The 144,179-nt window shown below is 40.4% G+C and overlaps 2 protein-coding genes across 3 annotated transcripts; both read right to left on the bottom strand.

Annotated features, from left to right (window-relative positions):
• Positions 1-746: 746 nt before the first annotated feature.
• slc6a16.L (solute carrier family 6 member 16 L homeolog) lies at positions 747-42,987 on the bottom strand. Of its 2 annotated transcripts, none has more exons than XM_018226358.2 (12): positions 42,835-42,987; positions 17,646-17,907; positions 13,828-13,985; positions 12,188-12,314; positions 9,985-10,157; positions 7,584-7,694; positions 5,851-6,092; positions 4,952-5,126; positions 4,611-4,812; positions 3,851-4,010; positions 3,177-3,339; positions 747-1,933 (listed from the first exon to the last, which is right to left on the bottom strand). In XM_018226358.2, exons 2-12 carry the CDS (start codon positions 17,833-17,835, stop codon positions 1,592-1,594), a joined length of 2,043 nt encoding a protein of 680 aa, XP_018081847.1. In that variant the 5' UTR covers positions 17,836-17,907; positions 42,835-42,987; the 3' UTR covers positions 747-1,591. The 2 variants fall into 2 exon arrangements, with proteins under 2 accessions (XP_018081847.1, XP_018081846.1); XM_018226357.2 differs by lacking the exon at positions 42,835-42,987 and adding an exon at positions 30,373-30,519.
• Positions 42,988-101,243: 58,256 nt separating this feature from the next.
• Positions 101,244-127,091, bottom strand: socs3l.L (suppressor of cytokine signaling 3-Like L homeolog). Its single transcript, XM_018226359.2, has 2 exons — positions 126,812-127,091; positions 101,244-102,589 (listed from the first exon to the last, which is right to left on the bottom strand). The coding sequence occupies exon 2, from the start codon at positions 102,543-102,545 to the stop codon at positions 101,847-101,849; it is 699 nt and encodes a 232-aa protein (XP_018081848.1). The 5' UTR covers positions 102,546-102,589; positions 126,812-127,091; the 3' UTR covers positions 101,244-101,846.
• Between the last annotated feature and the right edge of the window lie 17,088 nt (positions 127,092-144,179).

The following is a 144,179-nucleotide window of genomic DNA, read 5'->3' on the forward strand; positions in this document are numbered from 1 at the left end:
TGGAAGCAAAACCATTCTATTGGGTTTATTTAATGTTTACATGATTTTCTAGTAGATTTAAATAAAGTATGAAGATCCAAATTACGGAAAGATCCGTTATCCGGAAAACCCCAGGTTCAGCGCATTCTGGATAGTAGGTCCCATACCTGTACCTTGTACGTGATCCCAACTAAGATGTAATTAATCCTTATTGGAAGCAAAACAATCCTATTGGCTTTATTTAATCTTTACATGATTTTCTAGCAGCCTTAAGGTATGAAGATCCAATTACTGAAAACCCCCAGGTCCCGAGCATTCTGGATAACTGTTCCCATACCTTTACTACCTTCAGTATGAAAACCCAATGACACTTAGACCCTACAATTGCTGGGACTGCAGCTCTAAGACAGACCAGGACAGTGCAACTCCAACAGTTGATAATCTGTAGCCAATTGCCAAGTCGTCTATGGCCGAACAAAGAGAATATAAATGTACCTGATTGTCCCTTTCAAAAGACCAACCGCTTTGGCATCATATAAAATTTATGCATAGCATAAAAAAATTCATAAAATACCTGTCGAGGGTTTTTCTCGAAAAATGTACATCTAATGAGAAAATCTTATTCTTGAATGCCAAGCCATAAATATCACATCATATTTACAGTATTAGAATTCCAGGTACACGTGAAGAGACAGAGAGCCCGGCTCCTGGGATATAAGTCATATTTCTCCCTTGAACTCAGCTCAGATCTTAGTCCAGTAACAGTAAATGGAGATGGAAGACAATTGGTTCTTCCAGTGTTCATTAAAAAAATAATTCCACGAAAGACCAACATACACGCCTTTTAGTATAATATAGTAAAATATATCTATGGCACAAAAAAGAGATTTACCCAGTTGGGTACAAGACCTTTTTTTCAAATTACCAGCAGTAGAGACAAGATTAACGAGATCCAATCGTTAACATTTAGTATAACCCCAACTATGGTCCAAAAACATTGTCAGCACAGACTGAACTGGATTCTTTCAACATTCTGTGACTGACCAATCAAAGTGCTAGAGGTGCAACACTACTAGATTTCCTCTTCTGAGTATTCCAAGTGCTGACTGTTCTGGAATCATTTTCTAGTTTCAAAGTTCATGTCTGCTTCATAAACCCTGGCTGTTCTGGAAAATATTTGTACCATTCCCTCTATGAAAAAAGCACCACTGGCTTTTTCTTTGAATCTAAGGAGATGAAGAGGTAGGGGGTCAAAATACTGATGTCTCCATATGGGCAAAATAATTCTCATTACTAGAGCACGCAGCATGAAGCCTTCTTTGAAGGAATCACTGATTTATTCTAGAGAAGCATTGTGGGCAGTCATGCACAGTCTGTGGATGGTTTGTAGGCGCTTCTTTGATCACGTGACAACCCACATCATTTCCAAAGTCCAAAATGTTCCCCCAGATCAGAGTTGTTCTACCTTATTTTAAGGAATCACTGATTTATTCTAGAGAAGCCTTGTGGGCAGTCATGCACAGTCTATGGATGGTTTGTAGGAGCTTCTTTGTTCACGTAACAAGGCATTTCCAAGGCCCCGAATGTCCCCCATTGCTCAGTTGTGCTAGACTTAGCCATTTGCATTTGCACTGTCTTCTTCTGCGTCATCCAAGTTTTCTTCAGTTGTAAGAAGTTTGCCCCTTTCTGCAAAGTCTTCCATTTCCACTGGCAGGTAACCATTTCCCACATGGCCCAGGTCTACAGGACTCTCTTCCATTGGCCCAATCATGTCATCCACCATATTTCCCTGGGTGTAGTCACAATCACCATAGGTCTTGGATTTCCCTTTCAGTATCCAGTCTTGTATGGTATGCTTCAGAAACATTATGGGGATGGGTAGGGAGGCCACAATGATCAGGCTGGTGAGCATACCAAGAGCCCAGGATGGATATTGCAGCATCTCTTCCTTGGCCTGGGAACAAAATATAGTGAAAGTTTGGATATTTTTGGATACATTTTCAACTGGTGAAGTTAAATGGTCACCTGGGAAGTTATAATGGACCAGATGCAATTTGAGTTGAAGAATGTATCCTAACTTTGATGCATTGCCCACACTGTAAATGTGCATTTCTGTGCCATATTATATTTATAATGGTAACAATATGCACAGGCCAATATGCACAAAGGGAACATAAGTCCTAGCAGAGTTAGTCACACAAATGGCCCATTCTGTATTTTAGAACAGTGTTGTCCAATTAGCTATTCTGAACACACACGACTACTAGTCTGAAGGAATGAATCAGCCAATCTGTGGGCACGCAAGCAGTTATGTATATGTTTGGCCAGCTTTTGTCTGTAATGATATAATATAGTACAGTAAACTGTATCTTTAGTACTGGCATAGTTGATTTATGGGTGCTCTACATTACAGCAGTGCATTACCAATAGCAACTATTGTGAGTAGTCTGCTATATGGAAAAAAAGCATACTTGCTTAGTAATGGATACAGCAATAAATAAAATCTTACTGTTAAAAACTTGCTGATATTATAAAAACATGTAACCGAATCCATGGAGAATAATCTGGTAATGGAGGACACATATTTTCTCTTAGCCTAAATGTAAGATATTGTGTGCTTTAAAAGAGAACTAAACCAAAAATAAAAATATCTTAAAATGAACTTATTGCACCAGCCTAAAGTTTTAGCTTGTCAATAGCAGCAATGATCCAGGACTTCAAACTTGTCACAGGGGGTCACCATCTTGGAAAGTGTCTGTGACACTCACATGCTCAGTGGGCTCTGAGCAGCTGTTGAGAAGCTAAGCCACTAATTATCAAACAGAAAATGAGGTTTGTTTGTAATATAAGCTGGTGCTACAGGGTTGATTATTAAATTCTAATGCTAATTGCACTGGTTTCTGTGCTGCCATGTAGTAATTATCTGTATTAATTACTAATCAGCCTTATATTGTGACATTTCTATTCTATGTGTACTGTATATTGTGAGTGGATTCCTAAGCTCAGTAAGTGACAACAGCACAGAGCATGTGCAGCGAAAAGAAGATGGGGAGCTACTGGGGCATCTTTAGAGACACAGATCTTTACTGCTAAAGGGCTGTGGTACAGAAGCCCCAAACATAATGTACAACATTTCTATCCTCCTACTTCTTTAGTAAAGCTTAAGTTCTCCTTTAAAAACATAAAAGCACAGGTACCTGCTGTTGATTCCAAGACTGGTACTTGGGGTAATCGATGCACATTCTGATCAAACTGGCAAGCAGTAGTGCGATCATACCCAGGATGCTGATGTACTGCCACATATATTTGTATATTCTATAAGGACGATGGCCCAGCATCCCTCTTATGTCCTCCATGAACCTGAACAAAAACAGTGTTAGGATCAATTACAGGTCTACAAGTCTTCAGTATAAATCTTTGTTTTTTTTTTTTGAAGAATCAGTATTCTGGAATAGCATAAGCCATGTGTGTGCGTGTCACTGTCTCTCTTTTGAGACTCTTGTCTGTTCTTGCCAATCCCCCCAACCTTGTGCATTAATCTGTGGCCTTGTGCTTTTACATGGTCATTAAACTCCTTTTTGACTTCTATTAGCCTTATAAATTAGAATTAACCTTTATATAAATAGTGATTTGTGATGTCGTCCACTATAATTGGCTCTCACTTGTATATTATGGCACGCTCAAACGTGTGCCTTTGCATGACCATGGAACTCTGCTGTCACTTATCCTTATATTTTACAATGGTGCCACATTATTCCCAGACCACAGTTTAAATTACAAGCCTGAAAAAATAGGTCAATAATTTTAAATAAAAAGATGTAACAAGTGTACAGCAAAGGGTGTAAAGGCACATTCTACTGACATAGCCTACCTTTCTGCACCATACACCCAAGCCACGGCTATGTTCTCAAATATCACAACTATGATAAGAGGCAAGGTGGCTGAGTAGTCATCAAACATGGATACAAAGTAGCTTCCAGATCGTTGCACAAATATCAGTCCAGTCAACAGGCCAATAATGCAGCAGAGGACTGTAGAGAAACAAATCAGAAGTACCATAAGGACAGGCCATCCAAATAACGCTGCCACAATTCAAGCCAATATTTATACTGGTTCCCCTTAGTTTGGCACTGACAATGGGCGGGGTGTACATAATGGGTGAGAGCTGTTTTCTTTAGAGCACAGTTCATCTTTATACAACGCAAACACATATCATTATTGAGGTTATTTATTAAAATCAGATTTTTTCATGTTTAAGTAAAAAAAAGTCTCAGCAAACTCGATTCCCCGATTTTACCTTATTTATCATTGAAAAATGATATTAGGCTTTTATACCGGAAATGCTCAAATTTGTTGTGAAAATCGCTCAAAACCAATGAATTTTTCGGGTTTATGGCCGAAACTTAGCACAGACCTTGATATCTTCAAGTTAGAAATGTCACCTTTGCAATTGACTTCTACAGGACCCCAACAGCTTGGAGATGGAGTATTTTTGGATTCGGATCACAACTAGTTTTTTATTTCCACAAAAAATTCAGATTTTATTGTAAAAAAAAACTTGAGTTTTTGGCATTTGGACTTTAATAAATAACCCCCTAAAAGTCAAGCAGGCCACTTAAATAGAAATATACCTGTGAATATTGTCTTTTTCTTGCGCAAATAGGGAAAGTTGTCAAGCAAAGGGGTGATGATTCCCTGCATGTTCCCGAACATAGTGCTAAGTCCCAGGTTGAGAAGCATGAGAAAAAATAATATTGACCAAAACGGGGAGGCAGGAAAGTGAGTCATGGCTTCAGTGAAAGCAATAAAAGCCAAACCAGTGCCTTCTACACCCTGTAAGAGAACACACAGAGCTATTATGTTAGAAAAGAGAAGCATATCAAACCCTTTAGCCGCCCCAAAAGCTAAGAACCTCAAATCTGACCCACCAGATCAAAACAATAACACATTATTATGGGAAATTCCTTCGCACCTCATTCATTACATCTTCCACTTTGCAGTCTGAGATGCCATACTGCTGTAAATCCAACATGTCACTTGTTCTTTTATACCACTGGCTGTATTCAGGATTTGTCAGGTTTTTCATTGGCACTACATCTTCATGGAGGCTTCCATTTCTTAACAGGTCAATAATCTTCTCCATGTTTCTAAAGGATAAAAAAACACAAGTTATTGTGAAGCAAACAATGAAAGTAAGGGACAAATGTAACTATTGGAACACAGTGAGACACTATGGGATATAGAACCAAAGCCCTAAAACAGATGATGGTTCTTTTTACAGTACTTTTCTTATCACAAGTTGGCATCAAAGATTCTGACCGTTTGTGGTGTGAAAACATCAGAGATTGATTGGTAAAATTGCTTAGGAGGGGATAACACATTCATAGAAGATCATACAGTTTGGTCTAAGTTGGTAGGACATTAATGTCCACCAAAAGCTAGAAAAGCAGCTGTACCAACAGTTTAATTTGCTAGTTATATAAGTCTCTCCCTAGGCCAGGGGTGCCCATACTTTACTAATGCAAGGTCTACTTTTAGTGATGTTGTCCCATTAAGATCTACATCATAACTGGTAGCATTCTGTTCCATGGAAAATATTACTTGAGCATTATATTGATTTATAAGAGAATTTATTTTGCCATATTTAATAGACAACTATTTCTTATGTAACCTTTACATAATAAACACCTGAATGAAAAGCATGAAATAGGAGGGCAATATAGACAAGCTGCTTGTTGACAGCTAAAGATCTACTGGTAGAACCCAATCTAGCTTGTGGGCACCCCTGCCCTAGGCCAATATCACACCATTAAAGGCATTACAGACTGTTCTTGGGTTTAAAAACCCTAAAACTGAAAAAACATAACTTACGTTTCAACACATTTCTCTGTAAGGACATTGGCACGAAATCCGAGGACGGCAAATACCACCAGAGTGGCCAGAACTGAGGTCATGAAGTTAATGAATGACACTAAAATGGCATCAAAGTGGCAGTTGTTGTGGCGGTCATTGTAGCTGGAGTAGGCAATCACACTTCCAAATCCAAGGCCCAGAGCAAAGAACACCTGGGTAGCAGCTTGTCTCCAAACTTGTATGTTCCCCCAGATCTCTAGCTGAAAAGTGATTGCAAAGAGAATTCATCAGTTGGATTTGGTATGTATATAGACCAATGCAGAATGGCTATAGTTACCTGTATATCTTCCTTTTCTCTGCCAAGAACTGTCCCTCAGCAACCAAACCTTACCTATGCCTGCAGCACTGTTCAGTAAAGCACTTATTATCCAACTATACCTATACTTGTCTGTAACAGAATACCCACTATTTATTCAGACTGTGATGCATAGGGTTGACACTTGGCAAAAAGTTGTGTCCTACAAATAAAGTGATCCCTCATTGACTATTATATAGAATAATTTCCCTTTAAGAGCTTAACAAAAATGCTATCATAGATAATATCCATTTTATTGTAAGCAAGTACAGTATCCAGGGGTTTACAACCTGTGGCCCCAGCTACTCCTGAACATTGAGCCATTCAACCACAAATGTAAGGGACACAGCTTTAACATCCTCTGCTGATTAGAGTCCGTTTAGCTCATTCTATGGCATTCCTTTTGCTTGACCCGGTCAAACACCCCGACAGGTTGGACTTTCATTCAAAGGGGAACTAAAGTCTAAAATAGTATAATTCTAGAAATGCTGTATTTTGTATACTAAACATAAACATGAACTTACTGCACCACAAGCCTAATAAAACAAATGATTTATGCTTTCAAAGTTGGTCGCAGGGGGTCACCATCTTGTAACTTTGTTAAAAATCTTTGCAAGACCAAGACCATGCACATGCTCAGTGTGGTTTGGGCTTCAGTTGGGAGGCTAAGCTTAGAGATCATTGTAAATTATCAAACCAGCACAAGTCAAATAATATCTGTCATAGAAGCAGATACAGCAATAATCAGAATATACAGACTGCACTGGGTCCTGTGGTGTCATGTAATCTAATGTGGATTTAATAGTTTTTGTATTGTTTAATACAAACTTTCTCCAACTCTGCAGAACCAGTGGCCGCAGCAAAATAACCCTTCAATGAGAATCCCAGTTTATCTGATTAAATCTGGCTCCATGATCTTTGTCCCTGCCACTGGAGTTGGAAACATTAAAGGGGATGTAAAGGCAAAAATAAAATCCAATACGAATCTCTACACAGTCGCCGACTGCTCTACAGGGAAACAAACAAAAGCTGCTTGAGTTCTGCATGGCTGGGAAATAAGGTGAGGGGCTCCCCCTGCTGTTCGTAAGGATGATCGTTTCCCTGCAGAGCAGTTAGGGATTGTCTGAAGTTTCCTATAGACAGCAGTCAGAGCAAGTAAAACGGGGAATTTCACTGCATACAATCAAGTTTCTTATAAAAACCGTACTCATTTTTTAATTAAAGTATATTGGATATTGGGTTTCTTTTTCATTAAAGAAAGTAAAATTGGGATTTTATTTTTTTTGCCTTTACATGCCCACTGGCTCCTACTATCTGTGAGGCACCTGGAAGTATAAAGGTGCCATTTCTCTAATTCAACAGAAAGCTACTATTACTCTGATGCTGAGGTCTGTACCTTTGGAGTAAACATGATACGGATTCCATCTGCAGCCCCTTCCAGCAACAGACCACGGATCAGGAAACAAAATAGGACCACATAAGGGAACACAGAGCTGAAATACATCACCTAGAAAATCCAAGACAAAAACCGTCAAAACATCCATCTATCTATCTATCTATCTATCGATCGATCGATCGATCTATCTATCTATCTATCTATCTATCTATCTATCTATCTATCTATCTATCTATCTATCTATCTATCTATCTACCTATCATATATTCCTAAGAAAAATCACTCCTACTCCTTTCCTCCCCAGTGAACACAGTCAATAACAGAAAACATTTGCTAATTAAAGAGGTAGTTTCCATTTAAATTAACTTACAATACGATTTAGAGAGTGGCATTCTGAGACACTTTGCAATCAGTCTTTTTATGACTACTGAATTATTAATACTGTTACAGCTTTTTGTTTTAGCAGCTATTTGGATGCTAGGGTCCAATATAATCTAACAACCAGTCACCAGGCAGTGGCCTGAATAAAGACTGCAAGGAGAATAGAATTCTGATTGAAAGATAAAAAAAGTTAGAATGATAATAAATGTATAGCCTTTCAGAGCAAAAGTGGTTTGGCTGTTGGGGTCAGTGACCACCATTCCAAATCTGTTAAGATTTAGAAGAGGAAGGCAAATAATTAAAAAAGCAAGACCAATGGTAAATTGCTATCAATTGCTATGATAATCATTGCAATTACAGCTGCAAGTTGCTTCGGATAAGTCTCTATGAGCTTGCCACTGGGATTTTTGCCCATTCCTCAAGGCAAAACTGCTCCAGCTCTTTCATATTGGATGGTTTTTGCTTGTGAACAGCAATCTTCAAGTCTGACCACAGATTCTCAATTGGATTGAGGTCTGGACTTTGACAAGGCCATTCCAACACATTTAAATGTTTCCCCTTAAACCACTCAAGTGTTGCTTTAGCAATTTGCTTCGGGTCATTGTCCTGCTGGAAGGTGAACCTCCGTCCCAGTCTCAAATCACAAGCAGACTGACACAGGCTTTGCTCAAGAATATCCCTGTATTTAGCACCATCCATCTTTCCCTTGACTTGGACCAGTTTCCCAGTCCCTGCAGGTGAAAAACATCCTCACAGCATGAAGCTGCCACCACCATGTTTCACTGTGGCGATGGTGTTCTTGGGGTGATGGGGTGTGTTGGGTTTGCACCAGACATAGCATTTTCCTTGGTGGCCGAAAAGTTAAATTTTAGTCTCATCTGACAGAGCACCTTCCTCCATACATTTGGGGAGTTGCCCACATGGCTTTTGGCAAACGTGCCTTCTTATTTATAACTTATAACATAACTTAAGTAATGGCTTTTTTCTGGCCACTCTTCCATAAAGCTCAGCTCTATGGAGTGTATGGCTTATTGTGGTCCTATGGACAGATACTCCTGTCTCTGCTGTGGAACTCTGCAACTCCTTCAGGGTTACCTTTGGTCTCTGTGCTGCCTCTCTAATTAATGCTCTCCTTGCCCGGCCTGTGAGTTTTGGTGGATGGCCCTCTATTGGCAGGTTTGTTGTGGTACCATTGTTGTGGTACCATGTCAGAAAAGGTGTGTTTATACTTACAGATCACGTGACACTTAGATTGCACACAGGTGGATTTAATTTCACTAATTATGTGACTTTTGAAGGTAATAGGTTGCACCGGGAATTTTTAGGGGCTTCGTGGCAAAGGGGGTGAATACATATGCACATTCTTTTCTTTAAAAAAAGAATTTTGATCAGGCAGAGGAGAGCCTAAGATTTGCTGGACTTTGGGGATACCTAATCTTCCTGGGACTCAAACTTATATATTTGGACTTACACATGCACATGCCAATTTTCAGGGTTTTTTTTCTTTTTTTTTAATTCTTTTATATATATATATATATATATATATATAGTTTTCTCATTGCACTTCACCAACTTAGACTATTTTGTGCAGATCCATAAAATAAGATTAAAAAACATTTAAATTACAGGATGGAATGTAACAAAATACGTCAAAAGCCAAGGGGGGTGAATACATTTGCAAGGCAGTGTAACAGCGAAACAACTGCTCAATACTGACACCTTCTGTTCATACTGTTAAGGAAATAGAAACGCTTATTAGCATTACCTCTACTTATTATTATCAATTATAGTCTCAGAGTTACGCAATTTAAGTGTTTATTATATAATATAAAATATGACTGTTCTATTAATATTCTGTTGATATCTTTGTTACTATGACACAAATAATTTGGTATGTTGGCTAGAGGAAGTTTTATCACCCACATGCCTGTATCCAATAAACCGTAAGTACCTGTTCCATTCACAAAGCAAATGAAAAATCTATTATATTTATCACATGTATGTAATATTTTATACTTACCTTTCCTGATGACTTAATCCCTTTAATCATTCCTCCACAGACAAGGAACCAGGCGAGGCACAGACATCCAGTCATGGGCCAGTTCATCTGAGAACCTTCTATAGTGTTTGTGACGTTCAGGGCTGAGCGGTACCAGAAGTAAGTGGTGGGTGTACTTTTGGCGCATTCTGCAACTAAACGGGACAAAAAACAGGTCAAAGTGTGATGTGACATAATGAAATGAGGAATATCAAATATGTGTGTGTCCATTTCTAATACAGAATGTCCCCTTCCCAACTACCGTCACCAGCTGCTACAGAACCGTAGACCAGCAAACCAGACAGTCAGATGAGCATTCCTAAGCTTTTGACTCATGATGTAATTAACCAATAGAAAATATACTACTATCTGATACTTCATCAGAACTCATCTATCTATTACCCCCTATGTCCAGAACTGGAGCTAGAGCCAGAGCTCCACATGAACACAAGCAAATGTAGTATGCGCTACACAAAAGATCGACTAGCAATTAGGTAGTTTTTGGCATGACAAAAGGTTGAATTTAAAGGCATATTGTCGTGGCAAAACATGTTTTTTTTCAAAAAGCACCAGTTAATAGGTGTTAACGATACAGGGATTAGTCTGAATTTGAGGTTTAAACGATGCAGGGGCCAGTTAAGCTCTGTAGTGATACCATTTAAAGTTCACATGGTAAGCAGACACAGCAGGTAGGTGGGGGGGTCTTACGGGTCGCCAGTTGGACAGTCCTGCTCTTTAATAACTAATTTGTATATATAGTAAAAATAATAATAATCTGCCAGTCAGTTCATTAGGGGTCAGTGTAGTTTACCTTGAGTGTTTTAATTCATTCGGGGTACAGTTTGCCCTAAATTTAAACCCAACATACCTGTCTGCACCTGTCAAGCTGGTGTGCATTGCCATTACTTGATACGTGAGTTATGTGCAGGAAAGAACCCCAGGGCCAGTGCGAGGTAAGAAATTAGGAGTATTGTAGGATGGCATTAACGTTTCTTTCTAATTTAAGTAATTGTGCCACATTTAAAGCAACCTCATCCAAGTTATAACTGGGATCCCTGGGTTTAGGGAAGACAACATTTCCTTAATCTATGTAAACATGGTAGCCTATGACACTGGAAAGAACTGGCCTGCACTTCATTTGCTGGAACCATTTACATTGTTCCAAAGAAAGTCAAGCAAATATGACTGTCTCTTGGAGTAACTGAGGTAGTTAGGAATATAAAGTCTCACTCCGGGGCATTTTACTTGAAATTACTAGAACCAGAAATCTTGATATTTCAAAACTGTGCATTAAATGAGACTATGAACGTTTCTGCACTGGCACCCTGACAAAAAGAAATGCTGATTCCACACCTAGAAGTTACCAATGTCTACCGATATTACAATACAGTAATATTACAATAAAGTAATTTTCTTTTCAAAATATTAATCTACATTCAAAGTTACCTAAAGGTCACGTTGATCATTTTCGCGGATAGTTCTGATTTTGTAAGTAATTATTACTTGAAGTTACTAAACTTGACTGTTTAACTGTTTAACTGACAGGCTGAGATGGGACAGTCAGGTTGGCAAGAGTTTCTAATGCTAACGGACTCCTGCTGCACAAATATGGCAGCCCCCTCATAGAGGAACGTGGGAGTAAGAAAGGTAATGTAAAAGCATCAGGCAAATACTTTTATGGCAAAATTATAAAAAGCATTCAAAGATAATGTTATGATGGATATAAAAAGGGTTATTTTCTTGTGTCAGTATCTCTTTAAGGTATGAAGATCCAAATTATCAGATCCAAATGTTTATTGACTAAAGGACTAACGTTTCGGCCTCTCCAAGGCCTTTCTCAAAGGAGAGGCCGAAACGTTAGTCCTTTAGTCAATAAACATTTTTATTTATTTTTTAAACCTGAGAGTGCGGACCTTCTTTGTAGATAGATATTCTAAACATTTTGGACACTGCACCCAGGCATTTCTGTACTTAATGACGAGAGTGCCGACTCCTTCACAGTTTACTATATATATATATATATATATATATATGTGTGTATGTGTATCCAAATTACGGAAAGATCTGTTTTGCGGAAAACCACAGGTCCCAAGCATTCTGGATAACTGGTTCCATACCTGTGTATATATATGTGTGTGTGTGTGTATAGGTGGCAGTTGTAGCAAACATTGTGCATCCCACTGACCTTCTTGCGTCTGGTTGTGCAACGTCGGGCAGTTCGTCCAGGGCAACGGGTAGTGGAAAGAATTGAACAAGTAAAAAAGGCTCCAGCCAATGATAACATTGTAGTACAGGGCTACAAAGCCACACACCTGATGGAGAAAACATACAGCAAATAAATCACTTAAATGTCAAGTACACAAATACCTCCCCAAGGTTAAACAAGCGGAGTTGCAACACACACCCCCTCACACGTCATTAGCACTGGAAACAACTGTCGCATGATTTCTTGTGCGTGTCACTGTATCTGATATTTACAATAATAGCAAGATGACTGGCAAACTCCTTTATTACTTTGATTTAAAGGGGTTAGTACCTGGGTTGGTAGCAATACAGCACAGAAAGATACACTAATATAGCGCCTGTGTGCAGGGCCGCCATTAGAAATCATGGGGCCCCATACAACAACATTTTCTGGGCCCCGCCCACCCCAGATCCCACCCACACCACAGTTAAAATACCACACAGACATCAGCACTAAAAACGGTAAACCCTCCCACCACGCACACAAGTTATAAAAAGTCATTGATAATGAGGGCCTCCTTATAAGTTAAATAAAAACTGGCGCCAGAGCCCCCCATAAAAGTTTTTTTAAAAAAACATTGGTGGTCAGGGCCCCCCTACAAGTTAAAAAACAATAATTCATGGTCATGGCCCCCCTATAAAAAAAAACATTGGCGCCAGGCCCCCCCATAAAAGTTTCTTTAAAAAAAATTGGCGCCAGGGCCCCCCTTACAAATTAAAAAGAAACATTGGGGCCCCAGAGAATATTTAAAAAAAAAACATTGGTGGCAGGGCCTATAGAGTATTAAAATAATACATTGGTGGCCAGGGGTTTAATAAAATTAAAAAAAACACATTGGTGTTCAGTAGAACTGAACTCGTGGCTTCGGGACTGCAACTTCGGCTCCTTTCATAGCTTTGGGTCTTTTGCAGCTTCAGGACTTCAGCTTCGGCTCCTTTAATAGCTTTGGGTCTTTTTGCAGTTTCAGGACTTCAGCTTCGGATCCTTTAATAGCTTTGGGTCTTTTCGCAGCTTCAGGACTTCAGCTTCGGCTCCTTTAATAGCTTTGGGTCTTTTCGCAGCTTCAGGACTTCAGCTTCGGCTCCTTTCAAGTCTTCAGGTCTTTTCCCGGCTTTGAGACTTCAACTTCGGCTCCTTTCATAGCTTCGGGTCTTTTCGCAGCTTCAGGACTTCGGCTCCTTTCATAGCTTCGGGTCTTTTTGCAGCTTCAGGACTTCAGCTTCGGCTCCTTTCAAGGCTTCAGGTCTTTTCGCGGCTTTGAGACTTCAACTTCGGCTCCTTTCATAGCTTCGGGACTTTTTGCAGCTTCAGGACTTCAGCCTCGGCTCCTTTCATAGCTCCGGGTCTTTTCGCGGCTTCAGAACTTCAACTTCAGCTCCTTTCGTGGCTTCAGGTCTTTTCTCGGCTTCGGGACTTCAACTTCGGCTCCTTTTGTGGCTTCTGGAACAAAAAGCAGTACCCCCTGTGCCCCCCTGATGGCGGCCCTGCACAAGTGTATGGAGGCACCCAGTGCTCCCCACTAACAATATCAACTTGACTATGATCACTCAGTCACTCTAGTGCTTTGGGCCTGTACTTACCACACAGCTAGCAAAGCCAATGCCAGCAAGGCGTGGGCTGATGTGCTTCCATACCCCGATGCTGCCTTGGCGAATACTCTGCCCCGCTGCCAGTTCCAGGAAGAAGAGAGGGATTCCGATGATGAGGAGCAGTAGGGCGTACAGTAAGAGAAAGGACCCTAAAAGGCAAAAAGGAAGTCAACTTTTTCTCATAATGCCTCAGAAGCACATTTATTTCGAATTCATGTGAGTTTTTAAAAACTCATAAATTCGACCAATCGAAATTTATTTAAAAAATTTAATTTGCTATACTCGTACGAATGGAATTAACCCGAAAACTTGATTCAAATTCGAATAGAATTTGATTTGAATTTTAAAAACTTGATACAACTTTTTTCTCCAAAAATGTCAGGAAGGCTGCAAACTACTCATAATTGATCCTTGGGCCTCTCCCTTTGACTTAAACAGCAATTCACTAGGTTTTAGGTGGGGAATAGTCGAATTTGAGTACTTAAAGGCCCAGAATATAATAAATCTTGATAATCTAATTCAAATTCTTTAAAAAAAAAAATTCGAATCAAATTTGAATAACTCCCTAGTTGAATGTGTGACAGTTTTCATCATAAAACTCGAATTTTCAATTCGACCCTTGATAAATCTGCCCCTTAGTGTCATGCTAAGAAAGTACATACTCAAATTCTCTAGGCTTTTTGGGTCTATGTCTTATTTTGTAGGCCATCAATTTTCATTGCCCCCTCCTGACATTGTTACAGATACACATATAATCATACTTTAAGGAATTGTAATAGTGGTGCAAATAGATAGCAGTAAATAATAGGCCCAGTAAGTAAAATAAAAGTTAAAGTACAGGTATGGGATCTGTTATCCATTAGAAACCCATTATACAGAAAGTTTAAAGGACAAAAAGGCGGCACACCAGTTAAAAAAGGTGGTTTAATCCAACAGGTCACAGACCAGCAACACCTGACGCGTTTCGGGAGTAGTTCCCTTAATCATAGGCTTAATCATAAGCATAGCCTATGATTAAGGGAGCTACTCCCGAAACGCGTCAGGTGTTGCTGGTCTATGACCTGTTGGATTAAACCACCTTTTTTAATGGGTGTGCTGCCTTTTTTGTCCTTTAAACCATATGATTTCAGTGGGAACGCTGATGGCTGAGCACCCGTAGTACTAAAGTGGAGTTGGACTAATAACAACACACAGAGGGTGAGTTTGGAGCGGCCTATTTTTTCTTTTTTCTACATTATACAGAAAGCTTCGAATTTACGGAAAGTCTGTCTCCCATAGACTCCATTATAATCAAATAATGCAGATTTTTTAAAAATAGATTTAATTTTTCTTTGTAATAATAAAACAGTAGCTTGTACTTGATTCCAACTAAGATATAATTAATCCTTATTGGAAGCAGAACCAGCCTATTGGGTTTATTTAATGTTTACACGATTTTCTAATATGAAGAGCCAAATTACAGAAAGATCCAGACAACCCTAGGTCCCAGCATTCTGCATAACAGGCCTGTTACTGTTGCTAAAAAAAAATCAGATGCTAGTGAGCCTACAGGATTCAATGTTACATTGCAGAGGATGAGTTGTAATAATGACTTAATTTGTCCATTAAGGCATGAACCATAACATGTTTAGGGGGTTATAGTGATGACTGTCTGGCTAATAATTGTATTTTTATGTGCCTAGCCTAATACCTAAAATATAACAAAGAGTCTTCAGTGATGTTGGGTATTAAAGAACAACACTTGGATGACTACACGTTGCCCAGTTTTGATAAAGAGTGTACATGTCCTTCAAGTCAACCTTATTTTTCATTTGACTCTACTGAATCATGCTTTTCATCAAACATCGGAATAATCAGTTGCTGTTCTCCCTGTCCAGTAGCAGGTGTTGCTGTTGTGATGATCTTAAAGAGCAGTAATGTAACCCAATAGCAGGCAGGGGCAGGCAAGATATTTATTTTGCGGAAATTAATTTTCAGTTGACTGTAGCCATTCTGTCCCATTCATAGAGTTAAAAGTCAACAGCAGATAATTTTATCAGGAATATATTTGTGTAAATAGGGGAGTGTGAGGACGTATCATTGGGAGCTTCTGGGGACATGAGTCTCCTCTTGTTTGGCGACAGTTAGGCAATAAAGATAAGAAATAATTTGTGGAAAGATTAAAGGCAACAAGTAGCAACAGGACTACAACAATGAGCACAATGTTTAGCAGGCTATGCGCCGTCTGTGCTCAGATGCTCTAACGTAGCCTTTATTAATATTTCTGTATATAGACCATGGTTCCCAACAGGCACCCATTCATTTGCAGCATATTTTGTGTAGGCAGTCCTTAGATACTTGTTCAACTACTGAGTCATTAACAAGTCATCAAAACTGGTACTTTAATTTAATTCTCATTACCTCTTCTTGCAATGAAGAATACTATAATACTCATTATTTTTTCTCTTCCATTTTGTATTCCCTTCAGTTCTTTATCCCACCTCTTATCATTCTTTACTGTCCTTTTATTTAACTCTTTGTATTTCCCTTTAGTGCTTTCTTATTCCGTCTTTCTTTCTTTTCTTTCCGATTTGTCTATTCTAGTCATTGTGTTCTGAAAACTTCTTTTTCATTTCCCTTACATTAGAACATTTCTATATTATCATATATTCCCTTCTCTATCCCACTTAGGGTTACCACCTTTTCTGGGAAAAAATACCAGCCTTCCTATATATTTATCTATCTTTAACCTATTAATAACATTGGGATCAACCATCATTTTTACAGGCCAGGCTGGTAAAATGCCAGCCAGGTGGCAAACCTAATCCCACCGCTCTTCTTGACATTTATTTTTAATGTTCTCCCTTTGGGCTGCTTTTGTGTTATTTTAATCTATTCCCTTGTTCTTTCCCCTTGTGTCCTGTCTACCAGTTCTGTTTCATGTGCCACCTTTATTTTAACATCTGTTATTTTCTCCTGCTATTTAATCTTTTCTTTTAATTCTACCAGTTCTGCTTCCTCAGTCCACCATTACATTCTCCCCCATAAACTCTCTCCTTTGCCCTCTTATAATGCTTTCTTTAGATTGCTGACTTTGCTGATTTGTTTTCATCCCATCTACCCTTCCACCCTTGGTCTCTCTCTTTTGGCTGCTTTCAATCCTTCTCTTTAAATGAGTTGTTGCCTTCAATCCTTTCTTTTATCATCACAGGAGTCTAATGTTCCATTTTTGGTTTCTATGTGTGGAAACGATTATGAGGAAGATGATGTCCATATCTGCAGAGCAGCCAATCAAACTTCAAGTCTCTGAAACTTTCAAACTCTGAAATTTGCATATTAATTACATAAGCACAAGGTGATGAAAGCTAGACCGTATACACTAAAAGACCTGTACAACTGCCCTTGCTACATTGCTGGTGTAAACTCAAAATAGCTATGTACACGTTATTCAGATTTCTCTACTGACCCTACATATGACATAATACTGTCCCATGCACACCTGGGACACACCTAGCTTGTGTAATTTTGTGTCCATTGTTTTATTCAACATATTGCTCCCAATTTGTGCAACTTTATACCTACCGTAATTATTGGCAGTTTTAATTATGCAACTAATTGTTTGATAGAGACCTTGCTGCCCATGTGGCCCCAGACCTTAGTTGTTGGTTTCCAACATGTGGCTGAATTTAGCCCTCCAACTGTTTTGGTGGCCATTGGCTAGCCCAAGTGCTCCACTGTTTTTTTTTTAATTATCATTGTTGAATATAGCCGTTCTTGATCAGATAATTGCTATAATAACCCACAATAAGCAGTTGTCTTTTAACTCTTACCTCCTCCATTCTGGTGACACAGGTAAGGAAATCGCCATACGTTCCCAAGACCAACAGAGAAGCCAACCTGCGCGAGAATATATTGCACTTTACTGCCCCATGCGGGGCGGGCTGTTGACTCAGCAGGAAGCAGACCAAGCTGGGACTCCCCTGTGGTACTGCCTTCTAGATCATTTAGGGACTTTTCCATTGGATGTTCAAGTAACAGAGAGTTACAGCTATTTAATATGCAGTGGGATTAATCAGCAGCAAAGTCATCAATCTGCAGACAAAATAAAATAAACAGTTATTACATAATAATAGTTTTGATAATAATTTAACTAATATATTAGTTTGGAATGTTATAGAGAAAATACATTTCGGACTGAATGTGCCATACCGAAAAACAAAACTATACACTCATTCCTAATTTAGTCCTCCTCTACGCTGTCTTGGTATAAAAACTAGAAGCAAAAAGTTGTGAGTTTTCCCCAAGATTATAGTTAAAAATTCAAATAATTTATTAGGACATACAGATGACCGCCTAACGCAGGGGTGTCCAACCATTGGAAAAAGAAAAATTGTCTGGGGCCACACATAAAATACACAAACACTTTTGATTTGTAAAAGTAAAGAAAATACACAGAAAAGTACTACAAAACCAGTTGGATAACCAGATGGAGCTATACACTGGAATATGGGACGCCTGGAAATAAAAAAGACTTATTATTATATTATTATGATGTTTCCTCTGGAATTGAGCGTTTCAAGCTGGGCCGCATTCATATCCATCCTGGGCCGCAGGTTGGACACCCTGGCCTAACGCGTTTCGTGCCTACCCGGGCACTTACTCATACCTACTGAGCCTATGAGTAAGTGCCCCAGTACGCGTTTGGGGAAAACTCACAACCTTTTGCTGTTCCAGATTTTTGCACCCATGGACTGGGATGAACTGTGAGTATTTTTCTCCTTTCATTAATTAGTTTTGGACATTTTTTCTTCTTTTGATTTATAATGGTACAGTTATTGGCATATTGCACCAATTTCTTCAATGTTTGATAAAAACTAGTAGACCACAAGGCACTGACACAACTATAGAGGTGGGCTGGAATCGGAGGGCCAGGTAGGTGATGCTGTGTGCGTAGGGTCCATCAGAATATTTTTTTGCAGTGGGACCTGGAGCTATGTAGTTACGGCAATGCCATAAGGAGCTGACTCAAGAATCCTAAAACTATAAATGAAATCAATGCAGTAGATGATTTTTCAAATTCCACACATTTTGCATATAAATGAAGAGTTGATCTAGTCAGTGATTGTGTTCTCCTTGTTATTAAAGTGCTCTTATGTGAATCAACTTCAATGGCTTTACTTATGCTGATGAGAAGCCCTGAGCCATGTTGATGACCCCAAATAAGGGTGATAGTGGTCTGTAGTTGAGATCTGATTAGATAAGAATCTATGACCCAAACTGATGACCCCAAACAAGGGTGATAGTGGTGTGTAGTTGGGATCTGATCATATAAGAAGCTCTGACCCACACTGATGACCCTAAACAAGGGTGATAGTGGTCTGTAGTTGGGATTTGAATAGATTAGAGGCTCTGGCCCACACTGATGAGCCCAAACAAGGGTTATAGTGGTCTGTAATCGGGATCTGGTAAGAAGGCCCACACTGATGACCCCAAACAAGGGTGATGGTCTGTAAATGGAATATGATCAGATAAGAAGCCCTGCCCCACATTGATGAGCCCAAACAAGGGCGATAGTGGTATGTAGTTGGGATCTGATCACATAAAAAGGTCTGAAGTAGTTAGGATCTGAATAGATTAGAAGCTCTGGCCCACACTGATGACCCCAAACAGTAGTTGGAATTAGCTCAAATAACAAGCTCCAAGCTAGTATGGTGAACAACAAGGGGGCGATTGTGCTCCCTAGGTGGGATCTGATCAGATAAAAAACTCCAAATGATCTTCCTTGCACTTTTCATAATCAGATCACGTAATAGGCTAGTGAGCACTTACACACTATTCTGAAGATATAATCGAATAATAGATTGCTGTAAATTATGACTTCACCTATTCAACTGTTGTTTTTTACACTAATAACATATAATTGCAAAACCAGCATATTTAAATCTCACTGGGGTCCACTATGTAAGGGTTCCAGATAAATGCTCATGTTTGAACCAAAGCGATGAATATATTGTTGGTGCATCATAATGAATTTTTCCATTTGTGATATGCCCTTGAAACTAAACTAAAAGCATAGGTAATGTTTTATTATGTAGAAACTATTAAAGTACACCTGTGAGTCTTGGGTGACTTGCATTTAATTATTTACTGTATAATCAATGCACAACTGCAGCTCTGTCTGAATAAGACCTTTTTTCTTTTGTATTCAGCACCGCATTTTGCTTGCTTTGGACATCAATTGATAGAGATTAGTCTCCTTTATTGCATTACTCACTGTAAGATGATGGTATTTTCACATAGAGGTATGGGACCTGTTATCCAGAATACTCGGGAACTGGATCTTTATCTAATTTGGATCTTCTTACCTTAAGTCTACTAGAAAATCATTTAAACATTAAAAAAACCAATAGGCTGGTTTTGCCACCAATAAGGATTAATTATATTTTAGTGTGGATCAAGTACAAGGTACTGTTTTGTTATTACAGAGAAAAAGGAAATATTTTTTATAAGTTCGGATTACTTGGGTAAAATGGAGTCTATGAGAGATGGCCATCCTGTAATTCGGAGCTTTCGGAATAACGGGTTTCCGGATAACGGGTCCTATACCTGTACTGGAATCGAGATAAGTGAATATTCAACAGTCCCACTGTATAATCTGACTGGCCTTTGGCTACTCTAGACTAAATTTGAGCTGCCCTGCAAATGGTCTACTCAAATAGATATGCTGACCTTAATATTATGTTGATTAGAATTTGGCAGCAGGGTTCTGTAGAAAAGGTCGGGCCGGCATATAAATCCAAACCTGCTCATAATAACGCATAGCTAGGCCTCAGGCACATGCATACCTCCCAACTGCCCCGTTTTTGACAGCTCAGCCCGCAGTCCTGGTTTGTTACGGAAATGTCTCGACTTTCTCTTTGATCCCCTGCACTGAACGCCAGAAAAAGATACTACGTTTCTAAAACCTAATTGGCTTTTGTCAGAGAGCCCAGAATACAGGGCAGGTGCACTTAGTTACTTTTGTAACAATTTAAGATAAGCAAAGAAATAATAGATAAGCATGTCTCTTGGGGAAACTGTGACTTGCATCTTAAAGGGTAATTCACCTTCATTAGCAAAACTGTAATAACACATAAAAACCACAGAAAAGTGTTCAAACTTTCATAACCTGCCAAATTTTGTAAAATGAACACTGTAATTAGGGGGTGTGGCCACAAAAAAGAACGTGGTCAAAAAATATCACCGTAAAATCTTTTGTCCCTCTTTCTATTTCCAAAATGTTGGGAGGTATGCACATATAGTATTGTAACCAGCAGTGCAGAAAGCCACTACGGAAGGAAAAAATTGTGCAACTTTCCTTTTTTCATCCTGTCTTTCATCAATAGTACTATTCTAACTTCAGCATGTGGACTGTTTTAAAAGTCAGTGTTTTTCTAGAGTTTAATGTGAGCTAACAATACAACAGAAACATGCGTAAATGAGCAAATATAAGCTGAGGAGTGAAAGCATATCCATATATTGTATTTATTTAATACAACTATTCGAAGGATTTTAATCCAACGATCGAAGGATTATTCTTCGACCAAAAAAAGGTTAGGCAAGCCTATGGGGACCTTCCCCATAGGCTAACATTGGGTTCGGTAGCTTTTAGGTGGCGAACTAGGGGGTCGAAGTTTTTTCTTAAAGAGACAGTACTTCGACTATCGAATGGTCGAATAGTCAAACGATTTTTAGTTCGAATCCCTCGATTCGAAGTCGTAGTCGAAGGTCAAGTAGTCCATTCGATGGTCGAAGTAGCCAAAAAAACACTCCGAAATTCAAAGTTTTTTTTACTTCTATTCCTTCACTCGAAATTAATGAATTGGCCCCTAAATGTTAACTCAAAGGTGATCAACCCCTTTAATTAGCAGTACTTGCTGAGACCCGACATTATTCAATGTCCTAAAGAGTGTCTCCATGGTGAGCATTTACCTACGGAGGACACCACCTAGGGTCTCCAATATGTATTGAGCAACTTCCAGTATGTTATGAGCAACCAGATGGGTAACAAACTGCCTGAGAGGCTGCCCACAACTAGAGATCCAGCTAGATATGTTACAACTAATGCAGCCAGAAAAGTGGTTTGGTTGAAAAAATAAGAGAAGGTCTTCTGGTATTCAGCCTGGAATACATTAGAACTGGGCTTTCCAGTTGGAGATGAGTAGGCTGTATGCGTTACACCATGTGATGTTTATGGCCCCTGACCTGCCCAAAGGCTTCAAAGACTTTATAACTTTTACATTTGAAAACACACGTCGTTTTAGAATACTTTTTGGGTTAAAAAAAAACTAGAATTGTTCAATTTTTTTTTTAACGAAACCAACATTTTTTGGGGATTTATTATACCCCAACCCTGGAAATAACCTGTTGAGGTCATGTAGGAGTCAATGGCAAAGGTCCCTTGAACCATTTGAAAATGTTAATAGCCTTCATGATGTTCAAGGGTTTTATTTGGAGGGTTTTGCTCGAAAACTTGAATGATTGAAGCGATTCGAGTTTTTTTCGGCCAAAAACTCAGGTTTTCGGGTTTTGCAACTGGAACTAGCAGAATCAAGTTCTTTCCATTCGAGTTTTTCCTTAAGATACCATTCGAGTTGTGATTTCATTCGAGATATAAAAAACTCTTTCATAAATAATCCCCTATATATACTGTACATAGAAAATAACATCCAATACACCTGTTCCACTTGTGCTTATTTACTCAGTGGACAAAAAAAATCTCATTTGATGCCAAAAATTATGAAACTGCCAACGGCTTAAACATGCCTGTTATCAGTTAATACAATAATGCTAGATATTTTACATATTGTGCAATCAAAGTTCATTTCCAGGTGCTTAATCCCTTATAACTGCCCTCTTAATATCTCTTACTCCCCTATAATAATAATCACATATTGCTGGTATAAGATTATTCCGAAATGCCAGAACAATCACAATGTAAAACACCTAGTCCTCTCCAAGGACGTCTTCGCCCTTCAGTCTTTTCCCATACTCTGAATACAAAATTCTACTCCCTCCCTCTCCAAAGACTTAGCCACTCAAATTCCCTCCTAAGGAGGTGTGTGGCCGCACACCCCTTTGGTAACTTTTCCTAAATTTAACCCTGGAAGTTTCCAAATGACTTTGCAAGCTCTCAGCTGGTTGGTCTGCAAGTCACAAGGTGACGCTATCAATGACCTGCTTATTATCAATGCCCTTCATTGCTGAACAATAGCACATAAGAACATATAGAAACTTACAACGCAGCACTCAAGTGCATTTAGAAAATTCCAACATCCATTTAGAACATGAAATGTTACATATACTGGAGCTCTTATGTAACAAACGAATGCCCAGCCAAAATGCACAATTTAAAGAGGTGGTTCACCTTTAAGTTAACTTTTAATATAATATAGAATGGCTAATTCTAAGCAACTTTCTATTGGTCTTCATTATTTTTTTATTTTTATAATTTTTTTAAAAATTTTAATTATTTGCCTCCTTCTTCTTCTTTGCCTCTTTCCAAATAGGGGTCACTGACCCCATCTAAGAAAACAAATGCTCTGTAAGGCTGCAAATGTATTGTTATTGCTACTTTTTATTACTTATCTTTTTATTCAGTCCCTCTCCTATTCATGTTCCAATCTCTTATTCAAATCAAGACCCTAGCAACCAGATTGCTGAAATCGCAAACCGTAGAGCTGCTGAATAAAAAGCTAAATAACTCAAAAACCACAAATAATTTAAAATGAAAACCAATTGAAAATTGTCTCAGAATATCACTCTCTACATTATACTAACTGTTAATTTAAAGGTGAACAACCCCTTTAAATCTATGTATAAAAATGAAATTTAACATAAAAGAATATTATTTAGAAATAGTATGGTTGTATAAAGCTGTCTCGAAATATTATGCCACTGCCAATACTTGTTTAATTTGTTGGTAATTCTTAAGGGCAGTAGGCGAGTGGGAGATTTGACAAATCTCCTGAAAATGCCTCTCCATTGCAAATAACTAAAATCGCTGGTGGTATGCCCAACTTATATCTAAATCGCCATAAGCTGCTTCAGGAGGAAACTTTAGACAAATTAGCAATATAATGGGCATACCGCCAGCGATTTTAATTATTTACAATGAAGAGGCATTTTCAGGAGATTTGACGCCTGCAGTCGCTCATAAAAAAATCGCGAGCGACAAATATCACCGTCGGCCACTGCCCTATAGAATCAATGAAGCATGTAGTACAATATCAACAGCACACTAATAATGAGAAGAGAACAAAGGTCCAACTCTTTTGTATTTACAACAGTTTTTGAATCAAATCCCTGTATGTAATAAAAAGTGCTAAGTTTGCCCAGGAGCAGTAACTGATAGCAACCAATAAGATGTTTGTATTTCAACAGGTGACCAGTAAATGCTCCATGCTGATTGGTTGCTATGGGTTACTGCTCCTTGGCAAACTTAGTGCCATTTATTACACAAACCCAAAAGTTTTTCATTCTGTTGCTTGGTTGGTGGGACATCCCATAAGGTAAAGCTCACCCTCAAGTTTGGTGCTAATGTTTAATACGTTTTTCACCGGATCTACTTCAGAGGTGATCACCTTCGCATTCACGTCGACTGTGGCTTGAGAATGTTTAGGGATATAACAATACTCTGTACCCATGAGAGAGATCCTTAAACATCTTATAAATCTTATAAAGCCAGTCCTAAAGCAGTGACCTATTGCCAAGAAAAACGAGCCAAACAGAATAGATACACCACGGGCATAGCAATGGCACATAAATAGCCCCTTGGCAAAAAGATCAACACCTGCTCACTTTAAGAATGCCCAATGGAAATCACTATTGCTATGATTCATCTTCCTGGATTGTGAATTCTCTCCATCTATTCAATGTGCCCCTGAAGTCTGAGGAACTGTATAGTCCAAGCTATTAATACCAGAGCTTATAAACTATCTGGTGTTCTTTCCTTGATCCGACACACTGTGTCTTCATTTTATACTCATCATGTTTCATCTGAATATTTAATTTGTGTGAGTTCTGCATTTCCCTGTGGTTTTATTTTAAGAACTTCTTATATCTTTTATAAAGATATTAGTGTCTCTACTACCAGGTTCAGTCCATTGTACCTTCTTATCACCCCCATAGCCATCCTTTTGTGTAACAATCCCTTACGGAAAAAAAAGGAGGCCACAAATATGGTCAGCGGGATGTAGACTAACTGCAACTGCATTGGAGTGTGGCTAGCAAGAAAGAAACTGATGCATTTACAAAAGACTACAAATTTGAATTAGGGACACATTTACTATTGGTCGAATATCGAGGGTTAATTAACCCTCGATATTCGAACCTCGAAGTAAAATCCTTGACTTCGAATATCGAAGTCGAAGGCTTTACCGCATTTCGTTTGATCAAAGGAAAAAAGGAATGATTAAATCCTTTGAATCGAACGATTCGAAGGATTTTAATCCATCGATCGAACGATTTTCCTTCGATCAAAAAAAGCAAGGAAAGCTTATGGTGCTCGGTAGGTTTTAGGTGGAGAAGTAGGTAGTCAAAGTTTTTTTTAAAGAAACAGTACTTCGACTATCAAATGGTCGAATAGTCAAACGATTTTTAGTTCGAATCGTTCGATTCAAAGTCGTAGTCAAAGGTCGAAGTAGCCAATTCGATGGTCGAAGTAGCGAAGTATTTTTTATTCGAATCCTTCATTCGAGCTTAGTAAATGTGCCCCTAAATGTAGTATTCTCCATGTTAAGTTGTTTCGATTAAAAACAACAAATCTATCAATACATGAAGAATAAAAGCCAGACTGAAAGGAGTAATTATGAAGCTAAAGCTCTAATAATTGTGCCACACGATTTTGACCTTGGGACTCATTGAAGAACATTTTAAAGGGGTTGTTCACCTTTCAGTTAACTTTTAGTATGATGTAGAGAGTGATATTCTGAGACAATTTGCAATTGGTTTTCATTTTTTATTATTTGCAGTTTTTGAATGATGTAGCTTTTTATTCAGCGGCTCTTCAGTTTGCAATTTCAGCAATTTGGTTCCTAGGGTCCAAATTACCCTAGCAACCATGCATTGACTTGAATGAGAGACTGGAATATGAATAGGAGCCGAAGAGTAATAAAAAATACAGAGCATTTTTCTTTTGGACGGGGTCAGTGATCCCCATTTGAAAGCTGGAAAGAGTCAGAAGAAGGCTAATAATTCAAAAACTATAAAAAAACATAAATAATGAAAAGTTGCTGATATGTGGCCATTCTATAACACACGTGGGGGCACATTTACTTAGCTTGAGTGAAGGATTAGAATGAGAAATTCTTAGAATTTCGAAGTATTTTTTTGGCTACTTCAACCATCGAATTGGCTACTTCGACCTTCGACTACGAATCGAACTAAAAATCATTCGACTATTTGACCATTCGATGGTCGAAGTACTGTCTCTTTAAAATAAACTTCGACCACCTACTTCGCCACCTAAAACCTACCGAACACCAATGTTAGTCTATGGGGAAGGTCCCCTTAGGGCGGCTTTCCTAGCAATTTGTGATCAAAGGAAAACCATTCGATCAATGGATTAAAATCCTTCAAATCGTTTGAACGAACGATTTTTCCTTTCAATCGTTCGATCGAACGAATTGTGGTAAATCCTTCGACTTCAATATTCGAAGTCGAAGGATTTAACTTCGATTGTCGAATATCGAGGGTTAATTAACCCTCGATATTCGACCCATTGTAAATGTGCACCTAAAAGTTAACTTGAATGCGAGCCACTCCTTTACAAAGGACAAAACTGAATGCCAAAGAAACAGAAGTTAAGGTGTAACATATTTAACACAAATTTAAACAGAAGGTGGTTGCTGAGAGATAAGCTTGGATTGTGTATGTACATTGAGTTTCCTAAGTGGGTCCTCAAGGCCCTTTCTTTGATTTGGGATCTAGAACTTAATACATTTTGCTTTGGTGCAGAAGGGAAACAATCCAAACTCCAGTACTCTGTAATAATTCAGAAAGAAAAGTGTAGGGCAACACATTATCTACTTCAATTGTCTGATTTAATACTTTATGCACAGCTCTAATTTTATATTCTCTACTAGCAAAAACACTGATTCACATTCCACTCTGGGAGGAAGACAATTGCCTGAGGCTATTCTTTACAGCTTTGCCTGTCATTTTGGGTTCTTGTGCCATCACAGGTGAAAGGAAAGGAATTGGGACACTATCCACCAAAGGAAGGAACTTGTTTCCAGGGCAGATGCAATATTCTGTTGGACCTGATGAACCATACAAGAATGAGTGCACAATAATCATTTAATATTGTTGTATTTAGGACTATATGGGCCCATGAGTCCCCGCTGCACATATGAGGCTTCTGCCCGGAGCGCATGCCGACTTTTCCAGAATTACTTTACAACAATGAAAGCAGCTCCTAGAAAATGTAGTTTAAAATGCCAAAATCAATAACCTTTGAATATCCTTTTGTTACATTATTCAAGTTGTGACCAACACTGGGGTGGGCAAGGAGTAACTATATTGCCACCGGTTTTTTTTGAAGGCTTGTCCTTGAAAATATTGGCAGAAAACACAACATTCCATGTTCAAAAATAATCCATGACAAAACATAAGAAACTACATTGTCTTTCCCAAGCCTAGCTGCTGTACTTAAAGGAATCGTAACACCAAAAAATGAAAGTGTTTTAAGGGAATGATAAAATAATGCACTGTTGCCCTGTGCTGGTAAAACGGGTGTGTTTGCTTCAGAAACACAACTATAGTTTATTTAAACAAGCTGCTGTGTAGCCATGGGGGCAGCCATTCAAGTACAAGATACTCAGTAGATAACAGATAAGCTCTGAAGAATCCTGTTGTATACTACAGAGCTTATCTGTTATCTGCTGACTATCTTCTGCCTTTTCTCCTTTTTCAGCTTTGAATGGCTGCCCGCATGGCTACACATCAGTTTGTTTATATAAACTATAAAAGAGTTTATGAAGCAAACACACCAGTTTTACTAGTGCAGAGCAACAGTATATTATATTGTCATTTCTTGAAAACACTTTAATATTTTAACATACCTCCCAACATTTTGGAAGTAAAAAGAGGGACAACATTTTTTTTTCCGCACGTAGCGCAGCAATTTTTTTGACCACACCCTTTCTGTGGCCACACCCCCTAATTACCATGTTCTTTTTACAAAATTTGGCAGGTTATGAAAGTTTGAAAATATTTCTCCTTATCTAAACTGTGTTTTTGTGTCTCAGAATTGTTACAAAGTATCTTATTTGCACCTGTTAGCTGTTCTGGGCTCTCTGCTAAAAGCCAATTAAGTGAGAAACTTTGTTTCTTTTTCTGGCTGCTCAGTGCAGAGAAAAGAGGGACTTTCCAGTACAAATAAGGGACTGCGGGTTGAGCTGTCAAAAGAGGGACTGTCCCTCCAAAAAGGGACAGTTGGGAGGTATGTTTTAAGTTACTGTTCCTTTACCACAAGACTCTGAAGAAGAGATGTTTAGAGATTGTTATCAAATTAATAATAATAATAATAATAATATATTTTGTTCCCTGTGCTCTAAAACTAATGTAGCCCTGCTAACAGATAAAATGCCTCAGGTCCTACGGGTCAAATTTGCTCTGGCAGAAGCTTGAACCTGGTTTTGCCTTCCCTTCCAGGCCTGTGTAAGCAGATACTGCAACGTCTGTTTGACTTTCCTTTAAATAACCGTCCGTGTCATCCAAAAAAAAAAAAAAAGAGGCTATAATCTTTGGCCATAGCCTGATCTAACCTTGAATGGAGCAGTGGCAACAATCCTTGAGGATGGATATTATCTAAGTTACTTAAAAATAGCAATTACACTAATTATGCCACTGGATAAAACCAGTGCTCCAAACTAAAGGAAAGGCTGTTTCTGCTGGACTGTAATAATATGTTTGTATGTTGTTTCTATTCTTATAGCTCCAACAGTGTGGGGCTATGAGCACAGCCAAGTATAGCAGTGGTAAATCAGTGCACAAAATATTACAGAAGTTAAATGTTACTGTAAGGGAGTGAGGAGCTGGCACAGAGATCCCATCATGGCTCCAACTGCCAGATACCCTGGTTTTCAAAGAGCAAATGTGTAGAATGCAGGCAACTATCATTGCCATCCCCTGCTCTTACCATCAAGGTGAGTCCCTTCTTGTTGATGATGATCATGCCCAGACAGGGGCTACTGTAAGATGCCATAGTCACTATTTATTGGGCTGGTAGGGGTGCTGTTTTAAATCCCAGTCCAGGCCTGATGGTGGCCCTGCATTTTAGCATAGTAGCACGCAGTGGTAGCAAAGTACTTAATTCCCAAATACAACATATGGACCAGGCCAGCATTTGAAACACTGCACCAAAATAGCAATTACATTAAAGCTGCAGGTTAAAGCCCTTCATTAGTTTGGGTTTAGATGGACACCCAGTGAGGATCTAACACTCAGGCTATTTATGGGTTGGTTTGGAATTTGTATTACAGGCCTGCGGGTTGGTGCAATAATTAATGGGGATCAAATAAAAACCTGAAGGTCATTTTCTTACCCTAGTTACACATCCAGGCCAACAATTTTTTTTCTCTAAAGTCCCATGGTAAGCCTGCCCAACTCTATACAACTAAAGTGAACAAGTACACCAGCCTGGTAGCACGTGGTTAACCTCATCTGCTCCTATGCCCCCCCAAATTGTTTGAGGGTCTTCTGCAAGGCAGGCCGAATAACTAAACACAAAGGTATACCTAATAAAGTGGGTTCTGGCAAATGCCAGGGGGGCTGCTGTAAGATTCTATAGACAGTCACTATCTATTGGGCTGCTGGGGGGCTGTGTGGGCCTCTGTGTGAAATGCCAGGGCCTCTTTCAAATCCCAGTCCGGACCTGGTGGCTATCGATGGCATGTGTATATATATAAGGGAGGTTATAACACAGAGGACGACCCTATAAACACATTTACTTGCCTGGCTGTACATGCTTCCCTGCACAAGAGACATGCAAACTGCTCCTTGCACACACACACACACTTATTATTGCCCCTTTAAATACCCTCTGTGACAGCCAACAGTCTCTCAGTCTGCAGGGTAATTCAACACCTACGTGAGTGACCTCCCCATCCATTACATGGCAGATTTTTTTTTTCTTTTGCAGTATAGGGTGGGTACAGCCGTGCTAGGTTGAAAGGCTCACAAAATATACATGTATATTCATAGAAACAATCCTCGTTACCACGTCTGTCGTCAGCATCGTATTCACAGCAGCGAGGTCAGCTGTCAGAATATATTTATGGCAGATTTTAATACCAGACAGGTGTGTTATGTACTGTACTCTGGTGCCTATAAGGTATCAAAGCCAACTGATACACAGAAGGTTCTCAGCAATGTCCTGTTACTTATACACATTGTACCAGTAGACGTGGCTGTCACCACTAGCTGATCCTCTGCATCTCACTCACTAATCAAGATCAGGGATCCAGCAGCCCCCCGACTGTACACAGCATGTACCATACAAAAGTGCATACGTACCAAATACGTGACATAAAGCAGCTTGAGACCCTAGTGCTCCCGCCACCGTCTGCAGCACAGCCCTGATCACACATGTGCTTTTTTTACACAAGAGAGTGAGTGGGGCTGGCAGTTGCATCAGCCACGAGGAAGTCCGGCCCCCTTAAAGCTCCAGCCTGTGGCAGGAGAGAATCCAAATGGAGCTTTGTTTACACACAGAATCCATGACAGCAGGGGAAAGGTTATAAGCTCTCTTCAGTCAGTATCTGGCTGAGGACTGGGGATTCTGGTACCAAATGCTGCCGCACACAATAGATAATAGCACAGAATCCAGTATTAGGCTCCCTGCACACACATTTTTTTGTATTTCTAGAATTCCTGTATATGTGGGGCATTTATATAACCAGTGAAACGCATGGTCCATGGTCGCTAAATAGAACCCTCTGGGAGGGTATGCACATACGCAGTTGGAAAACCGGGCAGGGCGTTATGACCCAGGCAGCCCTTCAAAATACCGGGCTGTCCAGGTGGCAACCCTACCAACACACATCCCCCAGGCCCGCCAGCCGCAAAGTCTACGCAAAACACAAACTACCCGACGCGTGTTCGTGCGTGCACACCATTTTTTCTGGTGCGTCCGGGGGCGGGAAGGTAAGGAGAGGAAGTGCAGGGTCCGACCCTGTTTATATATCTATCTATATATATATAAATATATATATATATATATATACCAGGTGCCCAGGTCTGGACTGAGAAACAAAATCAAGTACACAGAGGCCCAAACAGACCCCTACCAGCCCTATAAATAGTTACTATAGTATCTATGGTAAGTTATAGCAGCCCTTCTGGCATTTACCAGAAGCCACAGATTGCTAGCCCGGGACTGCTCACCCTTCAAGTGCACCACTGGCACAGTTGGAGCTCCCCGTGTAAAATGACAGCAGTGATGATTATCGCAGCAGAGAGTGTAGTGAAAGAAATCTGTGCAGAACCGTCACCTTCTTCCAATGACAATTTCCCCACAGAACAATTATACAATGCTGATGGGCCAACTTCAGAAATCTTGGGGCCCCATATAACTAAATGATCACCAACCTAGGCCCCCTTGTAACCAGGCCTTTTCCAATGATTTTGCCTGCCTAGAAGGGCTCAGATATTGGTGCATAAAAATTAAATTTTAAGTGTTGCGGTGTGAAGCCCCCTCTTGGCTCAAATATGATGGACCTTTACAGCCCACCCCAAGGCTGTAGCAGCTCTTCTTTGGTCCCTAGGGCACCATAGGGAAGTGCTACAAACTGAGGGCTTGGGGGTCTTGGGTATAGTTCAGTTATTTATGTTGTCCCGTGTCTGTGTGGATTTCCTCCCACGCTCCAAAAACAGACACACAGGTTAGCTAACTTATGTGAATGTCATAGGGACCTGTGATTGGGGGAGTGTTCAGAACCCTCTGGGCATCTTCCAACATATACAGAGATATTTGAAGAATTGTAAAACCCCCTGGGCAAATACACAAAACACTGCAAAACCCCCTCCCCTCGCACATACAAATAACACATAATAATACTGTTAATGAATTCTTCATTGATGTCCCCATGGTGTGCATTCTAAAGGATACTTTAGCAAGACCTGCACTAAAACAACTATATAATTTGGGTCCCGTGTGGATGTATTTATTAAAATGTTTTCTCTTGTTTGTTTGCAGTCAATGTTCCACATAGTGGAGGATGCAATGTATAATAATTGTATAAATATATAATGCTAAATAGTATTAAAAAAATATAAATTAGTGGAAATAAGCCAACAGTAACAGGTTTCCTTTTTTTTAGCAAAACAGCCTATGTTGATGTGGCTTAAAACTTTTTATATGATATATTATATAAAAATTTTATATAATATATAGTATGCATAATGTACTGTATTTCTGGTCCCCTGAAAAAAGTAAAATGGGGGTTTTACTGTATTGAAAAGAGGCTCTGACCTGGCAAACTGGTTGAACAACTTCAGAACCCAACTGACAAGTTGGAAACAATAATGGATTCTTTTGAGTGAGCAAATACTTCCCAAAGGAAACACTTCCCAAAATCCACCATTTCACCCAAACAGTCACCTCCAAATGTATTGCTTTTAATCAATGATTTAAAATTGAAAGCTTAATAATAATAATAATAATTATTATATATATATATATATATATATATATATATATATATATATATATATATATATACATACATACATACATACATATATATATATATATATATATATATATATATATATATATATATATATATATATATATATATATATATATATTGCTAATGGTAATAATACGTTGCAACATATTTTAATTTTGGAAGGATATTTTTTTTTTACAAACGCCACACATTTCAATTGCATTAGACAAAGTAATAGTGAAATATCTCCAAACATTATTGCCAATGTTAAGTAATTTTCCATTATTAAGAGACTGACTTTCACAGAAGTAAGGTCAAAGCAAGTGTATGATAATCTACACTGGCAGATTGTGACACAGCACCCACAGCGCATTTAGACTTAGTCACTTCTAATATATATAGTGTATTATATTGCAGAGAAGTGAGACATTATGGTTTAAACATGGGGCAGTAACAATTTGCCCAAATGCAATGTATTACAAAGAACATGAAACAACTTTCATAGAAGGGTGATAGAAAGCAAAACACAGAGTTGTGCTTATACACCCAATCTATAATTCAACTGCTGTGCTGTAAAATGTGGCTTCTTCTTATTTAGAATAAAAAGGACATTCAGCATAATTTCAGATACAACATTGGTCCTACGTGACCGCATTATGGTTTTCAGTCAGTTAATTGGCACTGGAATATTATTTCTGGCACATGTGCACATTCCAAAGAACATGGGCAAAACATATGCCAGAAAACCCTAATATAAAATTTATATGCACACATATACACAGATACCCTATTATGGGTTTACATGCTTTAATGTTCTGTGGATTACACAACACAGAGCCAGCCAAGGAACTTTGACGCCCAATGCAAGAGATGTGATCTGTGCCCCTCACGGTAATACCAGACCATTACCCACTGTCTGGTAGTTAGTGGCAGACACAGATCAACTTATTTAGGAAGGGAAAGGAAAGACAATGAGCTGTAATTGGTAATCAAATGGATTTATTGTAATTATTACTAATAATAATAAAACAGCAAGAGATATTTTCTGCCATTGTGCACCCCTTTTCCTATAAAGTAGCACCTTAGGCAAGTGTCTGTACTGCCATCCCATAATTCTAGCCTTGATAAAGTTGATTATGTACTTACTGTAATTAATAGGGACATATTAGTAGCTACCATGGAGTACAACAATCACCAAGAAGTAGGTGATGCAGCCTTGGCATCACTATAAAACCCACCCAAAACCAATCTGTCATTATGGTAGGTCTGGTGGGTATATGAGTTAATACAGTACAGGTATAGGATCCCTTATCCGGAAACCCTATATATCCAGAAAGCTCTGAATTACGGAATGGCTGTCTCCCATAGACTCCATTTTATCCAAATAATCCAAATTTTTTAAAAATGATTCCCTTTTTCTCTGTAATAATAAAACAATAGCTTTTACTTGATCCCAACTAAGATATAATTAATCCTTATTGGAAGCAAACCCAGGCTATTGGGTTTATTTAATGTTTAAATGAATTTCTAGTAGACTTAGGCATGAAGACCCAAATTATGGAAAGATCTGTTATCAGGAAAACCCCAGGTCCCAAGCATTCTGGATAACAGGTCACATACCTGTATATGTTTAAAAAAACACTTTGTTACTGAAGCAGAAGGGTCAACTGGGCACACTTGCCCTTTTCCTACTCAGTGGAGTACAATATGTACAGGTTTCAGACCTGTTATCCAGAATCCTCAGGACCTGGGGTTTTCCAGATACGGGGTCTTACCAAAATTTGCATCTCCATATCGTAAGTCTACTAAAAATCATTTTCAATATTCTCCCCCAATAAGGATTAATTATATTTAGATGGGATCATGTACAAGGTACTGTTTTATTATTACAGAGAAAAAGGAAATCATTTCTAAAAATGTGAATTATTTGATCATAACTGAGTCTACTGGAGAGGGTCTTCCCGTAATTCGTAAGTTTCTGGATAACAGGTTTCCACATACCGGATCCCATACCTGTGTACAAAGAGAGGTTTAGTTGTGACTTCCGTACCCCTCAGACATTGAGAGGAGTGGTCATTTACTACAGAGGGTGGGCTCATGGATCATGCACAAACATCAAATAATGGCTACGATCATTGTTTCCTGTACTCTAAGCAACACATCATATCTGTAAGATAAGACATTTGCCAGAGTGCAACTTGATCTTTCAATTCACAATTGACTGGCAATGGTATTTTTTTTGTATTACCACTAAACAGCTTAAAATAATGCCACCAGAATTACAGCGTCTTCATGTGACCCACACGTGTTACCATATTCAATTACACCAAAGCATTTCCTCTAAATCACAATAAATCCATAATGAATGGTCATGTACTCACTTTGCAAGACTGCACTTGGCATCATTTCTTCTGTTATATGAAGTTTCACAATGGTTTGGCAAGTATCCACCCATAGGAATAGTGCAACGAATTCTATCCTACATGCCCAATGCAAACTACCCTTGCTGAATGGCTGTACCATAGTGATATCCGGGTCGAGAAAACCTCTACCCGCACCCGACCCGGACCTGCACCACCCAACCCTAGGCGAACTCCGGGGGGAGGCGGAACCGTGATGTAGTGGGGGCAGGGTCATGACGTGATGGGACGGGACTGTGGTGTCAGGGGTGGGGCTATGACGTGGCGATCAGCAATTGCCCATTAGCCTTGTCAATCTCAGGAAATACTGCCCTGTTTTCCTAATTTGAGAAACTGGCCAGCCAGTTTTGACCCAAACAGTCCTTCAAAAAAACCGGGCTGTCCGGGTCAAAACCGGACAGGTGGCACGCTGCTCCTCTTGCGAGTCGTGGGCGGGTTCGGCTTCTGGCTACCTGTTTTATAGATTGTGATGTCATTGGCGGGGCAGGGCGGCGTGGGTCTATAAATGGAAGGTGGGTGTGGGTTGGGCCATTTTTAGACCCATACCACCCTGCCCCGCCAATGACATCACAAAAGGGGCGGAGTCGGCGGACGCAGATCTATAAAACAAGTAGCCAGAAGCCGAACCCCCCTGCGATCCACAAGGAGCAGGGTGGTCAGTCCGAACCTGCCTGACCCGCGGGTATCGGGTGTCTGTAGCACATGCTCTGATATTAATATGTGCATATTCTGCATGCTTCTTCTGGCTCTCTCAAGGGCATATAAGTGTAAATAAACATAATTCATGCAGGTTACCTGTGCAGCCACTGCTCAGGGGCACCACAGTGCTGAGTCACAAAGCAAAGGAAAAAAAACCTTAAATGTCAATATGTCAATCCAGATCCTGATACTGCTACACACACGAGTTAATGACAGAAGTTATCTACTAAGTTATCTACTAACCCTGCACCCAATATAAATGAACGTTACGTGATACATCCACATTAGTTAGAAGCAAATGCTTTATTCATACTGAGTTTTCCAACCGCCATCTCTGGTTGATTTACAACCGACCGACAACTACACTTTTTCAGATCTGCACTTATATTTGTACAGCATTCCCAAGGTAAACTTCCTAATGAACTAACCTGCACCTTTCTAGTTCTCACTGAACCACAACTCCCAGGATCTAGAGAGTCTTTATCATGTAAATGTGGCCAAAGTCAATAACAACTAACATAAATTCTGACCTCCATTCCAAATAACACACAGGGGCAGATTTATTAGGGGTTGAATTGAAAATTCGAATTTTCTAATTTTTTTATGGTCAAAACTGACAAATTCGACTAGGGAATTATCGATTCCAGTTCTTTTTTAATTCAATTCAATTTTATTGAACTCTGGCCCTTTAATTCAAATTTGACTATTCGCCACCTAAAACCTGCCAAATTACTGTATAAGTCAATGGGAGAGGTCCAGACCAATTAGTAGATGTTTGTAGCCTTCCTGATATTCGAGTTTAGTCAAATTCAATTCAAGTTTTTGGGACAGTAAAATTAGTCCGAGTTTAAGATGTTTGATTTTTTTCTTAAATAACCCCCCAGTCGAATTTTGAATATATTCAAATTTAAAGGAGAACTAAACCCTAAAAATGAATAGACCTAAAAATGACATATTTTATAAACTAATCTTATTGCACCAGCCTAAAGTTTCAGCTTCTCAATAGGAGCAATGATATAGGACTTCAAACTTGTCATGGGGGACACCATCTTGGAAGTGTCTGTGACACTCACATGCTCAGTGGGCTCTGAGTGGGTCCCTAAGCTCAGTAAGTGACAGCAGCACAGAGCATGTGCAGTGAATCAGGAGAAAAGAAGATGGGGAGCTACTGGGGCATCTTTGGAGACTCAGATCTTCCCTGCTAAAGGGCTGTGGTTGCCTTGCTGGTACATAAACCCAAAACATAATCTACAACATTTCTAGCTACTTCTTTAGTTTAACTTTCCTTGTCCTTTAAGGGAGTTTAAAAAAACTCACATGAATTTGAAATTCGACCCTTGATAAATGTGCCTCCCCGTGTGCCAGCCATGGAACTTTCCATTAAAGTGGTTGTTTACCTTTAAAACACCAGATCAATTGTTTTTAGTTACAGTGAAACCTCGATTTTTCATCCCCTGAATTTTAAGTTTTCTTCCATTTTACATCTTTTTTGTGTTCCAAGCAACATAAAACACATAATGCATTTCCCCGATTTTAAATTACCCCAGATTTTATACCATTCTGTCATGGTCCCCTAAAGGCTCTACTGTAGTTCACCAGAAATAATTTATTTTAATTGTTTTTTCTTTCTTATTTTTTCCCATCTTTCTAATATTGATGGTAAAAGTTTTGTTTTCACATTTCATGTCTCTCTGGAGCAGCTCTGGTAGAGGGAGTGGGGGTCTGCCACTAAGGGGTTGTTCACCTTTAAAATAACTTTTAGTATGATGTAAAGAAATATTCAATTTGCAGTTGGCTTTCATTTTTTATTTGTAGTGCTTACAGTTATTTAGCTTTTTATTCAGCAGCTCTCTAGTTTGCAATTTCAGCATGGTTGCTATCATTCAAATTACCCTAGCAACTATTCACTGATTTGAATAAAAGACTGGAATATGAATAAGAGAGGCCTGAATAGACAGATGAATTATAAAAAAGTAGCAATAACGATTAATATGTAGCTGTACAGAGCATTTGTTTTTTAGATTGGATCTGTGACTCCAATTTGAAAGCTGGAAAGTAGAAGGCAAATAATTCATAAATTATAAAAAAAGAAAAAAATTAAGGTGAATGGAAAAGTTGCATTGGTATTTGGGATTCAATACACCAGGAGTGCACCCCCAGTGTATTACCCTTTCTTCCTTTAAAGGAGAAGGAAAGGTTAAAACTAAAGGTGGCCATAGACTCCAAGATCCGCTCGTTTGGGGACATCGCCAAACGAGCGGATCTTTCCCCGATATGCCACTAAACTGCATGGCTATATCGGGGGTAATTCGAACGTTCGGCCATATGGCCGAACGATCGAATTACGATGCGCCAAGGGGCTCCGATGGGTCGGTCGGGTAAAAATCCAACCTTCCCGATCGATATCGTGGCCAGATATCGATTGGGAAGACCCGTCGGAAGACCCCATACACGGGCAGATAAGCTGTCAAATCAGTCCAAACGACCGATATCGGCAGCTTTATCTGCCCGTGTATGGCCACCATAAGTAAGCCAGTAAACCTCAAAGTAATGCTGCTCTGAGTCCTCTGTCAAAAGAAACACTGCATTTCTTTCCTTCTATTGTGTACACATATTATATATCAGACTTCCTGCGTTCGGCTCCTCCTTGCCCTAGGCGTGAGCATGCTCAGTTTGCTCCTCTTCCTCCCCCCTCCCTTCTCTATAGTAATCTGAGCCCAGAGCTATAAGTGAGCAGAGAGACGATGGTGATGTCACACCAAGCTAATACTGCAGCTGCTATCCCAAACAAACAGAAAGATTCTAGAGCTGTTTACTCAGGTATGGTAAAATATTCTACAGAATAAACATAGCATTCGAGCTTGCACTTTTGCCTCCGTAGCTTACCTTCTCCTTTAATAGCAAATTTGGACCTTAACACTTGTAACTTTCCCTTGGGTAAATATCTAACCCCTGCAGAAGAGCCACCTTAACCGCAGCAGAAACATCCCTTGGAAAAAAAAAAGAGCTCATTGCCAAATAAAGAGGGTAATGTGTTGAGCCCTGCAGGAAGGGTCTGAAAAAAGAAACTTTGTTTGCTTGTGACCTACAGGGTAGCAAGGACATGTGAAATGCACAAGATGTGGAGGGGATAAGTGCCAGACAGTCAGAATGCACCCACTGTACTACAGGAGTGAAAAGACAGGCTTGCCAATTGCACATATTTAACAATGATAATTGACTAGACAGGGAACAGAATAAATGCTGGAATTATATTAAAAAAAAAATGTAAAAGCCAAAAAACAACTGTTAACATCCTAATATACAGTACATTCATAGCACATCTTCAGTGATTTTCTTTTCTGCACTGCTGGTTCTGTCTACTGAAACAAAGTAGCAGATATTAGCCTTGCCTGTTTATTCACAGGTCTGTAAATGAACTGGCTTCTGCTACACTGTTTCAAATGTTTACGGGGCTTATAAAAGTACATAACAGTCCATAAAATGTCCTCAAACTTTGAAATGGTTGTGTAAATGGTGCCAAATGACCCCCAACCATGTCTTAGGGTAGGACTCCACGAGCGATGCAACAAAACGCATGCGATCCAACTGTCGGATGCAGACGCAGCACGCATCGTCTGCATCGGACAGACGCAGCGCGTTGGATCGAGACAAGATCGCTCGTGGAGTCCTACCCTTATATTATAGATTGTCCTATTCTTATTTATTTAGAATACATGTATGGGATCCATTATCCAGAAACCTGTTATCCAGAAAGCTCCAAATTATGGAAAGGCCATCTCCCATAGTCTCCATTTTATCCAAATAATCCACTTTTTTTTTAAATGATTTTCTTTTTCTCTGTAATAATAAAACAGTACCTTGTACTTGATCATAACTAAAATATAATTAATTCTTATTGGAAGCAAAACCAGCCTATTGGGTTTATTTAACTTTTACATGATTTTCTAGTAGCCTTAAGGTATGAAGATCCAAATTATCCAGAAAAACCGCAGGTCTAACACTTGTATCTAAACACTTGACTGGTTACAAGGAGTCTAATGACATTCCAACTTCTTATCTCACTTTTTTGGTGTCATGAATTTAAAGGAATAACAAAAAAAGTAAGAACAATCAGTTTATCAGTATTTCACAGTCACCAAACTGGTGGGCAGTATTGCTCCGCGAGCTCTGCCTGTATTAGAAGTATTTATGGATGAGTTTTAGAACTTTTTCAACTAGAGATATACAAAGCTAAATAACAACATAAATAATAAAAAATGAAAACCAATTGCAAATTGTCTCAGAATATCACTCTTTACATCATACTAAAAGTTAATTTAAAGGTGAACAACCCCTTTGAATCACTTCAGGTATTGCCCAAGCTGCTTGGAGCACAAGTAAGAGGGCACTAGATGCCCTTTGCAAGCATTCTCGTTCCATTTTTCCAATTTAAGGACAAACTATTTTCCCATTGAAAAGTGAATGGGGTCAGTAGGGGTGGTTTGGAGCAATTATCCACTGACAGAAATCAGATTCTAGAGTTGGGAATCAGGTTTGAAATGCTGTACATTCCATAACAGTTAAATGCGTTTTCATGTGGAATCATGTCACCCCCAGCCCTCTGTAATCCTGTGTCCAAGAGCAACCTATGAGTCTGCTCTCTGTACTTTTCCACCCCTGAAACTGAACACAAATGCCTTTAACAATTGTATCTTTATTCAGCAGTTTTCCATCTTGAAATTTCAACAAGTTACCCTAGCAATGATGTAGTGATTTGAATTAGAGTGCGGAATATGAATAGGAGAGGGCCTGAATAGAAAGAATAGTAATATAAAGTAGCAATAACCATACAGTTGTAGCCTTATAGGGGTCCGTTTACTAAAGTGCGTTAAAAATATTCGCACAATATATAGACAGAATTTTCGCCAGATATGTTATCGCCAGTTTACTAACCTGCGGTAAATATAAATTTGCGAATTTTCTTGCGCAAGAATAATTGTTCGCCAGTTATCGCATTTGCTGAAAATAACGCTACGTACACATTAACGCATGGTTTACTAAACAGCGAAATGTGCTAAAGACAAAATTAACGCCAGAATATTCGCAAACTTTTACCGCCACCTATGAAGTGGCGTAAAAGTATTTTTTCCGCCAGAAAATTCTCAAGGGGCAGGAAATATCCCATAATAATGTTTTTTTTTTTTACCCATCATTCTTTGCTGACAGGAGACAGATCTGTAGCTATTGCTGACAGGATGTTTTGGCTTCTGCTTCTATCTGGTGCAACAGCAGCAGTTTCAGCTCAGAGGTGTATTATTGGCAGCGGCATCACAGTCCAAGGATTCGTCAGCCTCTATGCTTTTTTGGTTTCATTGTGATTGGCTACATTAAACTGTGCATTTCTATGAAGCAAAGAGATTGACTGGTATCATTTCCTATGATTCTATTGGCAGAAGGGTTTATATGATGCATACATGTTTGATTGGTGTCACGCTGGTGATGTTGTTGGATGGTATAATCATCAGTCAATAAAGTTTATGAGTTTTGAAGATGCATTTCTGGCCATAAATGTCACAGTAAAAATTGCCATAATAACCGCCATAAAACAAGACTATTTTATAGCATAAATATTCGCAAAAACTGGATTTTTCGCCAGAAAATTCGCAACTCGCTAAAATTACCGCTAACGTAAGCTAGTTCCTTAACGTAGTTACCGCAAGTGATCGCAATGACTTCTGAGCGCATCGCTGTTTAGTAAACTTAGTCGCTGCGAATATTCTGGCGTAAAAATATTCTCAGCGATAACATGCGGAAACTTAAAGTCAGATTTACCGCACTTTAGTAAACGGACCCCATAGAGCATTTGTTATTTAGATGGGGGTCAGGGACCCCCATTTAAAAGCTGGAAAGCTTCAGTAGGAGAAGGCAAATAATTAAAAAAACTATAAAAAATAAATAAATAATGAAGACTAATTGAAAAGGTGTTTAGAACTGGACATTCTATAACATACTTAAAGTTAACTTAAATGTGAACCACCCCTATAAATTACTAATGTTGTGATTAGTAAATGTGCGGGTCACGATTACCCCGACCCGCCCTCCCTTAGCCCGGCCGCATCCTCCTTCCGGGTTCCTTTAATAGACCCGCGCCGACCTGCCTCGCCAATGAAGTCACAAAAGGGGCAGGGCGAGCAGGCGCATCGTCTATAAAAGAAGAACCTGGAAGTCAGAAGCAGGCATTGGACTGTTGCGGGCGGGGAGTGCAGGAGAAGAGCTCAACCCACCACCCACAAAGAAGAATGCGAGGTCCTGCGGATATCGGGCCCGCACATCACTAGTTGTGATATATTACATTATGCTTACTGTAAAGCTGGCAGGCCAATAAAAAGCTGCTGATAAACCAAGTTGGCAGCTTATTGGCCCGTGTGTGGGGCCATAAAACAGGCTTCCCCGATCGGGCAGGGTTAAAAATCCCATCGGAACCGACAACAATCCAACAGCCTGTATTGCCTGCATTATGATCCGATCATTGGGCCCTAGGGCCCATGATTGGATCAGCCCGATATCGCCCACCTCAATGTGGGCGGGGAGAAATCTGCTTGTATCTCTGTGTGTATGGCCACCTTAACACTGTTTCTGTACCACTATAAAAATATGGTGATTTAGGTTGGCATTAGGCAAATTCCCCAACTAACGTGCAAAGTCTGCCAACGGTCTTGCAACCTATATCTGCCCAGTAAAACCACTTGGTGATTGGTTGCCAAGGAGTAACTAGAACTGGTGCAAACGTTGCGCCTCATCATGCCCAGCTAATTAATGAATGAATACAGACAGCCTTTTCATTGGTCACTGATCTGTCAACCCATTTCTATAGGGAAGCCCCATAAACCCCTTCACTCCAGTAATGAGACATTCTTATATGCAATTATGATTATGGTAAAGTTCACAAGAAGAGACAATACAGTAGAATAAATAAAAGCCTGGCTCATGTGCAATGACACGAATAAATAGCACTTTCGCTGCCCATCACATAATAATAATAACAATAATAAACATCATGTCACATTTAGAGCTTTATTTCTGCTGCCCTGGATCTCCCTGGCAGTGCTGGTAACTATACATTATATAATGTGCCCTATACAGACTAGAGGACCAGTAACCCCATTACCGACCCCAATAAAGTCCCAGGACATTCCAGCGCTCACCTGCAGCCTCCTCCAACTCCAGACACTTGTGTATGTACAGCCGCCACGTGGACAGCTCCTGGCACCCCTCGTTCTGGCCACGCCCCCGGAATGTGCGTTCTATTTTCCTCTCTTGTTCGCAAGCTGGGGAAATGTCGCACACGTTCTGCTCTGTGCTCTGTTTAAACTGAGACCCTGACTCTTGCGCCTGGAGTAAATGTGTCGCAGCATCGGTTTAGTGCAAACATAGAAAGCCTTTGTCTATGGGCCTTTCTCCAGCAAGGGAAGCAACCCTGGGGTGAAAGAATGTCGCTAATAAAGTACAAAGAAGCAGATATAGGGTCACACTGGGAGTTGGGAGTAGCTATGCTGGATATTGTGCTATTGTTGTACAGTACTAAATAAATTGTTACATATTGTCTGGAATGTCCATCCTGCTATTACATGGAAATGATAGACGTTGAGGCTCAATATGAATTAGGGGCCCCCAATAAAATGATACCCATTTACTATTCCCATCCTACCTGAGCCAACCACAGCCATCAATCTCCCTGTGTGCTATCAGCCTTAGCCCCTGGGGCAGATAAAATCTTATTTAAATACTTTATCATAAAAAAATAATTAAAAGAGGTGGTTCACCTTCAAGGGATACTGTCATGGATTTTTTTCAAAGTGCATCAGTTAATAGTGCTGCTCCAGCAGACTTCTCCACTGAAATCCATTTCTCAAAAGAACAAACTGATTTTTTATATTTAATTCTGAAATCTGACATGGGGCTAGACATATTGTCAATTTCCCAGCTGCCCCAAGTCATGTGACTTGTGCTCTGATAAACTTCAGTCACTCTTTACTGCTGTACTGCAAGTTGGAGTGATATCACTCCCCTCCCTCCCCCCCCCCAGCAGCCTGAAAACAGAACAATGGGAAGGTAACCAGATAGCAGCTCCATAACATAACATAACAGCTGCATGCAATGGCGTAACTACCGGGGAAGCAGGGGGTGCAACTGGGCCAGGGTCCCCCCAGCAGATCGCAACTGCTGCAGCCAGCTGCAAAGAAAACATGCACAGACGAGGGGGGGGGGGTCCGGCTGCACGGCCCGCACCAGGGCCCGCTCCCACCTAGTTCCGTTACTGGTTGCATGGTAGATAGATCTAAGAACAACACTCAATAGTAAAATTCAGGTCCCACTGTGACACATTCAGTTACATTGAGTAGGAGAAACAACAGCCTGCCAGAAAGCAGTTCCCTCTTAAAGGGGGACTATCGCAAAAATGTAAATTTTATACAAGCGTCAGCTTTTGATTGTATTTAGAAAGTTTCTTATTAAAGGACCAGCAACAGTAATTTTTTTTACCAACACAGTTTAAACTTTTAATTTGCAAAGCTTTTATTAAGAAATTACTTACTGATTCTCTGAATGCGCTCCTTTTCTGAAACAGCGACAGGGTGACGATCCATCGTGCGGCGCTTGATTTCTCCTCCCTGCCTTCTATAGGAGATAGACAGGGAGGAGAAATTGAGCGCCGCACCATGGATCGTCGCCATGTCGCTGTTTCAGAAAAGGAGCGCATACAGAGAATCGGTAAGTAATTTCTTAATAAAGCTTTGCAAATTAAAAGTTTAAACTGTGTTGGTTTTTTTTCGTTAAAAAGAAACAAATTTTTGTTAAAAAAAATTACTGTTACTGGTCCTTTAATAAGAAACATTCTAAATACAATAAATTGAAAATTCTCTTACCTTTTCAGAAATAATCAAATTTATCTTCACTATTCCTCTGTCAGCATCTGTTTCTCCTCATTCTGTCTTCATTCAGGATTTGGGTGTCAGATAAATAATCCGATATATCGTATAGGGGGCTCCTTTTGACTAGAAGATGTATTAGAGCTCAATCCATTAAAATCATCAGACATCATGTCTTTCTACATGCAAAATTTGTGCAAAAGGCAGTTATTTTGTTTTGTTGTACTGGAATCAGTTATTTGAGGGAGCTCTAATTGATCTGAGACAGAATGAAGAGAAACAGATGCTGAGAGAAGAATAGTGAATATACACTTGATTATTTCAGAAAGGATACAGAATATTTAATTGATTGTAACGTTTCAATCGGCCTTCCTTTTTTCTTTTTTACAGTTTTTAAATTATTTGCCTTCCCGTTGAAATTGCACTGGAATTTGTTTTGGCACTTGTGCATTATACATATTAATCTGTCATTCTGTCATTTATGAGGATATGTAATAAAATACACTGTTTGCCCAGGTGCAGTTACCCATAGCAACCAATCAGCAGGTAGCATTTACTGGTCACCTGTTTGAAGGAGAAGGAAAGTCCATATTTACTTGGGGGTGCCAATAGTTAGGCATCCCCAAGTTATTGTAAATACCCCGGCTGGAAAAAACAGAAAGGAATCCGATCGCCTTGTGGTGCTCACTGGACCGGTGCAGTTTTTCGCTGATTGGAGAACCGAATCAGGGTGTCAGGTAAGTATATATATATAATCACTTGGGGGTGCCTAACATGTAAATATGCCATTCTTTCTCCTTTAATAGCAAAATTCTTAGGGGTTACTGATCATAGCCAAACTTAGTGCAAGACAGAGTCTACCAATCTACTATGCCCAGATATAGAGATATTTTATGTTTGCCCTAATCTAGTAACACAGAGCAGTCAATCAGGTCGTTGACCAAACATGTTTTTGTTTATATGGGAAAAAAAATGGCCTAGATCAAGAGAGACCACAAACTGCACAGTGACTTTAGTTTCATTTCTATGTAACGGTTGGGAATAGAAGTGCCGATATTAGAAAGTATATTAGGTCAAAAGAGAAATGAAAGCAGAAGAAAATTTGAATGACAATGATGTTCTTTTGAGTATAAAGGCTGTTGAGCTGCGATGAAACCACAAAAGCCACTTCAAATAAACTGATTCTTGTCATGTGGTTCTTGCAGCACTGAAAGTAGGATTTCAAAAGTGGAAACGGGGAGACTTCTCGTGAATATTTACACATATACAGGGAGAGAAAGAGAGAAACATGCAGAATATTGCATTTTATGCTGAGGGCAGTGAGTGGCAGATAAACAGATATAGAGTAAGGTGAGCTGACTTATGATAAAAGACATGAGCGGGACAGCTACATTGTTTTATCCTGTTCCAATAACTTATAGCAGCCAATCAGGAGGTGAAATGTGCTGGTCTGCTGTATGAAGACAAGTTTCTAATTCATAGTGCCCAACCAGTGGCTCAAGAACAACATGTTGCTCACCAAGTCCTTTGATATTGCTCTGAGTGGCCTCAAGGTAGGTGCTTATATTTGGATTTCTGACTTGATGGCAAGTTTTGGAGGCAAAAAGACCATATGAACTGCCAAACACAGCCACCCAAACACAGCCACCTGTAGTCTGCCAGTCCACATAGGGGTTACCAAAAAACCAATCACAGCCCTTATTAGGCACCCCTAGGACATTTTTTCATGCTTGTGTTGCTCCCTTAACTTTTTTATATATAAATGTGGTTCATGGGTAAAAAAAGGTTAGGGCTTCCGGTTCTAATTGTACGCTGTGGGTTACTGGACCTAGTGTAAAGTTTGAACCTGTAAGTATTGTACAAAACCCCCCAGGGGTGCACTGAAGATCTGTGCTTCTGTACTGGACACATTAGATACATTGTTGAAGATATAATCAGTTGACATTATATCTCCAGCGTTCAATCTAAATTCAAATGCTCTGTAAGGATACACATTTATTGTTGTTGCTACTTTTTTTTAACTCATCTTTCTATTCAGGCCCTCTCCTATTTATATTCCAGTCTCACATTCATATTAATGCTTGGTTGCGGGGGTAATTTGGACCCTAGCAACCAAATTGCTGAAACTGGGGCTAAAAATGAATATCTTCAAAAACGCCCCCTTTATTGAAGCTTCCTAGTCCCTATCAGTGGCGTAATTACAGGGGGAGCAGGGGGGGCGATTGGGCCAGGGCCCGCACCCCCTCAGGCCCCTCCGGCAGTTTTCGCACCGCTTATTCCGGCAAGTTCCGGGCATACGGGGGGCGGCGGGGGGGGCCCCGGCTGCGCGTCCTGAGTCAGGGCCCGCCCCCCTCTCGTTACGTTGCTGGTCCCTATAGATGTGCTATGGTCCTTGTCTGAGTATCAAATGAGGGTGTGGGCATCACTGTCAGAAGCACAGTAGGAGGGGGATAGCCAATCACAGCCCTGCAGTCACGCAAGCAAAAGACAGACATCATCAGGTCAGCCTAGCTGCGGATTGGTTCCTATCCTACCAAGAAGTGTGTTGAGTGCCGTCGACTCCGCTGCACAGCCTGGGAAAGGAGGCAGCGGGAATGAAAGAGATGGGTTTTTTGTATAAATATTCAATAAATCAGCCTGAAGCACTACTTTTTTAAGCACATTCCTTCGATATTTATAAGAGTGTAATACACTGGGACATTCTTGTTTTTCACACAAAATGTCACGCAAAAGGGGGACTGTTGTTTTGTATGAACAATGTAAATGTTCCTCCCATATCAAGATAAATGAACATAAAAGTTATTGCCACTGAGAAACAGAGCCAATTTTTTTCTGTAAGTGTTGATAGGACACAGTGTCGGTGTCGGGTACCACGGTAAATCCAAAGTTGATAAGCCATGTCTTCTGTTGAAGTTCTATCAGGGACACCCATCTTCCTCAGTGCCACCAGCAGTGACCCCCTGCTTGCCATTCCAGTAGCGGTGCCCCCATTTGCAGCACCTCCACCAGTGGTTGTGCCCACTCTTCAATAATAATCATCTCCCTCCATCTTTTCTTTCGTCTTCCAAAATTTTTACTTTTATCTTTTTTCCTCTCTCATTTTAAATTAATTTTCAAAGCACCACTGTATGCCCCTGCACCATTGTTCTCCACCCCTTAAAAAATGTAAAACGTACCACAAAAAACACAAGGACAGAGACCCATATACACCATGTAGTACATTATATTTGTAATGTGACACCATTAAGCACAGCTTATACATATGCAAACAATAATCTTATTGTTCCCTGGCCTGAACTTCATAAAAACCTTATATTGTCATGGATGTGCTGATGTTACACTGATGATTCTGTTCAGCATCACTAGTTTGAGGTTTATCTCAAAGATAAGTGCTTTTTTTTCTGTCTCATTTTGCCATCTAGTGGGAGGTTTAACACAGTGCTGAACACAATCACAAGCACCATTATATAACAACGGCAACAATTTTAAATTACCACAACTGGAAAAATAGTGGGCTCTAGTGATTCTGTTATTCTTATTATCATTAGTAAAAAACCTTCCTATACGGCCTGATGAAAAATTTCTCCATATTCCAGTCTTTATTTCAGTCTTATTTGATGCAGAGAAAAGAACAAAGGGCATCAGCTTAGTTTGCATTCCTCAACACTTAAAGGAGAACTAAAGCCTAAAAATGAATATGGCTACAAATGTCATATTTTATATAGTGATCTTATTGCACCAGCCTAAAGTTTGAGCTTGTCAATAGCAGCAATGATCCAGGACTTCAAACTTGTCACAGGGGGTCACCATCTTGGAAAGTGTCTGTGACACTCACATGCTCAGTGGGCTCTGAGCAGCTGTTGAGAAGCTAAGCTTAGGGGTCGTCACTAATTATCAAGCAGAAAATTAGGGTTGTATGTAATATAAGCTGATGCTACACGGTTCAATTATAAAATTCTGAAGCTAGTTATATTGGTTTCTGTGCTGCCATGTAGTGATTATCTGCATTAATAACAGTCTTATATTGTGCTATTTCTATTCTTTGTGTATTGTAAGTGGGTCCCTAAGCTAAGTAAGTGACAGCAGCACAGAGCATGTGCAGTGAATCAGCAGAAAAAAAGATGGGGAGCTATTTGGGCATCTTTGAAAACACAGATCTTTACTGCTAAAGGGCTGTGGTTGCCTTGGGCTGGTACAGAAGCACAAAACATAATGTACAACATTTCTACCTACTTCGTTAGTTACGCTTTAGTTTTCCTTTAAGATGTTACCTGGGCACAAACTAGTGTAAAAAGCAGCATCTGCTGCACTACTCCCTTTGACACCTGAAGCAATATAGCAGAAGCCAGCTCAGTAATAGTACTAGAGAAGGAGTGACTTCTGGTACGCTGTTGAGTGCCCATCAATGACATTGTCTTTCCTGTTCCATATGTAGGAAACTGGTAAAATAGCTTTCCCTTTAACTTGAAAGTCCCCTAAGGTTTGGCCCTCTAAGTGGGCCTTTGTTCAGTTCTAGATAGCTAAGGGGGGTCCTTAGTATATAGAAGAGAATAAGCCCCCCTTCCTGAGTAAAATTATGCCATTCTAGTTCTTTAGTTTGTGTACAACGTGGCAAAGTGTTAATGTATATAAGTTGAAGCAGATGTGCTCTGGGTCCATTTTTGAGAGGCCCCACCCTGAGCAGGTAGGTGGGAGCAAAGTGGAACCTAGTTATAGTCAGACCTAGTAAGTGGTAGGGTATAATATGTAATAGATCACAGGAGTGACAGATAGTTAGAGCTAGCTAGTGAGCAGACTGAGCTCCGAAGAGAAGATTAGTAGGTACACCATTGACTGGAAGTAGGGATTAATCATCTAGGTTCCACTAAATGAAGATCCTGAAAGCAAGGGTGAACCATAATCACTGAGCTAATCCATGGTTCTATGTTTGACCCTGTGAGGACATATTCTGACTATTGAGTATTGTGAGTATATGCCTAACCACCTTGTTCTCCTGCATTACTATTTAATTAAATTATTTTGAATAAATCTATTGCTGATTAACTTCAAGAACAACTTGTGTTCTGCCAATTGCTGCTATCTCAACCTGAGAGATATAGTTGCACTACACCCTGGCCATCACCATATACAAGGGCTCACACCTGAGAAAAGGTCAGTTATAAGTAAAGCTTATGATTTTGGGAGTCTCGGGTAGCCCATGTTACACAAAAAACAGGTTTTACGCAGAGTTGCTCTTTAATAAGTTTTAAATGGTGTTTAACATAGACAGAAGAGCTGAGCAAGAGACAAGATACTGCTTCCATCTGGAGCTGAAATGGCATATGGGGTAGGTTTGATTCATGGTGCCAAACAGTAATGTCAGTTGATCTATACCAACCTCCCGACATAGAGATATTTAAAGGGGTTGTTCACCTTCCAAACACTTTTTTCAATTCAGTTGTTTTTAGATTGTTCCCCAGAAATAAAGACTTTTTTCAATTACTTTTCGTTATTTATTTTTTACGTTTTTTTCCAAAATCTAAGTTTAAAGTTGAATGTTCGTTTCTCTGGTTGAGTCTGGCAGCTCAGTAAATCAGGTGCGGATTCTAAACTGTTACAATTTTGCAACATTGAATTGATCCATTTCTCAGCAGCATCTCTGGAGTATTAGCAACTATTGTATCAATTCTAACACCTGTCTGTAATGAAACCCAGAGATTCTGCTCAGCAGGGACAAAGATAACTTTGAGATTCTGCTCAGCAGGGACAAAGATAACTAAATGTATCAATTTACAACAGTTTACAGAATCAGCGACCCCCCTCCCAGAGCTGCTTCAGAAGGAGAGAAATGACACTTTACACTTCAATATTAGAAAAACCGTCACACATAGAAAATAGAAAGTCATTGGAAAAAGTCGTTATTTCTGGTGATCTATCTGAAACCAACTAGTTGTTTGAAGGTGAACAACCCCTTTAATTTCTTGATAGATTTGTTTTATAGGCCATTGAGGCATTGTGCTGGTATCCCTGATTTCCATGTTTCAGCCTCAAACTTCCCATCATATGGAGATAGGAGAGACTGTGGACGTCTTAGTGTTTTTTCTCTCCCAGGGGAACGGTAGGTACATGAAGGAATGTGGCCAAGCTAAGGCATGGGATTCTTATTAGATACCTATTGCCCTAACCTATTAGCTATAAAATTTTGTCCCTATTCCATAGGCAAATTCTGTCTATGTTACATGGGTAGAATTGTATAGCCTGGCAGAGCAACTGAATACCTGGTCAGGTGGTCAGGCACAAATAAGTCAATGTTTTGCCCCTAACTAATAGGATCGTTCTCAGTGGTCATTACTTTCCAGCGAATATATCCAATCTTTGTGACTTACCGGTATGTTTTTATTTTTAAAACAGGCAAATAAGCGTGAGATGCCTGTTGCCAGAACTTGGGTTTGTCGAAAGACCTACATACATAACTTTGAGACGTCCGATTGAAAAGTCCCAATTGGACCAAGAGTTGAAGCTCATTGGTAAGGTGGAACTTCAGACATTGGACTTGGCTGTTGTAATGTATGTGATCTTTGTGTGAGCTGGTGAAAATGTGCATCCCTCTTTAATAGGCGAATGCAGTCTGAGTAACAAGTGTGAAGTGTGGAGGGTGAAGTTCACTCAGTGAGATGCTGACCTTGGATGAGGACACCACGTGTCTGTTTAAGGGTATGGCATATTTAATTCTATACTTTTTAAATTTCCACATGGAAGTGCATTGTATTGGGATGGCAGCTGTTCTGTCCCATTTAAGGGAATGTCTATAAGAAGTGTCAATTGACAGTTATATAGCTGTGTATTTGTGTGTTCAGCACTTGCATTCTGCTTATTCCCATTTATACAGGTTTAGTCCTATAAACAGCTAAAGTGTGAGAACCAACAAACAACCCCAACAGAGATATTACATCAATACTTAGTTGAGCTCCTTTTGCAGATGTCTGGATTCTGGATGGGGTATTATTGACCATTTGTCCATACAAAATCTCTCCAGTTCAGTTAAATTTGATGGCTGCCGAGCATGGAAATTTCCATGATATTCATGACAGGGGACTGTGATGGCCATTCCAGAATATTGTACTTATCCCTCTGTATAAATGTCTTTGTAGATTTCGAAGTGTGTTTAGGGTCATTGTCTTGTTGGAATATCCAACCCCTGCGTAACTTCAACTTTCTGGCTGATGCTTGAACATTAACCTGAAGAATTTGTTAATATTGGGTTGAATTCATCCGACCCTTGACTTTAACAAGGGCCCCAGTCCCTGAACTAGCCACACAGCCCCACAGCATGATGGAACCTCCACCAGATTTGACAGTAGGTAGCATGTGTTTTTCTTGGAATGTGGTGTTCTTCTTCCACCATGCAAAGCGCTTTTTCAAACTGTGTTTGTGGTGTGAGTGCAGAAAGGGCTTCTTTCTCATCACCCTGCCATATTCTTTGTGCAAATTCTGCTGAATTGTAGTTCAATGTACAGATACACAATCTGCAGCAAAATGTTCTTGCAGGTCTTTGGAATTGATCTTTGGGTTGTCTATAACCATTCTCACAATCCTCCGCATATGCTGCTCCTGTATTTTTCTTGGCCTGCCAGACCTGGTCAAACAGAAGCACAGCTTGAAATTGGCCACCTTAAATACCTTTTCTCATGATTGGACACATCTGTCTAAGGTGGCCATACACGGGCCGATAAAAGCTGCCGACAGACCGTGTCGGCAGCTTATTGGCCCGTGTATGGGGCCCCGCGACGGGCTTCACCGAATCAAGGCTTAACGAGCTAATCCAACCAATTTGGTGTTGCCAGTAATCACTATTGAGCAGTTACATGCATTCAAATTAGCAAAATTACAAGGGTACTCACATTTTTGCACAGCCAGTTTTTCACATTTGATTTAATCTCATACAACCGAATACTGCTTCACTAAAAATCTTTGTACAGAAAACACCCCAGTACTCCGATGTTCCTGGGAAATAAAAGACATACCACTGCAATGTTTTTTGTTGAAAGTGGAGTAAATTATTATGTAGGCTGAGAGGGGTTCCAAAACTTTTTCATATGATTGTATTATGGCATGCAGTGAAGAAACAGTATAATATTGTGTCACAGTCCTATATTAATTACATATGAATTACTATTAAGGTTAATTACTATTATTACTATTAATATATGGTTTAATAAAAAAAAAATATATAGCTATAATAAAATAGCTAAACATTTTAGGGAGTGTAATGGGGGGGGGGTGATGGTAAACTACAGCTATAGATAAATTGAAAAAAGGAGCAAGAGGTGGGGACCCAATCCCCAAGTTAATATGACTTGACACCAAGCGCCTATTTTACTTACACCACATGATCTCAACAATGACTATGATGTAACCTGCTTATTCCTGTTATACCCCCATTTATCTCTCCTTTATACAGTGTTTGTGTCTGCCCCTCCTCTATCTACACTACCTCCATATCTGCACCATTTCTATTCCCCAGGACTTTTTTTAACCCCCCCCCCACCCGTAAATAAGTTGTTAAAACAAAAGTGCTGATTCAGAGTGTGTTGTATTTTATGACTATGCATTACGGTTTTATTTCAGAGTTTTGGTGGAGCAGGGGGCTCTCTAGTGGCCAGAGACCAAACTGCATACAAAGCTCCTATCTCTAGAGATGGTTCTGCAGGCTTTAAAACTGTGCTGTAGGCAAGTAACAGGCAGGTAGATTTCCTTTAAGGGCACATTTCGATTTTAGCTTTTCAGTGGTGGCTCTTATTTAAGTTGCAGTGAGATTTCTGGTGAATAACAATGACTTACTGAAAAGGTAATGCCCTACTTAGGCGACTGCTACATATTGAAGTGCTGGATAAGGGGAAGCTATAGCTTGATTACATTTTGGGTTTGAAAATTGAAGATTTCTTGGGGTTCCGCTTCCAAACACAGGTCTTTAAAAGAGAACTAAAGCTTAACTAAAGAAGTAAGGAAGAAATGTTGTACATTATGTTTTGGGCTTCTCTACCAGCCCAAGGCAACCACAGCCCTTTAGCAGTAAAGATCTATGTCTCCAAAGATGCCCCAGTAGCTCCTCATCTTCTTTTCTGCTGATTCACTGCACATGCTCTGTGCTGCTGTCACTTACTGAGCTTAGGGACCCACTCACAATATACAGTACACGTAGAATAGAAATGTCACAATATAAAGCTGATTAGTAATTAATACAGATAATTACTACATGGCAGCACAGAAACCAATGCAATTAGCATCAGAATTTAATAATCAGCCCTGTAGCATCAGCTTATATTACAGGACAACCAAATTATCTGCTGGATAATTAGTGACGACCCCTAAGCTTAGCTTCTCAACAGCTGCTTTTTGAAGACCAAACAAAATGTTGCTTAGAATTAGTCATTTTATAAAATAGGAAAACTTAACTTAAAGGTGAATCACCCCTTTAAAATAAAACAATCCCGCTTAAAAAGAACCCACCTTTATTATAATATAAAGTGCCCGGAAAATGTGGAAAAATGCCAAAAAATCGTATTCTTATCATGGTCATACAATAAAATATTCATGCTGTACTGTACCTTTCTATCAATCATAAAGGTTTCAATTTGCCACATCTTTTCTTGCTTATTGGGGTAATTTACTGAAATATATTTGTTAAGCAGCATTTCTCAGACATAGTGTCCTTCCTGAAATGAAAAGTTGTCATTTAGCATATTTACAAACCTGATTCTGACTTGGCAGATCTATTACCCCAGTTAATATATAGATAATCAAAGTCACCCATGATAACTTTGTTGTAAAGTCTCTTTCATTTGTAGCTGGACTTCATTCTGGTCACTTATACAGAAACGTCCACCAGTGATTATTTTCTTGGTAACCAAGTCTAGTTGACATTTATTGATGCCACACAGTGATTTCTCTATTGGCATACACACTGCTGAATTGGCCTCTACCACACCTAATATTTGTACAGTGACATTAATGCAATATGTCTGTTACTACACACCTAGGGCTGATGTGTGCATTGTACTTAAATCAATGGTTTACTATACCAGATATATACCTTCTCACAGCCACAGTCCCTTCCCAGAGACTATTATCCCACTGTTACTATAGACACCATCTCTCCCTACTATACCTGCTATCCCACAGTCACACTCCCTTCCCAGAGACTAATATCCCACTGTTACTATAGACACCATCTCTCCCTACTATACCTGCTATCCCACAGTCACACTCCCTTCCCAGAGACTATTATCCCACTGTTACTATAGGCACCATCTCTCCCTACTATACCTGCTATCCCACAGTCACACTCCCTTCCCAGAGACTATTATCCCACTGTTACTATAGACACCATCTCTCCCTACTATACCTGCTATCCCACAGTCACAGTCCCTTCCCAGAGACTATTATCCCACTGTTACTATAGGCACAATCTCTCCCTACTATACCTGCTATCCCACAGTCACACTCCCTTCCCAGAGACTATTATCCACTGTTACTATAGGCACCATCTCTCCCTACTATACCTGCTATCCCACAGTCACACTCCCTTCCCAGAGACTATTATCCCCACTGTTACTATAGGCACCATCTCTCCCTACTATACCTGCTATCCCACAGTCACACTCCCTTCCCAGAGACTATTATCCCACTGTTACTATAGGTACCATCTCTCCCTACTATACCTGCTATCCCACAGTCACACTCCCTTCCCAGAGACTATTATCCCACTGTTACTATAGGTACCATCTCTCCCTACTATACCTAATATCCCACAGTCACACTCCCTTCCCAGAGACTATTATCCCCACTGTTACTATAGGCACCATCTCTCCCTACTATACCTGCTATCCCACAGTCCCACTCCCTTCCCAGAGACTATTATCCCCACTGTTACTATAGACACCATCTCTCCCTACTATACCTGCTATCCCACAGTCACAGTCCCTTCCCAGAGACTATTATCCCACTGTTACTATAGGCACAATCTCTCCCTACTATACCTGATATCCCACAGTCACACTCCCTTCCCAGAGACTATTATCCCACTGTTACTATAGGCACAATCTCTCCCTACTATACCTGCTATCCCACAGTCACACTCCCTTCCCAGAGACTATTATCCCACTGTTACTATAGGCACAATCTCTCCCTACTATACCTGATATCCCACAGTCACACTCCCTTCCCAGAGACTATTATCCCACTGTTACTATAGGCACAATCTCTCCCTACTATACCTGCTATCCCACAGTCACACTCCCTTCCCAGAGACTATTATCCCCACTGTTACTATAGGCACAATCTCTCCCTACTATACCTGCTATCCCACAGTCACACTCCCTTTCCAGAGACTATTATCCCACTGTTACTATAGGCACCATCTCTCCCTACTATACCTGCTATCCCACAGTCACACTCCCTTCCCAGAGACTATTATCCCACTGTTACTATAGGCACCATCTCTCCCTACTATACCTGCTATCCCACAGTCACACTCCCTTCCCAGAGACTATTATCCACTGTTACTATAGGTACCATCTCTCCCTACTATACCTGCTACAAACCATGAGGTACAACCTGTACAGTTAAAATGAAACCCAAGTACATTATTGAAATGTTGTACTTTCTGAATTGTGCCCCTCTCTGTGCAGGGCTCCATTCACCCCTGATTCAACTCTTCTATAAAGACAGATTTCTATGCAGAGCATGTATTGGTTTATTAACAAATCAATACAGATAATAATTTTATGATGCTAAAACGGTACATAATATACCATTTCGGTTGAAATGGAGCCAATACGCAGGGACATTCTATCCATGGATTTACACTCTTGCTAGTAGTTAGGCAGCAATAAGCCTGTGTAATATAGTCATTTACTGAAAATAATTAGAAATCAAAATATAATTTCACAAACACTGTTTCCGATAAGTGAAAACTCCTCAGCAGAATTCTCAGTTCTAATTTATGGCACTGAATGGCTGGAGTCTCCCTGAGGTCAGGGATCATAAATAGCAATACTGGTCTCAATTGCATTTAGCAGTTCCCCCCACGCATTCTGCCTTTCATTGCTGTACATGATTAAAGGACCGTTTCAATCTAATTTAATTACAGGATTATAACCCTGAAGATTCATGGCAGAATACAGAGGCTCAACTTTTACACTGGTTGTGTAGCAATGAGCTGTGATTATGGGGAAAAGCTAATAAAACTTTAGAACCCCCCAAAAAAAATAATTATGTAAAATCCGGGAAAATGTAAAATCAGGGAAATGTGTTAAAGTAATTTTTTCTTCAAGTACTGAAAGGATATAAGTAGTGATGGGTGAATAAATTTGGCAGGCGCTTTAGCGGCGAATTTCCACGTTTCGTTGCCGGTAAATAAATTTGCGAAACTGCCGCAAAAATTTGCCAGCATCAAAAAATTTTGGACGCGTGGTGGAATAGTCGCTTGCGTCAAAACCTTTGCGTGTCAACATTATTAGGACGCCCGGCTTCAAAATTGACGTGAGCGTCAGATTTCACAGGAAATTCACAAATTTTTCGGCACAGAAGTCAGATATACTTTGAGATACAATATTTACTGTGTTAATAACAAGGGTTAAACATTGCAGTGTTAATGTTACACTATGGGGGACATGTGCAAGGCCTCTCTGTCAGTCACATACACAACCTAAAGCAATAAGTGATTATTGGAGGACTGTATAAGGGGCAGACTCATTGCAATTGACCATTTACAGGCAAAACTATGGCAAAATATACATTTGATTAGTATTTTAGACCTCTTTATTTCACAAATAATAAAATTCATAGAGGAAAAAATCAGGACAAAATGCTGATGTAAAATCCGGGAAAACGTTACTTAAAATCAGGGAAATGCACCCATTGAAATGCATTATAAATTGGTGGGACCACAAATAAAAAATTTAATCAGGGGACTTAAAATCGAGGTTTCAGTGTATTAGGGTATTGGTTCTTATATACAAATGTCCATTAAAAAAGCGGCGAGGGCAAGGGGGTAAAGGGCAGAAAAAAGGCTCAAAGTCTACACACTGCCTCGCATTCTTTGCTCCCAGAAGTGTCAAGCTCAACTCTATGAGCCTTCAAAATAGAGTAGAAATATGTTCATATGACTTGATTGGACACGACTGCCCCCTCCTTGCATAGAAGGAGTGCCAGTGCCAAGGCAAACTGAAGCTCCATACTTACCCCTTGCTAAAGGCTAGGACTATGTGTAGAAGGCACTCAAAATGCACAAAGTATTCTAACTATGTGACTGCAATCATTGAAATGGCCCTTAATCTGCCCACTGCCATGCTAACCTTACTTTTTATGCATTTAAAGCATTTTAAACTTACTTCTTTTGACTTCAGTATAAATGAGATTTGCGTTTGGACAGCATTATTTATATTTTACGTTAGTGTAGTTTCCATATTCTGCCACCTGAGGCAGCAGAGTCAACCCCCTATATCACAGCTTACATCTCCTTCTCTGGAGCTACATGGGGTAATTTCCTAGTGCTTCTACACTAAAATGCCAAACTTTCTGGTTAAAAATAAGGATGTGTAGCCCTTAAAGAGAGAACTGTTTATAGAGCAGACTGCTGACTAGAGTGACAGCTTTAGGAGGCTCCCAAAAGATTGCGTTTTGTTTGGTTTATAATAACCTAGTTATTATCCCTTTTTAAATATCATCACCAAACCCTGATACATTAAAAGATTAGAGATTTATCTTTAAGCCCTACTGCACCCTTGGGTGAATTCAACAAGGACCAGGTGTTTTATTTTAGTTTTCATTCTGTTTAATCTTTTCTGTGCCTCCTCCAGTGTTATCTGATTCTCAGTGTCTGGCAATTGATTATAAGCATTTGTAGGGATGTCTGTCTTATGTAAATAGTGACACATTGCTTTGCCAAAATGATCCCTTAGTAGTCCTATACTTTTATTTTATATTTTATCTACATAAAGAAAGCGCCTAACTTATTAAAGGGGTGGTTCACCTTTAATTTAACTTTTATTATGTTATAGAATGGCCAATTCTAAGCAACATTTAAATTGGTCTTCATTATTTATTTTTTAATAGGTTTTTTAATTCCTAGCTTTCTTCTTCTGACTCTTTCCAGCAATGGGGGTCACTGACCCCATCTAAAAACAAATGCTGTGTGAGGCTACAAATTTATTGTTATTGCTATTTTTATGACTCATCTTTCTTTTCAGACCATCTGCTATTTGTATTCCAGTCTCTTATTCAAATCAATGAATGGTTGCTAGGGTAATTTGGACCCTAGCAACCAGATTGCTGAGACCTCAAACTGGAGAGCTGCTGAATAAAAAGCTCATAAATTACAAATAATAAAACATGAAAACCAATTGCAAATTGTCTCAGAAATTTACTGTTCATCAGTAATTGGCAACCAATGACTCGTGAGTAACGTTACTCACGAACCCCTTGAATGTTGCTCTCAGTAGCCTCAAAGCAGGGGCTTATTTTTATATTCCAGGCTTGGAGGCAAGTTTTAGTTGTATAAAAACCAGATATACTGCCAAACAGAGACTCCTGTAGGCTGCCAGTCCACATAGGGGCTACCAAATGGCCAATCACATCCTTATTTGGCACCCCAGGGACTTTTTTCATACTTGTTTTGCTCCCCAATTATTTTTACATTTGAGTGTGGCTCATGGGTAAAAAAAAGTTTGGTGACCCCTGCTCTACATCATACTGAATACTTTTATATAAGAAGCTATTTTTTAACATACGAAAAAATATGGCTCTTTTTACTGAAATTAATTACTTAATTTCTTATCCCACTTTGTATCTTCATAGTCAAAATCATCCATAATGAGTGCTTCCCCCAGTTTTGCTCTCTCTTCCGTGAACAATAATTGTTCTGTTTCTTAACAGATGTCTATTTGTGGTTTCTTACACAATTCTAACTGGGAAAATGATCACCAAAAATGACAAAATGGCTGAGAATGTTGACTGCTCAATCTCTGTCCCTCCTAGGGTTGCCAGCCGGCCGGTATTTTCCTGGCCTAGTCGGTAAAACACCTGCCATGGCCGGGGCCGGTATTACAAATTTACCGGCAACTACATTGCTGGTAAATTTGTAATAACCCTGAACAAAATCCTTTGCCGCGCCACTCCAACCTTACCGTTTCTTCGCCTTCATCTTGCCCCTTTTTGCGTCACGGCCCGTAGTTCCGCCCCTTTTCACAGCCCGCCTCTTTTGTTCCTGCCCCCACCACTGGCCCAGTAAATTGTTTTGAATAGGTGGCAACCCTAGTCCCTCCCCAGAGAAAAAATACACTTACCCCTTCTGTAACTGGAACACCATGTAAAGGTTGAGACCACAATCAGTTGGATCTGTTTGCACCATACTATTTTTTAAACAGGTTATGGCATTGGTTTCAAATTGCCTCAAATATTGGTATTCTTCTAAAGTGAAAATGGGGTACCAGCAGCCAAGGAGCTCCAGTCTTGCAGTATATATTTATATAAATATGGTTAGTAAGGACCAGCACTCTATTGCATTTAATTAAAAACCGAAAACTCTTTATTTCAAATACCACTTGTGTCCAATGTTTTGGTCCACATTAGGACCTTTATCATTATATCAGTGATAAAGGTCCTAATGTGGACCGAAACGTTGGACACAAGTGGTATGTGTAATAAAGAGCTTTTTGTTTTTAATTAAATGCACGAGAGGGCTGGTCCTTACTAACCCCAGCACCTCAGCAAATTGTTTGGAGACGAGTGTGGACACATTGACTTTGATATATATATTATTATTATATATAAATATTATAAAGATCGCATAGTCTATGGTTGGCTTATTGGGAGGTCAGCCACAATTGGAAAGTACAGGCGCAAATTTGGGAGACCCAAAAACCTATCCACTATCGACAGTTCGGGGGATTCTCCATCCTCCGACTGTGATACCCCACACACGGCCACACAGGACCCTACCCCCTCTGGAGAACAGACCCAGGATCGTTTTTTAGGAGATGCAAGAGGCAAAGGAAACACATAAGGCCGGGTGGTCCGCAAAGGCAGACCACCAAGGAAACCGACACCATAATTTTTAATTTGAGCAGACATTTGCTTACACAGGGTGAGGTGTCTCTACTCTACTCTACTCTGAAGCAAACACAGCCATTTTACTAGTGCAGGGCAACACTGCATTATATTTTTACTACTTTAAAAAAATTCTTTGATGTTACTGGTCCTTCAAGGAGACATTTCGCCCTGTTAGCACATTTGACCCACCCAATACTGCTGTTTCTGTCAAAACATATTGTGGTATTGTACAAAATGAATGTTCGGAGATACTACGTCAGCCGAGTAATTATTACTCTAATCTGACACAAATTGAGAGAGAAGGAATTAAATCCCTACAGAATGATAAAGAACTAATTATACGACCAGCTGATAAAGGTGGCTCAATAGTTCTGCTGGATCGGTCATACTACAGGCAGGAACTTTTACAACAATTATCTGATGTGAAAGTATATGAGAAACTTTCCACTGATCCTACTGAACTATTTAAAAAGCGGTTGGATACGCTTTTGACATTGGCATATACAACAGGGTGGATCAGTGAAAAGTGTCTTCAGTTTCTTAGCACTGAGTACCCAAAATGGCCTATTATTTACACGCTCCCTAAAGTACATAAACATCAAACGGCACCACCTCGTCGCCTTATAATTTCAGTGAGAGATTCCTTGTTTTCTAATGTGGCCAGGTTTTTGGACAGTTATTTACAGCTGTTATGTACAAAGATGTTATCTTATATTGTGGACACGTCCTCGTTACTGGAGATACTACGTCAGATAAGACTGATGATTTTATATTTGCTACTCTTGATGTATGTAGCTTGTACACGATTATCCCTACAGAAGATAGCTGCTTGTAGGGAAGCATTATGTAGAAAACCACAAGGGAAATCCACCTATTGGTTTTCTGTGTACACTATTAGAAATGCTGTTGACATGCAATTATTTCCGATTTGAACAAACATATTATTTGCAGAAGACCGGCACGGTGATGGGATCCAAATTGGCCCCCTCCAATGCCAATCTATACATGGACCATTTTGAAAATATATATATCTATCCTAAATATACAGAACAACTTCTATTGTACTGTAGATATATCGATGATATCTTCATTATTTGGCGAGGGGACCGCGTTGGAATACAGACATTCACAGCCGAACTTAATGCATTGTCTACTCCGGTCAGATTTGCTCACTTACCACAACGATAGTGTGGAATTTTTAGATGTGTGGATATTGCGCACCGACGGTGGAGTGGAGTGTTTAGGATTAATATGAACTTGGTTACAGCTACACAGCAAGCACAAGAAATGTGGGGTCACTTCCTTGAGAGGGGCTACCAGCTTGCATTCCTTAATGCCGAGATGGAGAGAGCGTTGAGGATGTCAGTGGAAAAGGAGAAAACTGGAAAATACAAGGCACCGAAATTGGAGAAAATGGTGTTTGTTTCTGACTATACGCCTGCGAGCCTAAGAATCAATACTGTGGCCAAGAAGCACTGGCCGATATTACAGATGGATGCCAATTTGCCTTTTACCCATATGCCACCACCTATATGTGCTTACCGCAGAGGCCGATCTCTAAGGGACCTCCTATTGGTAACAGATATACGTACTGATAGGACTGACACTTGGCTTAGGAGTAACAAGTTTACTGACTGGAGAAACTTTTCCCCATCCACACAGTGGAAAACGCTATAAGATCCGTTATAGGATGACTTGCACCTCAGATTTTTTACTGTATAGTGTGCCCATGTGGCCTTTATTACATTGGGAAATGTGTAACTTCATTCTGTATGCGAATGAACAATCATCACTCTGTCATTAGGGTTGCCACCTTTACTGAAAAAAATTACCGGCCGGTGGGGGGCGGGCACAAAAAGGGGGCGGGTCATGACGCAATAGTGGGTGGGGCTACACAGTGTGCCGCGAAAGGGGGCGGAGCAACATCGACCCGAATTGGGGGCAGGCCGAGGGCTTTTTTTTTAAAGGGTATTACAAATTACTGGCAACTGCATTGCCGGTAAATTTGTAATGCCAGCCCCGGCCTTGGCAGGTGTTTTACCGACTAGGCCGGTAAAATACCGGCCGGGTGTCAACCCTATCTGTCATACATGCAGCTTTGGCCATGGATACCCCTCTGGCTAGACATTTTCTAGGGTGCAAACATCCACTGCCTACCCTACGAGCAGTTCTATTTTATCATATTCCCCCTCCACGTAGCGGTGGTGATAGATATAAACTTTTATTACAACGTAAAGCTAAGTAGATGCGGACCCTGGACACAGTTGCCCCTAGAGGGTTTAATGATATGTATTCCCTTGCTAGTTATCTATGATTTAATATCTTTGGTGAAGCTAAGTTCCAATTCATGGTAACTTTGAAATATGTATTCCATTTAGTGGGTATGAATATGTGATAGATGGACAAAGTAATAGATATTATACTAGAAACACCTCTTGCTGATTGAGATATGCTGACTTGATATCTAGACACTCAGATTTCCTTTCATAATGTTTTTAGGCATTTTAGTTGGTAACATTGTATATACCAAATTGACACACTCTTTAGGTATTTTAGATGGTAACATTGTATGCACTTAATCAATACACTCTATGCGCTCTAAACCCTTCACTCGAGTTTTAAAGTTTTTTATTACTAAAAGACATTGTTTTTTAGTCACTAAAAGCTGCACACATGGATACTTTTTGTATTTTAACAAATAACGGTTATTTAACGGGTGTGAGATTAATATATTTATTTTACCATAAATATAACAGGATGTTGTTATCTAACTTATATATGTGATACTTTAACTATATTCCCACACTGATTGGATAAGGGGGTTATTTAATGATGTGCCTCACTTCCTGTCATTATGCTGACGACGGCTCCATGTGAGCTGAAACGTATTGATGCACCATGCACAAATAAAGACTTATTGATACACGCTTGATGGCGACTGCTGTGAGTGCTTTAGTGGATTGCTCTCTCTCTCTCTCTCTCTCTATATATATATATCCATATTTTCAAAATGCTTGGGACCTGGGGTTTTCTGGATAATGGATCTTTCTGTAATTTGGATCTTCATAGAAAATCATGTAAACATTAAATAAACCCAATAGGCTGGTTTTGCTTCCAATAAGGATTCATTATATCTTAGTTTGGATCAAGTACAATGTATTGCTTCATTATTGCAGAGAAAAAGGTAATCATTTCTAAAAATTTTAATTATTTGGATAAAATGGAGTCTATAGGGTGACAGCCTTCCCGCATTTCAGGGATAAAGGGTTTCCAAATAATGCATCCTGAGTATATATATATATATATATATATATATATATATATATATATATATATATATATACTGTATATAGGCTGTGGAGACCATAGTCAGACTTGGGATCCAGGGGCCTAACTTAGAATAGAAGCCCACCCTTTGATTATGTTTCAACTTCTTTATTCTCCTGCTCCACTTCTCTTTACATTCTCTCATCTAGCCTACCCTTCAATTTTCCTCTTTATTCTCATATAGAAATAGAATATGGTCATAGGATAGGCTCACCACGAGAAATGGTTACAAGAGAACCCGTTGACACCTTTTTTTTTGAGGGGGGGGGGGGTTACAGCACCTTTAAAGGGTGGGATTGGTTGCCATTCCATTGAGCCATTTTTACTTGACTGAATTTAAAAAGCAGTGGTCTTTATAATATGTCTCATTGCAGTGTTTCATAATTGAAATGGTTAAGTGAGAGAAAGAAATAGCTGTGCATTATTTTGCTAGAGTTATAACTGTGTCACTAATGCCAGGAAGAACTGCTACCAACCTGCATTGCCCAATATTAACTTCACAATTAAAGCTTTTGTGGTCTGCTGAGGTCATGAACCAATCCCATAGCACAGCACCAAACCAGGAAACAGACACAGTGATAAATATGTCCCTTCCAGGCAGCAAGGGTGTATTTTCCTGCTTTGTGACCTTCCGGTCACCAACAACATGCCAACATAACGTTTTTCCTTGGGCAATTAGTGATGTAAATAACGTTACTGCAAAAAGGGGGGCGGCAGGAGTACAGTTGGAGCAAATATGGAGCAAAGGTCTGCAACTGATTTTTGGCCTATTTTGTATCTAGTTGGTGCACATACAACAAATTTAAATATATATATTATATTTATTTTTACATATATTATGTTGGAGAACTGTACTGGGGTACCTGACAGTTCTCTGCTACAATAGAATGCAGCTCTGTCATTGGTCAAATAGGCAGGCAGCTCTGTATCAAACACTGGGAACCAATCACGTTTGCAGATAAGTGGACAGTATATGCAAACTCAGCACCCTTTAAATACCCTTTATACCTGGATGCTCCTTTGCTACAATGAGCGCTATGCATGATGAAATGGTGCAATCTCATTGGTCAGATAAGAAGGCCCATGATTGTGGAGCAAACAGACGACAGATTGAAGCTTCTTGGAGCGCCCCTAAGTACATGTTTTATTGCATTTGATTGTCACTTATGGAATGCAAAAATCTGATTCTCAGAGAGATTGTTGGGCCACAGTATGTGGGGAGCCATTGTTTTTTTTAACTAAAAAAGGTAATTGAGCTCATCCAATATTACATGATGCTCTCTGAAAAGTTTTGATGTCCAGTTTCTATTCCCAAACGAGTGTTTGTGGCAACAAATATTAAAGCTGGCCATTCCCGAGCCATTAAAAGCTGCTAACTTTGTCCCTCTAGACCAGTGTATGGGGACCCCCAAATCAGCCTGCCCGACCAATACGTGGTCAAAAATCAGCCAGATACCAATTGGGCTGGAGGATAGAAATGGATTGTTGGCCCATAGCCAAAGACCGAATCAGCTAATTTTGGCCAGCTTAAAATGTGTAGCCATGTGGCGTCCAAGTGCGATCCACGACCAGTAAAGCTGTCTCTCAAGTGGCAACATGAGCCTAATTGTGATTGCTTTGTAGAATCAAACTCCAATGTGTACACATACTGTTTGTGTGAAACTGCACACTCATTTAGGTCAGGGGTAAGGAATTTCCAGGCACCTGTGTTTGTATAGTCATTAGTCAATAAGGGGCCGGGTTTATAAACAGTAAGAACGTTGAAAGATTGACTTAGAATAGGACAAGGGGGCACAAGTATTCTATGTAGAAGACATATGTTGGCATTACACGCACCACTAAGTGTGTTTAAATCAATATAGATAGAAGAAAATAGAGCATAACACTCATCAGGTTTTTAAAAAGTGAAAAAAATGTTTTATTTCAAGCACATTGTTTCAGTTACTACCTGTGACATTTTTCAAGGGAATACAAACAGAAAAGTGTGTATATAGAGGTAGATAGATGATAGACAGACAGACAGTCAGTCAGACAGACAGATGATAGATAGACAGATAGACGATAGATAGATAGATAGATAGATAGATAGATAGATAGATAGACAGATAGACGATAGATAGATAGATAAATAGATGATAGATAGATGGATGGTTTGTATTGCCTTGGTTCCTTTCTACCAGGGGCAAAGTGTAAAGTGCCCTTTACCACATTCAAGCCTTGCACAAAATTTTTCAACACATACAGTTATGGGATCGATTATCCAGAAAACACATTATCCAAAAGCTCCAAATTACAGAAAGATCATCTCTCATAAACTCCATTTTATCCAAATAATCCAAAAAAATTTAAAAATGATTTCTTTTTTCCTTATTGGAAGCAAAGCCAGCCTATTGGGTTTATTTAATGTTTACATGATTTTCTGGTAGACGGAAAGATCCGTTATCTGGCAAACCCCCGGGTCCCGAGCATTCTGGATAATAGGTCCAATACCTGTATACATATATGAATATAGGAAATAAAATAGCGCACATGTTTGGTACAGGACTTATCAAAAAACACTTGCATAAGAACTAGGTTCATGATAAATAAACGTCTTTTTGTCGTCGTGTTGTGCCAAACTTTTTTTCTATATATACATTTCAGTATACAAAAACTCTGTTCAGTAGGTATTTTTTCTTTATGGAGAAGTTTGTCTTGCTCCAGTTATTTTCAGTGGTAACATGTAAAGTGCCCTGTTTTATAAACATCGTCATTGGCCACGAGTTGCTGCCAAGATCCCTTAGTGCTGTTGCACTTGTGTCTGGGGCAAACATATGGTGTGTCTTGCCCTGGATCTTTAATGCCAGGGGCAAATTATAAAATGCCCTTTTTTAACTTTGTCATTGGTTGCTGTCAAGAATGGTGAACAAATGGTGCATATGGGAGACCCCTATAATAAATGCCCCCTAGCTTGTATATCATTTTATTCTGTTACTGCTCTTGCACTTGTGTCCTGTCCAATAGCAAAGCCCTCCTATCCTCCTAGTAACAGGCTGAGCCTTATACCTTCCACTGCATCTGCATGGATAACCTTCCTGCCGATATTCACTTTCATCGCCTTCTGCAATCCAAATCTTATGTTTAGGCAGAAACAACCTCAGGAAATCCTCTAAGCAGCTAATCTGTGGGTACTTTAGCTGTTCAGAAATGGCACTACTTGAAGCTCGATGTTTCAGGTCCCCACAGAAGTTAATTGTCTGGAAAAACAATAATGAACTCCATGGGGTCCAGGCAGCAATAGAGAGACTGAATAGTCTGCAGAAAGTTGTGTTGCATGGCCCCACTCAGAATCCTTAATTAGCTGTTTGGGGACCTCCTCTGGGCTTGCCTGCCTAGCTGCAACCCCTGAAAGATTTCCATTGCCTATATAGATACTTCTCTATTGAGCTGCTTTGTAACTAGGGTTTATAACCCTGCAGAAAATCATAATTTCTGTGCCACTTCACAGCCAACAGACTCACAACGCTGAGCCTGCATTAAGTTGTTGTTCATTTTGGGCAGTCAAAGAGTGAAATGAATGTTTTTGTTGGCACGTTTCATGACTATCTATACATTTAGTTAGTATAGAGTTGAAGGGTTTCCTGTGTATTTATGGTATATCTTCAATTACCAAAGGAAATAGTCCTTGTAAAGTCTTCCTGCCCAACTCTGCCACTTGTAAATAAAACAGATGTTGTACCAGTGAAGGCCATGCCGTTTCCCCCCCCCAACACCCCCCTTACATGGAGTACAAAGGGTTTGGCAACAATTCAAGAGTTCCGAGCAGTTGTCTGACTTCCCAGCAGGTCAGTTGAGGACTTAACCCTGCAAGTCCTGACTCTGCATAGCTCCAAACCGATGGTACATTAGTCATCTCTCCAGAAGGGCCTCAGTTCCTTAGGGTAACAGGAGAACCACTCCAGGTTCTTGCTCCCGTCTATTTCTCACATTTCCCAAGCAATGCTCGGCATCTGGGTGTTTGGGTTTTGTTTTTAACAGTGTCTCCAGCACATTAACCTCACTTACAGTGAATAGTAATAACTGCATTCATTTGTCCATTGCCATGAATTGGTATGTCCAGTAAAGAAGCAATGGTCTGGTGTGAAGTATTGCAGATCCTAAATGACACGAGCCTGAAAGTTGTAAAAGAACTTGACCCTATGTAGTTATGTAGCCAATTCCAAAACAAGTTCCTTTATCTCTTATGAACTCCGTTTTCGCCTGCACTCCCCTGCATTGCGCTTGCTTCCGTTCAGCCGCAGGGGAGTGCAGGAGTAGGCGCAGTCAATTATTTTGAAGGGGGCTGTAGTCACACAGACGCATGCATGTGCCAAATGCAGGTGAAATGCAACATGCTGTGTCCCAACCTGCATTTGCCACTTACATGCGTCTGTGTGAGTACAGCCCCCTTCAAAATAATTGACTGCGTCTACTCCAGCGGCTGAACGGAAGAAAGTGCAATGCACGGGAGCGCAGGCAAAAATGGTTGTGTGTAAGAGCCAGTGCCGTAACTAGAGAGGGGCGGGCTCTGGTGCGTGACACGCAGCCGGGCCCCGTCCCCCCCTCTACACGGATTTCAGTGGCGAGCGGGCTGCCGGTGGGCCCCGAAGTGGTGCGGGTCCTGGTCCGCTCGCACCCCCTGCTCCCCCGGTAGTTCCGCCACTGGTAAGAGCCCTATATGTTTGAATCAGGTGCACTGCCACCACCTGTTTGCTTGAGCTCTTCTGTCGGCCCATGAAAATACACCAAACCCAGTTTAAGTTTTTATTTTGCTTGCAGGTCGTGTCTGGGAGACTTTTAATAATATGGGGAAATCATAAATAAAGGAAGTGAATTACATAATTTTAAAATGTTTCCTATTTCTGTTGTTGCCAGCCATACACTGGGTTATCTGCTGTTATGTCACATCGTGCTCCCTGAGTGTCGTATTTACTAAAAATGGCCAAGAAGCGTGTGTCTGGCTGCGTGCTCAGGGGAGATGGAAGGAATAAATGGAGTGTCAGGGAAACTTTAGGTTGCAGCCAAGAATACTGTTGTAACTGCAGGGGTATTTGATGGCTGGAGCAGACTAAATATACAAAAAAAAGAGGTTTACAGGGAAACCTCGATTTTAAGACCCCTGATTTTAAGTTTTCCTGCATTTTACATTTTTAATTTGTCGTCCCACCAATTTATAATGCATTTCAATAGGTGCATTGCCCTGATTTTAAGTCATGTTTTCCCAAAATTTTGTCCTGATGGTCCCAAAAACTGCTTTTTTTCCTCTGTGAAATGAAGAGGTTTAAAATTGTAACCAGATGTAAATTTTGCCTGTAAATGGTCAATTGCAATGAGTCTGCCCCTTATACAGTCCTGCACCAATCACTTATTGCTTTAGGTTTTGTATGTGACTGACCGAGAGTCTTGCACATGCCCCCCATAGTGTAACATTAACACTGCAATGTTTAAAGGTGGCCATACACAGGGAGATCCACTCGCTTGATGATGTTGCCAAACAAGTGGACCTCTCCCTGATATGCCCCAATTGAAGTTGGCGATTTCGGGCTCAACCATCGGATCAGAATGGAGGCCAAACTAGCGGTCGGATCATGAAAATCAGTGAAAATATTTTTTAACGGGATTTTATAACCTGCTGGATCGGCATCTGGCCGACTTTCAGCCAGATATCGATCGGGTATGCCCGTCGGATGGCCCCACACACGGACCAATAAGCTGCCGATTCGGTCTGTCTGCAGCTTTTATCAGGCCGTAGGCAGGCTGTATCAGTCAGCTCTTACTGATAGTAACCTACTTTCATCAGAGCATTTGGCTTAACCTTCTGAATGCTGAAAGCCAGCATTTATCTCATAAACTATCTCCCCTGCAGGGCACTTATAGGGTTAATTGAGCTTTCCTACTCATTTTCCTAAACATTAAATAAACCCAATAGGCTGGTTTTGCTTCCAATAAGGATTAATTATATCTTAAGCTGGCCATAGATGTTGAGATTTTTATAAGATCCGATCCTCATCGTGAGACCACGATTTTCTCGGAACGATCGTACCAATTTGCCAGGAAAACAAAGGGGAGCTGCCTGCTTGGCCCTGCAAACATAGATAGATTGCACTGGGACCGACAAAGATTTTTTGACCTGGCCGATCAATTTCCTGACAGATGTCGGCCGAAAAATCGTAAGATGTACGATCGTTCGAATCCCACTAACCGCACAATAATTTCGAAAGATTGGCCGGACTTCACTAAAATCAGTCGTTCGGCAAGAAGAATCGTCGCGTCTATGGGGAGCTTAAGTTTGGATCAAGTACAAGGTACTGTTTTATTATTACAGAGAAAAAGGAAATTGTTTTTAAAAATTTGGATAAAACAGAGTCAATGGGAGATGGGCTTTCCGTAATTCGGATCATTTTGGATAACTGGTTTCCGGATAACGGATCCCATACATGTATATTGTGTTTTTTTGTTTTTACTATATATGGTCAAATAATTTTATGCTTTTCTTTGTCAATTTTCTGAGTTAAAAATATACAGGCCTTGTACAAGATGACTGTAACATTTATTTATTGTTTTATCGTCGCTTAGGCCTCCTCGTGAGGCAACTTCGGGCGACTTCGAAAAACGAATCGATCCAAGTGCCATCCCACTGCTGATCACATTTTTGCCGCAAAAAAAGGCATTTTGGGGAGATTAGTCACCTGAAGAAGAGGAGATTTATAGCTGGACGACTAATCTCCCCGAATCGAATCGTGTGTCACCACCCTAAACCCATCGCACTGTGAAAAAAGGAACGTAATTCATGTTATTTCAACAGACAATGACATTTCCTGGTGGAATGAATCGGCTTTATTTTCCGCAAGTCACGGGACCGCCATAAAAAACATGTAGCAAAAAAAAAAAATCGATGAAACTATTTAAGCTGTTCAAATAAAAAATAAATGGCATTATTAAGAAAAACATGTCAAGGGATGATAGCATCATTTAAGCCACAGGGAAAGGACCTTTGCTGACATGGGGAAAAATAGGCAGGAAAAGAAAAGTTTTCCCTTTCACTGATGTTTGTTATGAGAACAAGAAAAAAAAATAGAATTATATAAACAATCACCCAATTATGTACTTCTAGGGAAGGAAACATAATACACCAGACATATACTGCATCAGCACTCCTCAGAGACTTGTATTATAGGGGTGCAGCTTTCATAAATCCAGCCAAGAAACATATTATTATATCATTTTATGCCAATAAAGAAATTACACTCCGCTGCATAAGACCTTCATCATCCAACTGGCTCGTGCTACACAATTCAGACTTGACACTCATTAGATTAAAGGGGTAGTATGACTCCTTTTTTTCAACATTAATTGAATTAGTAGGGCTTGTGCCAAACATACCTTTTGTTTTAACTGAAAAATATCTATGGTTTTTGTTCATTCTTGCACTAAGCAAGGCAACGTCTGAAGCTGAAACTTCCTGGTTCTTTTGAGGACATGAAAACAGACTACTGAGAAGTCCTATGTATAACGAGCTGCTTCTCAGCACAAAGTCCAACAAAGTCTTCAGCTGGGGGAAGGAAGGGGTTTGTTTATACACAGGGCTTCTCAGTGGACTACTGATTTGCTCTGAATGTGACTTTAGTCTCAGTCCCAGATTTTGCCTTGTTTAGTGCAACATATCCATACTTATGATTACTACAATAGGGAAAGAGTGTATTTATTACAGGCCCTAATTATGGAGTTAATGTTGAAAAAGGGCACATACTACCCATTTAATATACGTACATAGAGGATCTACTATAAATGTAACATTTAAAGGAGAACTAAACCCCTGCTATTAAAAATCGCTACCCCCTTACCTTACATAGACCCCCCTCTCTGCCCCCCCCAGCCTAGGTGTTACCTCCTGTAATTGCCCCTAATTCTTTACTTAACTCTCCTTGCAGAGTCAGCGCAGCCATCTTCGGTCTTCTTCGGGAAGTGAGCGACGTATCAGCGCATGCGCAGTTGGAGCAGTCTTCTGGTTCATGCCAACATGCGCCGTAAGTGACGGAAATTGCCAAAGGGAAGAAGACCCGATGAAGAAGAACGAAGTGCCAGAAGATGGCGCCCATGAGCTCCACTGCACTGACTCGGCAAGGAGAGTTATGTAAAGAATTAGGGACAATTACAGGAGGGCTATGTAGGGTAGGAGGTAGTTATTTTTAATAGCAGGGGGGTTTGTTTCCCCTTTAAAGGTTTGATTTGGCCATGGAATTAGGCAGTTTTTCTCACTTTTGATCTCCTGATTTTTCTGTATAGCCGAACTGTTCTGTGCATGTTTAATTTTTTGTTTTCAATTAACTATAAGTATGTATGTATGTATATTTTTATTTGTATAACGCTCCATGAGGGCAAAGCACTGTACAGCAAAACAATAAATTAGTAGTAACAAACAAGGGGTCATTGAAACAAAAAGTAACAATAAGTGCCTCATTAGAAATATACTTCACATAAATATAAAAAAATCACATAAATATAAAAAATATAATTACAATACAGATTAAGTGCTCAGTGTCAAGGAAACAAAAGGCTAGAGGACCCTACCCCGTAGGGCTTACAGTCTAAATGGGAGGGTAACATACAGACACAATTCGGAGGGGTATTAAAGTGCTGTAGGTTACAGTTTGTTGATTAACAAATGCTTGTAGCGTATGGAATATTGTAATTCCAGGACGAATGCTTCGTCTTTAATTTAAAAAATTGCTTTTACTGAAAAAAACACATTTATACAGTTAGCCCAAAGGACTGAACTCTACTCAGAAGGAAAACACTTCTACCTGGTAAGTGAAATCTAAAAAATATATGAAACTGAGATTTGCTTGCTGCTGCTTTCATTGGGCCAGATTCAATTCAGTGAGAAAATGGTTCATCACGTGAAAAGTCATGGACGAGATTCAATTTGAGGTGCAATTCAATTCAGAAAAACTGGTCTCACGGTTTATCACGTGAAAACTCTTAGGGGCAAAGTGCTGAAAATGCGCTAGCGACGGTTTCGCCACACTTCGCCAGACGTAGTATCGCCAGGGCTGCGCAAATTCACAAAGATCCGAAGTTGCGCACAGGTTACCGAACGCTTGCGAAGTTGCCTGTCTTTAGCATGCTTACTCAGATGCAGGTTGTCTCTTTTCTATTCAAACATCACGCTGACAACATCTGCAGCCATGCAGAGGCTTCTGTAACCTTTGCGCACATTATCAAACATCTAATGAAGTCTATCTTAGACTAATAAAGACAAAAGGTAACAGAATATTACATTTAAAGTACAAGTGCAAAATAAGAGAAGATGTCGGAATATAACCGTACATCAGAATAAGACAGAATTACTGTTTTCTACTTTGTAAATGTAAGGGGACTGCTACAAAAAAGTATATTATTCACAGTGGCAAACAAAAGGAAGATCCTTAAAGGAGAACTAAAGCTTAACTAAAGAAGTAGGGCAAACATTTTGTACATAATAATTTGGGCTTATGTACCAGCCCAAGGACACCGCAGCCCTTTAGCAGTAAAGATCTGTGTCTCCAAAGATGCCCCAGTAGCTCCCCATCTTCTTTTCTCCTGATTCACTGCACATGCTCTGTGCTGCTGTCACTTACTGAGCTTAGGGAGCCACTCACAATATACAGTACACATAGAATAGAAATGTCACAATACAGGTATGGGACCTGTTATCCAGAATGCTCGGGACCTGGGGGTTTCCGGATAACGGATCTTTCCATAATTTCGGTCTTCATGCCTTAAGTCTAATAGAAATTCATTTAAACATTAAATAAACCCAATAGGCTGGTTTTGCTTCCAATAAGGATTAATTATATCTTAGTTGGGATCATGTACAAGCTACTGTTTTATTATAACAGAGAAAAAGGAAATCATTTTTAAAATTTTGGATTATTTGGATAAAATGGAGTCTATGGGAGACAGCCATTCTGTAATTCGGAGCTTTCTGGATATCGGGTTTCCGGATAAGGGATCCTATATCTGTATAAGGCTGATTAGTAATTAATACAGATAATTACTACATGGCAGCACAGAAACCAGTGCAATTAGCATCAGAATTTAATAATCAGCCCTGTAGCATCAGCTTATATTACAGACCAACCTCATTTTCTGCTGGATAATTAGTGACGAGCCCTAAGCTTAGCTTCTCAACAGCTGCTCAGAGCCCACTGAGCATGTGAGTGTCACAGACACTTTCCAAGATGGTGACCCCCTGTGACAAGTTTGAAGTCCTGGATCATTGCTGCTATTGACAAGCTGAAACTTAAGGCTGATGCAATAAGTTCATTATATAAAATATGGTATTTTTAGCCTCATTAATTTTTAGGGGTTAGTTCTCCTTTAATTTAGTTAAGCAGCAATTCCAGGCAGTGAAAGAAGTAGGAAGATCTTTGGATGACCTACTGGATGAGGTTCGCTGTATAATACTGCTGAAATGTCTACCCTCTCACATGTATTGTTTCATTTGGGCATTATAACTGCTCGTTATTTCAACCACATTGTATTATAGTAATCATGTAACATAGGAAAGGACTGTACAGAACTTCTCTAGGGGTGACTAGGCAACCTTAATTGTGATGCCCTGAAGAAAACAACTTGTTCTCCCAAGCAAGAAGGGGCTAAACCTGATACTGCACAGACAGGATTTTGCAAACTGTATTATTTGCATTCCGTGCAAATATCAGGTTATCAAATGATTGCGAGCGTAATACAATACAGTTGCGAGACGTGGAATACACCTAATAAGTTACTATAAACATCCTGCATTTCTGCAAGAAGATACATGTATAAAAATATCAAAAGGGAAAGAACACACTAAAACAAATAGCCAAAAGGCTGCCTGATGATGCCGGTAACCACAGCTTTGCCTTGGATGTCAATACATATTTTTGTATTATTTAGCTCAGCTTACCAAAAGTAATATCTTTGTGCCGTTTTCAAATAAACATTCTTTGTGGCCTTTCCCGAAACCTTGGCCCGGGTGGCCTTAAATACAGGAAGCCCTGTGGGCCTCCATCTGTGCTTTTGTTGGACTTCAGTTAACAGAATTTGCTTGACTATACCAAGGACAGCACACAGCAGGGAGGCTGGGAAGGACGGACGCCATATTTCTGGGGTTGCTCGTCTAGGGAAGCTGCTTTTCAGTGCACCGAAAGCACAAAATTCTCCTTTAAATCACTCCAGTTTGACAATAGTACCGAGGTGCACACTTCTTATAAATAGAGTAAGATGATAAAAGTAAATGGAGCCTCAAATCTTAGGTCTGACGTTCAGGATCCTCTAGGGGCCCCACGGCAGCCCTTGGTCTACTGATAGGCACACTTTATGGATGAATTGATCCTTCGTTATCAGATAAACAGGGTTCACCTTCAGAGTAACGAACCGTCAGACCTTCCAAACCCTCCCAGATTGTAGATCTGGTCAGGACTGGTAATGTAGCCAACAGGTGGAAAGTGTTTGGGACTCTAAAAAAAAAAAGAGATAAACCATGAAGACCATACAGACAATTAGAGGGTACATGGAGAGGAGCCATATCCACAGAAAACACAAAAATATATGTTTTTCCAGCTGACTTCAATTATCCAGTGTTCCCTTCTTCTTTTTTTTTTTTTTTAGGAAGGATCAGTTCCAAGTCACGTGATTAACAGAAATAAGGCCCTCGGAGCACATCTAAAAATAGTCCCCAACCTTAAACAAAGGAAAATATACAATAATGCTTTCTTTGCAGGCTGAAACGGAAACGTTCCATTTATTGGCTTCCTTCAAGGGGATAGCGCTGCTTAAAAAAAAAAGATGTCTATTTAAACAGTAACAATAACTTTATATAATGAAAGATAAGTGGAACTGGCTGATGCTCAGGTCTGGCTGGTAGTTTTCAACAGGTGCTGGCATCACTTTGTCGTCGTAATAGTTGGGTTTTTTGAGAAAGGGCAGATTGGTTATATCATATTTTTTTTGGATCAATATGGATTATGACCTAAATATGAAAAAAAGGTTTGCAATGGCAATGGGACCCGTGCTAATAACTGGGCCTGTATCACTTGATACAGATTGACTCTTTTTGTTCTTTTGAATACTCCTGTTGAGGAGTCTCTTATTGTCTCAAAAATTAATATGTTGTTCACCAACCCCTTGGATGTTGCTCCCGGTGGCCTCAAAGTAGGTGATTATTTTTGAATTCCAGGCTTGGAGGCAAGTTTTGGTTGCATAAAAAACAGATGTACTTCTAAATAAAACCTAATGTAGGCTGCCAGTCCACATAGGGGCTACCAAATAGCCAATCACAGACCTTATTTGGCATTCCCATGAATCTTTTATTATGCTTGTGTTGCTCCCAAACTCTTCTTACATATGAATGTGGTTCCCAGGTAAAAAGAATAAGTTGGGGACCCCTGATTTAAAGCATATTTTTTTGGGAAAGGAGTCTGCAATGGGGTAAATTAGTACTGCTCTTGGTCCAACATCAGGGTATATATTCCCTGTGTGAGTGAATGGTGAGGGTCCCCATACAACTATATGAAAAGTAATGTAGAACGTGGATGATTTACAGGCTGTTGCACCCAACACAATAGGCTGTACTCTCTGCCAAGCCCTCACACCGACACCCTTTGCTTATATGATTTCTCTAGTATGAAATCCCTTTCTTTTGTTACAGTATTCAGTTGAAAAGAGGCAACTTCGGGCGACTTTGGAAAACGAACCGCCGCGTGTGATTAGCACCAGCGTTTTTTCATTTTAGCCGGCACAGAGTCAGGAAAGGCGTTTGGGGAGATTGGTGGCCACAAAAACGAGGCGATTAGTCGCCAGTCGACCAAATCTCCCCAAAATGCCCAGTGTGGACTTACCCTAAATGTATCAATTCAGAACAGTTTATAGAGTCGGCAACTTCCCCTCCCAGAGCTGCTTTAGACACATAGAAAGATAGAAAAGTAATTGGAAAAAGTCGTTATTTCTGGTGATCTATCTGAAAACAACTAGTTTGAAGGTGAACAACCCCTTTAACTCCTGCTTGTTACATTTTAAACAATGTTGCAAAAGTCTGAGTTCCCAGCAAAGACAGGTCTGTTAATCAGCAGCCTTGTCTTAAATTTGGGCAAATTTACTAAAGGTCGAAGTGAAAATTTGCCAGCATGACATAATTTCAGTACTTTGCCGATTTACTAACGGTCGCTGGCGTAAATTCGCTAGCAAAGGAGATAGACTCTAGCGGTACTTCGCACTCTAACACCAGGCGAATTTGCGCTCTGGCGAATGGACGTAACTACGCAAATTCACTAAGATAAGGATTTTACTGAACGTTACCTCTTGCGCCAGACTTGCCTTCGCCACCTCAGACCAGGAGAAGTGCAATAGAGTAGATAGGACTTCCTAAAAAAATAGTTAAAAAAAAATTTCTAAGTCCCAAAAAACGCTGGCGTATTTTCCTTTTTTCAGGTTGATAGGCTGCAAAAGAACGTAATTTTTTTAGGGTACCCAGCTTCCCCCCTACATTTCCTAACATATGGCACATAAACTATACACTGGGCTCATGTGTAGGGCAATATAACAACTCTATTTTATTTTATTAAGGCTCCCTGGTCTTGTGTAGTGTAATGTATTTGCTGCAACATATACGTCCATTGTACTTTAACTTCCCACCGTATGCAAATTAGCCACACTAGCGCAACTTTGCTCTGCTTGCCGAATTAACGCTACCGCAAATTTTGCCAGTGTTCGGCGCCCTGGACACAACTATGGATTTTAGTTAGTGATGGGCGACGTTTCGGTTCGCCGAAAAATTCATGAATTTCCCGCGAAATACGTGAAACAGCAAAAAATTTGTGAAATGGCGTCGGTGTCTCGTTTTTGATGCTGGCGTCTGTTTTTGGACGCCGGCGACATTTGTTTTTTTAATAAATTTGCCCATCACTAATTTTTGTGAATTAGCGTTGTCCTGGCGAATCTACGCCTGACGAAGTGTTGCGATGTGAGCGAGGTTAGTAAATTTGCCCCATAGTATCAACAGTCTGTGGCACCAGTGCAGAGAATTTTTGGGGTTGACTTGCCCTTTGTAAGGGCTTCCAGGCTCCTTCATTCTACACCGTCCAACATGTGTTCCCGCCTTGATAGATATTCAGTTTTCTGGGAAAAATCCCTTGAGATGTATTTATCTACTAAATCCTTTTGAATGTGATCCCTGTTATGATTTTCTCCATTAATCTCTCCGGATTCCTGAGGTACAGTTTAGAGGTATTTCTTCATACATGAGATTGCTGGTAAAGGAGAAATTCTTTCTGCATTCTTACTGGAATTTACACTCTCGACCAGCTCCTCCCATCTCAGCAGGTTTCTCCTCTTTTATATATTTTCAGACAACTTGCTACTAAATTTCAGCCGAAAGGTTATATGAGGGGAGGCCATATTCTTTATGCTGAGTTGTCTGTGAGAAGCAGAATTCCCAATTTGGAAGCCTAAGATATTACAAACTGAAGAAAACATTTATTTTCTGGAAACAATTTCATATTTTAAGTGGATATTTAAGGGTCACTAATAAGCTCCATCAAATGTTTACTCATGTGGACAGTATACAGGTATGGGACCTGTTATCCAGAATGTTTGGTACGTGGGGGGTTTCCAGATAATGGATCTTTCCATAATTTGCATCTGCATATCTTAAGTTTACTAGAAATTCATGTAAACGTTAAATAAACCCAATAGGCTGGTTCTGCTTCCAACAAGGATTAATTATATCTTAGTTGGGATCAAGTACAAGCTACTGTTTTATTATTAAAGAGAAAAAGGAAATCATTTGTAAAAATTTGGATTATTAGATAAAATGGAGTCTATTGTAGACCCCCCTTTCCGTAATTCAGAGCTCTTTAAATAGTGAGTTTCCAGATAACGGATCCCATACCTGTAGTATCAGCTGGACACAGAAGGGGAGGAGCCAGTGGGATATGCTGATCAAAAAGTGAAGTTAGAGATCAACACAGTCCTCTAGAGTGAAATTCTATGGGATTTTAAAAGGCGTATTTATCAAAGGATGAACTTTCCCCCACTGATACATTTTTGTATCCCATAGAAATGAATGGAGAGGGGCAGAATTTCACTCTAGAGGAGTGTGGTGACCTCTCACTTCAAACTGGGAGCAGACATTTTTGTAGATAAATGGAAGTGTTTGTAATAAAACAGTAGGACTGGTAAAATACTAGAGTAGGCTATAAGGCTTCTGATAAGGATTAATGTTACAAGACTGATAAGTTTACTTTACTGTGTCGAACCTATCAGAGTACCAGAAAGCCTATATAAAAACCTATACTATTTGACACTCTCTGTATCCACATCAAAACACTTCTTTTTAGAGAGACTCGCCACGTGAATGAGGAGGCTCAGGTGCTCTGCTCAAAGCCTTCAGCATAAGGGAGCGGACACCACTGTATTGTTTGTAGGGTAGGCACTCATAGAGCAATCCTCCAAGCAGTAGTAGTAAAAACTGGTCTTTATTGAAGTACAAGTGTGTATAACAGCCTTACGCATTTCATATTCTCACAACACTTAGTCATAGGCCCAGGGCCACTATTAGAAATCACAGGGCCCCACCCTGGCGCCCAAGCACCGCCCCAGACCCCGCCCACTTGACATCATAGAGACATCATCAGCGCTAATAAAGTAACCCCCCACACACACACAAGTTAGAAAAAGCTATTGATGGTCAGGGCCCCCTTATAAGTTTAAAAAAAAAACATTGGCGCCAGGGCCACCCATAAAAGTTTTTTTAAAAAAGCATTGGTGCTTTTTAAAAAAAATTGGGGCCCTATATTTTTTTTTTTAAAAAAAAAACATTGGCGCCAGGGTCCCCCTTACAAGTTAAAAAAAAATTGGGGCCCCAAAAAAATATTTTTTAAAAAAACATTGGTGCCAGGGCCCCCCCTTATAAGTTAAAAAAAAATTTGGGACCCAAATACATATTAAAAAAAAAAACATTGGTAGCAGGGGCCTATAGAATATAAAACACGAATTGGTGCTCAGTAGAATTGAACCCAGCTGCCCCTGGTCATGTGACTTGTGCTTGCACTTTAGGAGAGAAATGCTTTCTGGCAGGCTGCTGTTTTTCCTTCTCAATGTAACTGAATGTGTCTCAGTGGGACATGGGTTTTTACTATTGACTGCTGTTCTTAGATCTACCAGGCAGCTGCTATCTTGTGTTAGGGAGCTGTTATCTGGTTACCTTCCCATTGTTCTTTTGTTTGGCTGCTGGAGGGGAAAAGGGAGGGGGGTGATATCACACCAACTTGCAGTACAGCAGTACTGAGTGATTGAAGTTTACTAGAGCACAAGTCACATGACTTGGGGCAGCTGGGAAATTGACAATATGTTTAGCCCCATGTCAGATTTCAAAATTGAATATAAAAAAATCTGTTTGAGATTGTGAGAAATGGATTTCAGTGCAGAATTCTGCTGGAGCAGCACTATTAACTGATTCATTTTGAAAAAATAATTTTTTCCCATGACAGTATCCCTTTAAGCAAGTATAACGTCAGCCTGTCAAGCTCTGTGAGCATTCAATAAGATGCTTTTCTATCACTGATAGTGATGACAGACGGAGAAGGATGATTTGTTTGTTGCCGCAGGGCAGAGGTAGATAAAACCCTGGTGTGTCTTTGAACTTTCTAAAGTTCATGCTAAGAATTGGGCTGACAGTCAATATTGGCTTCAAATCAGATATCTTTTAAAAGGGGGAAATACATTCTATTTATTTGAGAGCACCGTGTTTCAATAGAAATTTGAGAGACCCAGGGGGTGTTGAAAGGGCAATAGTGCTTTATCCTCAAGGCTGATATAGACTAAATATGCAATGACTTTCACTCAACTTTAGGGGCTTAAAATCCTGCAGTAAAATAAGCAGTGGGTTGCAGCTCGGATTTCTGACCACTGTGGTCTGAACGATCTGCTATAACGATATTTAGTATCTCAGCAACAGCAGAACCGCTGCCTTGCAAGGAAAGAAAGGAGACATTTCATTTACCTCATTTACCTTTCTCTGCACAAGTACAGGGGCGTTATTAACAATACAAGCAAATCAATAAAATGATTCCTTCCCTACCCCCCAAACTTTACCTCTATTTTACCCTAAATAGTTTATCAAAACACATCAGTTAATAGTGCACTGAAATCTGTTTTTCAAAATAGCAAACAGGTTTTGTTTTATATTTTGAAATTGACATGGGGCTAGACATATTGTCAGTTTCCCAGATCCCCCAGCCATGTGACTTGTGCTCTGATAAATTCAGTCACTCTTTATTGCTGCACTGCAATTTGGAGTGATATCGCCCTCTCCTCCCCCCCCAGCATCCCATCAGCAGAACAATGGGAGGGTATAACAGCTCCCTGGTAGATGTAAGAACAGCACTCAGTAGTAAAAATCCATGTCCCACTGCGACACATTCAGTTACAATGAGTAGGAGAAACAACAGCCTGCCAGAAAGCAGTTTCCTCCTGGCTCTTTCTGAAATCACATGACCAGGCAAAATGAACTGAGATGGCGCCTACACACCAATATTACAACTAAAAAAAAATTACACTTGTTGGGTCTGGTATTACATTTTACACGGTAGAGTTATATATTTGAAGTGTTAGGGGCAGATTTACTAAGGGTCGAATATCGAGGGTTAATTAACCCTCGATATTCGACTAGGAACTAAAATCGTTCGACTTCGAATATCGAAGTCGAACGATTTTGCGCAAATCCTGCGATCGTACAATCGAAGGATTATTCGAACGATTCGAAGGATTTTAATCCAACGATTGAAGGAATATCCTTCGATCAAAAAAGCACAGGCAAGCCTATGGGGACCTTCCCCATAGGCTAACATTGAGTTCGGTAGCTTTTAGCTACCGAACTAGGGGGTCGAAGTTTTTCTTAAAGAGACAGTACTTCGATTATCGAATGGTCGAATAGTCGAACGATTTTTAGTTCGAATCGTTCGATTCGTAGTCGAAGTCGTAGTCGAAGGTCGAACTAGCCCATTCGATGGTCGAAGTAGGCCAAAAAACACTTCGAAATTCGAAGTTTTTTTAATTCGAATCCTTCACTCGAGCTTTGTAAATGTGCCCCTTAGTGTAATTTAAAAATAAAAATTACACCTTAAAAATCATGGCAGAATCCCTTTAAACAGCTTTTTCAGGCACAAACACAAATACAGGTATGGGATCCGTTATCCAGAAAGCTCAGAATTGCGGAAAGGCCATTTCCCCTTCAGACTTGATTTTATCCAAATTCTTCAAAATGATTTCCTTTTTCTCTGTAATAATAAAACAGTAGCTTGTACTTGATACAAACAAAGATATAATTAATCCTTATTGGAGGCAAAACCAGCCTATTGGGTTTATTTAATGTTTACATGATTTTCTAGTAGACTTAAGGTATGAAGATCCAAATTACAATATTTTTGTGAAATATTGCATAAACAATTTGAAATCATGTCTGACTTTAGAAAAATGTCCCATTTCTCCAGACGAAAAAAAAAAAAAGAAGCCGGTCTGGTCCCTAGTACGGCACCAGGGGAATGAACTGTAAAATATATTATGCTTCTGTAATGCTGAACGCGGACAATGTGCTTTGTATGGTTTTGTTTACTCGGCATGTTCTGGAATCAATGGCTTTATGTTCCTGTGTCTTTCAGAAGAGACATCTCTAGGCAGGTGTAAAAGGCATCGTGCAGAAGAAGTGCAGTCTCTACCTATGTCCCGTCGTACATTATGGCCACTTATTTGCACCGCTTGCCCGGTGCCCTCTGAACCCATTTAAAGATCGATATTGCTCAAGGTTAGAGGGCAGCTGGAATAGATACCAAACACAGGCAACATTTCAGTTATGGGCGCCTAGGGAATACCTTCATCTTTAAAAATCTAAAGTGAAGCTCACTCTAAATAATGGAAGGCTGGGAATATATTCAGATTATTTTAGTATCTCTTTCTTTGTACTCCAGTGTTATCATTATTTAAAGGGTTAGTGGCGCAGCTATAGAGGAGGCAGAACCCTCAATCGTGGGGGGCTTGGGGAATGGGGACCAGTTTGCAGGATTGGCTTCCTCTATATTAAAATCCCCACCTCTATTCTACGAATTGTCATGCTCGTGCCCACTCGCGATATATATATGACCTAATAGAGTTTGGGATCCATTATCCGGAAACCCGTTATCCAGTCTCCGATAGACTTCATTTCATCCAAATAACCCAAATTTACAAAAATAATTTCCTTTTGCTCTGTAATAATAAAACCGTGCCTTGTACTTGATCCCAACTAAGATATAATTAATCAGTGGCGTAACTAGACTTTGTGGGGCCCCCCTGCAGAGGCACTTTCAGGGGCCCTTGATGAAGAATTTGGGCATGGGACACGATTAGGAGCAATTGGTCCAGCATTTTAACACCAGCTGTGTAGAGCTGTCAAAGTAGGAGAGATCAGCAAAATTTTCAGACCCAATAGTGACATTGGGAGAAACACAAGTGCGCCTGAAGCCTGTTGCTGTCCTGGCTACCTTCCCAGCATCCTCCTGGTGTCCCAAGAATGAACACAAATGACTCCCGATGACTCTAGAATACCTTGTAACATCATGTAGGGAGGTTCCGTATAGTAAACAGTGATTGGCTCTTATATATTCAGAAGATGGTGCCTTTTCTGGGCTGTTTCATCTGGGTGTAGTTATGAATAACTGATAATGTGTGTGTTGGGGGGTGGCAGTTGGTGGGAGCTGGGAGTTATAGACCTAGAGGAAATTCATGTTTTTAAAAGATCCATTTCTTTTAGGCTTAGCCTGCACCAAAAGCAGCTGAGTTACTTTGTGTGGCCATGCCAGAAATTTGTCAGAATTTCTGTTAATTGATGGTTTGACGGCTGGGGATATCCAACCGGGACCAGTCCATCTGCTCTATTGACAGACTCCATACTTGGATGATAATACAACCACCCTCTATAAGCATTCAGCTATGCTATTGTAGGAATGGAAGTTGAACATCTGTCCTAAACCTTGTCCCTCATGGCCAGATTTCTGGCTGCAAATGCTAGTACAGGTAAGTCCTACAGAGGCCTGCTCTGGGCTACATGTGTAAATATATTCTGTAAGGAGACCTTCTACAAAAACAATGACACATGAGCCCAGTTGCACCCCCTACTCACCTTTTGCCTTTTCTCCATGGCCCCCAGAGCCTTGACCTCATGGCTGGAGTGCTTGCCCTCCTCCAGGCACTGGCAGCACACTGGCATCTTACATTGCATGCAGTACATGTGATTCTCCAGCTCATGGATCGGTACAGGTGGAGATCTTGCAGAGACTCAGCATTCTTCTCACCTGGCTCTAGGCGATGCTTAGCGAGCCAGCTCTGCATGGGACTCTGAGTCCGGGGTCTGCACAAGGATGTTCCTGGCACAAGAAGACAGGCACAGGCTGTGAGAACAGGGCACGATTATGGGTTCCCGGTAAAAGGAGATGCAAACCAGGTACTTGAGTTCACAGAAGAGCTCTGCCGGGGGACCAGAGGCAGGCTCTATGCTGATCCCCTCCCGCCCTGCACCCTAGGTTCATAAAAAAAAATCCAAGATGGCCGTGCGTTCCACAGCAGAACGCACTGCCCTTCACCAGTAGCAGGAGATGCGCCGGCAGCAGATAGGCAAAGCAGACTGCGCAGAGTCCTTCAAGACTCGGGCCACCGACATTGCGGGGTCTGTGGGGGCCTCACTTATGCCACCCTTCAGTAAAATCCTTTCCGGGCCCCCTCTCCTCCCGGGCCCCCCGCAGCTGCGGGGACTGCTTCCTCGGTAGTTACGCCAGTGTAATTAATCCTTATTGGAAGCAAAACCAGCCTATTGGGTTTATTTAATGTTTAAATTAATTTCTAGTAGACTTAAGGTATAAAGAGCCAAATCAAGGAAAGATCTGTTAACCGGAAAGCCCTGAGCATTCTGTATAATAGTTTGCATACCTGTACACAAGAACCATGAATATCCGTATAATTGGTGCTTTCTGATGTCATCAGTTATAATTGGTGCTTAGTGATATAACATGACATGGTGCTTAGGGGTGTCACTTGATTCACTGAAACTTTTGTATTATAATAAGTATTGAAAAATATGAGGATTTTAGAAGTAACCTCAGAGTTCCAGGACCTGTAAATAATGGTATTTTACAATCGGGGGTACTTTATTAAATATATAAATTAGTCTCAGTGATGTCATCTGTTGGTGCTCAGAGATGTCGCCTGTGTCACATGACTCACTGCATTATAAAAAATAATGTATCCCCTGTTGTAAAAGACAAGGAAAAAACTCATTGTGAAGTTTTATGACCTTTATAATATACGTTGGCCTTAATATGGCCATGGCACTCCTTAGTAACTCTAATATTCTTATATTTCACAGTTGGGGGTATAGAATAGAATGTATGTGTAGTATGTGTATAGTATTTATATAATATGTGTATAGCCTGTTGAGTTCAGGGGTATAAAAACAGCAACCTCAGTGGCTGTTGGGGCTCAAAAGTGCAGAGGACCCAGTAGGGAATCAATCAACTTCTCCAAAGTTTGGGGAGCCCTAAAAAGATGCTCTGAGGCAATGCTTCATTGCACAATATACATTTACTATAGGACATAATAATAAGCCTAATTGGTAATATAGTAGAATCCTGATTTACGCAAAATCTGGGGGGCATAAGCTGCTTGCCTGTATGGGACTGCCAAAAATAAGTGTCCATTTCGAGATAATGCAAAATCAGGGTACATAAAATCGGGGTTCAACATATAAGTAGTGACTAAAGCGGTCAATAACCATGAAACAGAATGAGCCTGCACTGATTTATACACATCATGGAGCTACAAATTGATTTCTAATATATTGTTATGATTTAACGTAAGGGGTACTTTACTTTTCATAATACACATATTTCTTCCCTCGATCACCAGTGCTACACCCGTATAAAGATGCAGACATTTGCCAGATGAATATTTAAGTTAGGTGACAGGTTAAGCCATTAACTCAGATAAAGCAAAGTTCTTAAAGGAAGGTATTGATCGTTTTGTAAATCATGGATTAGAAAGAGGACGAAAAGAATTATGGCCAAATGCCATTCACTATCGGGTGAGCTTAAAGCAAAGGATGAAAAACAACTTCTAACTATTTATATAGGTGCTTAGTTGATATGGCTTTTCTTCCTCGTCTCCTGCCCCCGTAGTCTGTATTGTACAACTGCTTCTGTTTAAAGGAAAAGGAAAGTCATTTAGCACTTGGGGTGCCAAATGTTAGGCACCCCCAAGTGATTGTATTGACTTACCTGAAACCCCGGGCCGGTGCTCCTATCAGCAGAAAACTACACCAGCCCAGGGTTATTCCAGTGAGCACCATCTTCTTCCGTCTTCTTCTTTCTTCTCCCATTCGCAGTAGACCTAACTAAAAAGTGGGCTATTTTATTCTACTGCGTATGTGTTTGCCCCGGGAAATTTGAAGAAAGAAGAAACCAGTTATCCAGAAAGCTCTTGTTGGGTCTGGTATTGAATTTTACACGGTAGAGTGAATTATCTGAAGTGTTAGTGTAATTTAGAAATAAAAACTACACCCTAAAAATCATGCCAGAATCCCTTTAAACAGCTTTTTCAGCCACAAACACAAATGTGGGTATGGGTTCGGTTATCCGGAAACCCATTATCCAGAAAGCTCAGAATTGCAGAAAGGTCATCTCCCAAAGACTAAATTTTAACCAAATAATCCAAATTTTTAAAAATGATTTCCTTTTTCTCTGTAATAATAAAACAGTAGCTTGTACAAGCTCCCAACTAAGATATAATTAATCCTTATTGGTGGCTAAACTAGCTAGTACTGGCAAAAGATCGCACATACGCACTACTGTTTTTCACGCAACTAAGGGCAAAAACAGCTGCTACTAACCGGAAGTCAACAGTTACACCACGCATATGAGGCGCCAAAATTCCAAAATGCAGACGGAAGAAGATTTAAGGCCAGCGGAGACGCGCTTTCAGAACCTATGCCCCTGAGGAAGCAGTTATTACTGCGAAATGCGTAGCGCCACATAGGTGGATGGTGGGGAACAAGTCCCCATCCGTTCCCAACATAGACAGGTAGAATTTACTACTGGGGAATTGGGAATGGAAGGGTGGGGCAATTAGGAATAGGTACAGCCCAGGCCTGGACTGGGAATCAAAATAGGCCCTGCCATTCCAAAGAGGCCCAAACAGCCCCCTACCAGCCCACTATATGGTAACTTTTTATGGAACGATACAGCAGCCCCTCTGGCATTTGCCAGAACCCACAGATTGCCAGTCCGGGCCTGGTACAGCCTCACTAGGGGTTGTGTTACTGCTGCATTATTCGCATTTAGTGGATCACCGTACCAGAGGCCTCCCCTTTAGACTAGAAGAAAAGAACTTTCATTTGAAGCAACGTAGGTGGTTCTTCACAGTCAGGACAGTGAGGTTGTGGAATGCACTGCCGGGTGATGTTGTGATGCTGATTCAGTTAATGACTATAAGAATGGCTTGGATGATTTCTTGGACAGACATAATATCAAAGGCTATTGTGATACTAAGCTCTATAGTTAGTATAGATATGGGTATATAGAATTTAATTAAAAGTAGGGAGGGGTGTGTGTATGAATGCTGGGTTTTCATTTGGAGGGGTTGAACTTGATGGACTTTGTCTTTATTCAACCCAATTTAACTATGTAACTATGTAACTAATTTGATAACGGGTACTAATTACCCCACCAACCACCTTATGCTAATCTTTTTAATATATGTTTTTTAAGGCTAAAGTCCTGCACTGCTGACACTTTTTATTGGGCAGTGTGTCTATATCACTTATGTCTGGTGTGCTGTGTGGGCATTGGCCCATTGTTCTGTGTGTTACTTTTAAAGTTAGTTAATAAAAGTTAAATTTTAATGGTCCTAATGTCATGATATAGCCCAAGTGGCTGTTTACCTGAACTGGTTTGCTGGAGGTGGGGAGGAAGTGGTTCTGTACTTGTATAGGGCTCCAACCTAACACACCTCGGTATTTTGTGGCTGTATTAGTAGTTATTACAAACCTGCAGGTGTCTAAGCGACTTTTTCTGCTTCACTGACTTGCTCTACCTTGTGTCTATATTATGATTTTTCTAGTAGACATGAAGATCCAAACTACAGAAAGATCCATTATCCGGAAAACCCCAGGTCCCGAGCATTCTGGATAACAGGTCCCATACCTGTACTAATATTTCTATTCAGGCCCTCCCTATGGATCTTCCAGTCTTTTATTCAAATCAATCCATGGTTGCTAGGGTAATGTAGATCCTAGTAACCAGAGGATAGCAAATTGAAGAGCTGCTGAAAAAAAGCGAAATAACTCAAAAATCACAAATTATAAAAAAACAATTGCAAATTGTCTCAGAATATCACTCTCTACATCATAATAAAGGTTAACTCAAAGGGGAACAACCCTTTTTAATTCCAAAATATATTAGGAAGAAACAAATAGATGAGGGGCACTACAAAACCCAAAGAGCTGAAACTAGTTCAATGAGCACGCAGCTGGTTCAGGACCCTGCCTAGAACTTGTCTTACAGGATGTTGCATTTGCATTTATATTGTGCTAATAACATCCATCGTAGCTGCTGCTTAAAGGAGAACCATAAAAATAAATATGGCTAAAAATACCATATTTTATATAGTGAACTGATTGCACCAGCCTAAAGTTTCAGCTTGTCAATAGCAGCAATGATCCAGGACTTCAAACTTGTCACAGGGGGTCACCATCTTGGAAAGTGTCTGTGACACTCACATGCTCAGTGGGCTCTGATTGGCTGTTGAGAAGCTAAGCTTAGGGCTCGTCACTAATTATCCAGCAGAAAATGAGCTTCCTCTGTAATATAAGCTGATGCTACAGGTTTGCTGATTATTAAATTCTGATGCTAATTGCACTGGTTTCTGTGCTGCCATGTAGTAATTATCTGTATTAATTACTAATCAGCCTTATATTGTGACATTTCTATTCTATGTGTACTGTATATTGTGAGTGGGTCCCTAAGCTCAGTAAGTGACAGCAGCACGGAGCATGTGCAGTGAATCAGCAGAAAAGAAGATGGGGAGCTACTGGGGCATCTTTGCAGACACAGATCTTTACTGCTAAAGGGAAAGGTCAACACAGAGTTTCCCAAACAGAACTTGGCATATCTAGGAAGTGCCAATGGAGGGGATTTGGGGGCAAAACTGAAGGTCTATTAGGCTGAAAGTCAAAGGTGAATGCCTATTTGCTGAATTATTTATTGCTGGAACTATTACAGGTGTTGGGTTTTCCACATAATGGATGCTTCTGTAATTTTGATCTTCACATTTTAAGTTTACTAATAAATCATGTAAACATTAAATAAACCCAATAGGCTTTTTTTTGCTTCCAATAAGGATTAATTATATCTTAGTTGGGATCAAGTACAAGCTACTGTTTTATTACTACAGAGAAAAAAAATCCCATTTAAAAATGTTGAATTATTTGGATAACATGGAGTTTATAGGAGACGGTCTGCCTGGAATTCAGAGTTTTCTGGATAATGGGTTTCTGGATGACAGATCCCATACCAGTATGTCATTTTCAGATATATTGGTAACATTTTAAATAACACCTTAACCACTAAAGTGTACTCCCACAGAGGGGCAGCCTCACATTTTGGTGACCTCCGGTTTAGGGCTTGGGGACTTGGGTTTACCTGCAGGTTTTGGCTCTGTTTTACTAACGCCTTTGGACCTTACAGTCAATTATAGGCAGTGAATATCTAGCCCCTATCCATTTGGACAGCATTATGTACAGTCTATTTGTATGTCCAGCTTTAGTGGAGGAAGATAGCTAATAGACACATTTCATTCTCTCTGCATTACTAGGGAGTTGCTGTTGAATGTAGATAAGCTGATAACGTAACGTACATATGTTGTAGATCGGAAGTCACGCAAGGGCTTTATACGATAACAGATAAGGAAATGAGAGAGAAGAGCAGTTTTAAGAACAGCGAATGAGACGTTGGTCAAAAGTTTTAGGGCTCATAATCACTTGCTAAAATAATACATTTTAGATTTTAGGGCTGGTAACAGCAAAAAATGAAAATATTTGCAGATAATGGGGCAAATGCACTAAAGGGCGAATTTTCGCCAGCGAACACTTTGCCACACTTAGTGGGACATTCACTAAGAATCGTAGTTGCGATTCGCCGCACTTCGCCAGGCATATTTTCGCCAGCGCTCCGCAAATTCACTAAAATCCGAAGTTGCGTTCAGGGGTAGCGTAAGGTTGCGAAGTTGCGCTAGCGTTGATTCGCCAAGCAAAGCGAAGTTACGCTAGCGATGGTTAATTTGCATATGGCGCCAAATTCAAATTTCAATGGAGGAATATGTAGCAGAACTACACAAGCCTGGGGGAGCCCCAAAAATTTTTTCGATCTTTTTCAGCCCATTACCCATAATAAAGAAAAAAACTCTAGCGTTTTTTGGAACTTTTTTTGAAGCAATCCCTATCTACTCTATTGCGCTTCGCCTGGTCTGAGGTGGCGAAGGAAGTCTGGCATAAAAGGTAGCGTTCAGAACAAGGCGCGCGTTAGTGAATTTGCGTAGTTACATCCGTTGCACAAATTCGCCAGGCGTAAGGGTGCGAAGTAACACTAGCGAAGTTACGCCAGCATCCATTAGTGAATTTGCAAAGTAACGAAAATGCCCAACACTAGCGAATTCACACTAGCGTTAGGCGCTTCGGCGCTTAGTGAATTTGCCCCATAAAGGGGCAGATTTATCAAAGGTCGAGGTGAATTTTCGAATTCAAAATTTTTTAATTCCGAGCTATTTTATGTGTACTTCGACTAGGGAATAGTCCAAATTCGATTCAAATTTGAAAAACAAATTCAAAAATCCGAATATCGAAATTTATCATGTACTGTCTCTTTAAAAATTCGACTTTGACCATTCGCCATCTAAAACCTGCCGAATTGCTGATTTAGCCAATGTGGAACCCTTTTTTGGGAAAAACTTTGATTCGAATTCGATCAAATGAGCTATTACTTCGATTCGTACGATTTGAATTCGGCCGAATACGGAACTATTCGATCGAACACTGACCTATTCGGCAAAAAAAAACCTTCAACTTGATTTTGGTTGGGTCAAATCTGTCTGGTTTGATTGTCATGCCCCTGGACCAATGATTGGATCATGTGGAGACCTTTAAGAACCTCATCAACATTCTGATGCAGTAATTGGTCAGATGGTTTCCAACCCCTCTCACAGATATTTAGCCATTTTTATGCCAGCAATCTGTCAGGCAGGCTAATCAGCAGGCACAAATACATGGGCCAGCGGCTTTTAGCAGGTCCATGACATTTTAAAGGGGAACTATCGCGAAAAGGAAATTTTAATATACGCTTCCTCATACTGAAATAAGAACTTTATGAATACAACCAATTAAAAATTCTGTACTGTTTCTGAAATAATAAGGTTTATCTTCACTGCCCCTCTCTCAGCATCTGTTTCTCTTCATTCTGTCTTCATGCAGCAGTTGGGTGTTAGATATTCATTGACAGTTAGATCCAATATATCTTATAGGAGGTCTCATATTGCCTAGAAGATGTATTAGAGCTCACTCTATTAAAATCACCAGACATCATGTCTCTCTACATGCAGAATTTGTGCAGCTATTTTGTTAGATTTTCTTTGTACTGGAATCAGTTATTTGAATGAGCTCGAATACATCTGATAGGAAAGGAAGCCCCCATAAGATATATTGGATCTAACTGTCAATTACTATCTGACACTCAACTGCTGCATTAGAGAGGGATAGTGAAGATAAACGGTACCGAATTTTTAATTGATTATATTTACAAAGTTTCTTATTTCAATATGGCGAAGCTTATATTAAATTTTAATTTTAGCTATAGTTCCCTTTTAAGGTGCATGACACGTCAGATGTTTGCTCTAGTGATATGCGGGCCAGTCTGATACATGTGGGACCCGCGTTTGGGCCTACCTCCCATTCTTCTTCTCAGGTGGCGGGTGGGTGCGGGTTGAGCTCTTATCCTGCTCTCCGTCAAATGCCGGCTTCGGACTTTAGGGTTCTTCTTTTATAGATGCTGTGCCTGCTCGGCCCGCCCCTTTTGTGACGTCATCGACAGGGCGGGTCGGCACGGGTCTATAAAAGGAACCCAGAAGTTGGGGTTGGACAGGCGCGGGTGGAGGGAGGGCGGGTTGCTGGTCAGGGAAATTCCGACCCGCACATCACTAGTTTGCTCCACCAGTAAATTGCCACTGGAGAAAGGCTCCTTCCATATAATTTAATAAAGTCAACTTTATTTGGCAGGTGGATTTTGGTTCAAAAGCATGATTTGGGGTTCGAAATCCTCTTACCACCGCAGGTGTGCCTGGACCTAATATCATAATATTTTATATACAATACACAAAAGCAATCAATATCTTGTAAATTATATCCTTATAAATGGCGAATTCTGATGTCATCAGTTATAAAGAGTGAGTTCTGATGTCATTTCTGTCACATGACTCACTGAAACCTGTGTATTATAATAAATAAAGTACCCCCTGTTGCAAAATATGAGGATATTAGAAGTGACCTCGGAGTTCCATGACCTGTATAAAAACACTCGGCCTTACGCTTATATGGTCATGAAACTCCTTAGTAACTTATAATATCCTTATATTTTACAAGAGGGGGTACTTTATTCACTATATATTATCTGTTATCTGCTATGCAAAACAGGTGCTACAGCCTGGGAAGCTTGTAAAGCTACAAATGAGCTACTTTCTATAAACTATATTAAAGTTTATACAGTAAATAGACATTTCCTTTTTTTTTTTTTTATTATATGCGTAGCGTTATCTCCAGTATATTTACAGGTATTTAATAGAAAGCCACATAATGGGAGCTTGGAAATATATGCTGAAAGAAGAGGGGGTTGAGTGGGTAAAATGTACTTTTACAGGCAGTGTTAATTTTATATATATTATTACAGAGCATTAGATGAATCACAGATGAAGGTTGTTAAGGAGGAAGTCATAGAGCCAATAAACCCAGAGTTGAGAGAGAAGATATGTGACGTGATTAGACTTTGTGCCACCGCATTGTTTTGTCAGTGAGATTACAGGGTGTGTGAGGCCGAGCCATAAGTGCAGCACATATGCTTTAAATTTGGGAGGCGTATGAAAGTGATCACATTAGCTCATATAGTAGAGGGGAAATAAAGTGGGTTAAAGGGGAATATTGTTTGGTTAGTTGGAAGAGACTGGAACATGAATAGGAGAGGACCTGAATAAAAAGAGAAGTAATGAAAAATAAATGTGTAGCCTCTCAGCGCATTTGTTTTTTTAGATGGGGTCAGTGACCCCCATTTGAAAGCTGGAAAGAGTAGAGAAGAAAAAGGCAAATGATTAAAAAACGATAATAATTAAATAACGAAGGCTAAATTGAAAAGTTGCTTAGAATTGGCCATTCTATAACATACTAAGGGGGTTATTTACTAAACTCCGAATGCAAAAAAATCACGAAAAAAATGAGTGATTTTTTTTTAATAAAATCGGACTTGGCAGTCTAATAATTATTTATACCAAAGTTATACATGCATAAGAATATATAGAAACTTGATTTGAATTTGATATTAATGTTCTGGTTGAGACTATTCGATTGAATATTAGACGTTCTAATGTTTTCCTAAATAACCTCCCATTCAAGTATATTCAAATTTATCAGTAAAGTAAATCCATATAAATTCGAAATTCGACCTTTGATAAATCTGCTCGTTAGGTTTTACTACTGGCGATTTAAATTATTGCCGACGGAGAAGCATTTTTGGGAGAGTTGTTGCCTACAGTAGCTCCAATTTATCCCGGCCGATAAATCTCCCCATTGGACATTACCCTAAGGGCGGTGACACGCTAAGATTCGCAGAGATTTCGTAGCCCAGCGACAAATGGCCTCCCAGTGCCATCACGCCAGCGATTTAGATTCTAGCATGCGGGATGGCACTCGGAGCGCTTCGTTTTCCGAAGTCGTCTGAATTTGCTTTACGAGGAAACTTTGGAAAATGAAGTACTCTGTGGGACATTCACTAAGATTCGTAGTTGCGCCAGGCGTAACTTCGTTGCACTTCGCCAGGCGTAGTTTCGCTAGCGCTCCGCAAATTCACTAAATATCCGAAGTTGCGCTCAGGGGAAGCGTAAGGTTGCGAAGTTGCGCTAGCGTTGATTCGCTAAGCGAAGCGAAGTTACGCTAGCGATGGTTAATTTGCATACGTGCCAAATTCAAGTTACAATGGAGGAATACGTAGCATCACTACACAAGCCTGGGAAACCTTCAAAACATCAAATAAAATGTTTATTTTGCCCTACACATGTGCCCACTGTATAGTTAAGTTGCCATGAGTTAGGAAATGTAGGGGGGAAGGAGGGGAGTTCAGAACAATGCGCGCGTTAGTGAATCTGCGTAGTTACGTCCGTTGCGCAAATTCGCCAGGCGTATGGGTGCGAAGTTAAACTAGCGAAGTTACGCCAGCGTCCGTTAGTGAATTTGCGAAGTAACGAAAATGCCCAACGCTAGCGAATTGACGCTAGTGTTAGGCGCTTCATCGCATAGTGAATTTGCCCCTCTGAGTGCAATCCTGCCTGTGATTTCGTTTCCAGCTGGCGGAAAGGCTTTTCGGGGAGATTAGTCGCCCAAAGAAGAGGCGATTTTTTGCTGGGCGACTAAATCTCCCCGAATCTTAGCATGTGTCACCACCCTAAAAGGTAAAATGAATACACTGAATTAAAACTATACATATAACAAGAGCTCTTAAGGGCAGAGACAAGGTCAGACTCGGGGAGATTAGACACCTGCCAACAAATCTCCTCTAACTGCCTCTCGCTGGCTAAAATGTAAATCACCAGCGGAATGGCACTCGGAGCGTTTTGTTTTCCGAAGCCGCCCGAAGTTTCCTTGTGAGGCAACTTCGGCCGATATCGGAAAACTAATCGATCCGAGTGCCATTCCGCGACGATTTACATTCTAATTGGCGGGAAGGCAGTTTGGGGAGATTAGTTGCCCCGAAGAAGAGGAGATTTTTTCGCCAGGTGACTAAATCTCCCCGAATCTGACCGTGTGTCTCTGCCCTTATGGTTTAAGGCTGTAAGTGGGAATGTTATCAGTATTCTGAAAAAAAGCAAAGCATTTGGCTGGAGTAGGTTTGGAATATTGGATGTTGAAGATTTATGAGAAAAGGTTATAGGCAAAAATAGAGGCACCGAATGATGAACTTGGTGGAAAGAGGCAGGGATGTTAAAATGATTTAGATTCTACACTGAAGTGACTCTCAGGATGAAGGAGCTAATAGGGATCCAGAGTGATCTATATGCTGGGGCAAGGCTAGACAAGTGATACAGCTGAAATCAATGGAGTTGAAATGAAGCAACTTTTTACCCTCAAATGTTTGCTGCTTCCCTGCTTCTTCCTCGGGTGCTTTACGCTAGGAAAACATTTGTTTGATTCTAATTCCATCAGTCCATATCCCACATGAGATTTATATCCCCAGCCAGTTATTCAGCATCTTCATTGAGATTAGTGGAGCCTGGCGGAGCTCCAGGGAAGCTGCCAGTGTAATAGAGTTACAGTTCCTACATTCGCTTGAATTGTGAGCTCGGAGTAGGGTGAGCCAAAACGGGTTTTTTTTTTGTAAAATGATTTTCAAAGCAGAGAAAAGTTACTCGGAATGATAGAGAGGAGATGTGTGAATTCATCAACCCCAGGGAAAGATAAGGTTACATTTCAGTTAAAAGGGTTCTTCACTTTTAAATTAACTTTTAGTATGATGTTGAGAGTGATATTCTGAGACAATTTGCAATTGGTTTTCATTTTTTATTATTTGTGACTTTTGAGTTATTTAGCTTTTTATTCAGCAGCTCTCTAGTTTGCAATTTCAGCAATCTGGTTGCTAGGGTCCAAATAACCCTAGCAACCATGCATTGAATTGGATAAGACACTGGAATATGAATAGGAGAGGGACTAAATAGATACAGTACATGAGCAATGCAAAGGAACAATAACAATAAATGTGTAGCCTTATAGAGCATTGGTTTTTAGATGGGGTCAGTGACCCCCCCCATTTGAATCCTGGAAAGTGTCAGAAGAATATACACTATAAAAAAAGAAATAATAAAGACCAGTTGGTAAGTTGCTTAGACTTAGCCACAATTATCAAGGGTCGAATTGAAAATTTGGATTCGAAATTCAAATTTTTAAATTTTTTATGGTCAAAACTGTCAAATTCGACTATTGAGTAATTCAAATTCGATTTGAGTTTTTAAAAAAAATTAGATTTTTAAGGATTTATCATACTCTGGCCCTTTAAGAATTCGAATCTGACTATTCGCCACCTAAAAGCTGCCAAATTGCTGTTTGAGTCAACGGGAGAGGCCCAGGGATTCATTTGGAGCTTTTTGCAGCCTTCCTGACATTCAGAGAAAAAAACTCAAATAACGTTTTTTAAATTTTAATCCAATTCAATTCATTCATCCGAGTTTTAAAAACTTAATTTTTTAAATAAATTTCGATTGGTCGAATTTCGAATTGATGGGAGTTTAGAAAAACTCCCATGAATTCGAAATTCGATCTTTGATAAATGTGCCTCTAAATTTTAACTTCCGGGCGAAACACCCCTTTAAAGGGATCCTGTCATCTGAAAACATGTTTTTTTCAAAACGCATCAGTTAATAGTGCTACTCCAGCAGAATTCTGCACTGAAATCCATTTCTCAAAAGAGCAAACTGATTTTTTTATATTCAATTTTGAAATCTAGACATTTTGTCAATTTCCCAGCTGCCCCCAGTCATGTGATTTGTGCCTGCACTTTAGGAGAGAAATGCTTTCTGGCAGGCTGCTGTTTTTCCTTCTCAATGTAACTGAATGTGTCTCAGTGGGACCTGGATTTTACTATTGAGTGCTGTTCTTAGATCTACCAGACAGCTGTTATCTTGTGTTAGGGAGCTGCTATCTGGTTACCTTCCCATTGTTCTTTTGTTTGGCTGCTGGGGGGTAAAGGGAGGGGGTGATATCACTCCAACTTGCAGTACAGCAGTAAAGAGTGATTGAAGTTTATCAGAGCACAAGTCACATGACCTGGGGCAGCTGGGAAATTGACAAAATGTCTAGCCCCATGTCAGATTTCAAAATTGAATATAAAAAAATCTGTTTGCTCTTTTGAGAAATGGATTTCTGCTGGAGCAGCACTATTAACTGATTCATTTTGAAAAAAAAATGTTTTTCCCATGACAGAATACCTTTAAGAACACCTTGTACCTCTGAACTCAATGGGATTCAGTCTTAGCAAGGTGTAACAAGTCCTTCATATCTCACAAAGGACAATAATAGATTATGTTCAATATCAATAATGGGGGTTACGTGCAATTAGTTGTTCAGTGACCTTTAAATGTTGTGATAAGATACAAGCCAGTCAAACATAAAGACAAGTGATGGGCGAAATTCTCCCGTTTTGCTTGGCAGAAAATCTTACATTTTCAAGGAAAAATCGTGAAATTCGAACATTTTCACCAAAAAATCACAAAGAGCGGACATTTTCCGGCAAAATCGGAAATTGACACCGGTGAAATGCGGAAATTCACTGCAAATTCGTGGCAGGTGAATTTATTCTCCCATCACTAATAAAGACCACTTGCAGGTTTCTCGTATTTATGTAAAAAATATCAATTCGCTCCCCAATTACAACAACCATTTTTGGATCTCTAAGTTTGTCTCTGTGACATAGCTGTGTGTGGGCCTAATACAGCCAACCTACAAATAGGGTTGCCACCCGGCCTAGCCGGTAAAACACATGCCAAGGCCGGGGCCGGTATTACAAATTTATAGGGATGGGTGAATTTGACCCGTTTAGTTTTGCCAAAAATTCGCCCCCGTTGAAATCACCCCGATGTCCATTAAAGTCTATGGGCATCAAAAAAAAAAAATGTTGTTGCGCGTGCGTATTATTTTTTTTTCACACAATGCCATACAAGTATATGGGCGTCATTTCCGTGGCGAAACAAGGCGAAAAAATTCGCCCATCTCTACAAATTTACCATCAATGTAGTTGCCGGTAACTTGTAATACCCTTAACAAAAGCCCTTGGCCCTCTGGTGGAACTTACCTTTTCTTCTTGGCATCACGCAGCGTGGCCCTGCCCCCTTGGGAAGCATGACCCCCTCCGCGGCCCCACCCATTTTTGCGTCAAGACCCGCCCCTTTAGTTCCCACCCCACCACTGGCCGGTAAATTTTTTTAAAAAGGTGGCAACCCTAACCTACAACTTAAACTCAACCCTACAAATACCCAAAACAACACCAGGCCAACATCAGTGATATCAGCCACTGCCAGCCCATAATTATCTGTAACACATCCCTTTGGATGCCTTCCGGCCAGTAGTCCAGGTAGTCACCAGCAGTGTAACAAAAGACAGTCCAAAGTGGAAGCAATGGAGAAAAGTAAAGTGGTTCTTTCACTCTCAAATTGTCAAAAGTTTGAAATATTCACGTTAGCTGGGACCTGGCTGCTGTGTGGGACTCTCTTAGGGGTCAGATTTATCAAGGGTCGAAGTGAAAATTCCAATTTCGAATTCAAATTTTAGAGTTTTTTTTATGGCCAGAACTATGAAATTCGACTAGGGAATTGTTAAAATTCGAGATTTCGATTTTTCGAGATTTATCAAACACTGGCCCTTTAAGAAATCAAATTTGACTATTCGCCACCTAAAACTTGCAGAATTTTTGTTTTAGTCAATGGAAGACGTTTTGGAGTTGTTTGCAGCCTTCCTGACATTCAAGTTTTTTTCTCTGGGGTATTTAAAATTCAAATCGAATTAGATTCGAGTTTTCAGTCGATCCTTTTTTTTTTTTTAAAAAAAAAAAACAATGAAAATTTGAGGCCATGGCTTTTAATTATGGAGAATAAAAGGTAAGCTTTTAACCTTTTACAATCTGCTCTACTACTTTGTGGGTCCAGGCTTGTGTCGGCCTCTTTTAATCTTTAGAACTACTTTAATGCTGAAGTGGACATTGACATGATTCATTGTAATGTTCACAGTATATAAAAAGTCTCCATTATCGGAAGTGAATTAGAGCCTGTTTTTTGTATAAATGGCCCCCTAATTAATTGTCAATGATCAGTTGAATTTTGAAGCTAGTAAGTTAGAACGCTGAATGGTCTTGTTTAAGGTCCTATGTCAATGCACTAGTGGTCTTTAGATCATTGTGACATCACTCACTGCTCATTTTGCTCCACGTTTGCCCTCACAACCTACACGTTGAGCTAATCTTTATGACGTTATGGTATAAAACAACAGCCATGACTTGCATGAAGAGGCTCGTGGCTTTCTCACTTCGTTGTTAAAGAACAAATAACGCAATCAAAACACAAGTAAATGAAACATTTTATTCTAATAACACAATGGGGGGTAAATGCAGTTTAACAAATAGTTTTACAGGTAATGTACCTGGTCAGTCCGAATAGGTTGTGTATATTGGAAGTGTATTGAATGCAGATGTACATGGATCTCTAATATGGCGATGGCCATAGTTATAAGTGATAATCTCATTTACTTCTGTAACGAATCCATAATTTGCATATTCAAATTAGGGCAAATTGTATGTCCCACCCAAGGTGTGCTGAATGCAATGCTGCGGTCATTTTCAACCAATCTCTGTAAGCATAAGGGTAGGACTACACCGACGTTTTCGTTGCAATCTGACGCGCTGCAACAAAACACCGGCATCAAATCGCATGCAACGGAAATCAGGTAAGTGAATGCATTGTTGGATGAAGTCGCAGCGTTGATCCGACGAGACACAACTGTCGCGGCTGAGTCTGCATCCGACATTTCTATCTCTTACCTGATTTCCATTTCATGTGATTTGACGCCGGCGTTTTGTCGCAGCGTGTCGGATTGCGACGAAAACGTCCGTGTAGTCCTACCCTTAGGGATGCACCGAATCCAGGATTCGGTTCGGGATTCGGCCTTTTTCAGCAATATTCAGCCAAATCCTTCCACCTGGCCTGAAGCGAATCCAAATATTCAAATTAGGAGCAGGGAGGGAAATCACGTGACTTTTTGTCATAAAACAAGGAAGTAAAAAATGTTTTCCCCTTCCCACCCCTAATTTGAATATGCAAATTATGGATTCGTTATTCAGCTGAATCTTTTGCGATGGATTCGGCCGAATCCAAATTAGTGGATTCAGTGCATCCCTAGTAAGCATTGGTCTATGTGTGGGCTCTCAAGCAAGCGCCTGATGTGAATACCCAAAACAGAAAAACCATATGGGTTAATGACTCTCCCTAACATTAGTCAACATAAAATGAGGCCACACTTACATACAGATCAGTCAACTGGGCCTTGGACCAATCAGTTGGATCCTGCAACCTGATCAGTCAGACCTTGAACCAATTAGCTTAATAAAACATTAACAGTGTTGGACTGGACCAGCGGGATACCAGGAAAACTCCCAGTGGGCCCAGGTGTCAGTGGTTCTCTTGCTTCTAATCATTTGGCCTATTTCATGTCCACTCCCTATTTATTTACGGGAACAAAGAGGCTTAAAGGAGAACTAAAGCCTAACTAAAGTAGCTAGAAATGTTGTACATTATGTTTTGTGCTTCTGTACCAGCCCAAGGCAACCACAGCCCTTTAGCAGTAAAGATCTGTGTCTCCAAAGATGCCCCAGTAGCTCCCCATCTTCTTTTCTGCTGATTCACTGCACATGCTCTGTGCTGCTGTCACTTACTGAGCTTAGGGACCCACTCACAATATACAGTACACATAGAATAGAAATGTCACAATATAAGGCTGATTAGTAATTAATACAGATAATTACTACATGGCAGCACAGAAACCAGTGCAATTAGCATCAGAATTTAATAATCAGCCCTGTAGCATCAGCTTATATTACAGACCAACCTCATTTTCTGCTGGATAATTAGTGACGAGCCCTAAGCTTAGCTTCTCAACAGCTGCTCAGAGCCCACTGAGCATGTGAGTGTCACAGACACTTTCCAAGATGGTGACCCCCTGTGACAAGTTTGAAGTCCTGGATCATTGCTGCTATTGACAAGCTGAAACTTTAGGCTGGTGCAATAAGTGCAGTATATAAAATGTGGCATTTTTAGCCACATTCATTTTAAGGGTTTAGTTCTCCTTTAATAATGGAATAATAGAGTAAAGTATGAAACGAGACTTGGAGAATAAAGAGGTTGAGGAGAGGAGGTATAATAGTTTGGAAAGTGGGCCCTCAGCCTAAGACTTTGTGGTGGTCCCCTGGTATCCCAGTCCGACACTGAACACTGATCAGCCCAAAGGCCAGTTGGTTGAATATCTTAAAGCTGAGCTGTTGTCCAGCCAACTTAAAAATGTGAGCCTTCTGCTGCTCGTTTCCCTATAAGCTTATTTTCAGTTATGTCACAGTCATGATTTCTTTATCCTACCGGCTGAGAAACACTTATCCATTAATACTACTAAGAAACGCCGTAAAATACCGCTAGTGTTTCCACAAAATTCATAATTACGTACAAGGAAATAAATTCACTACGGTTCTTCGCAACATTAGAAAACTCTTGGAAAGTTTTTGTTCAGTATTCTGAGGTTCAGGCGGGTAATTATACGGGTCCTTTCCTTCTGTTGAGTATTCTGTGTTCAGAAGAAGAAACAAAAAAAACAACTTCATTTAATTTTAAATTGTGATTAGATAAATGAATCGGCATCTTCTGAACTAGAAGTTCCTTAATTAATGTTCCTCCTTAAAAAAAATGCACGGGTCTATCTAGTTTCTAAAGGCGTTTCTGAGCATTTTAGACACCGGTAGCTCCTCCATGTTTTCTCCTGAAGAAGAAGCTTCAGGTGGCATGTTGGCTACCACTGTCCTTTTACATAAATACTGAAGGGAAACCACTTTGCAATTCAGCGGCTGTGTGAGCATGAGAGGAACGGGTTGGTCGCTCCCTTCAACGTAGCACAAGTTGGAGTCAGATTCTCCTGCCGCTGTCAGACGCATATAATGCTCCACCAGTTTGACCACACAAGGAAACATGTGAGAAGTCTCTGCCCCGGCCACTGTCTCCAGATAGAAGGAAGGACCCTCGAGCTTAATGCGCAGGTTTGTGATACCAGCAGACGTGCGAAGGCTGAGGGTGAAAAGATGGTGATGATCGGAAGAGTCACGAATGAGGAAGGATCCCACAGGCTGGTCAGATAGGAGCTTTTTGGCTTCTGTGCCAGACAAGGTGCTCCAGTAGTAGCCGCTGGCTTCCAGTCTTTCAAGAGCAGTCTCCACCCTCTCATAGTCCCCACAGAACGATTTATAGTGGTAAGACAGCTGGGCAGCCTGTCGATTCATGGCTGCAAAGAGGGACGATGGACAAGGGCAGCGATGAAAGCAACTCCAGCGAAGTGTGACCATCGTCAGGCTACTCCACCTTGGCCACTGAGTCCTGTGAGAAGGATGAGCCAGACAGGTTGTCATAACATGATACTCACGACTCACCTGAATCCATCTTTCTAACTCACCTGAAAAAAAAAATTGAAACGTACATGAGATAAAAAGCAAACATAGTGGGTAATGTTAAAATGATATGTTTTCAAGTAGCGTTCAACAGTTGGTATCAAAGGCTGACCTGGGCCTTCCCTATAGCTAAACCTTCTTCAGATGCAGAGGTGTTGGAGTTAGGCAAAGGGATAGGAACTGACCGTTGGGATCTATAGGGGGGGGGGACTATAAAAGCTTCATCAGGTCATCTTCATTAAAGCGCATGTAAAAAAGAAATCTCATATTGACGTTCTTTAATGAAAAAGAAACCTATCTCCAATATACTTTAATAAAAAAACGTGTCCCGTTTTTACAAGAAACCTGACTGTATGCAGTGAAATTCTCCCTTCATTTAATGCTGTGGATAGGAATTGTCAGACGGTCCCTAACTGCTCTGCAGGGAAACAATGATACTTATGAACAGCAGGGGGAGCCCCCGCCTTACTTCCCAGCCATGCAGAAATCAAACAGCTTTGTTTGTTTCCCTGTAGAGCAGTCGGCGACTGTGTAGAGATTTGTATTGGATTTTATTTTTCCCCTTTACTGTTTCCAACTCCAGCTGCAGGGACAAAGATCAAGGAGCCAGATTTAAACAGATAAACTGGGATTCTTTTTGGAGGATTATTTTGCTGCAGCCACTAGTTCTGCAGAGTTGGAAAAAGTTTGTATTAAACAAAAACTATAAAATCCACATTAGATTACATGACAACACAGGACCCAGTGCAGTCTGCATATCGGGCCTCTATGTCAGATATAATTTGACTTGTGCTGGTTTGAACCTTTATGACGATCCCTAAGCAGCCCAGACCACACTGAGCATGTGCACAGTCTTGGTCTTGCAAAGATGTATAACAAAGTTACAAGGTGGTGACCCCCTGTGACCAACTTTGAAAGCATAAATCATTTGTTTGATTAGGTTAGTGGTGCAGTAAGTTCATGTTTATGTTTAGTATACAAAATACAGCATTTCTAGCCTTATTCTATTTTAGACTTTACTTTACAAGGGAAGAAAATGAAAATGTTATATAAGCTTCATCATACTGAAATAAGAAACTTTATAAATATAATCAATTAAAAATGCAGTACTGTTTCTGAAATAATCAAGTTTATCTTCACTATTCCTCTCTCAGCATCTGTTTCTCTTCATTCTGTCTTTATTCAGGAGTTGGGTGTCAGATGAATGATCCAATATATCTTATAGGGGGCTCATTTTGCCTAGAAGATGTATTAGAGCTCACTCTATTAAAATCACCAGACATCATGTCTCTCTACATGCAGGATTTGTGCAAAAGGCAGTTATTTTGTTAGATTTTGTTTATACTGGAATGAGTTATTTGAGTGAGCTCTATGAAAGGAGCCCCCCCATAAGATATATTGGACCATTCATCTGACACCCAACTGCTGCATGAAGACAGAACGAGGAGTAACAGATGCTGAGAGAGGGACAGTGAAGATGAACTTGATTATTTCAGAAACAGTACAGCATTTTAATTGATTGTATTCAGAAAGTTTCTTACTTCATTATGAGGAAGCGTATATTAAATTTTCATATTCGCAATAGTTCCCCTTTAATAGCCTTGCCAGGAATCACTGGGCCTTGTAGAGGAACAACGCTACTAGTTCCATAATAAGTTGCATCACAAACAAGTTGCCTATTAGTAATGGTCTACAGGCTGTTACCCAGGATGTCCAGGTATTTACAACACCAAAATGATCTATAAAGTGCCATGATTTTCAAAAGCACAACCGTTCTTTTTATTTAAACGTGAATGTGAAATGTTAAAATACATATAATTATTTTTCTATACAAATGCACTTCTGGAGATACTGTTGATTGGACTGAAAAATAAATCAGGCTTAGGTAGGACTTTGCAAATGATGGCCATCCCCTTTAAAGGGGAGGTTTATCTTAAAGTTAACTTTTAGTATGTTATAGAATGGACAATTCTAAGCAACTTTTCAATTGGTCTGCATTGTTTTTTATTTTATTTTTTTATATAGTTTTTGAAATATTTGCCTTCTTCTTCTTCGGAATCTTTCCAGCTTTCAAATGGGGGTCACTGAACCGAAAGAAGTGTGTTTTAAGAGATTCCTTGAAAGCAGAAAGTTTGGGAGAAAGTCGGACAGAACGTGGGAGAGAGTTCCAGAGGAGGGGGCAGCCCTTGCAAAGTCTTGAATGCGAGCGTGTGAGGAGGTAATGAGAGAACAGTTGAGTAGCAGGTCAGTAGAGGAGCGTAGTAAGCGGTTGGGTGAGTATATAGAGATGAGTTCAGAGATGTAGGGTGGGGCAGAGTTATGAAGTGCTTTGAATGTCAGGGTCATTTACTTGAATTTAATTCTGAGAGGTAGTGGAAACCAGTGCAGGGATTAACAGAATGGCGAGGCAGAGGAGGAGCGGTTGCTGAGGTGTATGAGCCTCGCAGCAGTGTTCATTATGGACTGGAGAGGTGACAGTCTCTGGAGGGGGAGGCCAATTAAAAGAGAGTTACAGTAGTCTAGACGGGATATGACGAGAGAGTGAATAAGAATTTTGGCAGCATCTTGGGTGATAAATGATCGTATTTTGGATATGTTCCTTAGGTGGAAGTGACATGATTTAATAAGTGACTGGATATGAGGAGTGAAGGACAGGGCAGAATCTAGGATAACCCCAAGGCCCCCGGGCCTGGGGAGAGGGGGTGATAGTGGAATTGTTAACTATGATGGATACTTCCGGGATATTACTGGTGTTAGTTGGAGGAAAGAGAACCATTTCAGTTTTAGAGAGGTTTCATTTAAGGTAGCATTGCGACATCCAGGTAGAGATAGCGGACAGGCAGGAGGAGACGCAAGTTAGGAGTTCTGGGTTGAGATCAGGAGATGAGAGATAGATCTGAGTATCGTCAGCATAGAGGTGGTAGTGGAAACCATACAAGATGATTAATTTGCTGAGGGAGGACGTATAGAGGGAGAATAATAAGGGTCCCAGGACAGAGCCTTGAGGAACCCCAACAGAAAGAGGTAGGGGAGAAGAGGCTACTCTGTGGCCACCTTTAGGGTAATTTGGACCCTAGCAACCAGATTGATTAAAATGCAAACCGGAGAGCTGCTGAATAAAAAGCCAAATAACTCAAAAACCACAAATAATAACAAATAAAAACCGATTGCAAAGAGTCTCAGAATATCCCTCTCTACATCATACTCAAAGTTTTCTCAAAGGCAATCAACCCCTTTAATGTTACAATGGCTAACATGTATTTTATAAAGAGCTAACATATTACACAGTGCTGTACAGTAAGGGCAGAGACACGCGGTCGGAGCGATTCATTTTTCGAAGACGCCTGGAGTTGCCTCAGAAGGAAACTTTGGGCGACTTCGGAAAACGAAGCGATACGATTAGTCGCCACGAAGAAGACGAGATTTGTCGCCAGGCGACTAATCTCCCCGAGTCTGACCGTGTGTCTCTGCCCTAAACAGGTGTATACATAGAACATACAGATTACATACAAAAATCCAAATGATACAAGGGGGGGTCTTCTCAAAAGAGTTTATAATGTAAAAGATAGTGGGATAATAATGGCTTATCAAAGGAGTGAGACTAATGGCAGGGTTCTTTTGAGAACGTTTACTGAGCCCACGGCGTATAAACACCACTTTGGGTTAAGGGGTGTCACTGGCCGACACAAGAAACTGGGGAGGTGTTAATTTTAGCACATTAGAATAGTGCCAGGAAGCTTTCTGATAACTCTGGAACATGTCAGTATCACTTTACAGAAAAGATTAGATATTATATGTAGTGATGGGTGAATAAATTTGCCTGGCACGAATTCGCAGTGAATTTCTGCTTTTCGCTGCCTGCGCATTTCCATGATTTTTCGTGAAAACTTTCGAATTGCTCGATTTTTTTGTGAAAACATTCTTTAAAAAAAAACCAAAAAACCCCAGACATTGCTTAATTAAAACAATAGGCAAAGCATGTACAACATATTCCCTATTTTTTGGACTGGTGTCTAACAAGCTCGATATACTTCCCCTTTAAGATATTTGATCAAACTTGTTATACACAGGGGTCTGCAGTCCAGTATTTATTGGGTGTTTCCAGGTCATGGTTGGAAGAACCAAGGGTTGACCTTAAAGGGGAACTCCACCCAAAAACATTTTTGCATAACAATCAATGAGGCAATGTAATTCTAAGCAACTTTCCAATAAACTATTTAACTTTTAGTAGGTTATTTATTAAGGTTCGAGTTGTGTTTTCCACGAAAATTGCTCACATTTTCAGTTAAAAAACAAACAAAAAAAAACTTGAATATTTATATTGGAAATAGCTGGAATCCAAAAATATACCATCTGAAACCTGTCAAAGTCATGTAGAAGTCAATGGCAGAGGTCCCCTGAAAACTGCAGATAACTCAATTAATTTGAGTTTTTGGGTTTCGCAACTCAAACCCTCTATATGGAGTATTTTCCATTTGTGTTTTTTCTTAAATAAGAAGCCATTTCAGTTGTGAGTTCATTCGAGGTATAAAAAAACTCTTTGACCTTTAATAAATAACCCCCATAGCATGTTGTAGACTTATTCTTAGCAACTTTTTAATTGATATAATTCTTCTGCCTTTTATTCTAATTTTCATATGCGACCAGAAGCAAAAGAAAAAACAAACTATTGCTCTGGGAGGATACAATTTTATTGTTACTTATTATTAGGGATGCACCGAATTCAGGATACGGGCAGGATTCAGGCTTTTTCAGCAGGATTCGGATTCAGCTGAATCCTTCTGCCCGGCCGAACAAGATCCTAACTTGCATATGCAAATTAGTGGTGGGAAGGGAAATTGCGTGACTTTTTGTCACAAAACAAGGAAGTAAAAAAATGTTTTCCCCTTCCCACCCCTAATTTGCATATGCAAGTTAGGATTCGGTTCGGTATTCGCCCGAATCTTTCGCGAAGGATCGGGGGTTCGGCCGAATCCAAAATTGTGGATTCGGTGCATCCTTACTTATTATATTACTTATCTTTCCGGCAATGCCCTTTCCTGTTAATCTTCCATTCTCTCATCCCTGCCTGGTTGCTAGGGTAAATGGGATACTAGCAACCACATAGTTGCCGATATTCCAAACTTTGGAGAACAAAAAGCTATATAATAATAATAATAAAAAAAAAAAAACAGTTGCAAACTGTCTCAGAATGTCCCTGTCTACATCATACTAAAAGTTAATTTGAAGGTGGACTACCTCTTTAATCACAAATTACTGCTTCTGACTGTCAATTCAATGTAGCAGAAGCCTGAACACAATTCCCTATAAGATATACTGGGCTATAAAAGCAAAGCCTTGGAGCACATCCTTCCCAGAAATTAACATAATATATATCTGATTTGTTAGGCTCTTACTGGGAAATGGTGTTCTAAGGAGCATGTATTAATCATGGTCTCTAAGCAGTGAATACTGGTGCTGCCCAGCAATTCCCAGCAGGAAGAACACAATTGTCGTTTATTAATGACCCCCTGTAAGCCCCCCCCCGATGGTTCGGACTTGAATTATGAGGCTCATCAATTGTGTTCATTGTCCTGAAGGATTGCTCTGGTGCATTATTTATTTTTCTGTGTTAGTAAATGTAATTTCATGGTGTGACTGCATATTCCCCTCTGATTTATAGGCACGAACAATTTAATGAGGAGTTCTGGACAACAGTCTCTGCGTGTTGTTTGTTCTGCTGCCAACGCTCGGCGCTTCCGAGAAACTGAAGATTATTACTTACCAAATGGAGGAACTATTAACCTGCAGAAAGTGTTAAAAATATGCGTATCTAGATATACCCGAGACGTTATGTTCAGGCTTACTTCAGTGTTCTGTAAGGACAAGGAAGCTGAAATTCATTGGCTGGGGGTGCTAATCCATTAGGCATCGGTATTGGATCTGTTATCCGGAAACCCGTTATCCAGAAAACTCCGAATTACGGAAAGGCCATCTCCCATAGACTCCACTTTAGCTAAATAATCCAATTTTTAATAAATGCTTTCCTTTTTCTCTGTAATAATAAAACAGTAGCTTGTACTGGATCCCAACTAAGATATAATTAATCCTTATTGGAAGCAAAAAAATTTTTCTAGTAGACTTGAAGGTATGAAGTTCCAAATTATGGGAAGATCTGTTATCCAGGTTCCGAGCATTCTGCATAACAGGTCCCATAACTGTACCCCATAGTAAATACAACCGCTAGCCTTGGGCTTGTGCTCCTCCTCTTCCCTATATAAGGGTATGTTCATATCAATGCCACTCGCTTCTGTTTCTTACAGGGTGGTCCTTTGGGTGCTCCAAGATACCTGCAGGTCACTACTGGGAAGAAACAGAAGTTGCTGGCGCAGATCCTATAACGCAGTTGGTGCATGTTTTAAGTGAAGGGGAGCACCAGCCTGGGGTCTAATATTATTGATTGTAATCAAAGATGGATGGAAAACCGATTGCCCCCCTACTAATGCGCTTGTACCAGAAACTCCGTAAATTGCCAAGGGCAACGCCTGTCGACAAAACGCACGTGTCGGATGGAGTCGTGGAGCTCTACCCTTATGTGCAGCCATGCATCATGCATCTAAATGAATTGCTAATTAGCCATACAGGCTGCAGATTCCTTAGGCGTTGTAGCTGCGCTCCGTTTTTCTGCGTTCAGCCTAAATGATCAGATCAGGTTAGCAGTCTATAAATCTAGGGCAGGGGTCCCCAAACTTTTTTACCCGTGAGCCACATTCAAATTAAAAATGAGTTGGGGAGCAACCCAAGCATGAAAAAGTCCCTTGGGGTGCCAAATAAGGGCTGTAATTGGTTATTTAGTACGTGGCACTATGCTTAGTTTTTATGCAATTAAAACTTGCTTCCAAGCCTGGAATATAAAAATAATCACCTGCTTTGAGGACACCGAGAGCAACATCAAAGTGGTTGGAGAGCAACATGTTGCTCAGGAGCTACTGGTTGGGGATCACTGATCTAGGGTTTCCACCTCACATCTTTAAATTAAAACCGAACAGATATTGAATCCACAGCCTGCATGGCTAATTAATAATTCATTTAGATGCATGCTGCAAACTGGATTGATTTATGTGCAGCCACGTATCATGCATCTAAATGAATTGCTAATTAGCCATGCAGGCTGTGGATTCAATATCTGTTCGGTTTTAAAGGGGTGAGGTGGAAACCTTAGTTTCAATTAGGTTTCCTGTTTCCTTCTAGGGCAATGAGTGTGGCCTCTTCTACTTACAACATATAATTACACACAACCTTAAAGGGGTGGGTCACTTTAAGGTCTGTACTCACACAGCCGCATGTAAGCGCCAAACGCAGGTTGGGACGCAGCATGTTGCATTTCATCTGCGTTTGTCGCATACATGCGTCTGTGTGAGTACAGCCCCCTTGACAATAATTGAGTGTGTCTACTCCTGCGCTCCCCTGCCCTAATAAATCTCTAAAAAAATGTTTTCCCCACTAAAAATTCAGATTTTATACTTAAAAAATCTTCATAATGATTGACCGTCTACTAATGTGCTCCCATTCGGGTGAACGGAAAAAATCGCAGGCAAATGCAGCCGTGTGTAAGAGCACTTACTCACGAGTGGTTGTAGCTGTGCTCCCCTGCGTTCCGTTTTTCTGCGTTCAGCCGCAGGGGAGCGCAGGAATAGACGCATTACATTTTTTCCAATGGGGTTGTACTCACACAGGCGCGTGTAGGCGCCGAACGCAGGTTGAGACGCAACATGCTGCATTTTTCCTGCGTTCGGCGCCTACACGCGCCTGTGTGAGTACAGCCCCATTGGAAAAAATGTAATGGGTCTATTCCTGCGCTCCCCTGCGGCTGAACGCAGAAAAACGGAACGCAGGGGAGCGCAGGTAAAAACGCTCGTCAGTAAGAGCCCTAAGTTAACTTTTCGTATGTTATAGAATGGCTAATTCTAAGCAACTATTTAATTGGCCTTCGTTATTTATTTTTTATAGTTTTTGAATTATTTGCTTATCTTCTTCTAACTCTTTCCAGTTTTCAAATGGGGGGGGTTACTGACCCCATCTACAAAACAAAAAGAGGAGATCCCAATGGCCAGCCACTCACCCCACATAAACCAAAAAAAAGTCTCTTTTTTTCTTTGTTCAGAACAATTCATTTCCATGTCCCTAAAAGAATCATTGTAGGAGCCCGCGTAGGAGCAGACTTTCAGCTCTTGTCTGGAAACATGAACGTTTATTTACTTTCAGCAGCTCAAATGAAAGCGACTGGAATTGCCGCTCTCAGTGGAATTCCGGTAAATGTTTTCCCTTCAGCTCTTACCAAAAGTTCTGTTCTTAGAAAATATTTCTTCTGAAAGCGGATAGAGGGGGGTGGGGAAGACAAAGAAAGCACTGACATGGGTTACAGAGTGTGAGTGGAGAGGGGCGTGAGATGGAGGCAGAGCTCTGTGTGACCCCAATATTGGATCAGATGAATGGAGCAGGGCCTCTTGTCTCCCATGCGTTAGAAGGAATTTACAGTAGAACCCCCATTCAGGGTCGGACTGGGCATAAAACCCGGTGGGCCCCCGGCTCTAGTGGGCCCCACCGGCCCAGATCCACACCCTGGTTTTCTTCCTGGGTCGCGGTCTGACCCTGCCTCCATTTTACGTTTTTCATCCCATAGACTACATTTTTGGCAAATAATCCAAATTTTTATATATTATTTCCTTTTTCTTTTTAATAATAAAACAGTACTTTGCACTTGATTCCAACTAAGATAAAATGAATCCTTATTGGAAGCAAAACCAGCTTATTGGATTTATTTAATGTTTACTTGATTTTCTAGTAGACTTAAGGCATGAAGATCCAAATTACTGACAGAGCTGTTATCCAGAAAACCCCAGGTCCTGAGCATTCTGGATAACAGGTCCCATACTGGGCTGATACTGAGCTGGCCATTTCCTTGTGAGGCAACATAGGTCGACTCTTGAAAATGAAGTGCTCCGAGTGCGACTTCGGAAAAGGAAGCGCCGTGTGTGCCATGCCGCAGTGATTTTCCATTATATCCGGCAGAAGACAGGTGGAAGCCGTTCGGGTAGATTAGTCGCCCGAAGAAGAGGCGATTTGTCGCCGGGCGACTAAATCTCCCCAAATCTTCAAGTGTGTTTCTGCCCTAAAATATAAGGGTAAGGGCACACCTGGTGATTCGGGGAGATTTAGTCGCCTGGCGACTAATCGCCTCTTCTTTGGGCGACTAATCTCCCCGAATGGCTTCCCCGTCTTCTGCCGGCTATAATGAAAAATCAATGCGGCATGGAACACGCGGCGCTTCCTTTTCCGAAGTCGCCTCACTAAGAACCTTGGGGCGACTTCGGAATACGAAGCGCCATGTGTGCCATGCCGCAGGCGAGTTTTCATTATACCCGGCAGAAGACAGGGGGAAGCCATTCGAGATTAGTCGCCCCCAAAGATGAGGCGATTAGTCGCCAGGCGACTAAATTTCCCCAAATCGCCAGCTGTGCCCTTACCCTAAGAGTGTCCTTCTGTTCTGTTGACAGGACCAAAAAAAAAAGATCATTTTCCATTGAGTGAGGCAGACAGGTAACACTCATGATATCCGGGAAGGATATTCTGGCAGTAAAACATAATTATACACTTCTTTTATGACAAGCTTTTTAAAGAACTCCCAGGCCTCGGTTCCTGTGCTCTAGGGAGAGGCCTCCAATCGTCCATGTCTTTTATTATCCCCTTGCAGTTTCCTCACTTCTCTGTCTCTCTCTGCTTCTGGCCATTAACTGCTCTTATCAACGTGCTACTCATTTGTTTTCCTGCAGATTGTCACATAGAGCGCGTTATCTGGAGTTCAGCGGCAGGGGGACGGGTCACTAGAGCGCTCCATTTCTGGGAAATGATAGAGATCAGGAGCACGGCAGAGACTGTTGGGAGTTCAGCAATTAGCTTGGTGCCTGGGAGCGGCACATTGTATGTAAATACACATTGCTGTCAGAAATTAGACGCCAATATACTGCTGGTAATATAAAGGATTGTGTAACCCCCTCTTGTTACATATAAGGATATTAGACCAAGCACAGGAGTTCATGTTTGGTTTCAGGCTGGTCAAAAAAGACTTGTAAAATCCTAATATTTTGTACTAAAGGACAAGTATATATACTGTAAGTGTTTAGTTCAGTGCTGATCCAACCTTCCAAAGAATCTCAGTGTAATGAATACTGGATTTTGCCCACTCTGTTAAATGGGTGGTTCACCTTTAAAGGGATACTGTCATAGAAAAACATGTTTTTTTCAAAAAGCATCAGTTAATAGTGCTGCTCCATTCCATTTCTCAAAAGAGCAAACAGATTTTTTTATATTCAATTTTGAAATCTGACATGGGGCTAGACATATTGTGAGTTTCCCAGCTGCCCCAGTCATGTGACTTGTGCCTGCACTTTAGGATGGAATTACTTTCTGGCAGGCTGTTATTTCTCGTACTTAATGTAACTGAATCAGTCTCAGTGGGACTTGGCTTTTACTATTAAGTGCTGTTCTTATATCTACCAGGGAGCTGTTATCTTGTGTTACGGTGGCCATACACGGAGAGATCCACTCGTTTGGCAATGTTGCCAAACGAGCGGATCTCTCTCCGATATGCCCACCTTGGGGTGGGCAATATTGGGCTGATCCGATCGTGGGCCCTAGGGCCCAACGATCAGATCCTAACGATTGGGAACGGGCGGTCGGATCGCGGGACAGCATCCACGAACAGATGAGGCCGCGATCCAACAAGATTTTTTGTCCCATCCGATCGAGATCTGGCCGACTTTCGGCCAGATCTCGATCGGGGAAGCCCTTCGGGGGGCCCCATACACAGGCCAATAAGCTGCCGACTTGGTTATTGGTCTGTGTATGGCCACCTTAAGGGAGCTGCTATCTAGTTACCTTCCCATTGTTTGGCTGCTGGGGGGGGGGGGAAGGAAGGGGGTGATATCACTCCAACTTGCAGTACAGCAGTAAAGAGTGATTGAAGTTTATCAGAGCACAAGTCACATGACTGGGGCAGCTGGGAAACTGACAATATGTCTAGCCCCATGTCAGATTTCAAAATTGAATATAAAAAAAATCTGTTTGCTCTTTTGAAAAATGGATTTCAGTGCAGAATTCTGCTGGAGCAGCACTGTTAACTCATGCGTTTTGAAAAAAAACATGTTTTCCCATGACAGTATCCCTTTAAGTTAACTTTTAGTATTCATAGAATTGTCAATTCTAAGCAGCTTTCCAATAGGTCTTCATTATTTATTTGTTATCATTTTTGCCTTCTTTTGACTATTTCCAGCTTTCAAACGGAGAGTCAATGACCCCATCTAAAAAACAAATGCTCTGAAAGGCTACAAATATATTGTTATTGCTACATATATTACTCACCTTTCTATTCAGGCCTCTCCTATTCATATTCCAGTCTCCAATTCAAATCAATGCATGGTTGCTAGAGTAATTTGGACCCTAGCAACCAGATTGCTGAACTTGCAAACTGGAGAGTTACTGAATAAAAAGCTAAATAAGTCAAACCAATTGCGAGTTTTTTGTTTTTTCAAAACTCATCAGTTAATAGTATTAATTTCTCTACACTGAAATCATGTGACTTGTGCTCTGATAAACTTCAGTCACTCTTTACTGCTGTACTGCAAGTTGGAGTGATATCACCTCCCTCCCTTTCCCCCCCAGCAGCCAAACAAAAGAACAATGGGAAGGTAACCAGATAACAGCTCCATAACACAAGATAACAGCTGTCTGGTAGATCTAAGAACAGCACTCAATAGTAAAATCCAGGTCCCACTGAGACACATTCAGTTACATTGAGTAGGAGAAATAACAGCCTGCCAGAAAGCAGTTCCATCCTAAAGTGCCGACTCTTTCTGAAATCACATGATCAGGCAAAATGACCTGAGATGTACCTATACACCAATATTACAACTATAAAAAATACACTTGCTGGTTCAGGAATGAAATGTTATATTGTAGAGTGAATGATTTGCAGTGTAATTTAGAAATAAAAACATCATAAAAATCATGACAGAATCCTTTTGATTTTAACAGTGAACCACCCCTTTAAAGGGGTGGTTCATATTTAAATTAACTTTTAGTATGATGTAGAGAGTGATATTTGAGGCAATTTGTATTTGGTTTTCATTTTTCATTATTTGAGTTTTGAGTAATTTAGCTTTTTATTCAGCAGTTCTTCAGTTTGCAATTCCAGCAATCTGGTTGCTAGGGTCATTACCCTGGCAACCAGCAGGGGCGCGCCGCCAATGAGGCGAGTTGAGAAACTCGCCTCAGGCGGCAACGCAGGAGAGGTTTCCAGGGGCGGCTAAAAGCCGCTCCTGGTACCTTTAAGAGCCGAATTTCCGGGTTTTAAACCGGAAATTCGGCTTTACTATTGCGAGAGAGCGCAATTGAGCTCTTCGCATTAGTGTTCCTGCCGGCGAGGGAGGGGCGGCATTGAGGGAGCTGCCTCAGGCGGCGCTGTAAGTAGAATCGGCGCTGGCAACCAGGTACAGATTTGAATTAGAGAATGGTTAAAAAATAATAGAAAAGTTAATTCAAAGGTGAACAACCTCTCTGAGACCAGCTCTGAGATTAAAGGTGGCACTTATTCAGAATCAGAGGCACCCAATGAACCTATCACGTGTCAGAACCAGTCGATATCCCTGCGCCGGCCTGAGCAGGGATTTTGTTTCCCTTCTTCATCAATTGACCAAACAGGACTAACAGTCAACAAGTGTAATACATAAATGGGGGGGGGGGGGGAAAGGGGTCCTATACCCAAAAACTGTTTTTAGAATAATTAAATAAAATGTTATGTGATCAGCTTTACCATATACATTCATTACCCATTTTTTTAAACTTCAATTGTACAGGTATGGAGTCTGTTATCCAGAAAACCCCAGGTCCTGAGCATTCTGGATAACAGATCTTTCCATGATTTGGATCTTCATACCTTAAGTCTACTAGAAACATTAAGAGGCATATTTACCAAGGGTTGAATTTCGAATTTGAAAAACTTCGAAATTCGAATTCAAAAAGACCAACCGAAATGAAGTCGAAGGTTTTTTTTGGCTGTATAGGTCAGTTTTCGAATCGTACAAATCGAAGTGATTGCGCATTCGAATCAAAGTTTTTCCTAAAAAAAAAAACTTTTCACAAATTGACTCCAAATAGGTTCTAGGAGGTCCCGCATTGGCTAAAACAGCAATTCGGCAGGTTTTAGATGGCAAATGGTCGAAGTCGAATTTTTAAAGAGACAGTACATGATAAATTTTGATATTCAAATTTTCACATTTTTTTTCAAATTCAAATCGAATTTTGACTATTCCCTAGTTGTAGCACACAAAAATTAGCTTGAATTTTTTAATTGTTTTAATTCAAAAATTCATCTCAACCTTTGTCTGCCCCTAAATAAACCCAATAGGTTCTGCTTCCAATAAGGATTAATTATATCTTAGTTTGGATCAAGTAAAAGCAGGGACGCTCCGTTAACGAGTTGAGGCACTTGCCTCAGGCGGCAGCGCCCCCCTGGTTGCCAGGGGCGGCAAAAATGGCGCTCCTGGTAACTAAGAACCGAATTTCGGTTTTAAACCCAGAAACTCGGTTCTTCCAGTGCAGAGAGCGCGATTGCTCTCTCTGCACTAGCGACGTGGACCCCTGCCGACCCCCATCTGGCGCTGAAGGTGAGTGCCGTGGGGATGAGGGGGTGGCAAAAACGAAGGCCGTCTCGGGTGGCAAATTGGGTAGGATCACCCCTGAGTACAAGGTACTGCTTCATTATTACAGAGAAAAAGGAAATTATTTTATAAAATTTGGATTATTTGGATAAAATGGAGTCTATGGGAGACAGCCTTTCCGTAATTTAGAGCTTTCTGGATAACGGATCCCATACCTGTACAACATAATTGCATCTGAAAACAGTATCTATCATTTGTTCTTTGTTCCTGACTCTTGAAACAATGTAGCCGGAGTCAGTTCTCCTCCAGGCGTGTTAATCTGCTACACTGTTTAAGAAGTCAGACCCAAATGTGCAGAAGATATAACCAGACAGACAGAGACTGCTGCGTTCAATAGAATTTTTTTTATATGTTTTTAGGGCGAAGAACCCCTTTAATGGGGTGGTTCACCTTTAAGTTAACTTTTAGTATGTTATAGAATGGCTAATTTTAAGCAACTTTTCAATTGGTCTTCATTATTTAAGTATAGTTTTTTCTATTTGTTTTCCTTCTTTTTCTGACTCTTTCCAGCTTTTAAATGGGGGTCATTGACCCCATGTGAAACAAAAAACAAATGCTTTGTATGGCAACAAATATATCGTTATTGCTGCTTTTTATGACATCTTTTTATTCAGGCCTCCCCTTTTCATAATTCAGTCTCTTATTTTAATCAATGCATGGTTACTAGGGTCATTTGGGCCCTAGCAACCTTATTGCTGAAATTGCTGAATAAAAAGTTAATAACTCATAAACCAATTGCAAGTTGTCTCAGAATATCCCTCTCTACATCATACTAAACATTTATTTAAAGGTGAACAAACCATTTAAAGGGTACAGAAAAACACAAGCTGATTCAGAATGAAGTATAGCTACCTATTTTTTTAGTTAAAGGACCAGTAACATATTTTTTTTTTAATCCTTTCTTTTTAACAAAAAAAAACACCAAGACAGTTTAAACTTTTAAACTTTTAATTCGCAAAGCTTTTATTAAGAAATTACTTACCGATTCTCTGCATTCGCTCCTCTTCAGGAACCAGTGACAGGGCGACGATCCATCGTGCGGCGCTCGATTTCTCCTCCCTGGCTATCTCCTATAAGGAATGCAGGGAGGAGAAATCGAGTGCCGCACGATGGATCGTCGCCCTGTCGCCGTTTCTGAAGAGGATCGCATGCAGAGAATCGGTAAGTAATTTCTTAATAAAAGCTTTGCGAATTAAAAGTTTAAACTGTCTTGGTGTTTTTTTTTTAAGATTTATGTTACTGGTCCTTTAAAAGCAAGATTAAAGGGTAAGTATAATATGAGTTCACTGAAAATACAACTTGCCTATTGCTTTAAAGAGAGTGATCGCTATTATAAAGCTCCAGTAAGCTGGAGTGTTTCCCAAAGAGTTTTTAACTATTTATGCCTCCGTTTTTTTTGTTTTTTATTTGATTTTTTTATGAGTTGCTCAACCTAACATTTTTATACTGCTGCAACCAACACACACATGCTGTAAGTTGCTGACGGACGGATTCTTGCTACTGACATACAGCATGGCTGAATAGTTTACAGCAGGAAAAATATTGTAAGGCTGAGGAAGCACACTCATATACCACCAATATCACAAAATCTTAACACGAAAAGTATTTCTGAAAACAGTTCGTGGGCATCCACTACAGGTTACTTTAGTGGTTATAATAAAAACAGGTCCCTGTAATTCTGAAATTAAAGGGACGAACAGTGAAACTGAAACTATTTTTTAGTCTTCACTTTACTGGTTCTTGCGAGGTAGATCATCACATTGCCGGTGCCCAGATAAACCAATCTGCATAATAGACTTATACTTATCTGTAAGCCACAGAAAAAGGGGATATATACAGCTCAGAATCGCTCTTTAAAAGAACTCCGCTTATTGTAGGGAAGTAGTAAAAAGGGGTTGTTCGCCTTTGCGTTAACTTTTAGGGGCATATTTATCAAGGGTCGAATTTCGAATTGAAAAAACTTCGAAATTCGAATTCAAAAAGACCAACCAAAATTAAGTGGACATTTTTTTTTGGTCGAATAGATCCGTTTTGGATCGAATAGGTCCGTATTTGGCTGAATTTGAATCAAAGGAATAGCACATTCGATCGATTTAGATTCAACGTTTTTCCCAAAAAAACAAAACAAAATAAGTCCACCAATTGACTCCAATTAGGTTCTAGGAGGTCCCCCATAGGCTAAAACAGCAATTCGGCACGTTTTAGATGGCAAATGGTCAAAGTTCAATTTTTAAAGAGACAGTACATGATAAATTTCAATTTTGAATCAAATTTGCACTATTCCCTAGTCAAAGTACACACAAAAAAATAGCTCGAAATTTGAAAAAAAATTTCCTTTGAAAATTCACCTCGACCTTTGATAAATCTGCACTTAGTAGGATGTAGAGATTGATATTCTGAGACAATTTGCAATTGGTTTTAATATTTTATTTGTGGTTTTTAAGTTATTTAGCTTTTTATTCAGCAGCTCTCCAGTTTGTAATTTCAGCACTCTGGTTGCTAGGGTCAAAAATACTTTGCATAAGAGACTGGAATATGAATAGGAGAAGGCCCAAATAGAAAGATGAGTAATAAAAAGTAGAAATAACAATACATTTGTAGCCCCTTTCACTGCATTTTTTTAACGGGATCAGTGACCCCCATTTGAAAGCTGGAAAGTGTCAGACGAACACTATGCAAGTCCCTTGTACATTACCTAGGTGTTTTGTCTACTCCCAGTTGGTTGGATACCTATGAGTGTAGGCTCATGTGTGTTTACCTTTAGAGTGGGTTCTGAGTGCCTGGTTGCTAGGGTCTTGTTTATCTTAGCAACCAGGTAGTGTAATGAATGAGATATAGGAATATGAATAGGAAATGGACTGAATAGAAAGATAAAAAAGAATCTAAATTAACCGCAATACTTAAATTGTAGCCTCAGAGAATAGTCGTTTTTTGGCTGCTGGGGTCAGTGACCCCCATTTGAAAGCTGGAAAGATGCAGAAGAGGAATAATAATGAAGACCAGTTGAAAAGTTGCTAGGAATAGGAAATTCTATAACATACTAAAAGTTAACCACCCCCTAAGGGCCTGGACACACTGGGCGATTTGGGGAGATTTAGTCGCCTGGCGACTAATCGCCGCGACTTTCCACGACCAATCTTCCCCGAATGCCTCCCCTCGCTCTGCGCCTGGCTAAAATGCAAAATCGCCTGCGCTAATCACACGCGGCGATTCGTTTTCAGAAGTCGCCCGAAGTTTCCTCGTGAGGCAACTTCGGAAAACGAATCGCCGTGTGTGATTAGCGCCGGCGACTTTTCATTTTATCCAGGTGCAGAGTGAGGGGAGGCATTCGGGGACAAAAGTCGCTGCGATTAGTCGCCAGGCAACTAAATCTCCCCAAATCGCCCAGTGTGTCCCTACCCTTAACGTGCCAAAATTATTTCCTCGTCATTAATCCTACAACAGTAGCAGTGGAGATTTCATTGTGGGCGTCAAATCTCCCGAAAATGCGCAGTCGTGCATTTTTATTGCGGGACAACAAATCTCCCCGTCGGCCGCTGCCCTTAAACACTAAAAATATTAGGATTTTGGTCACTTGATTTCTTTACAACAGCTCTCCCTGTAATCCACACCTTTAAAGGGAAACTCCAGATCTCATATCTTCCACCCCACAGCTGCCTTTTTTGTTGCTAGCTCATGTTACTTTAAGGGAAGTTATTCTATCCGTGGGAAGGAGGTTAAACTTGCCACTGGATATGAACTTTTCTGTTTCATAGTGCAGTTTATTCTTTTGTTTTATACAGGGGTGGTGGGCAACTAGCACCAGTATCAACGCTGTTGAACTTTCTTGCTGTCAAGGGGAATGGTGGGAGTTGTAGTTCACCAAAACTGGAGCGCTACAGGTTGGTCACGTATCTCAATGTAAGTAGGTGGCTGCTCTCCACTATGGTAGAGACATGCATGGTAGTGATGTGTGGGCAGGCCCGATACCCGTGGGAACCGTGGGTCAGGCGGGTTCAGGCCGACCTTGCACCCCCCTTTCCGGGTCGTAGGCGGGTGCAGGTTGAGCTCTTCTGACTGCTCTTCCCACCCGCGACCTTCCAAATGACGGCTTCCAACTTCCGGTTTGAACTTTTATAGACACGCGCCTCTCGTCTCGCCCCTTTTGTGATGTCATTGGTGGGGCGGGTCTATAAAAGGAACACGGAAGTTGGGCTTGGGCGGTAGGAGGGCGGGTGCTGGTCGGGAAAAGCCCGACCCGCACATCACTATTGCATGGGTCTAATCAAGTAGACCAAATCCCAATCCACAGACCTACAACTTGCACCCGGACCTGCGGATTTAAAGGGGAACTATTGTGAAAATGAAAATTTAATATAAGCTTCCTCATACTGAAGTAAGAAACTTTTTTAAATAGAATCAATTAAAAATTCCGTATTGTTTCTGAAATAATCAAGTTTATCTTCACTATTCCTTTCAGCATGTTTCTCCTCATTCTGTCTTTGTGCAGCAGTTGCGTGTCAGATGAATGATCCAATATATTTTATAGGGGGGGGGGTTCCTTTTTTTTGAGCAGATGAATTAGAGCTCATTCAAATAACTGATTCCAGTACAAACAAAATCTAACAAAATAACTGTCTTTTGCATAAATTCTGCATGTAGAAAGATGATTTCTGGTGATTTTCATAGAGTGAGCTCTAATACAACTTCTAGGGCTAGGCAAAAGGAGACCCCCTATAAGATATATTGGATCATTCATCTGACACCCAACTGCTGCATGAAGACAGAATGAAGAGAAACAGACGCAGAGAGGAATAGTGAAGATGAACTTGATTATTTCAGAAACAGTACAGAATTTTTAATTGGTTGTATTTAGAAAGTTTCTTATTTCAGTATGCTGGAACTTATATTAAATTTTAATTTCCGCGATAGTTCCCCTTTAAATATAAGACTGCAAGGGAATTAGTGCTCCTAGAATCGGGTTCTTTAAGATTTCTATGGCCTTTACAAATGATAAAAGCATTGTGTTTTTTCTACCGCTCTCTCTGTGTTTCTCTATTACTGCATTGGTGGTGCTGGTTTTCCGTCGACCCGACCAGGTCCCTTAGCAACAGCAGTAGATATACGGATCCGCACACACACTACTAATTAATCAGATAATAGTGTGTGCGGATCCGTATATCTACTGCTTTACAAATAATCGCCCTTCTGTCATGGGTAGAGAACACGGTAGTGCCCCTTTATAAAAAGACGGTCCCTTTAACTGAGAAGCTGCAGAGGTTTTATTCAGATCACTGCTGCTCTACAGAACACATTTAAAGATCTGGTCACTACATTTTAAAGAAGGTCGAAAAGAAATACTGAAAATAGTTTCCTCTTCTGCAGGCAAACAACGCAGGCAACTCCATCTCTGGCCATTTCTAATGAATGGGTCGACACACTCCTGACTGTGAGCGTTGTAAAAGCATTCAGGCACGGGGCACAGCTTTTCATGGTGCGGAACTATGAAACAGACGAGTTGGCATAGGAGTTTTGTACTCTCTAAAATAGTGGGGTCAAATTTGCAGGCTGTGATGAACTACAACTCCCATCATGCTCCCCACCAGGAATGTGTTTTTATAGGCAACTATTTAAACGTACACTAAGAACAGACACAGTTGTGTATAGGGTAGAGTCCTGGCGGAACCGATTTATAAGACCCAGACCGACCCACATATTTACCCACTTTACCTGCTACCTGCAGTAACGTAACTAGAGGGGGGCGGGCCCTGGTGCGGGACGCGCAGCCGGGCCCCCTGCCCCGCTCCGTACGCGATTTTCGGCCCGCATTTCAGTGGCGCACGAGCTGCCGGGGGGCCCTGAGGGTGTGCGGGCACTGGCCTGCTCGCACCCCCTGCAGTTCCGCCACTGGCTACCTGACCCGGACCCGTACTGCCTTATCCGCAACCCGCCAACTACCATTAAACAGGAAGGGATGTTGCTGCAAACGGGAAGTGACATCATCAAAAGTGGGCAGGGACAAAACTAAATTTTGTCAAATTTTAAAAGGAGTAAAATATAGACAATATAACATAAGATAAGAAATTTAGATGAGACCCACAACCTGATCCGTATCTATACCCGCACCGGAAAATCCTACCCTCATCCTGCAGTGTACACGACCTGCTGCAGGACTCTAGTATAGGGATATGAAAATAGAGTGCAGCTGCACTGGGTCCTCCACATAGTGGGTCCCCAAAGCGCAGCTACACTAAAGGTTAAATTATTATGATCATGTATATAGCCCCATCCTCCCCCTGCAACACTTTACACATTAAAGGGATGGTTCACCTTTAAGATAACATTTAATCTGTTATAGAATGTCCAATCATAAGCAACTTTTCAATTGGTCGTCATTTATATATATATATATATATATATATATATATATATATATATATATATATATATATATATATATATAGAGTTTTTTAATTATTTGCCTTTTTCTTCTGACTCTTTCCAGCTTTCAAATAGGGTCACTGACCCCATCTAAAAACAACTGCTCTGTAAAGCTACACATTTGTTGTGTTATTGCTACTTTTAATTATTCGTCTTTCTATTCAGGCCCTCTCCTAATCATATTCCAGTATCAATGCATGGTTGTTAGTTTATTTTGGACCCTAGCAAGCGGATTGCTGAAATTGCAAACTGGAGAGCTGCTGAATATGCAAAAACCACAAATAATATAAAATGAAAACCAATTGCAAAATGTCTCAGCATAACACTCCCTACATCATAGGAAAAGTTAACGCAAAGGGGAACAATCCCTTTAAGGTCGAGTTTCTCAGGAGACTCAAGTTAAAATAGTTTAGAATATCACATGCACTTAATTTTAGTGAATTGTAGCAGGATATTTCACTTTATTAAAGGGCGGCCTGGAGACCTTAAACACGACTGGGACCCAATTTAGGGTGCCTATAGTTTTAAAACGGCTGTAATAAGGGGATACAAAGACAAGATTTAACAGTTTTCCCATAAAAGCCGTTTCACCGGTGTAGATGCACATACATGTTAAGGGGCAACAACGGGGCCCTGCACGCGAGAGCTTACAATCTAACAGCCTACTTTATATGAGTAATGAGTCTGCTCTGACCGGAAACCCCACTACAGTTAAACACATCCCAAACACAGATTAGAAATGTGTAACTCATCAAGTGTTATGGGACCTGTTATCCGGAATGCTCGGGACCTGGGGTTTTCCAGATAAGGGATCTTTCCGTAATTTGGATCTTTATACCTTAAGTCTACTAGAAAATTAAATAAACCCAGTAGGCTGGTATTGGTTTCAATTAGGGATGCACCGAATCCAGGATTCGGCCTTTTCAGCAGGATTCGGATTCGGCCGAATCCTTGTGCCTGGCCGAACCAAATCCGAATTTGCATATGTAAATTAGGGGCAGGTAGGGAAATCATGTGAATTTACATCACAAACGAAAAAATGTTTCCACTTTTTCGGTCCCTGCCAGTAATTTGCACATGCATATTTGGATTCAGATTCGGTTCGGTATTCAGCCGAATCTTTCACCAAGGATTCGACCGAATCCCAAATAGTGGATTCGGTGCATCCCTAGTTTCAATAAGGATTAATTATATCTTAGTCGAGATCAAGTACAAGCTACTGTTTTATTATTACAGAAAAAAAGGAAATCATTTTTACAAATTTGGATTATTTCATTATAATGGAGTCTATGGGAGATGGCCTTTCCGTAATTTGGAGCTCTCTGGATAACGAGTTTCCGGATAATGGATCCCATACCTGTACCAGTTTCTACTGTATTTTGCTTGGCAAACATTTCACACACCCCTGTGACTACCTACCCGTTCCCTCGTCACTGCCCAACCAGAACAATGCCATTGTCAGATACGGAGCTCTTAGTGCAATCCCTATCACTGGAGTCTAACCTTCTGACAATTCCCTCGGACAGCGGCTTCGGATGCATACACCAAGCACTTCAACATATGCTCTATAGTCATGAGGAGGCCCCCAGGGACCACAGATGAAGAATGAGTGGGCTACAGCCATTGCTATTTTAGGAACGGAACAGGCAATTCACTTCTTCTATGTGGAACACCATACGGGCATTGAAATTCACAAGTGCATCGCACATAAACGCTCTTTGGCAATCAGATCTCATCCAATTATGGATTTTCCACTCCGAGCCTTTCAGTGCGGCTCAAACTCCTGCGCACAGAACACGAACACTAGAAAATGTCTTGCTATGTGTCTTCAGAAAATAGGATACAGATATGCAAATATTACTGGTAAAAAAATTTATTGTACGTTCAACACTGCTGCAAGAGATTTTATCCTAGATCATTTAGTACTTGTTATCACTTGTAAGTGATTGTAAGCTCTGTGGCCAGATTGCCAGTTGCTGCTTTTTAGCATTATATAATATATGCACCTGTTATATATATATATATATATATATATATATATATATATATTTAATAAATCACCTAATAAATCACCTTCAGGTTCCTTGATAAAGGTCCCAACATGAACTGAATATTTTCTTTACGATAACATGTGCAGATATTTCTACTATCTATCTATCTATCTATATATATATATCTATATCTATATATCTATATCTATATATATCTCAAAAGAAGAAGCTAGCACACATATGGAGAAAAAATGGTTTTTATTTTAACAGAAAAAAACTAATATAAATATAATTCTATATATATATATCTATATATATATCTATTTTACTTTAAATCAATAAATGTCATCTTCATACTGTAACAATAAGTAATAAATGTAATAATTACATTTTTAATTTACATTATTGGAAAGTTGTTTAGAATGAATTTGACTGATTTGATTAGAAAAAAATGTGGGTGGTTTATATCCTTTTCAAGCAGCAAGCCTATAGGCACAGTATTGCAAAATAGCATTCTAGGCTGTTTGAGACTTATTGTAAGCTCTTGGGATCAGCATGCCGGCGGTATATTGATTCTGTATTATACAGGAGCCGACAAGGAACAAAATATGTTCTTCTAGCCCTCCCGCCATTGATAAACTGCATCTCCCATCAACCTTCTGGATATTAGTAGATTCTGGGAGTTGTAGTTTATTAACTGAAGAAGGGTGAACTGCAGGGTGTTCTAAAAGGGTTTACTTAAGCACAGAGGCTTTGTAATACAAACGGATTACAAGCTTACAAAATGCAATATTGTCAGACGAGGGTTGAAACTAATACAATAACATTTCATACCATCTAAATGCAATTTGAAATCAGCATTTCCATGTTAAACTGCATTATTTCAATCTAAAGTCTGATTATATAGAGTCCAGGATGATCAGATGAGAGCACAGAACAAGATTTGACAAGCTGCCTAATATAAGGACAAGCCTTTCCCGAGGCTTAGAGCGTGAGTGTGCCGGGGCACGTCTGGCAGCTCCTGTTACCTAATAATTGCACAAGAGCTGGCACACCGGTGCAAGGGAATCGCAGCAGCCCAGGTACACTTTGGGGCTGGATAACCTCTATACCCCCAGCACTGAGCAGATATAAAAAAATAAAACACACACGCAGCAGGGGTCATTAAAGAATCTATGCAGTTTTAATGAATTCACTTTGCACTAAGCACAGCTTTCCCCGACTGTATTATTTTATTTATAAGTGTCTTCCAGTCAACGGGTCATCAGTCCCAGACACAGAGTCGGTTTTAAGGGTAGGGCAGAGGGGGGGGGATATATATAATAGGGGGGGTGTATAGAAAAGGGGGGAATATATAGAATAGGGGGATATATAGAATAGGGGGGATATATAGAATAGGGGGATATATAGAATAGGGGGGATATAGAATAGGGGGGGATATATAGAATAGGGGGGATATATAGAATAGGGGGATATATAGAATAGGGGGGAATATATAGAATAGGGGGGAATATATAGAATGTGGGGGATATATAGAATGTGGGGGATATATAGAATGTGGGGATATATAGAATGTGGGGGATATATAGAATGTGGGGGATATATAGAATGTGGGGGATATATAGAATGTGGGGGATATATAGAACAGGGAGGAATATAAAGAATATGGGGGATATATAGAATAGGGGGGATATATAGAATAGGGGGGAATATATAGAATAGGGGGGAATATATAGAATAGGGTGGAAATATAGAATAGGGGGGATATATAGACTAGGGGGGATATATAGACTAGGGGGATATATAGAATAGGGGGATATATAGAATAGGGGGGAGGTAGATAATAACATTACAAAGACATGTGATAATAAAGATCTTTTAGTGTATACATTAGGGGTGTCCAGCTTGCAGCTCTCAAAGTGGTCAGTTATAGTTCAACAACAGCTGTAGGTTGTTACCTCCCCTCCTACTTAAATAGGGGGCCCCCCAGCCTTCCTCCATTTCAGGGGCCCTCCTGTCCTGTATTCATGCAGAAGAATGAGAGAGCTTTCAGCCTTACCTTAAGTCTCTTTACAAAGTTCCCCCAGTGCAAATGGACAGGAGACCCCCATAGTTCAGCGTGGATCTAGAGGCATGTTTAGTGCAGGGGGAAAAGTAGCAGCTCCTCACTTTTTCCTTCTTACTTTTGTTGGAACCAATGAGATGCGCCTAAATAAGTATTAATGAAAGGCAAATAAATGAAGGCTCCAGCCATGTGTCCTCCGTGCCAATAACCCAATTGGAAGTCGCAGCCCCCCCAGTCCCTCCACATTCAAAGCTTTACTTTTTGAAGGAGGTTGTTTTTTTTTTTTTTTCGCCTGTGTATATGTTGTTTTTTTTTTCTCCCTCCTTCCCAGCCGCTGATTGGCCGGAGGCGGGGCTCGCGTTGGATTGGGAGTGACTGATTGGCTGCCTTTCTCCTCAGTTCCCCCGCTCTGGGTTCCCTCCCCCCGCTGTATTCCTGGAAGTGCTGAGGGTGATGTTGGTAAAGGGGTGGACTCGTAATGCGCTAACTCCTTTTTATTCCTTTTCCCCGCAGTGCAAATGTCATTACAAACACGAGCTGAAATGATAACAGGAAACCCACCCCCCTCCGCCTTAACTCTTATCTCCCTTCATAACTGAACGACAGGACTTACCTTCTGTCACACCACAGGCAGCTGAATGAAATAATAAACAAAAAAAGTGTGAAAATCCTCATTCGCGCGGGGGGCGCCTGGAATGAGTTGTGCTCAGTTGATTACAGTCTCAGAGCAGTGACTGATAACATCTTTCCTTCATGTGAATAATCAGATCTCCAGGAATTCATTCACACTTTATTAACCGGCCTATTTCCTAGGTCACCACCTCGCTGCCTCCCGCCTTTTACATTGTCTTATTCCACTGAGAGAGAACCTCATTATAGGTGCCACTGCTTCCCAAACTCTTGGGCTGCCCCCCCCCCTGGCAGAATGGAAGTGTTTAGAGGCCATTAAGGAGCATGGCAATGATACATGTGGCAAGTACCACTGGTGTAACCAGGGGGAGCAGGCCTAGGCTTGTCTTGTCCCAATGGTGCCCGTCTGGGACACTGCGAGCGTAAAGATTCATGCAGTGGGGTAGGGGCGTGGATAGGTTTGCCACCCTCTCTCGAAAAAAAGCCAATTTTTTTTCCAATGTTTTTATCTTTCTTCCCTGTTAATAACATTGGCACAAAGCATCATTTTTACCGGGTGACAACTAGGGTTGCCACCTTTTCTGGAAAAAAATACCGGCCTTTCTATGTATTTATCTTTTTTCCCTATCAATAACATTGGGTTCAGCCATCATTTTTACCGGCCAGGCCTGTAAAATACTGGCCAAATGGCAACCCTAGTGACAACCCTAGTCGTGTAGTTGCACCACTGGCAACTATTAACGTTTTGCGGCCTGCACAAATACCCCTCTATTGATTTAACCTAAGTATAGGGTTGCCACCTTTTCTGGAAAAAAATACCGGCCTTTTCCCCCTATTAATAACATTGGGATCAACCATCATTTTTACCGACCAGACCAGTAAAATACCAATCAGGTGTCAACCCTACCTAAGTCTAGGCTTATGGCCATGGTGCCAGATTTGCTACAGGCCCCTCCCGCATCCTCCATAATGATAGTGAGGTATTTGGCACCAAAAAAACAGTTGTATCGAATTGATGGACTATGGAAACACACAATATTGGACACTTGTTTTGAACGGGATGATTGGTTAACAACTGGATAATCTTTATATTATATGTATCATGATTATAACTTTATTGAGATTAATGTTCCCGCCCAGCACTTCCTCTGACCTGTCCCGCCCTCACTTACTGCTATTTAACACTGATTGATGTATATGATTACAGGTTTGAGGCCCAAAACTTTGCCATTTCTGTCTGCTTGATATGAGCCAATAAAAATCACAAAGCACAGCATTTACTTTGTCAGTGTGCAGAGGTCTTGGATATTGTATTTACTAACCCATGGCAGATTGGGTGATTGACTGCTAAGCACCTGGTCCCAAGGGATAAGACACAGAGGTTGAGCACTTCAATAATGTTTGGCTCTAAGGTTGTCTGTCACCTGGCTGGTATTTCACTGGTTTATGTTGCCAATGTATTTGGTTGTAAATTTGTAGTCCCTAGTTGTTTGGTCCCTGCCTGCCAATGAATTGCCCCATCCCCTGACCAGATATGTTCATTGATGGCTAGCCCTCCCCTGCAACGCTAAAACCCTACCCCCACAATGTCACAACCCCACCCCTTCTCAGACACCCCTTCACCCCTTATATCAGTGGCTGGTACTGGCCAAAAGAAGAGTTGACAACCCTATTTATCCCTGGTTGCTCTGTTACTTCATTCACTTAAGTGACAACTAAACCAAAAAAATGAATGTGGCTAAAAAATATGTATTCTATATACTGCACTTATTGCATCAGCCTAAAGTTCCCGCTTCTCGATAGCAGCAATGATCCAGGACTTCAAACTTGATGCTAATTGCACTGGTTTCTGAGCTGCCATGTAGTAATTATCTGTATTAATTACTAATCAGCCTTATATTGTGACATTTCTATTCTATGTGTACTGTTTATTGTGAGTGGGTCCCTAAGCACAGAGCATGTGCAGTGAATCACCAGAAAAGAAGATGGGGAGCTACTGGGGCATCTTTGGAGACACAAATCTTTACTGCCAAAGGGCTGTGGTTGCCTTGGGCTGGTACAAATACCCAAAACATAATGTAAAACATTTCTAGCTACTTCTTTAGATAAGCTTTAGTTCTCCTTTAAATAGTAATTTTCCTGGATCCTGCTCATGCGTACACCTGACCCACTAATGCATTGGAAGCTTATAAGCAATTACCATTTAGGTCAATGGAGGTGATTAACAGGCAAATGCCAGTGGAGGGGTCAGTAGAGGTGCAATTGTGAGTTTTAATTTTTTTTATTTGTAGTTTTTGAATTATATAGATTTTTATTTAGCAGCTCTCTAGTTTTTCATTTTTCAGTAGATCTGGTTGCTAGGATCCAAATTACCTTAGTAACCATGCATTGACTTGAATAAGAGACTGTTATATGAATAGGATGGGAGCCAAATAGAAAGATATCTAATAAAAACTCTTTTTAGACAGGGTCAGTGAACCCCATTGGAAAACTGGCAAAAGAAGAACAAGGCAAACAATTAAACATCACCTTCCTGGGCCCGTCTGCAAAAAAATGTGCCCACAAACAAATGCATCTGACAGCAAGGTGACAGGCAGTAGGTCCTTTCTGGGCCCGTCAGTCCACCCTAGCTCCCCTTAGGCCTCCCAGGCTAATGGTAAAAAAGCCATGCCCACATGTTTCTATGAACATTAATAGAAACATAAAGTGAAACTAAACAACACTTATAAATAGCCTAGCTTCTCGAAATACACAGCAAAGACCAGAACCGGTTTGCCCTGAATTCACGCTCACGTTCTTCAACGGCTGCTTTTTCGCTCTATTGCTTGACATACAAATGCAATTACATTAACGCATAGTTAAAACTACTAAAGAAGTTTAAATTCATATTTAGAAAAATACGTTTCTGGGTGTAGATCCCCTTGAAAGAAAGTACAGGCACGGGGCGGACATTACTAATAGTGATGGGCGAATTTATTCAGCAGGCGCGAATTTGCGCGATTCGCCGCCAGCGAATAAATTCGCGAAATGCCCACGCAAATTCGCGTCAAAAATTTTTTTTTGAAAAAACGGGCGCCGGCGTCAAAAACGGAATTTTTTGCGAAATTCGTGAATTTTTCGGCGAAGCGAAACGGCGCAAATTCGCCCATCACTAATTACTAACCAAGACACAGGGGCCCTCACTCACTCACAGGGCAACTTCTTTTTGTTTATTTAAAGGGGTTGTTCACCTTCAAACACCTAGTTGGTTTCAGACAGTTCACCCGAAATAACGGCTTTTTCCAATTACTTTCTATTTTCTATGTGTGACCATTTTTCTAATATTCAAGTGTAAAGTTGAATTTTTCACCTTCTAAAGCAGCTCTGGAAAAGGGGGTCGCCGACCCTGTAAACTGTTCTAAATTGATACATTTAGTTGATACATTTATTATCTTTGTCCCTGCTGAGCAGAATCCCTTGGGTTTCATTAAAGGCAGCTGTTAGAATTGATACAATAGTTGCTAAAATTCCCATAGATCCTGCTGAGAAATGTATCAGCTAAATGTTGCACAATTGTAACCGTTTAGATTCTGCACCTGAATTTACTGCGTTGCCAGACTCAAACACCAGAAGCACCAACACTAAACTTAAAACTTAGATTTTGAAAAAAATGGAAAGCATTTGAAAAAAGTCTTTATTTCTTAGGAACAATCTGAAAACAACTGAACTGAAAAAAAGTGCTTGGAAGGTGAACAACCCTTTTAAAGGAATACTGTTCATTCCCTAGTAATTTTAGTGCATCTTCCACAAACTGCACTGACAACCAAATTCTATTACCTAGAGAATTTGCCCCTCCTTTAATGTTACATTAACTACAGTCCATCTTTGTTCCCTATTAACAACATTGGTATCAAGCACCATTTTATAGTTAATTTTCTTTTTTTTTTTGAATAATCTATGTTTATTTTCAAGATTAAGGGGAGGGGGAGGATACAGAAAGGAAGAAAAGGGGGGGGGAGGGAATAAGAGCATTCTGTACTTACATACAATTTAGATGACAATCAAACATGTATGTACAAACATAGTAAGGAAGCAAATGCAAGTATCAGCAATAATTAACAACATCAGCAATATTGTTAGAATGAGCTGGACATATATATACAAAGGGAGAAAGCAAATGGCAACCATTCTATAGAATCGCTAGTAGTTACCTAACCTAAGCAGCTGCATCTATCTAGGTAGGTGGATGGAAAGATGGATAGGGCTAAACCTTATGTACCTATAAGAGGGGGACTATATGAAAAGTGTGGTAGTAGCTGTTATTTAAGTTACTGGTGACCCAAAACTTAATCCACTGTATTCGAAAGTTCAACAATCCTTCTCCGTTAAAGTAAAATCTATCCATGGCTTCCATATAGACCAATAATGTGCACTCTCTTTTCTCAAGAGGTATGCAATTTCCTCAAGTTTTCTAATTTCCTCTACCCTCTTTATCCAGTCTAAAAATGTAGGAGGTATAGAGGATTTCCATTTGTACGGGATCAGTGCTTTGGCAGCCTGTATAAGATGAAGAAATAATTCATCTTGCACCACCCTATTAGAACTAACATCTAGGTGAAATAAAATAATAAAAGGGTTGTCAGTACCAATTTTGACGTTGGTGAGTCGCCATATGACCTTGGATATCAACGTCCAATACTCTCCTAATATAGGGCAATCAATCCACAAGTGGCGGTAAGTGCCTTCAGAAATATTGCATCTCCAACATAAGTTAGAGCAGGTGGAGTATATTTGATGTAACCGAACTGGTGTATAATACCATCTAGTTATTAGCTTATACATCGTCTCCTTTGTCCTGGAAGCCATGGAACTTTTGTGCATAGATTTAAATACGGTATTCCAAGTCCCTATAGGAAGATTTGTCCCTAATTCTTTTTCCCAATTGTTAATACAAGGTGATTGGAGTGGATTTTGTGTTTGAATTAGTAGCTTATAGGTAAAAGATAAAGGTTTCTTTATCGGAGGTTGTCCTTCCATAATATTCTCCCAAATTGTGTTATCTCGGTCCCAGCCATCAAGGGTAAGTGTCTTCAGATAATGGGCTAATTGATTATAACACCATAGATCCCGTGGGTGACTCCCCCATTTCCTCTGAATATGAGCCAGAGATAGTCGAGTTCCTTTCCTAAAAAAGTCTTTAAGCTTAGTAGGGGTGGCCTTAACAGTCTTCCAATTTGTAAAAGTGCCACGATCTAGACTAGGTGGGAACTCTGGGTTCATATGTAGCGGTTGTAATATATAAGGTTTAGGAGAAAGGTGAAGCACCTCTCTATATCGGAACCAGATATCTAGTGTCGGATTTATAGTCGGATGATTCCGAATACAACCCATAGCCGTATCCCTGTTAACCCACAAGAAATTCTCTAATGGAATGTTTACATTAGCTTTTTCAATCTCTATCCAAGGTTTAGGGTCTTTTGAACTATGCCAAGCTAAAACCCGCACCAAATGTATTGCTCTATAATATGTGAGTGGATCAGGAATGGCTAGGCCACCTCTATCCTTGGGACAAACTAAGTTGTTGTATTTAAGCCTAGGACTCTTATCTAGCCATATAAATCTAGAGATCATAGATTTGAGTGAGGAGAAGAAAGCTCTCGGAATGTGAATAGGCAGCACTTGTAATGGGTATATTACTTTTGGCATTAATATCATCTTTATGGCCTGTATCCTGCCAAACCATGACAACCTCAATTTCTTCCAATTATTAAGTTTATGTTCCAAAACCTTCAACAGTGGGATGAAGTTCTCCTGGTATAGCGTATACAATTTGGATGGTATTTTAACTCCTAAGTATTTGACAGCTTTATCGGCCCATCGAAAGGGGAAATTCTGTTCTAAGAGGTGTTGAGTTTTGGTAGCAAGATTGATATTCAAAGCCTCAGATTTACTAAAATTTATTTTAAAATAAGAAAGTTTCCCGTATTGATTGAACAACGACATAACGTTTGGTAGAGTGATAATGGGCTTGGTGATAAACAATAATAGATCATCAGCAAAAGCTGATATTTTGTATTCCTTATTTTTGATCATTTTCCTGTGATGTCCGGGTTTTGTCTAATATGTGATAATAAGGTTTCTAGCACCATTACAAACAATAAAGGGGAAAGCGGGCAACCCTGTCTTGTCCCATTAGTAATTTCAATTTTAGAGGACAAGATGCCATTAACTCTTATCCTAGCTGTGGGAGATTTATAAAGTGCTAATATCCTCTGTTTCATCATGTGTCCCATCCCAAATCCCGACAGAGTGGCCTCTAGGAATGCCCAAGAGACTCTGTCAAAGGCCTTTTCCGCATCTGTTGTAAGGATGAGGGATGGGACACATTCTTTTTTTGCAAAATGCATTAAGGAGAGCACCTTAGTGGTATTATCTTTCCCTTCCCTTCCTGTGACAAATCCTGATTGGTCAGGGTGAATGAGAAGAGGTAAGTATTTCTTTAGTCGTTCAGCGATCATTTTTGCATATATTTCAAGGTCGACGTTTATTGGCGAAATTGGGCGATAACTGGCACATTGTTGGGGGTCTTTTTCAGATTTATGGATAACCGTGATGTGCGCTTCCGTTGCCTGGGGGTGAAAACCAGTATCTCTATCAATCGAATTAAAATAAGATAAAAGAATAGGGGATAACTCCTCCACAAACGTTTTATAATATAGGGCTCCGTATCCATCGGGTCCTGGACTCTTCCCAGAAGTCAAAGAGTTTATTGTGGTGTGTATTTCTGCTAATGTAAATGGGCTATCAAGTAAATCTCTCTGTTGCACAGAAAGAGGTTTTAAGTTAGCCTTTTCAATGAAAGTGGAAATTTCTTGAGACAACTGGGGTGAAGGAGGTTGAGAATGGAGTTTATATAGTGATTGATAGTACTGTTGGAAGCAACCCGCTATCTTTGTGGTCGCATGGTGAATATTTTGTCCAACATCTTTAATCGAAACTATGTGTGAGTTGGGCTGCAGACTCTTCAGTGTCCTAGAAAAATGCTTAGTGCATTTATCGCTATATTCATAAAACTTGTGTTTAGTTTTTAAGTATGCCCTATAGGTATATTGGTCTAGGAGTGATTTAAGTTGCAAACGCTTACTTTCTAGTGTGGAGTAAGTTTGTTGTGCCAGGTTTTCTTTGTGTGTTTGTTCCAATTTACGAATCTCATCTATCAGGGTATTAATGGCTTTATCTCTTTGCTTTTTTTGGGAACTGCAAAAAGAGATAAGATTTCCCCGCAATACACACTTCAACGTCTCCCATAAAGTTCTTGAGGAAATATCAACAGAATCATTTTCCTGAATCACTCTAGCAATCATTTTAGAGATCTGATTCTTTGTATCCTGGTTATGCAGTAAAGAATCATTAAATCTCCAATTAAATTCTGGTTTAGAAGTATTGGGAATATTAAATGTAGCAAAGACCGGAGAGTGATCTGACAATGTAGTCAGACCAATCTCAGTTGTGGTAAATAAGTGTAGCCAATTCTGTGATACAAGAAGATAATCAATTCTGGTATAGCATTGATGAACTTTCGAGAAATGAGTAAAATCGCGTGTCGTAGGGTGAAAGCTACTCCATATGTCAACCAAGCCCATGGAGGTGAAAGCCTCTTTAATAGTTTTTAAACCTTTATACGATAGACTTGTTTTAGACTTGGAGGAGTCTATTAAAGGATTCAATGTTACATTAAAGTCACCTCCTAAAACTATAAGGCCTTCTGCGAAATTTGCTATTAACTTTACAGCTTCTCTCAGAAAAGCTGATTGACCATGGTTTGGCACATACATATTTATTAGCGTCACCTTAAGACCAGCAATTGAACCCTTTACACCAAGGAGTCTCCGTCTGTATCTTCTAACTTGTCCTTAAATTGAAATGGTACATCTTTATGTAGCATTATCATCACCCCTAGACTTTTTTTTGTAGGGTTATTATTTGCAAATATAGTAGGAAAGTGTGTAACTACCAATTTTGGTGTCTTCCCCTCTTGAAAATGTGTTTCCTGGAGGAAAACAATTTGAGCCTTGCTTTTTCTACATTCAGAAAATATTTGTGCGCGCTTCACTGGCTCGTTTAGCCCATTAACGTTATAACACATTTTATAGTTAATTTTCAACTGGATGGACGGTGACATGCCTTCTAGTAGTGGTCCTGCTCAGGACCACACCACATTGACATTGCATGTTAGGTGCAGCACCAGCTTAAAATAAGTGGAATAAAGTCATGGCGTGGACTGAAAATAAGCACAACTGACTGGGGAGACCTCTGGGGCCACAGAAACTGTGACCCCAATTCCCGGGGGGATTTTCCTGGTATCCTTCTGGGCCTCATTGTCGATATCCCTCAATGAGGCCCAGATGGAAATATTTGCTGCACCATTGGCAGAAATGTAACGGATATCCCAGGCAGTGAAAGGGTTAATGCTTCATCTCACTCTCATTTGTGGTATTCCAGGCAGTGTTACCGTAACTGGGGTTATTCATTTTTAGAATACTTTCACAGGAACAAGTACATTGACATTTTTTGTTTAGTTAACATAATAGCAAAGGTAAGTGCTTTACAATAATAAGCAGCAATACAGCAAAAGACAGAAGGTTATACAGGTGTCTCCTTAGTGGTAGTGAGGCTCTGTGGGGGGTCATCAGCTCATCAACGGTTGTTGGAGGATGCTGGGAGCCATAGTTCAGCAAACTGATTAGGGGGTCCAGCGGAATAATGAGTAATAGCCAGTGTCTATGAAATATGTCTTAATTCCCACTCCAAAAATCCAAAAATATATTCCCAGTCAGTACTCTCAAAGTTAAAAAGGCACTCTTTATTTAACATAAATATTAAAAAGTAGGCATACAGACCAATTGATGCTCCGCCTTACGCGTTTCGCACCCACAGGCACTTATTCATAGGCATGCCCTTTGGAGTTGGGGGCTATATTCCAGCATTTTTGGCCCCTTTTTTTGACAGGCCTGTGTAGACTGCAGCAGCTGAATAACAAGTGTTTTTTGGTTAATTCCCACTCCCACAGCAAATTATTTAGTGCCACTAATAACTAAGAGACACAGTGTAGTTCCTTACTTTGCTGATGGATACACCACTTACACACTGTGAGACCAATAAAATGGCTAATAGGAGTGTGGGGAGAGAGCATAGCCGACCTCTTAGAGGCCCATTTATCAAGCTTAAAATTTTAGTGGTATTAGAGCTTTTTGGACTAAACTCTATTTTTCTAAAATCACGAATGCCATGACAGTTATTAAAAGATCTGAATATAAAAAGTGCAGAAAAAAATATTAGTAAAAATGTTAGTAAAACCTCTAACAATCGTGTTTTTTGATCAGCGCAGCTCCCATTGACTTCTGTGGGACCTCGACTGGTTCTACTTGGAGAAGTTTAGTATTACTGTTTTTGCAATTAATACATTTTGAATTTTTAGAAACTTGAAATTTTTAGGGAAAAAAAATCTAATTTGTGAAAAAAAAGGAAATGCGAATGTTAGTAAATAGGCCCCTTAGTGTACTCTATATATATAACACTGCTGCTGGGAACAAAATCATATGGCAGGAACCAGTATTGTGAAAGGTGCAAAGCTTTAATGAATAGGAACACAGAGGCCTTTTAGTTACAGTATCTTCTTTTCAAAGGCACACAGGGCCGGAAATATGGGTAGACAGCTAACTAGGGCTTCATTTGAGGAGGCGCAATTTAGAGGAGCAGAGAAAAATGCCAAAGTTCCTTTTTTCACTCCACCTCTGCACTAAGAACTGGGTATGGGGGGGGGAGAGGGGGGATTGTCCAACAATGGGGAGGGGGGCAGTGAAGTTTGAGGAAGGGGCTTTAAACAAGCAGATGGGAAGGGGGGGTCAGGGGTTTGCTTTGGGCCCACAAATGCATATTCTGAGCCCCATTTATAAACACTGGGCAAATTTGCACCTGGGCAGTAACCTATGGCAACCAATCAAATGTTTGCTTTCATTGTTCAACCGGCTGCTGCCTGTAAAAAGCCAGTCACTGATTGGTTGCTATGGGTAATTGCCCAGGTGCAAATTTACCTAGTGTTTATAAATGAGCCCCATTGTGTGCCGTGCATCAGAGTTGAAGCATGAGTATGTAAATCTGCAGCCAAATAGGTCTAAGGGGTAAAAGCCTTATGTTATCATTGGTATGCGGCGTATGGATAATAAGAAAGTGTTAGCAAATACTACTTCTGAATTATATAATGGAAGGTATCTTCAGTGCCTCGGGGTGGTAAAGTTACTGTTTCAGCCTGTGCAAAGAAAATACAAAGGGTCATTATGTAATTATAATGTAGAAGAACCAGTTTTGCTTACAGAATTTACAAATACCCATGTCCACAGAATAATGCACGATTGTGGTGAAGCTTATTAAGCCCCAAACTGCTGTAAACTAAAGACTAATTACTGAAGCCTATGCTGGGACACATTTAGTTTATGAATAAAAAAACTGCCTGAAATTTTCCATGGTCTCTGTCCTTTCCTGCAATTTACACTTTCCTGTAACTTACAAGAATTCCCCCATGTCCCTTGAAAAATGTGAAATGGGGATCTGACTGTATTAACATGGCAGGATGCAAACGGGACGGCGTGTTTAGCGGGTCCCTCTTACTACAAATATATATGAATGTAATGTAGGAATATATCATCTGTACTTTGCACCTCTCTAATGTTTGTCCTGTCATTTTACAGATAAGTTCTAATAATTTGTTTTGTATTGATCTTCAGAGCTGTGCACCCCGAGTAACAATCTTGCATATTTTAGCATTTATTTTCCAGTTCAGCCTTCCCTAGACATGACAAAGACAATATTGTTATTTATGAATCTGTAACCTGCTGCAGAGAAAAGGGGTTTTTGATTAGAATCAGAGGGTTTTAGGGAAGTCTAAGCTGAAGAGATGTTTGCCCCAAGAATAGCCTGTGGGGAGGGAGTGTGGCTGTGGTATAGCAGGTATAGTAGGGAGAGATGGTGCCTATAGTAACAGTGGGATAATAGTCTTTGAGAAGGGATTGTGACTGTGGGATAGCAGGTATAGTAGGGAGAGATGGTGCCTATAGTAACAGTGGGATAATAGTCTTTGAGAAGGGATTGTGACTGTGGGATAGCAGGTATAGTAGGGAGAGATGGTGCCTATAGTAACAGTGGATAATAGTCTGTGGAAAGGGAGTGTGACTGTGGGATAGCAGGTATAGTAGGGAGAGATGGTGCCTATAGTAACAGTGGGATAACAGTCTTTGAGAAGGGATTGTGACTGTGGGATAGCAGGTATAGTAGGGAGAGATGGTGCCTATAGTAACAGTGGATAATAGTCTCTGGGAAGGGAGTGTGGCTGTGGTATAGCAGGTATAGTAGGGAGAGATGGTGCCTATAGTAACAGTGGGATAATAGTCTTTGAGAAGGGATTGTGACTGTGGGATAGCAGGTATAGTAGGGAGAGATGGTGCCTATAGTAACAGTGGATAATAGTCTCTGGGAAGGGATTGTGACTGTGGGATAGCAGGTATAGTAGGGAGAGATGGTGTCTATAGTAACAGTGGATAATAGTCTCTGGGAAGGGAGTGTGACTGTGGGATAGCAGGTATAGTAGGGAGAGATGGTGCCTATAGTAACAGTGGGATAATAGTCTCTGGGAAGGGACTTTGGCTGTGAGATAGCAGGTATAGTAGGAAGAGATGGTGCCTATAGTAACAGTGGGATAATAGTCTCTGGGAAGGGAGTGTGACTGTGGGATAGCAGGTATAGTAGGAAGAGATGGTGCCTATAGTAACAGTGGGATAATAGTCTTTGAGAAGGGATTGTGACTGTGGGATAGCAGGTATAGTAGGGAGAGATGGTGCCTATAGTAACAGTGGGATAATAGTCTCTGGGAAGGGAGTGTGACTGTGGGATAGCAGGTATAGTAGGGAGAGATGGTGCCTATAGTAACAGTGGATAATAGTCTGTGGAAAGGGATTGTGGCTTTGGGTAGGCCCAGATTTCCTACATGTGCGCCCCTAGGCCTTGCGGTCTTAGCACCCACCGCCTACCTTCACGTGCGCAACCCTCCCAGAGTGAGTGCATGCTTACATGCGCCAGAGCACTGGGGAGACGTGCGTCCCCCAGTTCTCCTTAGAATACAGCTGGGCGGCATGTCACCACTAAAATTTTGCCTTGCTAGGCCCTGGACTGTTTGTGGGATACCATACTGGCAGTAACTCCCTTGGCTAGACCTGGAGCAAATTTTGCAGTTGAGAAGTCACCAGGAGAGTGAATAGGGACAATAATAAAAATAGGACAGCAGACATTGTGACTGTTGGGGGCTACTGATGAGCGAATCTGTCCTGCTTGAGCAACGGCATAAAAACTCGCAAATGCATTGAAGTCAATGGATGGCAAACAATTTTTTATGCGCAACAATTTTTCTCGCTCCAAATGTATTGTAGTCAATGTCTGTTTTTTCTTATGGCGACTTTTTTTGTCCAAGTGCATTAAAGTCAATGGGCCTTTTTTCTTGTGGTGACTTTTGTCTCAGCGGCTGTTTTTGTTGTGGCAAATTTTTCTTGCAAATTTTCTGCAATTTTTTGCATCAATTTTGCGTAAAAAAAAATGCGGAATTTCATCGAGAATCCTCGGGTGGGGGCCATAAATGAGCAAATACAAATATATGTTTCTGAAAAAAGATCTTATTGAGGCTTTTGGGGGAGATGACATAAATATACAGTTGGGCCCCACCACATCTAATTACATCACTAAGAAAAAAATTCTTTTGACACTGACTGATTTTGTTAGCAGACCTCCCTTCCCCGAAAAAGCCTTGGTTAATCTGTTTTGGTATGACAGTTTTTGATTATGTGCGAGCATTTATATACACAAACACACAAACATGCATATACATATATATGTATATATATATATATATATATAATACAGCTAGAGTCGGATTGATGCTTTTCAGATGAAGGCTGGGGGTTTGCCTGGGTTTTGAAGAAAAACAGAATTCTTCCACTGCGGACAAATGTAAACGTAACGCCAGCTGTGATCATTTTGGTTGTTCCCGTATCTCTCCCCTCTTGGCACAAAGTAATAACATATTCTATCTGGACCCTGTTATCCCACAGCAGTTCTGCATATTCCTCTGACATTCTAAACTGATCTAATCAAGTGCAGTAGGAGGTGTGACTGTGAATGTGAAAGGAAGTCTGGCAATCGGAGTAATTCAATAAGTGCTCAGAGGACATTTTGGCTTTTCTTGAGAAGGTCTCTATAAATGTGCCACGCGGAGCTTGTCTGCAGCCAGATGAGCAATTGTCAGCTGAGATGCTTGATGGGAGATGTGGCACTCATTGATAATAAATACTAATAAAAGCAGCTTTGAGGTGCAGAAGTTTTTCTTTGTAAAGCTCCCCATAGACGTGACGATTCTTCTTGCCGACCGACCGATTTTAGCGAAGTCCGACCAATTCTTCGAAATTATCATGTGGCTAGTGGGATTCGAACGATCGAACATCTTACGATTTTTCGGCCGACATCTGTCAGGAAATTGATCGGCCAGGTAAAAAAATCTTTGTCGGTCCCAGTGCAATCTATCTATGTTTGCAGGGCCAAGCAGGCAGCTCCCCTTTGTTTTCCTGGCAAATCGGTCTTTTTAGTTGATGGTCAATTCGTACAATCGTTGTGAGAAAATCGGCATCTCACAATGAGGATCGGATCTTTTAAAAATCTCAACATCTATGGCCAGCTGAACAAAAGCCAGTTTGAGCAAACTTACGAAACTTGCCGAGCTTTTTTTTTGGCACAAAACCCTTTGTGATCGCCTGAGCAAGAAAGCTAGGGCAGTTATAAATGCACCCATAAGTGTTTACCTTCTAAAACAATGATAAATCACCAATGAGCGCTAATTAGTTGCAGAATGGTGTATGTCACGATCTGATCAACTACTTTGAGCAGTCAAACACATTCATTTTCAATGGGGTGTTGGTGCTTAGTGCAGCTCAGGCCAGGTATGGGATGACTTTGGTGTAGTTGGCCAGTTTAAGTATATTGCAATATATGGACAAACAATCCCTGTTTTGTTTAAAGGGTAAGGCATTTTTCAGTAGCAGTATGCACAAAATGTCTCTGTCTTAAATATATTGATAATGGGTTGAGTGCAGAGGACCTCTTTGTGCTTAGTGCAGCTCAGCAGCATGCCCTAATTGTGCAATTTTTTAAGGGAGAATTAACCCTAAAGTTAAAAAAACCCTACCCCCTACCCTACATAGACCCTCTCCCCCCCCCCAGTCTAGCTGCTACCCCGGGCAAATACGCCTAAAGGTGGCCATAGACGTAACAATTACTTGGAAAATATCTTTCCAGGAAAGATCGTTCGTTTCAAAACACACGTGTAGCACTAACAATGGCCGATGTTTGGGTCCCTTCAAAGGCACCTGATCAAAATTTTCCGTCCAGCCCGATTGGCAAGCCGACAGATATCCAAGTCTTCTGCCAATATTGTTCGGCTCTTTTCCCACCATACACGCACCGAATATTGTACAAAATTTTGTTTTGTGCAATATTATCTGTGCGCCAGCTTTACTTACCCCTATGTGCAGAATCTGTCAAGCAGAATTCACGGGCACCATCTTCAGTCGCTTCGGTAATCTTTGGACTGAGACCGGCACTTCCGCAATTGACGTGAGTTTCAGGGCATGCGCAGTTGTCGCGAAACAGAAAATTGCTCCAACTGCGCATGCGCTGCTACGCCGGTCTAATTCCGATTAGGGGCATTCGCCCGGAGTAGCAGCTAGGCTGGGGGGGGAGGAGGGAGGGGGGTCTATGTATAGTAGGGGTTTTTTAACTTTAGGGTTGAATGCTCCTTTAAAGGGATTCTGTCATGATTTTTATGGTTTACTTTTTATTTCTAAATTACACTGTTTACATTGCAATTCACTCTACCATTTAAAATGTTATTCTTGAGCCAAAAAAATTATTTTTTTAGCTGTAATGTTGGTTTGGTTTGCATTGTGCCTGATTCTGAGCTTCGAGAAGGAGCCAGTACGCTTTGAGACAGCTATTGTTTCTCCCCTTTTATACCACAACCCTAGGTAGTGGTTGCATTGCTAAAAGTGCTCCCTAGTGGTAGATGTGAGAATAGCATTAAAGTAGGGGTTTATTATGATCAAAAATGCAAATTTGTAACGTTAATGTAGCTTTAAATTCTGTTATAACAGACAAGAATATTTAAAGATTCAACCACATTGTGTTTACTTTTGGGCAAAGCCATGACAAACAAGTACAGGTGCGGGATCCGTTATCCAGAAACCTGTTATCCAGAAAGCGCCAAATTACAGAATGGCCGTTTCCCATACACTCCATTTAACTAAATATTCCAATTTTTTACAAATAATTTCCTTTTACTCTATAATAATAAAACAGTAGCTAGTACTTGATCCCAAATTAAAGTGGCCATACACAGACCAATAAAAGCTGTCGGCAGCTTATTGGCCTGTGTATGGGGCCCCCCAACGGGCTTCCCCGATCGAGATCTGGCCGAAAGTTGGCCAGATCTCGATCGGATGGGACGGAAAATCCAGTCGGATCGCGGCCGCATCTATTCGTTGATGCGGTCCCGCGATCCGACCACCCATTACTATTCGTTAGTATCCGATCGTTGGGCCCTAGGGCCCAAGATTGGATCAGCCCGATATTGCCCCTCGTTTGGCGACATCGCCAAACGAGGGGATCTCTCCGTGTATGGCCACCTTAAGATATAATGACTCCTTATTGGAAGCAAAACCAGCCTATTGGACTTGTTTAAGGTTTACGTGATTTTCTAGTAGACTTACGGAAGGATCCGTTATCTGGCAAACTTAAGGTCCAGAGCATTCTGGATAACAGGTTCCATACCTGTAGTAGAACATATGAATAGTTTGCTGTGAGCATCTAGGACAAATTGGTAGGGCTTTACCCTTTGAATTTATTTTTTATAAATATATTATGACACTGAGGAACTAAGAGTCTGAATTGTTGATTATTATACTTCTGCATTGAAGGTAACAGGTGTTTAGGACTTGTATCTACACCCAAGTAGGAAGCCACTTTCTGGATGGGATAATACATATGTGTAAATGGTTAATAAAATAAATCGTGACATGACAATAGTTTTCTCCAAAGTTGTTGAGATGATGATGTTGAGAGATGACTTAATATAAATGATATTTGTGAGTCCCTCTCCCTATTTTTGAATGATTGTATCTCTATATATGAGATATCCTTTAATATCAATAGGTTGCTTTGCACAATTTATTTGGAGAGCATTATACTTTATATTGGGCTCCTGACATAATTATCAACTATAACAAAACCGGAAATAATATTTCAAAATATTCAAGACGGGCATTGGAAACAAAAACACTTACCTGAATTTACCCCTATCATATATGAGATTATCAGATAATATAACATATTATCTGCCAAAACACTTTTAGCAAAAATTTCAAAAATGTAAAGTAAACCTTTAAAACAAGTGAATGTAAAATGTATGAGGGTGCTATTCTAAGAACTTTTGCAATGTACATATATTATTTATTTTTTTTAAATTCCAAGATAATAAGGGATACCTGTACTGTTAATATGAGTTCATTTTGTTACAACAGCACCACCTGCTGGTCATTTTCAGACCAGTCTGACCACCTGCTCTGATGTTTTTCTGCTTTGGAAAGATTTAAGAAAGGTTTCT

Source organism: Xenopus laevis, chromosome 7L, assembly GCF_017654675.1.
Source record: "Xenopus laevis strain J_2021 chromosome 7L, Xenopus_laevis_v10.1, whole genome shotgun sequence".
In the NCBI taxonomy this organism is placed as follows: domain Eukaryota; kingdom Metazoa; phylum Chordata; class Amphibia; order Anura; family Pipidae; genus Xenopus; species Xenopus laevis.

Excerpts from the sequence above, each read along its gene's own strand:
- socs3l.L (XM_018226359.2), bottom strand. The coding sequence starts at position 102,545 with ATGACAACCTGTCTGGCTCATCCTTCTCACAGGACTCAGTGGCCAAGG.
- slc6a16.L (XM_018226358.2), bottom strand. The coding sequence starts at position 17,835 with ATGGAAAAGTCCCTAAATGATCTAGAAGGCAGTACCACAGGGGAGTCC. Across the intron at positions 4,813-4,951 it reads TGGAAGATGTAATGAATGAG|GGTGTAGAAGGCACTGGTTT; the intron begins GTGCGAAGGAAT and ends GTTCTCTTACAG. Across the intron at positions 4,011-4,610 it reads GAAAAAGACAATATTCACAG|TCCTCTGCTGCATTATTGGC; the intron begins GTATATTTCTAT and ends GTTTCTCTACAG.